This window comes from Dasypus novemcinctus, chromosome 24 (assembly GCF_030445035.2).
Source record: "Dasypus novemcinctus isolate mDasNov1 chromosome 24, mDasNov1.1.hap2, whole genome shotgun sequence".
In the NCBI taxonomy this organism is placed as follows: domain Eukaryota; kingdom Metazoa; phylum Chordata; class Mammalia; order Cingulata; family Dasypodidae; genus Dasypus; species Dasypus novemcinctus.
The window spans coordinates 25891631-26035809 of record NC_080696.1 but is presented as its reverse complement, the minus strand read 5'-3'; the positions used below and the strand labels follow the sequence as shown (position 1 = coordinate 26035809).

General features: G+C 38.7%; 2 long non-coding RNA genes across 2 annotated transcripts; both read right to left on the bottom strand.

The window, feature by feature from the left end:
* Positions 1 to 61967: 61967 nt before the first annotated feature.
* LOC131275754 (uncharacterized) lies at positions 61968 to 127867 on the bottom strand. The gene is made up of 2 exons (XR_009183170.1): positions 127579 to 127867; positions 61968 to 67028 (listed from the first exon to the last, which is right to left on the bottom strand). It is a non-coding gene; the product is annotated as an uncharacterized lncRNA (long non-coding RNA).
* A 3322-nt stretch (positions 127868 to 131189) lies between these two features.
* LOC131275864 (uncharacterized) lies at positions 131190 to 141717 on the bottom strand. Its single transcript, XR_009183336.1, has 4 exons — positions 141619 to 141717; positions 138080 to 138282; positions 137437 to 137570; positions 131190 to 131538 (listed from the first exon to the last, which is right to left on the bottom strand). It is a non-coding gene; the product is annotated as an uncharacterized lncRNA (long non-coding RNA).
* Between the last annotated feature and the right edge of the window lie 2462 nt (positions 141718 to 144179).

Below are 144179 nucleotides of genomic sequence, written 5' to 3'. Positions count from 1 at the left end.
CATTAACAACTTCTTTTAAGCCAAACTCCATGTTCACTTTTTTAAAAATTCTCGTCTTAGTTTACCATTCAGCATTATATGACCCATCTAACTGCCCTATCTGAAAATGCAACCTTTGAAGTGTTCTCAGTTTCTTTATTTCATATAGATTTGTTGAAGTAGTTTAGGTAAGCTATATAGTAACAGGAATTTGTTCATTTCCTCCAGATTATTTAAATTATTGGTGTAAAGTTGTTATAATTATTACTCACTATACTTTTATTTTCTGTTAGATAAGGTGTCTTTTTCATTTTGGATTTCAATATGTGCATTTTTCCCCATTATTTATTTTGTCAGATGAGCTAAATGGTTGTCAATTTTATTGATCTTTTCAAAGAATCAACTTTTGATTTCATTAATTCCTTCCATTGTTTTCTGCATTTCATTTATCTCACCTATATCTCCACTATTTCCTTTCTTTTAAAAACTTAGCACTTTGTAGTTCATTACTAGCTTCCCAAAAGGAAACTATCAATGATTAATTTGAGTTCTTTGTTCTTTTATAATGTAGGCATTTACAGGTACAAATTTCTCTATCAACACTACCTTTCCTTCTTCCCATAGATGATGAATGGTATGTTGTATTTTCCTTTTCATTGAAATCTAAAATGTTTCCGATTTCCCTTGTGGTATTTCTTTTACCCATTCATTATTTAATAAAATATTGTTAATTTCCACATTTTTGTGAATTATACAATTTTCTTTCTGTTATTGATTAGTAGCTTCATCATTCCTTGTTAGTGTAGAATTGTTGTAAGATTTAAATCTTTCTAAATGTTTGGGACTGTTTCTGTGGCCTAAGCCATGGTCTATTTTGGAGAATGACCCATGTGCCCTTTGGAAGAATGTGTATTCAAATGGTACTGGTGGAATGTTCTATAAATATATGTCTCATCTACTTCTTTTACAAGATTGTTCAAGACATATTTTTATAATGATCTCCTCCTCCCTTGTGGCTTGACTGCTGTCTGCTCTCTGTATCCATTTGCTGTGCATTATTTCTGTGTGTCTGTATTTATTTTTATTTCTTTAACCCCTCCTTGAGGCTTGCTTGTTGTCTGCTCTTTCTGTCCATTCTCTGCATACTCTTCTGAGTTTTTTTTTTTTTTTACTTGTCTCCCTTTTTCTTGCATCACCTTGCTGAGTTGGCTCTGCACAACACTTACCGGTAGTACTCAGAGGCATGCAGGCAAGTCTGCCTTCACAAGGAGGCCCCAGGACACGAACCCTCCCATATGGTAGATGGGAGCCCAACTGATTGAGCCATAGCTACTTCCTCATAATGATGTTTTAAATATATGCCAATATCAGCTCCAGTGTGACAGGAAACAATCTCTGAACAACTCCCCACACCAATACAGTTCAAGTAGAAGGTCTGTAGCCTGTATCCCATTTTCATAGATATGGTCATGAGACATCCTAAAACTAATGACAGTCTTGGGGATGGAAATTGCAGATTGAGTCACCTGGAGAGTTCCAGGTGCCCTAGACCTGGGATAATCATCTCTTCACTGAAACTATAAGGACCTGGAGAGAAGAATCCTTCAAATAATCCAGAGCCTGTTATAAACTAGTGCAAGATAGGACTGTCCACTTTATCTCATTTCTAAGAATCTTCTCCTCAGTCAGACCCTGTGCAGTCAGGCACCACCCTGAATCTGTTTTAAATTATTCATGAATGATAAGAACATCACTGAAACACTCAAACCCACATCACTACATTCCTTCCTTAATTAGTGAAACTCTCTTCTCATCTGGCTTCTGTGACATGGCATGACTATTGTGAAAGATTTTTTTCATCATGTTTATTGAGCTTGCACTATGATGCAAACAAATTGTAAAGTTTGATGCAATCAGGACCTAGTTTGGGGATACAGGAAATATCAGTAAAAATAATGATTCAAAGAAAATTTCTGTTGTTCAGGATTTCAAGCCAAATCTGCATAAATTCCTGAATTATGAGAAAAGAGCTGCTTAATTTTTCATATAAAATTCTTCATCTGAATTAACATGATAAGAAGAGAATAAAATGTTTAGAATTGGATGTAAAACAAATTTTAAAAATATACAAATAGTATAATATAAAACATCATTAATAAGATAACATTAAACATCAGGCATTTTGCCAAATTTAATACACAAGTGACCAATAATTTCATAAAAAGATGGTCATTGGTTAATGATAATTGCAAATCAACCCTAGAAAGAGATACTATTTCTCACCTAGTAGGATAGCTATTAATTTTTTAATACTGTCAAGAAAGGATGCTCTATCCTGTTGAAAGCCTTTTTTATGTTGATAGAGATGGTAATCTTATTTTTCATCCTTCAATCAATTAATGTGATATATTCCATTAATTGCTTCTTATGTTGACTCATCCTTGCATACCAAGGGAAAACCCACTTTATCATGGTGTATTATTTTAATGACATATTGTTTTTTACGTTTAGGAAGTATTTTCTTGGCGATTATTGCATCTAAGCTCAATAGAGAGATTGGTCTGTAGTTTTCTTCTTTATGTGGTTTTGTTTTAGAGTGATATTGGCACCATAGATGTATTAAGTAATGTTCTCTCCTCTCCCATTTTTTGCAAAAGTTTGGGCAAAATAGGTATTAGTACTTTCCAAAATGATTAGTAGAATTCATCTGTGAAGCTTTTTGCTCCTGGGCTTTTCTAATTTGGGAGGTTTTTGATGGCTCCATCAATTTCACAAGTTGTGAATGTTCTGATGAATTCTTCCATTTCTGCTTTCATCTATGAAGGTTGCTTGTGTTTTTCTAGAAATGCATCCGTTTAATCTAAATTGCTCATCTTGTTGGCATGCAATTGTTCAAAGTAACCTCTAATGATGCACTTCATTTCTGGGGTCAGTGGTTATATCCCCTCTCAAATTACTGGTTGTATTTATTTGAATCTTCTCTCTTTTACTGTAGGTAAGTGCATTAGTGTTCTTTGGGGAAACAGAATCAAGAGGAGATATCAGTAAATAGCATGAAATTTTATAAGTATCTTTCACATGACCATGGGAATGCAAAGTCCAGGTACCACAGGCAAGCTGCAAACCAGGAGCTCCAATGAAAATCCAATGAAGGTCCTTGATGAGTTTCCAGGAGACATTTCCTGTCCATAGACAGGTTGGGAAATTCTCTCTGAATGCTGAAATCACTTCCCCTTTTAAGGTATTTGACTGATTGGATAAAGCATCATTCATTGCTGAAGGCAATCTCCCTGGTTGATGATGTAATCAGCCATCTGTGTAGTAAACTCACTGATGACTAAAGCCCATAAATATCCTTGTATTACAATTAGCCCAGTGTTACTTAACCAGGCAACTGGGCACAATTACCTGGATGAGTTGAAACATTAGCCTAACCATCCACACCTTGTCAACACAGCAAAGATACACATTACCTAAAAACATACTTAATCTCTAAGTAAAAATAACAGACAGCTATATATATATATGTATGTGTGTGTGTGTGTGTGTGTTTCTGAAAATAGTACTTAACTCTCCTGTGTACAAATGGAAATATATTAATTCCCTACAGAATAGGGTGCAAGTTCTTGGGAAATATTCACTCTTAAACTTGACATCCTTAAATGTTATGACATGAAACTTATACAAATTTTCATATGACAAGGAAAAATTGGGAGAAAGAGAATGAAGAAATTCATCTTTTGTACCTACACCAATATACTCATAATGAAATAAGAAAGATTCATGAATATTATAGTCCTCATTTCTATAACTGGTCATGTGGTCAAAGATCATAATTATCAGTACCTTCTTCCACTACGCATTCCATGTTTCTGTTACCCTCAGCCAGCTCTTCACCTGGCTGTGGTTCTTTGTTTATTCATGTGACCCAAACTTTGATTCCTGAATATTATGGACCATTGATAGGCCTGCTTGTATTGGATTGTTGCAATTTTCCATTGACTTTAATCATAGGGTTTGGCAGTACTAGGAGATGCCCTAGCAGATATCCTGTATTACAAACTCTTCTTTACCCTCATTTTGTAGATGCAGTCCTATTTCCCCTTGATAGTTGTGAACAATCACTCCAGCCAGTACATTAATTCCCTCCTTTGCCTGTTGATTCAGAGGTAAGAGCACTCCCAGTTGGCCAGGTGGCAGTCTTAACTTCCTATTTGGTGGAAACCTTGCTGCATTCCCTGGTGGCAGCATTCCTCCTTTAGGGACTAAGACCTGTAGACAAGCAGAGATTAGGGTTGCAGGGACAGAAAGCAAAAATTTTCTTAGTGGGCCACTATGGTAAATAGTGGGTGGTGCCATTCCCTTTTCCATACCTTGGTTCCTGGACCATGAATCCTGGCTATGGGAGAAACAGCACCCTAAAATGGAAGCTGATTTAGAGCACACACAGCCTCCTGGAGAACATTGCCCCAGCCCAGCAAGGTGTTGCTACTTGTAGTTGGTGCCATAATTGCGTATTCAAAAAGACATTCCACTATTCTATCCATCCAGCTGCTTCAGGATGATGGGGAATATTGTAAATTCCATGGGCATGTGCACATGGTGGTAGATAAGACATTCAGTAAGTCCACAGATGGGTTTTTGGAGGAAGCATTGCCTGCAGAAAGTGCAAATTCATATCTGGAGTATGTATCTATTCCACTTAAAACAAATTGCTGCCTCTTCCAAGAGGCAGTAGTTAACCTGCCACCATGTAGCAGGCTGTTCATTTGGGGGATGGTTTCATATCAGGTTCTGAATGTGAGTCTCTTTGCTGAGAGATTATGCACTCAGCAACTAGTGTAGCCAAGTCAGCCTTAGTGAGGGGAACTCCATATTGGCTGATCCCATGCATAACCTCCATCCCTACCACCATGGCTCCTTTGTTCATGAGCCAATTGTGCAATGGCAGGAGTGGATGGGGAAAGAGGCTGAGCATTAGCCACAGAGTGGGTCATCTTATCCACTTGATTATTAAATTCTTCCTCTGCTGGAAGTTTGTAAGCTGATCCCTACATGGGCAAAATCTATGTTAAATCTTTGTGTAGTGAAAGGATAAGGCAAGGGCTTAGGATTCTATTGGGTGGGGCTTTGTAGGCTTGAGGGGGCCAAGGGTTGGGAGGAGGCATCACATGGTCCATGGAATTGGGGAGAGGTTATGGAGGATCAAGGGAAAATGGGAGATTGTCAGGTATGTGGTTGAAATTATACCATTGAGAAAACTCTTGAGAAAATATAAGGAAGGGTTACTTGTTTAAAGTGTTTGACAGGGAACTTCTGGCTCAAGGTACACCTGGGGCAGGCTTCTAAAGAGTGTGTGAGTGCTCATCCTGTCATAGTGTGCTATATCAGTGAGTGGAGACCCATACAATGAGCGGGAAAGTGTTGTATCCTAACCTGGGGAGGCCTGATATTCTCAAAGAGAGAAGACGGTGTCTCTCCAGAGCATGGGTGGTTCCCAAATGGGGAGGAGAGACTAATGTGTCAAGCCCTCAGCATTGTTGCAAGTATCTATGAATCTTGCCCTTCAAGCAGTGAAGCTGGGTTGTCACTGTGCACCCCAAAGGGAGGGAGAGAGAGGAATAGAATACATGGAAGAAGGGGAACTTGGAGGCAATGGAAGTGTTCCACAAGATCATGCAATGACGGATACAGGTCATGTTAAATTTCACCCACATTTTAAAAATGTGTATTCTAAAATATAAACCAGAATGTAAACCAGAATGTAACCAAAATTTTATAAAAGTGTACAATCTAAAATATAAACCATAATGTAAACCATAATGTAACAATGGTTAGTAGCTATGTTTCAATATCTATACATCAGCTCTAGCAAATATAACATCCACATGTAAAAAGGTCATTGCTGGAGCAGGGGGAAAAGGGTTTGATGTTGGGTATATGGGAACCCCCATATTGTATATGTGACTTTACTCTGATCTAAAACTTTTTTGAAGAAAAAATTAAAAATTAAAAGAAAAAGTGTAGAAACTGAGGAAGGAATGGAAGAGACTGCCTTGCCACTGTACATACAGGGCAACACCTATTGAGGTGATGAAATGCAAAACATCAAAAACAAAGGTTTTTGATATTTTTCATTTTTTAATACCTCAATTTATTTTTACTTTATATTAGTTTTTCTAAATTATTTCATATTATATTTCTAATCTTTAAACCTATCATTATTATTTCATTTTCCTACTATCTGAATTTGACAATATATTAGGCTTCATTTTTATTAAGAAATTTGGGGTCACAGAGAGGTTCAACTAAGAGGTTCAACTGATATGGTGTGTCATTGATGTGGACATATCATTGGGAGGAGTTCTCCAGAGCATATATATAGGGTATAAAAATATGTTCAGATATTCATTGTGTAGTGTCATAGTAGGTAGTGTTACACATGACAACTGAGGGAGTCCTGAGTTCCTAGCTGAGGAAACTCTTACATTCCCCAATGGAACAACAGCAATCCCCCAAGTGCAAAGGCAATGACCAGTGAAGAAAGATGATCAAATGATGGACCCTTGATACTGGTGACTACTCAAAATTCCAACTAAGCCTAGAGTGGCAGGATACCTAAGAATTACCTCCTGAGAGCCTCCATGTTGCTACAATGTTGCCACTCTCTAAGCCAAACTCAGTATGCTAATCCATTACTTTCCCCGGGGCATGGGACATGACTCCTGGGGATGAGCCTCCCTGATGCCAAGGGATTACTCCCAATCACCAGCTGGTTAGGCAACTGGAAAAAGGCCTTGAATAAAAGGGGGAATTTGTAAAGACAAATGAGTTTATATGGCTAAGACATCTCAAAATGAGTCAGGAGTCCATCACACAGGTAGCACTTACACAAGTCTCAGCAGGATCCCAGACACAGCCAAAGTAAATATAACCCCAATTACTGATGCTCCTAAGGACTATGGAGACACACATATTCTATGGTCATGGCTGATGGTGCTGGAGTTCAGTGCCTTGTCAGTGGGCCCTACTTTGGAATTTGTTCTGAGTGTGATGAAGTTGAACTCAAATGTGACCTCACTATACATTCCTCTTCTGTTACTTTTCCAAAACCTGTGTTTGGTGCTGGGTTTGGTGTATGCTCAGGAGACTTGAATCTATGTAATGTCCATGTGCCAGCTGGGACCAGATCTCAGCAGATTTACCACACCCACTCTCTGGTTCATTTAACTTACCCAGGTCAGCTAAGAGGGAGGTGAGGATGGTCAACCACCACACCAGGGAATAGAGGGAGTCTAAAACAGCAAGCCAGAGAATTGCATCCATCAGCAATGTGGAATCTAAGCCCCTCTCAATTTATAGGTGGAGTGGACATCACCATTCCATGATCCACAGTTTGGAGGAATAAAACATGGATTAGAGTGGACTTACTGGTATTCTACTATAGAACTCTTATGACTCTAGCAATGGAAGAAATTGTATCATGGATGTGGAGGCAATGGTCAAGGGAGTTGCTGAAGGCAAGGAGAGGGAAGAAGAGGTTTGATATGGGGGCATTCTCAGGACTTGGAGCTGTCCTGAATGGTATTACAGGGACAGAGGCAGGACATTATAAGTCCTGCCACAACCAGTGAATGGACTGAGGGATAGTGTAACCTCCAATGTAAGCTATAATCCATGAGATACAGCAATGCTCCAAAAAGTATTCATCAAATGCAATGAATGTGCCACACTGATGAAAGAGGTTGTTGATTTCAGAGGAGTGGAGTGTGGTGAGGAGTGGGGTATATGGGAACCTCATATTTTTTAATGTAACATTTATTGTGATCTATGTATCTTTTTAAAAAATTCAATAAAATAATTGCTAAAGTTTTTTAAAAAACTTGCTCTGCTGAAGTTACCCTCGTTTGAGCATGCAAATGGGACACAAATATTTTAATGTTTTTAGCCAACTTGGATATGTCTATCCACATCATTCAACCCCAGACCTCTTTGTTACCAATTTTCTAATCACATTCCTTCCAAGTCCCTGACCATAGAGTCAAACCATAGGCAATGTCCCATGTAGTGTACAGATTCTCCTCTGACCATTTCTTCTTCCAAGGAAAATGAACAACCAGATTTACTGCTTGAAATTATGCCCACTGGGAGGAGTTGCTCTCACCACTATCCTTCAGGGATGTCCCCCAAAAAGCCTGGAATGCTGCAGGTGTCCACTTTTGGGTGGTACCTGCATAAAGAGCAGAATCCTCTGTAAACCTGGCCAGAGTTTTCTCTTCCCCTGTCAACTGATTTTAAGGTACTCCACAAAAGGCCGAAAGAGTGGGCTGGGAAAGATAAGGTAGCATTGCAGGAAGGGTGACCATGGGTATTTGGGCTACTTCCTCATTTAACTTACTTGTGCCTTTAGGGCATGCTCAAGCCCTATTTCATATACACCACTTCCACATTATTATGTAGAGCTGCTGGTCACACCCACTTTATGGTTTGGTGGGTCATGTAATACCATGTTCATGATAGGCAACTCAGGTCTCATGGAAACTTGATGGCCCATAGTTAAGTGTTCAGTCTCTGCTAAGACCCAAGAACAGCCCAAAAGCTGTATCTCAAAAGGAGAGTAGTTATCTAGAGTAGATATAAGGACTTTGCTCCAAAGTCCTAAGGGTCTGTGCTGTGATAGTCCTATAGGAGCCTGCCAAAGTCTCCACACAACATCCCTATTTGCCACTGAAACTTCCAGCAACAAGGGATCTGCAGGATTATATGGCCCAAATGGTAGTGCAGCTTGTACAGCAATTGAACTGTCACAGAGCTTCCTCTTATTCCAGGCACCAATCAAAACTAGAAGCTTTTCTGGTCACTTGGTAAATGGGTTGGTGTAGCACAACCAAGTGAGGAGTGTGTTGTCTCCAAAATCTAAAGAGACCAAATAAGTATTGTGCCTCTTTTATGGTCTTAGAATGGACTAGATGCAACAGCTTATCCTGCAATTTAGAAAGAATATCTCAACTGGCCCCACAACACTGGCCAATTAGAAATTTCACTGAGGTGGAAGGCACCTTAATTTTTGTTGGATTTATCTTCCATCATCTCTCACATAAATGCCTTACCAATAAATCTAGGTTCTTTGCTATTTCTTCCTCACTATGTCCTATAAACTTGATATCATCAATATAATGGACCAGTGTGGTGTCTTGTGGGAGAGAGAGATGATGAAATTCCCTGCAGAAAGTGTTATGAATTAGGGCTAGAGAGTTGATATACCCCTGAGACAGGACAGAGATGGTATACTGCTGATCTTGACAGCTGAAAGCAAACTGATTCTGGTGGTCCTTACTAATGGCAATTGTGAAAAAAGCATTGCCACTTCAACAGCTACCTACCAGGAACCAGGGGATTTGTTGATTTGATCAAGCAGTGATACCACATCTGGGACAGCAGCTGCAATTTGAAATGCCACCTGATTATGTTTATGTTAATCCACTGTCATCCTCCAAAATCCATCTGTCTTCTGCACTAGCCCAATATGAGACTTGAATGGGGTTTGCAGGGAATCACCACCCCTGAATCTTTCAAATCCTTGCTTTTACCACTAATCTCTGCAATCACGTCATGAATCTGGTTGACTTTAATTTACTATTTTGCTAGGTAGGGGCTTTCCTAGGGGCTTCCACTTGGCCCTCTAACCATAATAGTCCTCACTCCACAAGTCAGGGATCCAATACTGGTATTCTGCCCATTACTGTATATGTCTATTTCTATTATGCATTCTGGAACTGGGAAAATAACCACAGAATGGGTCTAGAGACTCACTGAACCCACTGTGAGATGGACCTTAGCTAAGATTCCATCAATCAAATTACCTCCATAAGCCCCTACTGTGACTGGTGGACAACAGTGATGTTTCAGGTCTCCTGGAATTCATGTCATTTCTGAGCAAATGTATAATAATCTCCAAAATGATCATTTCCTTCATCCCAGTGCTCAGTTACTCTGGTAAATGCTGTAGGTTTCATTGGGTAAAGATGGTTGGTAGATTCAGAGTACAGATTTTTGACATTTAAAAGGACCCTTCCCCTAAGGTTCCTAGACTTCTCATTCAAGGGGTTCTGGGTGTGAGGACTATCTCAACTCTGGGCATTGATTAGTGTTCATGATTCTATGTCTCTGTAATTTGATTTAGGGCTTTGATCACATGACATAGAATTCCTCTGCTTATACAGATGCAGAATAAAATTAGTAGACTCCCCCTCTATTGCATTTCTAGGTACCTCACAATCTATTAGCCAATTCCATAACTCTAGCTACTCAGACTATTTTTAGTGCTACTTTGAATCTGCCTTTCATTACAGTAGTCACACCTATCTTGCATTTGATAATTAACTGCTGATTCTTCACTTTCACCAAACTGAGTTCCAATCAACCTCATAATGTGTAAGGATTCTAAATCCATCACAGCTCCTACTACAGTAATAGCTTGATTACTGAGAAGGGCAACTAGAGTGATCCTCAGTGAAGATAGAGTTACTCTTACAAGTTTATTCCTCACAGTCCTGGTTAAAGAAATGTCCTTTGTACTTTCAGAGGGTGGATGGACAGGTCTTAAATGGTAAATCCGTTCTACCATTCCAATTACTCTAAGCCTTTAAATCCCCTCTTCTACTGCAAACCAGGCAAGTTGGACCTTCCAACCTCAGACATGTGAGGTCCTCTTTATTCCATGTTTCGGTCACCTGAACAAAATGTAAGAGCAATTTCTTACCCTCCAAGCTACAGTGTTGAATAGAGAATTTATGCTTAGTGGGCCCATATCAATAAATTCAGTGTGATCCCAATTTATATTCCTTTCACCAGTATCCCATACTTTAGTATCCATTCCCACAGATATTGCCAATTTTTTTTCTATATAAGTTAGAAAACTCATGCAGTTCTTTCAGAATATAGCATACGTCCTCATGGATCACACTTGGTATTTCACCTCTGGGACTTGTTATGATTTAGTCTAGTAATAGGTCTTGAAGAAAGGTGGGTGATGGAGGTGGGTAAGGAGAAGAACTAGAAATATCTTGAAAGCTAATGACCTCGGGGCATTCCTTTGCATTTTCTTCTGGTGAGACAGGATTAACCATTTCAGGCAAGTGTTGGAAGGCAGATTGTTCAGGGCAGGCCAGAGGCTGGGCAGTGCATGCTGGAGTTTGGCTGGTACCCACCTCAGAGCTGGAAGTAGGTCCAAAATCCTGGGGTAAGCTGGAGATTGGATAAGACAAGGTTGACAAGATATGGCCTCAAAAGGGCAGCCCATTGTAGGTTTATCTGGTAAAGGATCAGCCAAATTTAGGTTTCCAATGTCCCCACCAATATTATCATCATCCCATAAATCTCCACCCCAATACTCAGGGCTCCACTCCTTTCAAATCCATGCCTTCACCTTAACTGCGGAAATCCTGCGCAGTTCAAATTTTAGTTTCCTTTGTAACTCTGCTATTCATACAATGGGAGTCTGAGATTGGTTCTCAGATATCTCAAGCCTGTGGTTGCAGGAAAAAAGATTTTCTGTCAGAGTGCACATAGAAATTTTCACATTATTCATGCTGGATTTGAGTTACAAATATGAAGTCTTTAGCTCATCTCTTCCTTTTATAACTGTATCCAGAGTATCTAGAAAGAGTTAGCCAACATCATTATAACTCTTGACTCCATAAATCTCTGCTGCGTTGCTGAAAGCACTCTCACCCAGATTCTTGCCTTTTGTAACCATGGAAGTAGGGGATTCCAGTGATGATATTTTGAGTATCATCATTGCCAACTTAGGCCATGGAATTTTAGTGACCTCTTCATTAATGGAAATGGAGTCATTAGTGCTCCTGAGCCCAATTAAAACAGCCCATTTCATGTCTCTCAGAACCACCACAGAAATTTCATATTTAAGATTTTCCTCAATGACCCTTACCAGTACCAAACTGTATTAGTCAGGGTTTTCTAGGGAAACAGAATTAAAAGGAGATATCTGTAAATAGTATGGCATTTTATAACAGTCTCTCACACGACCATGGGAATACAAAAGTCCAGGTTCCACAGGCATGTTGCAACCCACAAGCTGGCATAGTCCCTCTGAATGCTGAAATCACTTCCCCTTTGAAGGCATTCAGCTGATTGGATAAGTCACACATTGCTGAAGACAATCTCCCTGGTTGATGTAGATATAACCAGCCATCTATGCAGTAAACTCATTGATGACTAAAGCCCAAAGTTGTGTTTACAATTACCCAAGTGCTTGCTTGATTTAACAGCTGGGCACAATTACCTGGCTGAGTGGACACATTAGCTGAACCATAATGCTGAGGGATGTCAATTTTATTAATCTTTTCAAAGAACCAGATTTTGGCTTTATAATTTTTCAGTTTTTTATTCTCAAATTCATTTAATTCTACTCTAATCTTTATTTCCTCCCTTATGCTTGTTTTGGGATTAAGTTGTTGTTACATTTCCAGTTACTCCAGGTATGCAGTTAAGTCATTTTAGCACTTTTTTCATTTTTCAATTTTTAAAAGTTTTTATTGACATATATCATGCATACATGAGCACACATAAACAATACGTGTATAGTAAAGATTGTGAATTTACAAAATAAACATGCATAACATCACACAGGGGTCTCATACACCACCCCTCCACCAACTCTTTGCATGTTGTGAAACATTTGTTACAAACTATGCAAGAGCATCATCAAAATATTACTACCAACTGTAGTCCTTATCTTACATTTGGTGTAATTTCCCCCCAACCCATACTATTTTTTTAAAAATATATTTTGTTACAGATATTGTGAATTTGCAAAACAGTCATACAGATATGTAGATTTCCCATACAACTGTACATCCTTATGGAACAGTTGTTACAGATTATGAGACAATATCATTAGACTATTACCACCAATCATGGTCCATAGTATACATTTGGCACACTTTTTCCATATGCCTCCATTATCAACACAGTACAGCATAGGCATTGATGCAAGAATATTATAGTATTGCTGTTAACCACAGTCTAAAGGTCAACCAATTGTAGTTTTCCCATGCTTCCCCATATTCCCATCACCCTGCAATAGTGATGTACATCTGCTGTAGCTGACAGAAAGACTATCTTGCATTTGTACCCTTAACCAAAATTCTCAACTGCCTCTGGATTCACTGTGTTATTCACTCCTTAGATTGTTCTTTACCTTCCTTTCTATTCACATTTACTTTCCCAGACTACCTTTTTCAGCCACAATCCCCTTTGTAAACCAGATGCTACTCACTATAACGTGTTACTATCAACTCTATCCATCTCCACACTTTTACAATCAAGTTAATTAAAACTTCTACATGCATTAAGCATCCATAGTTCTTCACAGTCCTCCTCTTATCTCTTAATAACCTATACTCTAGGTTGTAATGCCATGTGTTTATTATTTGTATTTAGTTCAGATTAATGATACCATGCAATATTTGTCCTTTTGTGGCTTACTTCATTTAGTATAATGTCTTCAATAGTCATTCATGCTATCACATATGTCCCAATTTCATTTCTTCTTTCTACAGCATAGAATTCCTTTGTATGTATATAACACATTTTCTTTATCCATTCATTGATGGATGGACACTTTGGTTGTTCCCATCTTTTGGCAATAGTGAACAATACCACAATGAATATTGGTGTGCAGATGTCTGTTCGTGTCATAGTTTTTAGTTCTTCTGGATATATTCCTAGTAGAGGAATTACTGTATCATATGGTAGTTCTATATTTAGCTTCCTGAGGAACTGTCAAACTGTCTTCCACAGAGGCTGCACCATTTTACACTTCCACCACCAGTGAAGGGGTGTTCTTATTTCTCCCCATCTTCTTCAGCACTTACTGTGTCTGTTTTTTTTTAATAATGGCCATTCTATATGGTGTTAGATGATATCTCATTGTTGTTTTAATTTGCATTTCCCTAATAACTAATTATATGGAGGATTTTTTCATATGCTTTCTGGCCATTTGTATTTCCTCTTTGGAGAAATATCTATTTAAATCTTTTGCTCATTTCCTTAACTGGATTGCTTGCTCTTTTATTGTTGAGTTGTATGATCTATTTATATAGAATGGAAATCAAACCCTTATCTGATAAGTGGTTTCCAAATATTTTCTCCCATTGACTGGGCCACCTTTTCACCTTCTTTATGAAGTCCTTTGAATCACAGAAATGTTTAAGTTTGAGGAGGTTCCATTTATCCATGTTTCTTTCATTACTTGTGCCTTTGGTGCAAGGTTTAAGAATCTACCACTTATGACCAGGCCTTGAAGATATTTCCCTACATTTTCTTCCAGAAACTTTAATGTACTTCCTTTTACATTTAGGTCTTTGATCCATTTTGAGTTAATTTTTGTATAAGGTGTGAGATAGGGGTCTTCTTTCTTTCTTTTGGCTATGGACTTCCAGTTCTCCCAAAACCATTTGTTGAATACACTGTTTGGCCCGAACTGGGAGGGCTTGATGGGTTTGTCAAAAATCACTTGGCCATAGATGTGAGGGTCTGTTTCTGAACCATCATTTTGGTTTCATTGGTCTATTTATCTATTTTTATGCCACTATCACGCTGTTTTTACCACTGTAGCTAGGTAATATGATTTAAAGTCTGGAAATGAGAGTCCTCCAACTTCACTTTTCCTTTTTAAAATGTTTCTGCCTATTGGGGGCCTCTTACCCTTCCAGATAAATTTGATCATTGTGTTTTCAATTTGCTTAAAAATGCTGGTTGAATTTTTATTGGAATTGCATTGAATCTGTATATCAATTTGGGTAGCGTCGACATCTTAATGATATTTTGTCTTCTAATCCATGAGCATAGAATGTTCTTCCAATTATTTAGGTCTTTTTTAGTTTCTTTTAGCAGTGCATTATAGTTTTCTGAATACAAGTGCTTTGCATCTTTGGTTAAGTTTATTCCTAATTGTTTGATTCTTTTAGTTGCCATTGCAAATGGAATTTTTTTCCTGACTTCCCCTCAGTTTGTGCATTATTAGTGTACAAAAACACCACTCAATTTTGCATATTTATCTTGTATCCTGACACTCTACTGAAATCATTTATAAGCACTAGCAGCTTTGTTGTAGTTTTTTGGGACTTTCTATATATACAACCATATCATCTGTGAATAGTGAAAATTTTAATCTTCCTTTCCAATTTGGATGACCTTTATTTCTTTTTCTTGCCTGAGTGCTCTAGTTAGAATCTCTACCACTATATTGATCAACAGTGGTGACAGTCAGCATCCTTGTCTTCTCCCTGATCTCAGCAGAAAAGCTTTTAGTCTTAACCACTGAGTACAATGTTAGCTGTGGGTTTTTCATATATGGCCTTTATCAAGTTGAGAAAGTTTCCTTCAATTCCTATTTTTTGTAGTATTTTTATCAAGAAAGGATGCTGTACTTTGTCAAATGCCTTTTCTGCATCAATTGATAAGAAGATGTTATTTTTCTTCCTTGATTTATTAATGTGATGTATTATGCTGATTGATTTTCTTGTGTTGAACCAGCCTTGCATGCTTGGTATAAAACCTACTTGAGTCATGATGGATAATTCTTTCAATGTTTTGTTGGATTTGATTAGCAAGTATTTTTTTAAGGATTTTTGCATCTGTATTCATTAGAAAAATGGGTCTGTAATTTTCTTTTTTTTGTAATATCTTTATCTGGCTTTGGTATTAGGTTGACATTGGCTTCAAAGAATGAGTTTGGTAGCTTTCTTTCTTGTTCAAATTTTTGGAAAGGATTGAGGAAGATTGGTATTAAATCTTCTTTGAATGCTTGGTAGAACTCACCAGCGAAACTGTCTACCCTGGGCTTTTCATTTTGGGGAGCTGTTTGATGACTGTTTCAATCTCTTTAGTTATGATTTTTTTTTGAGGTCTTCTATATCTTCTAGCATCAGTGTAGGTTGTTTGTACATTCCTAGGCATTTTTCCATTTCATCTACATCATCTAGTTTTTTAGCCTAAAGTTGTTCATAGTATCCTCCTATGATCTCTCTTATTTCTGAGGGGTCAGTAGTGAGGTTCCCATTTTCATTTTTTATTTCATTTATTTGCTGTTGGAAACTGAGGCACCGTGATCTCACAAGGAGAGATTTGCTGTTTCCATAGCTATGCTTGCAACTTAAGGAATATGGTAATTGAATCAGATGTTGGAGATTTGGACCAGAAGTGTATTTGGAATGAAAGAAAGAGAAAGAGGAGAGAGAAAGAAAGAGAAAGAAAGAATGAGAGAGCTATGATCAGGGGGTCTGTGAGTAGAGACTTATCAGACAATTTTATTGTTCACAAGGGACTCTATATATACCCCAGTCCATGTGGGTAGAAGCAACAACATGCACTTAACAATAAACATTACTCATAGTCTAAGAAATTAAAAAAATCTTATCTCAAGGTACAAAGTTTAAGTGTTCTATTTACTACACAAATGTTATCTGCTCATCTTTTCTTTCAGCCTTTCACAGCTTTATCCTGTTTGCCAGGGAACTCTTAATTACTGCATTCCTCAGGTTGTGACCATAGCCATGGAAACAGCAAATCTCTCCTTGTGAGATCACTGTGCCTCAGTTTCCAACATTTCCCCCTCTTTGTTTTAGTCAAGGTGACTTTGCCTGTCTTAGGCTGCCCTCCTCTGAGAGTCTTACCCATCATTGACTACTGGCCAAGCTCTTTGACTAGGGGAAGTTATTGAAGTGCATTTGCTAGAACCAGATTATTTGCATGTCCCATGGCTGTTATGCTTTGCAATTTTCTTCAAAAGCACTGTCCAGCACAGGTGAGAATCATGAGCAACAGAAAAAATATGATTAGCCCTATTCCTAAAGCTGACAGGAAATGCTGTGATTTCCACCAATTAATTGTTTTAAATTTTGTAATATGTGAAATCATAGCTGAGAAAATATCCTTATCATTGGCTACATGAATTTGATTTTGAGACATTTCTAATATTTTCCTCTGTAATTCAGTTATTTCCAGAGAGATATTACTTTTATGGCCTAACAAATGATTCTTAATTTTTTCCATTCTATATCAGATGAATTATAGGCAAGAGGAGTAATACAAAAGTTGCTTTCATTCCAATCACATTTCACTTCCCTTAACAAATTTAAATTATACAATTGATCTCCAATATGCAAAACAGCTGATTCTAAATCATTAACCCTACTATTTAACTGTTCATCAATGTGCTCTTGGCTATGCCACAAATTACTAGCATTTTTATGCCAATCATGCACGTATTGTTGAGTCTGAACAGTCTCATGCAAAGTGACAGCAGCAGTTGCAGCAGCTGTAATGATTCCAATTAGTTCCATTATACTAATTATTAGGAGTCCAACAGATCTTTTTGTCCATTTCAGGATTTCTTGTGCCATGTGGAGCAATAGCTAACTTTCAGGTGATGACTGCCATATTCAGTTCATTTGGACAGGAATCCATATACCTTGTCATCTTCTGGCCATTGTGATAGTGTCTCCATCCTGCAACACACTCTGTGACAGACATGTATACAAGGCACCATTTTTGTAAAACAAGGCATTATCATTTATATTTATTTTTCCAGTAATGAATACAAAAGGATCCCTGACACATGCTTTCATTTGATAGGTTTGATTTAATTGTAGATATTGACCTGTTTGACTAATTACCAATCCATTCATAAGTAAGGGCAATTCCAAGAAATACTTTCCATAAGTTTTTATATATATTAAGATTATAGGTGTCATTAATCCATGGTGTTGGTAGCCATTTTCCTTTACATTTCCAAATAGTAAAATTGTTAGTATATACCACTTCTTCACCCAAGAATAGAGATTCTGACAAAAAGATATTGCATATTACTAACTCGTTGGCCCTTGTTGTTATGCCCATACCATATAAATCTGCCATTATATTCTTTGGGGTTCTCCATAGGAGCACTTTCCCATGCTATTCCATAGGAATCATTAAAAATGACAGATCTTCTTCCTATATGGCATTCCTGCCATCCCTCTTTCTTTTCAGGTTTTTGGGGTGGACCATTATAATTTTGCTTTTTAGTTATGAAAGAGTTATATGAGGGAAAAAAAGTAATTAATAATTTGGTACCATTACTTTTCATGATAACATAGTCTGATTTTTTGTTTGCATGCAAGAGGGACTTTTTCCAATACATAATGGTCTATGATCAAAAGGAAGGGTAAGATTATATATTTTCTTCCCTTCTTCATCAGGTTTTAAGGGTAGTATGTCATCTATAGGCCCAGAAAACACATGTGTTTTATTCAAAAATACAGGAAATGATGGGTCTCTCCATGTTAGAGTATGTTCTAGAGGTGGGTTATGAATATATACCCAATAAGTATGGTTTTCACCTGCATGACCCAAAGTTGCCATTAACATGATCAGGTGGAGAAATCATAGTCAAAATTCTCTTTCTTCTCTATCTGCAGTTTAATCCATTGAGCTGGCAGCCAAATTTATTCCCTGTCTTCTGTAATGACAAGAACATATCCTCACCCCCATACTTTAATCTTTCCCTTTTATGAAATATTAGTTAATACATCTTTCCAATATATTGGCTGATATTCAGCTGAGTCACACAATACCTTTTCTTTATACTTATTCAATGCATAATGCCATTCAGCAGGCATTATCGAATCATATACATTAAGGAAATTTAAAATGAATAAAGCTTTTCCAATTGGTCCTTTGGTACCATAATGCCATCATCTTCCTCTGATTGTAAAGGATCTAAGGTGGCAGCAATTTGCTGACACAAGGCCCACACAGATAAAGGAATGGATTCCACTTTTTGATATGCTGTTTGTAAAGCTTTCTTTACACATTTCCACTGTTTTGAACTTGGAAATTACATCCCTGAGGCTGAAACCAGCCACAGTGCTTTTATATTAAAACAAACAATTCTATTAACTCACAACTTTTTATAGGCACCCCACTAGCTTTCAACAAGGTTTTTAACACTTGCAAATGTTCTTCCACAATCCAGTTCAATTACCCATTACTCTGATGACTTCACAGAAAATGTTACTTACCTAAAAGAAGACTCAAGTCACACTGCTTTGGCCATCACATACAACCCTCGACAAGGTCTTTTCCATGGTTCCTGATACTGATTTGGAAGACTCACTGACTTCTTCAGGCCCCATGTTGGGTGCCAGATGTTGGAGATTTGGACCAGAAGGGTATTGGAAATGAGAGAGAAAGGGGGAGAGTGAAAGAAAGAAAGAAAGAAAGAAAGAAAGAAAGAAAGAAAGAAAGAAAGAAAGAAAGAAAGAAAGAAAGAAAGAGAGAAAGAAAGAAAGAGAGAAAGAGAGAAAGAGAGAAAGAGAAAGAAAGAAAGAGAGAGAGAAAGAAAGAGAGAGAGAAAGAGAATATAGAATGAGAGAGCTGGTATCAGGATCAGGGAGTCTGTGAGTGGAGACTCATCAGACATCTTTATTGTTCACAAGGGACTCTATATATACCCCAGTCCATGTGGATAGAAGCAGCAACAAGCAGTTAACCATCAACATTACTCATAGTCTAAGGAATTAAAAAACTTTTATCTCAAGGTACAAAGTTTAAGTGTTCTATTTACTACACAAATGTTATCTGCTCATCTTTTCTTTCAGCCTTTCACAGCTTTATCCTGTTTGCCAGGAACTCTTAATTACTGCATTCCTTAGGTTGCAAGCTTAGCTATGGAAACAGCAAATCTCTCCTTGTGAGATCACTGTGCCTCAGTTTCCAACAATTTGCATCTTCTCTCTTTTTTTCTTAGCCAGGCTATCTAAGGGTTTGTCAATTTTGTTAATTTTCATGAAGAACTAACTTTTGTTCTTGTTAATTTTCTGTATTGTATTTTTGTTCTCAATTTCATTTATTTCTGCTCTGATCTTTGTTATTACATTCCTTCTAGTTGCTTTGAGATTAGCTTGGTGTTCTTTTTCTAGTTCCTCCAGCTGTGTAGTTAGGTCATTGATTTTAGCTTTTTCTTCTTTTTTAATGAAAACATTGAGGGTTATAAATTTTGTTCTCAAAACTGCCTTCACAACATCCTATAGTCGGTGATATGTTGCATTTTCATTGTCATTTGTATTGAGATATTTATTTATTTCTCTTGAAATTTCTTCTTTAACCCACTGGTTATTTAAAAGTGTGTTGTTTAATCTCCATACTTATGTGAATTTTCCCTATGTTTTCTGCTATTGATTTCCAACTTTATTCAGTTATGATCAGAGAAAGTTCTTTGTATACTTTCAATTTTGTGGAATTTATTGAGATCTGTTTTATGACCCAACATATGATCTATCCTGAAGAAAGATCCATTATCACTTGAAAAGAATGTGTATCCTGCTGTTTTGGGGTATAATATTCTGTATATGTCTATAAGGTTTAGTCTATTTATCATATTATTCAAGCTCTCTGTTTCTTCATTGATCTTCTGTTCAGATGTTCTATTCAATGCTGAGAGTGGTCTATTGAAGTCTCCAACTATTATTGTAGAGATGCATATTTCCCCTTTAACTACTGCCAGTGTTTGCCTCATGAATCATGGGGTATCCTGGTTAGATGTATATATGTTTATGACTGTTATTTCTTCCTGTTGTATCATCCCTTTTTTTAATATGTAATGTTCTTCCTTGTCTCTAATAACAGTTTTTCTTTTAAAGTCTATATCATCTGATATTAGTATAGCTACCCCAGCTTTTTTTTTTTTGGTTACTGCATGTGTGGAAAACCTTTTTCCACCTTTCACTTTAAATTTATTGGTATCTTTGGATCTAAGGTGAGTCTCTTACAAACAACTTAAAATGGCTTATATTTTCTTATCCATTCTGCCAGTCTGTGTCTTTTCATTGGGGAGTTTAATCCATTAACATATAATGTTATTACCAAAAAGGCAGTTCTTATTTCATCCATTTTTATCTTTGTGTTTTATCTGTCATTTTATATTTGACACTTTTAGTTACTGTTACTGATACAGTAGTCATTTGTAGACTCTCTTCCAGGCATCTCTCTCCTGTCTTTTCTTTTCAGGCATTAACATTCCCTTTAGTATTTCCCATAAAGCTGGTCTTTTTGTTATACACTCTCTCAGCTTCTGTTTATCTGTGAATATTCTAATATCAACCTCATTTTTAAAAGATAATCTTCCTGGGTATAAAATTCTTGGCTGGCAGTTTTTCTTCTGCAGTATCTTAAATATATCATACCACTGCCTTTTTGCCTCCAAGGTTTCTGATAAGAAATCGCCATTAATCTTATTGGGTATCCCTTATATGTTATGCATTGCTTTTCTCTTTCTGCTCTCAGAATTCTCTGTCTCTGGCATTTGACGTTCTGATTAGTATGTGACTCAGAGTTGGTTTGTTTGAATTTTATTTGAATAGGAGAATGTTGTGCTTTTTGGACACAGATATATATGTCCTTTAATAGGGTTGGGAAATTTTCTACCATTATTTCTTCAAATATTCCTTCTGACCTTTTTCCCTTCTCTTCCCTTTCTGGGACACCCATGGCACATATGTTTGCATGTCTCTTTCTGTCACTTAATTTCTTGAGACCCTGTTCAATTTTTTCCATTCTTTTCTTCATCTGTTCTTTTGTTTGTTTGCTTTTAGAGACCATGTCTTCAAGCTTGCAGATCCTTCCTTCTGCTACCTCAAATCTGCTGTTATATGCCTCCAGTGTATTTATAATTTCTTTTATTTCACCTTTATTCTCATAAGTTCTGCTATTTTTCTATGTATGCTTTCAAATTCTTCTTTGTGTTCATCCAATGTCTTCTTAATCTCCTTAATCTCTTCAGCCATCTCATTGAATTTATAAAGGAGATTTGTTTGAACATCTAATATTAGTTGTCTCAACTCTTTTATGTCATCTGCACGCTTATCTTTTTTCTTTTAATTGGGCCCTCTCTTCCTGTTTCTTGGGATATGGATTGTAATTTTTTTTGGTGTTTCCACTTCTGGCTTGCTAGATGTATTTATTCTGGGTGCAGTTTCTCCCTTTAGTTTAGGGATTTCTTATCTTTTCTTTCTTGCTGATTTCTTCCTTTTTAATAGAAATATAGGGCTATTGAGTTTCCTCCCAGCACTGATTTAACTGCATTCCATAAATTTTCTTATGTTGTGTTCTCACTTTCATTCACTTTGAGGTAGTTACTGATATCTCTGACAATTTTCACTTTACTCCATTGATTCTTTAGCAGTGTGTTGTTTACCTTCCATGTATTTCATCTATTCCAGTTCTCTATCCTTTTTTTTTAAAGATTTATTTATTTATTTAATTCCCCCCCTCCCCCGGTTGTCTGTTCTCTGTGTCTATTTGCTGCGTCTTGTTTCTTTGTCCACTTCTGTTGTCCTGTTGTCGTCAGTGGCACTTGTCATCAGTGACACGGGAAGTGTGGGTGGCGCCATTCCTGGGCAGGCTGCACTTTTCTTTTGCACTGGGCGGCTCTCCTTACGGGGCGCACTCCTTGCATGTGAGGCTCCCCTATGCGGGAGACACCCCTGCGTGGTGCGGCACTCCTTGCGCACATCAGCACTGCACATGGGCCAGCTCCACACGGATCAAGGAGGCCCGGGGTTTGAACCGCAGACCTCCCATGTGGTAGATGGATGCCCTAACCACTGGGCCAAGTCCGTTTCCCAAGTTCTCTATCCTTTGATTTCCACCTCTATTCCACTGTGGACAGAGAAATTTCTTTTTAACATTTAAATCATCCTGAATCAATTGAAACTTGTCCTATGATATAGCCTAGGGAATGACACATGAGCACTTGAGAAAAATATATATCCAGCTGTTTTTCCTGTAATATTCTATTTAAGTTCATTAGGTCGAGTTCCTCTAACATATTATTCAAGATCTCTGTTTCTTCACTGCACCTCTGTCAACATGTTATGTTAAATGATTATAATGGTGTACCAAATCCCCCACTATGATTGTATAGATATCTATTTCCCCAATTAAATTTTTTTCAGTATTTGCAACAAGTATTTTGGGCTTCCTACTTAGCAGCATCATATTTATGCGTGTTCTTTCCCCTTTGAAGAGGGCCCCTTTTATTAAAATACAGTATCATTCTTTGTCTGTTAAAACAGCTTAGCATTTAAATATTATGCTGTCTGATAATCATACAACTACTTCTGCCAATTTTGGATTATTGTTTGCATGTAAAATCATTTTCCAGCCTTTCATTTGCAACTTGTGTCCCTGAATCTAAGATGAGTTTCTTATAAGCAGCATATAGATGTGTCATATCTTCTTATCCATTTCTGCCAATCTGAATCTCTTGATTGGAGAGTTCCAACTTTTAACATACAATATTATTGCTGTAAAGGCAGTACTTATTTAGGCTTTTTTCTTTAGGCTTATATATGTCAGATTTTTAAAATTTGCTTTTTATCCTTTTAGTTACTCTTATCTATAATCTTCTTTTGATGCTCTCCACCACACTCTCTTTTCTGTTTTTTCCTTGCAACCTGCAGAACCCATTTTAGTAATTCTTAAAGGGTATTACTACTGTTGAAACACTCTCTTGATCTCCTTTTATCTGTGAATATTTTGAACTCTCCCTCCTTTTTGAGGGACAATATTCCTTGATATAAAATTGTTAGCTGACAGTGTTTTCCTAACAGCACCTTTGCTATGTCTTCTTGCCTCCATGGTTGCAGATGAGAAATGAGCATTTACTCTAATTTAGTTTCACTTATATGTTATGGAATTCTTTTTCTTTGCTGCTTTCTGGATTCTATCTTTGTCTTGAGCTTTTGACAGTCTGAGAAGTATGCATCTCAGTGTAGTTCTTCTAGGATTTATTCTATGTACAGTGGGCTGTGCTTCCTAGATATGTATGTCCACATCCCTCAAAAGAAAAGGGAAATTTTGCCATTTTTTATCAAGTAAACTTGCTGACACATTTCCATTTTCTTCTCCCTCTATGATTCAAATAAAGCCTATGTTTGTGAATTTTATGTCTTCAATCCATCACTGAAATTTAAATTTTTTTTGGTCTATCTCTTCTTTCTGAAAGTTTTTAGGTAGCCTATCTTCCATGTAACTAATTCTTTCCTCTGTCTATTCAAATCTGCTGCTTTTTTGTTTCCACATTATTTTTAATTTCTTGCTTTTTGTCTTTCATATTGCAACACTCTATTTTTTGTTTATTGTTTCTGTGGAGAATCTTTTTCCTACCTTACAGTGTCAATTCTTTTGTATTCCTGGAATTAAGTCTCTTGTAGACAGCATTTGGATTGTTCATGTTTTTTTTGTGTGTTTTTTTAATCTATTGTGTAAGTTTATATATATATATATATATATATTTAGGATATACCAGGGATTGAACCTGGGACTTCATACATGCAAGCAGGAGCTCAAACACTGAGCTACACTCACAAGGATCAGTCTTTACCTATTTTTCTCTATTTTTAGAGGAGTTTTAGATTACATAAATGTTCCATAAAAAATACGGGGAAGTCCCACATACTCTTCTCTCTCTCTCCCCCTCTCCCACATTGTTGTCCATTGACAATATCTTTTATTAATATATAACATTTGTTACAATTAATGAACACATAGTGAAGCATTCCTTCTAAGCATGGTCTTAGTTTAGATTATAGTTTACTCTTGCATCACACAATTTTAAAGGTTTTGAAAAAATGTATCATCGACTATCTGTCATTGCATTAACATGCAGAACAACCTCAATTTCCCCAAAATGCCCCATAATACTCCTATTATTCCCTCTCGATTCCCTCATTTCCTCTTCATTGTCTTATATCAATGTTACAAGTTCTTTCATTACTAGAATAATAATAGTCTACTTTAGACCTAGATGAATTACTTCCTTGTGTTTGTTCATTCCTCAGTCTTGAGGATTTGGGGATAATGAGGCCCACTCTGTTTCCAATTAACTGGTGGCTTAGACTTCATGGGTCAGATAATGAAACTGTCTGCCTTGCACATGTATTAATAGATTCTCTCAGTTCTTGTGATGGTTGTTGCCCATCATCATTCATTTTTTAGTTTTCTTAGGTGAGTCTGATGAATGGGAGAATAGGTGTTGATTGCAACTATGCTGAGCTTCAAATCTTAACTGGAAAATGAAAATTCAAAAGATTTAATCTTTGGAACATATATTTAATAGGTAATGCTAAATATAGGTTCCAATAAAAGAGACAGAAGAACAATGTGTAGGAAAATTGTAAATGATTCTCAGTCTGATACATTGGGGACACAAGATATCATATATTGCATGGTAAGACCCACTGAAAGGATGCCAATTTCTTAGGGTTGTCTGCCCACCAAAAGTACCTGGAATCCTCTAGTGTCCCCAGGTGCACCTGTTTGATGCACTGTTTACTGTAGTAGTCAGTGAGGTCCTCCTGAGACATGCATAAGGGTAACATTGAATGAAGTCCTGACTCACTTTGGAGTCTCTTGACTTTGAAATTCATTTTTATTTAATATTTCCCCATTTGGTCAAGATCTTTTTCCAAATACATCATTATTTGATGCTTGGTAATAGTCCCTCAATGCCAGGGTGTCTCATTCTTGGGAGTCATATTACACACCCAGGGGAACATAGCAAATTTATTTGCTGAGTTTGACAGAAAGATGCCAAATTTGAGCAACAAAGAGGTCTTCAGGAGGTAACTTTTAGGCAATATATATTCCTAGGTTTAGTTTCAACTGCCAAGAGCAAACTTCATAAATACAATCATCAAAATCAAGGGCCTGGGTTGTTGTTCTTTCGTCCTTCACTTGATACTGCCCATGTACTCAAGAGATTCTTTCCACTCTATGAGAGAATGTATTAGAACTCTAAAGGATGGAAATTTAATATTCCATCAGTTATTCTGTAGGTATTCACCCACTGAGACAACACCACATGCCTTCATGAACACATTCACATTCATAGGGTACACACCTTGTGCACTTATCCCCATACATCCCCACAATACTGATGTCCCACACCAATGATCCTCCCCTGCCAGAGTTGCAACCCTTCTGCAATACATAATCTCCCCCAAAACAAAGCAAGCCAAAAACATAAATACGTACATACTTACATACATACATACATATTTTTTTTTTTGCCTGTACTTATCATCACTGTTGGTCTGTTTTCTTTTCATATATTGACAATTTCTTCTGCATGTTCTCCCAGGGTCTTATTTATTTCACTTAACTTCCGAAAATTTTTGGCTACAGAAAGTCACATAGAAATGTAGGGGATTCCTATATACCACCCTGCCACCCCACAACCTCCCATACCAATAATATCTTGCATGAATAAATTTCAAATTATTACATTTGATGAACAGATGAACAGATGAAGTATTGTTGCTAACAATGGTCATTGGCTTACATTATGGTTTTATTTTCCTTTTTTCCTTTTATAGATTCTGACAATATGTATAATGGCCTGTATCTATCTTGGCAAGATCATATAGATCAATTCCATTGCCACCAAAATGCCCTATATTCCACCCATTCTTCTCCCCATTCTCCTCAGAACCTATAGCAACTATTATTTTTTCAATTTTTGAAGAATTAGGTTCATAGTTACATGAATTCATATTGAGGGCTTGACATGCAGGTCTGTTTTCTATTATTAGGTGCCCCTTAAGTTCTCAAGAGGTTCTTGCTCCTCTATTTGAATCTATAACAGTACTACCTAGGATGGAAGTTTAATATATTCTAGTTTATTGCATGGTTCTTCACCCATTGAGATAACAATCCAAGTTGAGCACACTCATAAATCATAGAATCTTGCCCCAGGTGCACCCTTTCACACAAACACACCCTCAACTGATGCCCTGCAATAGCGGCCATTCTATGCCATATTTTTTCAAAATATAAAATATTCCTACCATTGTAGTTTCACCCACGGATCTATAAATCAACAGAGCTCATGTGTTCCTTCTTCCAACCTTCCCATCCGTTTCATGAATAATTCATCCCAATACTCCCATACCCTGCTCACCTTCATATCCCTGAAATATCAACCTCACTCACATTCCTGCACCACAATCACTCACTTCCACTGACAAAACACCCCCTTACATCTTACCATGGTTTTTACCCATATTGAGAATCATCTGAACACACTCCGCCAACTTTCTTTCTCCTGATAACCTATCTTCCAGACTCTACCTCTGTAAGTCTGTTCAGTAGGCTTAGGTCATATCAATGACATCATGCAATATATGTCCTTCAGTGACTGGCTTACTTCACTCAATACAGGCCTTCAAGATTGATCCATGTTGTCACAAGTGTCCATATTTCATTCCATCTTGCAACTGAGTAATATTCCACTGAATGTATATACCATATTTTGCTTATCCATTCATCTGTCGGACATTTATGCTGCTTCCAGATTTTGGCAATACTGAATATTTTTGCAATGAACATTGGAATGTGCATATCTGTTCATGTTTCTGCATTCAGAAATTCCATATATATACCCAGGAGTAGGATTGCTGGATCATATCATTATTCTATAGTTAACTTCTGGGAGGAATTGCCAATTCTCATCCACAATTGTGGCACCATTCTACATTCACACTAACAGTGTGTGTGTATTCCCATTCCTCTTCAACCTCTCCAACACTGTAGTTCTCAGTTTTTAATAGCTGCCAGTCTAATAGATGTAAAATGAAACTACATTGTATTTTGGATTTGCATGTCTTGAATATCTAGTAATGTTAAGCATTTTTCCTGTGGATTTTTAAATATATTTTATTTTTTAAAAGAAAGAGATTACAAAAATATTACCCATAAAATACAGGGGATTCCCATGTGCCCTGCTCCCTAGCCCTTCCACATTTTCTCATATCAGCATCTTTCATTAGTATGGTATGTTTGCCACAATTGAAGAACAGATCTTGCAGCATTGCCACTAAGTGAGGACTATAGATTATATTGTAGTTTACACTCTCCTGCACATTTTTATAAGTAGTTACAAGATACACAATGACCTGTATCTGTTATTGCAAAGTCATTCAGGACAATTCCTCAGCCTTAAAAATGTCCCAAAATTACACTTCTTTTTCCTTCACTCCCCCCTTAGAACCTACAATGGCCACAGCCACTGTATCAGTGATAAGAATTCTTCCATTGCTGGGATCACAATAAGTTTATTGAAGGATAACAGGAATTCTATTTTAGTCCATTGTTCATCCCACAATCCTGATGATTCTGGTATGATGATGCCCACTCCGACTCTAACTGAGAGGGGCCTTAGATCCCAGGGACAGATGGATGGGACTGTCTTGCTTGCAGCTGCAGACTTTCTCTGTTTCTTGAGATGGTCATTTGAATCATCATCTCTTTGTTATTTGTCCTGAGTAAATCCAATATACTGGAGAGTAGGTCTTGCAAACCTGTTGAGATTCCGGGTTCAACTTGTATGTGGATAACCCAGAGATTTAAGTCCCTTGGACAAACATCTATCAACTCTAGTATTATCTGTTCAAACAGAAGGAGCAGAAGAGGTATAGTTAAGGAAACCACCACTGAGTCCAACGTATACATGTGTATTTTCTCTTTGGTATTGTGTCTATTCAAATCTCTTGTCCATTCTTTAAATGGTTTGTTTGTCTTTTTAATTTTTAGATGTAGGATTTTAAATATATATCCTTTATATTGGGACCTTAATGGCTAAATGGATCCCATATATTTTCTCCAATTGGGAAGGCTACTTTTTCACTTCCTCGACAAACTCCTTTTAAGCACAAAAGTTTTAATTTTTTGGAGGTTCCATTTATTTATTTTTTCTTTTGTTACTCATTTGGGTGTAAAACTTATTAAATCATTTCCAACTACTAGTGGAAATGATTATAGTGGTTTCCTATATTACCTTCTAGTAGTCTTGTGATCTTGTTTTTACATTTAGGTCTTTGACCCATCTTGAGTTAGCTTTTGCTTACTACATAAGACAGTGTGTCATTTTTTGTTTTGGATATGCGTATCCAGTTTTCCCCACGCCATTTGTTGATGAGGCCATTCTGTCCCAGTTCAGTGAACTTGGTAGGCTGGTCAAGTATCAGTTCATTTTCTAAGTGAGAACTATATCAGAACTTTCAATTTGGTTTCCTTTGTCAGAGATCTAACCCTGCAGATTTGACCACTGTAGCTTTGTAGTAAGGTTTAAATTTAGGGAGTGTGATTCCTCCAATTTTGTTTGGCTTTTTATTTCAATATATATTTGGCCCTTCAGATTCCCTTGCCCATCCAAATTTCATAATTAGCTTTAAGAATTCCATGAAAAGTTCTGTTGCAATTTTCATGGGATTGCATTATATCTGTAAAAACAATTTGTGTGGAACAGATATCTTAATGGTGTTTCATCTTCCAATGCATGAACATGAAGCAGTCTTCCATTTATTTAGATCTTTGATTTCTTTTAAAATTTTTGTGAGGTTCTTTTTGTACAACTCCTTTATGTCATTAGTAAAATTAATCCCTGACAATTTGATTCTTCTGTTACTATTGTTAAATTTAATTTTTTTCTTGATTTACTCCTCAGATTGCTTATTTTGCATGTACAGAAAAGCTTCACATTTTTGTCTGTTGATCTTATATCCTGACAATTTTCTGAACCCATTTATCAACTCTAGAAGATTTATTGTTAATTTTTCAGGGCTTTCTATGTAGAGGACCATGTTATCTGCAAATGGTGAAAATTTTCCTCTTCTTTACCAATTTGGATGACTTTTATTTCTTTTTCTTGTGTAAGTGTTCAAAAAAGTAATTCTAATACAGTGTAATGTAAGAGAAATGACAGTGGGCTCTGTGTCTTATTTCACATCTTAGAGGGAAATTTTTAGCCTTTCACATTGAGCATTATGTTACCTGTGGGCTTTTCATATATAAGCTTTATCATGTTAAGGATGCTTTTTATTTTGATTGGGAAAATTAATCCATTCACATTGAATGACATTACAGTATATTCATTATTTACTTCCATGATTTTATTCTTTGATTTTATTATGTCATATCTTCTCTGAGTCCAAGTTTCTCCACTTGTGGTTATCTTTTTTCAGCCTTCTATACTCTTCTGCAATACTCTTTCCCTGTCTTTTCTTTCATTCTCTAAAACTCACTTCAATAATTCCTGCAAAGGCAGATTCTTTTTTATGAACTCTCTTAATTTCTGTTTGTTTGTGAATATTTTAAAATCACCTTCATATTTAAAGTACAATTTTTCCATAAAATGAATTCCTGATTGTCAATGTTTCTCTTTGAGTATCCTCATAATATCATTCCACTGCCTTCTCTTCTCCATGACTCCTGATGAGAAATATGCACTAAGCATTTACTGGACATCAATTATGTGTGATGTTTCTCTTCTGCCTTGTTACTCTTAGATTTTTCTCTTTATCTTCGAAGTTTAAGTACTGCATGTCTTGGAGGAGGTCTATTCTTTTGGGATACACTGTGCTTCTTGAACATTTCTTTAATGAGAGTTGGGAAATTTTCAGCCATTATTTCCTCAAATACTCCAACTGCTCTTGTCCCTTTTCTTCTCCTTCTGGAACTTCCTTGAAAATTATTTGTTTTTGCTTATGTTATGATTCTACTCCCTGAACCCTTGCTCAGTTTTTTCCATTCTATTCTCTATCTATTTTCCTTCAATTTCAGTTGATCTGTATTCTTTCTTCCATCATTTTAAGTCAACTGTTGTATGCTTTTAATGTGTGTTTTTGTTTTTTATTTTTTAATTTATTGAAATGTATCACTCATATAGATACATACATAAACAATAAATGTATAATAGTTGTGAACTTACAAAACAAACATATATAACATCAAATAAACATATATAACATCTCACCCTACCATCAACAACTTGCATTGTTTTTAAACCTTTCTAACTAATGATTAAAGGGCATTGTCAAAATATTACTACTAAACAAAGTATTTTTTTCCCTAACCAATCCGATTACTATTATCTTTATATCATTTACATATGAACATACATAAACAATTAAGTGTATAGTAAAAGTTGTGAACTTACAAAGCAAGCATGCCTAACATCATTCAGGGGTCCCATACTTCAACCCTCCACCAACACCTTGCATTGTCATGAGAAGTTTGTTACAAGCTATGAAAGAACACTGTCAAAATCTTACTACTAAGCATAGCTTTTATCTTACATTTGGTGTGTTTTTCTCCCAACCCACCCTATTATTATTTTTTAAATATATATTTTTCATGACACAAGTTGTAAACTTACAAAACAATCATGCACATGTGCAAAATTCCCAAACAACACCCCTCCATCAACACACCACAATGTGGTGTGTCATTTGCTATGGACAAAATAATATCATATGATTATTGCCATGTCCATAGTGTACATTTGGCTCACATTTTCCATACTGTCTCAGTATCAACACAGTGCATCTTTTGCATAGAGGAAAGACTATTATATTATTCTACTAACCACAGTCCATAGGTCACTCCAGCTGTATTTTTCCCATGCTTCTCCACATTCCCAACACCCTGCAGTAGTGATATACATTTGTTCTAGCTAACAAAGGACTCTCTTTCACCTGTACCATCAACCACAATTCTCACCCACCTCTTAGTTTACTGTGCTATCCAGTTCCTAGACTATTCTCAAGTAGTCTGTCAATTGGCATTTACATAACTAGACTACAATTTTCAGTCACATCCCCATTTATAAACTAGCTCTTACTCTATGTTACCATCCACTCTATACATTTCCACAATTTTACAGTAAAGCTAATTAAAACTTCTACATACATTAAATATCAGTAGTCCACTCAGTCCTTCTCTTATCTCTTTTAAGATCCACCACTTACCACCAGGTCTTGAAGATATTTTCCAATAATTTCTTCTAGATGTTTTATGCTTCTTGCTTTTATTTTTAGTTTTTTGATCCATTTTGAGTTAGTTTTTGGATATGGTGTGAGATAGAGGTCCGCTTTTCTTCTTTCAGCTATGGATGTCCAAGTCTTTCAGCACTATTTGTGAATGGATTGTTCTGCCAGAGCTGTGTGAGTTTGACAGGCTAGTGAAAAAATCACTTGACCAGACCTGTGAGGTTCTGTTTCTGAACCATAATTTTTTTTTCTATTGTGTCTGTCTTTAGACCAGTACCATGTTGTTTTTACCACCATAGGTAGGTATTATGATTTAAGGTCTGGAGATGAGGTTTCACTTTTTCTTTTTATGATGTTTCTGGCTATTCAGGACTCTTTATCCTTCCAAATAAATTTAATAATCATGTTTTTTTTATTTTTTCTTTAATGCTGGTGTTTTTTTTTTATCAGGATTGCATTAAATCTGTATATCAATTTGAATAGAATTGACATCTTAATGATATTTAGTCTTCCAATCCATGAGCATGGAATGTTCTTCCAGTTATTTAGGGCTTTTTCAATTTGTTTTAACAGTGAGTTGCAGTTTTCTGAATACAAGAGCTTTACAACATCGGTTAAGTTTACTCCTGACTATTTGAGTTTTATCTGTCATATTTAATTTTCACCACTCTTTTGACACTTTTAGTTACTTTTATTGATATAATCTTGATTTCTAGACTCTCTTCCAGGTCTCTCTCTGCTGTCCTTTCTTTTCAGGCTCTAGCACACCCTTTAGTATTTCTGAAAATCTGGTCTCTTGCTTAGAAATTCTCTCAGTTTCTGTTTATCTGTGAATATTCTAATTTTGCCCTCATTTTTGAAAGACAGTCTTGCTGGATATAAGATTCTTTGCTGGAAGTTTTTCTCTTGTAGTATCTTAAATATATCAGACCACTGTCTTCTTGCCTCCTTGGTTTCTGGTAAGAAATCAGCACTTAATCTTATTGGATATCCCTTATATGTTATGCATTGTTTTTCTCATGCTGTTCTCAGAATTCCCTCTTTGTATTGGCCTTTGACATTGATGAGTCTGTGTCTTGGAGTTGGTCTATTTGGATTTTTTTGGATGGGAGTATGTTGTGCTTCTTGGACATAGATATCTATGTCTTCAACAGTATTGGGAAATTTTCTACCATTATTTCTTCAAATATTCCTTCTGCCCCTTTTCCCTTCTCTTCTCCTTTTGGGACACTCATGTCATGTATGTACAGCTTTTACTGTCATTTAGTTCCCTGAGACCTTGTTCAAGTTTTTCCATTCTTTTCTTTTATCTGTTCTTTTGTATGTTCACTTTCAGAGGCCATTTCTTCAAGCTCACCAATCTTTTCTTCTGCCTCCTTAAATCTGCTATTATATGATTCCAATGTGTATTTTTTTAATTTCATTGATTGCATCATTCATTACCATAAGATCTGTTATTTTTCTATGTATGCTTTCAAATTCTTCTTTCTGCTTATCCAATGTCTTCTTAATATCCTTAATCTCTTTTGCCATCTCATTGAATTTATTAAGGAGATTTGTTTGAACATCTATAATTAGTTGTCTCAACTCCTTTATGTCATCTGGAGATAACTTGTTCCTTTAACTGGGCCAGAGCTTCCTCTTTTACAGCGTGGACTGCAATTTTTTGTTGGTGTCTTCACATCTGGCTTACTAGAGCATTTTTTCTGGGTGCGGTTTTTTTCCTTTAGTTTAGGGCTTCCTATCTTTTCTCCCTTGCTGATTGTGTAGTAGGAGCCAAGCATGTGGTTGGTGCCATAAGCTGTGGAGGCTCAAGCTGCCCTCATTGCACAAGGGACCAATGAAGCTTTTTCCAACTTTCTCCTTTGCAAGGGGTAGGGACAGAGTCCAGCTGTGTGGAATAATCCAAGTCATGCAGACATAGACTGTAGTTGCCTGGAGAGAGAGATGAAGCTTCACATCCCTTTCCCCCCTGCCTGGGGCCAGGATGGAGCTGCAGGTGTGGGTAGCAGTCTATGCAGTGCAGGTCCAAGATGACCGCAGTTGCCCTGGTAGATTTCTGATTTTCAGTCTATGCCAACCAAAGTTCCCTGTAGAGGCTGGTGCAGGGCTCCTCAGCCTCCTTTCTGCCAGAGGATGGGCTGAAGCCTAGGCAGGCTGCAGGCTGATCTGCATGAAAGAAACTGGTTGCTGTCAACACTGAGCGTGTCAGTCAGCCTGGCTTCCCCTCAGTCTCAGGCAGAGTCAAAATGGTGGCTACTGGCCTCTTTCTGACTTGGGCTGGTTCACACCCTCTTTCTGACTTGGGCTGGTTCACATCCCAGGGTTATCTCTTAGCCAGTCAAGTCTACCAATCAGTAGCTGAAATTGGCAGCCAACCATCTCCTCCTTCCCTGTTTTTGGGAAATGGAGCTTCCAATTCCAGCCACAGAATAGCTCCTGAGCTGGCTCATGCCACCAGAATAGGATAATCACTGGCCTCTGAAGCTTAGCTGGTAATTTCCCAGAGAGGCTGGCGCAGGTCCCTGCAGCTTCCTCCCTGTTGGAGGTGACATTGGTGCCTAGGCTAGAGCTGCAATTTGACCTGGATGGAAAGAAGCCAGTCCCCACCAACACTGGGATTCTCAGTCCAACCCACTTCCCCTTGTGCCAAGTGTGGAGTTAAGATGGCAGCTCCTGGCCTCTTTCTGACTTGGACAAGCTCAAACCATAGCTGTTCTCAGGATTATACTGTAGCCTGCTGAATTTACACATCAGAAGCTGAAATTGGTGCCCAACCATTTCTCCCTCCCCCATTTTTGGGAAGTGGAGCTTTTGATTCCAGCTGCAGAACAGCTCCTGAGGTGGCTTGTGCCTCCAGCGGAGGATGGGCACCGGCCTCGGGGGCGTGGAGTGCTCTGCTTACAAGTCTTTTCTGCAGATGGACAGTCTCCTCCTTCTATTCCTTCAAAGATGTTGCAGGCTACTCTTCTGGCCTCCTGGAGCCCCAAACAGGTGCTTCAGCTAGCTCCAGAGAGCTCTGGGTGTTTGCTAACTTCCCTGTAGCAGGAACTGACTCTAGGAGCACCTTACTCTGCTGCCACCTTGCTGCTTCTCCCAATACTGTTTTTGAGGTAGAACATTTGCCTTTTCATGCCTCCTTGTCTCATTGTGCTCATCTGCCTTTGAAATATTAACCCTGGGATGTAGGATTTTGTGTATTTTTCTCCTGCAATTATCCGCAAGTCTTTCAATCATTTCTTGGTGACTATTTTCAAGATGGTCTCAGGATTTTTTAAAGAAATTTATCTTCATTCCTCAGTACTCTGTCAGAGGAAACAAAGCATCAACAATTACCTTAAGCTTTAGATTCAGAGCTCACACTATGCCAGTGCATTCTTTTTGCTTTATATTCCATGTTGTCACTTTTCAATTATATTGCATAACCTCTGCCATTAACTTGGATGGTTTTGTGGCTATCAGACATTTTATTTCAATTCATGTGAGATGAGAATATTGTTTCTGTTTAATTTCACAGTTGTACATACATTATAGATATATTAATTTCATTTCATAATTTATGTATCTCAATGACACTTTATCTTGTTCTCTAAAGGTTATTGCTCCTATTATCATTGTACAAGGACTCTAACACACCATTGAGCAAACACTAATGCTAAAACCAATTTTTGTGAGTTTGTGCTTTCTCAAAATTTACAAAACCCCTAGTCTGTGTTATGTGTCAAAGCAAAATGATGTTAATCTAATTAATCATAAGAGATTATTTAAAATATCTTTGGAAAACAAGGCATTGAAGGATCTTCAGCTTCTTTAGAGTCTGCCATTCCTGGATCTGCTGAGAATTGTGAGAGGTATAAGTATCCCAGTGTCCTCCAGAAAGAGATTACCAAGCATAATAGAAAAAGTCAATGCATATTTCTTTATAAGGTTTAGAATAAAAATAGTTCTTTTTTAGGAAGGAGTCTCTGGATCATGCTCAGTGAAGATAACTAAAGGGGCAGGGAGATGGGCTTTAATTTTTGAGTGTTTATGAGTTGTAATAATGTTTGTGAAGTCAAGCTTCATATCTCCGTGTATTAGTCAGGATTTTCTAGGGAAACAGAATCAACATGAGATATCTGTCAACAGTAAGAACTTTTATCATAGTTTCTCATGTGACCATGGAGATACACACGTCTAGGTTCCATGGGCAAGTTGCAACCAGGAGATCCAGTGGATGTCCAGTGAAGGTCCTTGATGAGTTTCTGGGAGATGTTGGCTGTCCAAAGATGAGATGGAAAATGCTCCCTGAATCCTGGAATCACTTCCCTTTTAATGCATTCAACTGATTGGATTAAGCATCACTCATTGCTGATGGCAATCTCCCAGATTGATGTAAATATAATCAGCTGTCTATGCAGTAAAGTCACTGGTGATTAAAGTCCATAATGTTCTTGTATTTCAATTAGACCAGTGCTTGCTTGACTAAACAAGTGGGCACCATTACCTGGCCAAGTTGACATAGTAGCCTAACCATCACAGGTATTTTGTCTATAAACATACTAGGCTTCCCCCAATGGGCAGAGTACTGCATAAAAAGCCTATATGCCATTATTTACAAACAGGACTTCTGAATTTGTTTCTTAGTAAATTGATGCCTGGTTGCATATTATCCCTGAGAAAATCCAAGCTCTATGTGGATCATCCATTGCCCAATCAGCAAAAGAAATTTTTAGATATATTATTCAAGAAGGAGAAAAACTGAGTGTCAATTTACTGATCAATAGTTTAGCCAAAAAAATCTTGGAACTTTTTTTTTATTTAATTTTTTTTTTATTTTTAAAATTTATTTCTCTTCCCTTTCCTCCCCAACCCCTCCCCTCCCGCCCACCGTGGTCTGGTCTCTGTGTCCATTTGCTGCATGTTCTTCTTTGTCCACTTCTATTGTTGTCAGTGGCACAGGAATCTGTGTTTTCTTTTTTGTTCTTGTTGCATCATCTTGTGTGTCAGCTCTCTGTATGTGTGGCACCATTCCTGGGCAGGCTGAACTTTCTTTCACACTGGGCAGCTCTCCTTATGGGGTGCACTCCTTGTGCATGGGGCTTCCCTATGCGGGGACACCCCTGCATGGCACGGCACTCCTTGTGTGCATTAGCACTGTGTGTGGGCCAGCTCCACACGGGTCAAGGAGGCCCAGGGTTTGAACCACAGACTTCCCATGTGGTAGATGGATGCCCTATCCACCGGGCCAAGTCCACTTCCCTCTTTGAACTTTTTTATCTTAAATCACCTTCAGTTCAAACATTACAAAAGTCATGATAAGTGGGAAAAGTCCTACATATTTTAGTTTAGAATTTGACAGGTGTTCTAGATAATGCCACTAACACCATAAACTCTCCATCGATAAGTACATGAAATTAGATGGTCCTGGTTTGAAATATCAAAACTCCAGCTATAACTTGGTCTCTGATGGTGTGACATGTGCAATTTTAGAGGGAAAATTTATTTACATCACTGCAGAATTTCTTTGGTTTCTTCTATATTGGCTTAGAATATCTATATTTCAGTTCAGTCTGGCTACACTGAAAACTGAGTCTTCTGCATAAACGGAACTATGTGCTCCTGCAAATCTTAGTCAGGAAGTTAAGACTGCAAACAAGTAAATAACTTCATTGTTTCCTTCAGGAAATTCTCTTGACTCAGTATATCTGTACATACATTAGGTTCATCTGAGCAAACAGACATTTTTATGAAGCAAAGTGTTTGCTTATTAAGACTTTCCATTCTTTGAGTATGAATTTTAAGCGCTGATCTCAAGATATTTGACTCCTTTGTCCTCCAATATTAGCAAATTATGCTGTCAATATTACCCAATCAAAAACAAGTCTCTACTTTGAACATCTTCTGTACATATAATTTAATTCATTTATGAACAAAATGAGGCATAGCAAGAATGCTAGGTAACATCTCTTTTTAGTTATGTTCCCTATATAATTGTCTAAAGAGAATGCTAATTTTTTGCCCATTTTGTGAAAATAGCACATAGAATCTTCCAAATAGGGAAGCGGACTTGGCCCAATGGATAGGGCATCTGCCTACCACATGGGAGGTCTGCAGTTCAAACCCTGGGCCTCCTTGACCAGTGTGGAACTGGCCCATGTGCAGCACTGATGCATGCAAGGAGTGCCGTGGCATGCAGGGGTGTCCCCCGTGTTGCAGACCCCCACATGCAAGGAGTGCACCCCATAAGGAAAGCCACCCAGCATGAAAGAAAGTGTAGCCTGTCCAGGAATGGTGCTGCACACACGGAGAGCTGACACAACAAAATGACGCAACAAAAAGAAATGCAGATTTCCAGTGCCACTGATAAGGATAGAAGTGGTCACAGAAGAACACACAGCAAATAGACACAGAGAGCAGACAACTTGGGGTGGGGGGGGGAAGGGGAGAGGACTAAATAAAAAATAAATCTTAAAAAAAAAAGAATCTTCCAAATAATTTGAGCTTGATGGGGCAAGGGATCGCCCACAACCATGAGTTATGTTGCTTGGTTGTAATCATTGCTGTTGTCAGATTTACTGCTCATAGAGCCTTGAAAGCTTCTGCACGATCACTGGCATGGCAGTTCATGTGTCAGAAGCAGACTGAAAGGTCTTGAAAAAAGCATAATGGAATCCCTTGAAAATGCCACTTGAAACCAAGATGGTAGTGTACACCTGAATATCTAAAATTTACGTTTCCACTGTGAGGTCATCCTGTCAAATCCTCTTAAGGGAAAATCAAGAGAAAGTTATAAAGAAAAGAAATCCATACATTTAAACACTTTCCTAAAAGATATAAAATCTGACCATCACTTTTCATCAAAATTTCTAACCAACAGAAGGAAACAGAATTATGCAATTTGTGTGATCCCAGGATCCAAAGCCATTAAAAGACCTAACTGAAGGCTCCTTTGCTGAATGAAAACAATAGGATTTGTTTTAACCCACTGTGAATGAACCTCTGGAATCAATACATTTTATCAAGGAAGCTGGTTAATAAGAATGAACTCCATGTATAACTCAGTTTCTTGACTCAATTATCACAGAAATTTTCTCACGTTAGCCATCACTCAGTAAATTTCTCCACTGGAAAGAGTTTCCTTGCCTGAGAAGTCTCAAAATACATTTATTTATTTTTCCTTTATTGAAGCTATCTTTAATTATTCCTAAATAATAAATTTTGTGATTTTCCTCATTTTTAGATATTTATTGCATTGAGTGACAAAATTTCTTTCTTTAAACTAGCATTTCTTATGCACTTATTACTTTATATAAGTTGGTTTCTTTCTCATTTAATTTGTGATATGAAAATTTCATATTTAACTGGATCATGAGTATATATCTCTATCAAAGTTGTCATGAATTAATTAGGTAAAAATGTATTCAAGGTGAAAAACAAAATTTTAGGGTGAGCAAACTCTACAATCCAATGCAAGGAAATATTTACACAAGGCTTTAGGTTACACATACAGGTGTAACATAAATTAAAATAAAATTAAATATTGGCATGGATTGATATTTAGGCCAATAATTGAAGGACCAGATTTTCATAATGTCATACATATGACATTAATTTCTTAAAAATGTTTGAGAAATAACATATGTAAGAAGGAAATAATGAAATAGCTGTACCTAGCAGCAAGACTTCAATTTCTGAAAGTGGATCATTCAACCTGTAGTTTTAAAAATAATGACACTCAGTCAACAGAGTTATGAGAGGATTGATCTTAATGAATAGAAAATTCTTTCACTGTACAAGTAAGAAGATCTTCACAATTTTTTCCTTAGTTCCTATTTTTTGTGAAGTGTTTATTTATTTTTCTCACTTTTCAAGAATTACAATATTAGTTTTATTCCATCACTGGCTTGGATTACCATTTATTTAGATTTCATTTTTAATTTTAAGTACCCAAATTGCTTTAAATGATAAACATCCCCATTTTCCAGGGCTGTTATGACAAACTCCACCTGCTGTCTTACAACCAGAATTTATCACCTCAACTTTTGGAAGTTAGAAAACCAAAATCAAGGTCTTTAATGGCCATGTTTTCTCTCTGTTATCTATAGAGTTTAAGGTTTGAATAGCTACAAACCTTGGCTTGTATCTCTGCTATCACATAGTTACATCTCCCTCCCTGTGTATGCTCTTTAACTTTCCACTGAATTCTGTCTTCTATTGACTTTGACTGGCTTTTTTCTTCTTTTAAGGATCCAGCAATATGGATTAAATCTCACCATGACTAATTTGCATATTCTAAATGTAATCTTCAAAGATCCTATTCATAAATGAGTTCACACCTTAAATAGGGACAATACCTTCAAAAGCCCTATTTCCAAATGGGTTCACTACTCCAGGAAAACAGATGAAGACTTGAATGTGTCTTCATGTGAGACATGATTCAATCCCAACTGTCTGCCTCTGGTTTCCAGAATGACATGTTCCCAAAAGCAAAGCAAATTCACATTGCCCCAATATCCCAAGAAAGCTACAGAGAAAGCTAAGCCAGGTGCTGCAAAGAGGGCTATGAGACCACCAGGTAGAGGAGTCTGGAATTACACATAGATGTGACACATTGTGACCAGAATGACAAGAGGGAGACAACCCTTGCCACAGTGTGGGAAGATGGAGCCTGGGAGAAGCTCGGTAGGGGAAGAGTGGGAGGCGATGGAGTTTGGCCAGAGAAGAGACTAGGAATGCAGCTGCTGGGGGCAGAGCCTCAATTGAGGATTAACTGAGGGAGGAACTGCCTCCCAGTCCTATTGTGTTGATCTGCAGGATTCATATTAAATGGGAGATAGACCAACAGAGGGAGAGTTCACTCACAGGGGAGAATAGTGAACACAGAAAAGCATTTAGTGTAAGTCTTAGTAGGGGTGACCTGATATTTAGCCATTTTATTTTGTTTAGCAGCAACTCACTAGGCCAGGACTCAGTCCAAGGGGTATTATCTGAGGCTGCTTGTACCTGGAAGCAGAGATGGCAGCGACTCAGGGCACAGGCAGCCCACCACAGGGGTTGAGAGGAGGCACTTGTATCTGACTCTAAATACAATTGGAAGGCTCTGGAAGGATTCTGGCACACACACAAAAAATGGATGGATTTCATCTCATTTTAACCTCATCATGGTATAGACTGAGACAGCAATCCAGGAGTGAAAATGAGTTTCCTAAACTCACACAGCCCTCCCCAACCCTGTTGTAAATTTTATTGGATGCTACATCCATCTATTTATTCCATGTCTGTCTGTATTATCTACATGCATGGGAAATAAGACTGTGGGGTTTGCAGTGTTCTCCCAACGTAGGCTTGATTTTGCCACTGGGAGCCAGATGCTAGAATGATTCCAACTGTGTCAGTGAGGAGCCTGGGGAGGACTTGGTGACTAGTCTGGGGTCACAAAACTGAAAAGAAGGAGTAGCTGGGTCTGAACCAGGCTGGGTCTCCTCATAGCTGGGGACTGAGCTGCACACAGGACTTCCCAGGTAGCTGTGGGGAGGGACATGTTGCCAGAACTGTGTCCAGTTAACAAGGTGATCTAGGTGAGGAGGATACACAGACAGACATGCAGAGGGACTTTTGTGGCGTTCTTATACTTGAGCGACCCAGGTAAAGGGACCAAAGAAGGTGACCTCACTTCCTTGGTGAGAGGCCCCAACAGAACTTGGAACTATGGTAACCAGGCACCCAGATTCAAAAGGCAGCCCCTACCCAGCTCTCTTGGCAGGAGACACCCAAGAAGGAATCATGTTCTCCTGCTGTATTCCCAGTTCACGAGACTGCAGCCTCAACCAAACCAGGAATGAGTCCCTTTTCCATTGTTTTTGACATTGGCTCAGGTCTCAGTCACAAATCCCTTGGCTATCATCCAGGAGGTACCCAAAGGTAATGTAGGGTGACTCAGGGACAGCTAATTCAGCACATGCCACTTACTCTGCTTTTGCTTGGGAAGCTCCATGTCCCATCAACCTCTCATCTTGGGGTGGCACCCATGTGTACCAGTGTTAGCCCTGAACTCTCAGTTGTCACCTCTTTCAGATGTTGTCTGCCATTTTCTCACAGAGTTGTGAGTTGATCATCAAGGTAAAGAGGAGACTGGAGGGTCAGGGCTCAGGTGGTTAGTTTTTCACTGAAAGTTTCTTTGAAAACATCCAGTCTGGCCTTTCAGGTTGAAGATGTAGAGGGATATGCTTAGTTCATGGGCAGGTGAAGGGTCATGTAGGGCAGTAGGCTTGTAGTTCTTGGGTTTGGTGGAGATGGCTGGGATGTTCCAGGAGGAGACAATGAACTGGCAGGATGAGAAGTCTCCATCAGAATGGCAGGGTCTCATAACTGCCTTGTTACTAATGACATGTGTGCCAGAGAGCTATGAGAAATATATGGAAGACAGGAAACCATGGTTGTCCTTCCTGACCATAACTAGAAGCTTCCACATTAAAGAGGAAGCAAAATTTCAATGCCCAGTGCTCCTGGCGGCCTCCACCTTACCTGGGTAATCAGACCTGGCACCATGGAGACACATTCCTGAGTGCATGTTGGGACTTGTCTGCACACAGAATATTCTAAGTGGACCTCTGGAGAGGGGATGCCTTTGGTATGGCTTCAGGCAGAATTTGGGGTCTTCACTCCTCTTGGCTGGGGCTGGCAGGAGCTGCTTACCAGAGCACCCAGAGAAACCCCATCCTCAAGCTCCATGGTTGGGATGACACAAGGCCCCAGACCACACTCAGAGGCCAAGAAAACCAGACACCAGTTAGTGGTGGTCTGTGGTGGGGTGAGGTCAGCTCAGATATGGCCACTGTCTGAAGGGAACAGATGATGTCCTCTGATGCCCTGAGTGAATCAGTCCAAGTTGATATCCTCTTGGGGCTCTGTGTCCTTATGTAGAAAAGAGGCATAAACATCTATTGTTGCCACCCTCACATTGAGGTGGCAAGGCTCAAGGGTGAAAAGGAACTTGGTTGAGCATTCTCATGACTCTGAGGGGTAAAGCATAATGGCCAGAGCATCGTTGGTGCTAGCATGCAACACTAAGGCCTCTGGACTCCCAACAGGGGGGTTTAGGTCTCTGTCCTTTCAATGGAGATAAACAGGCTCAGGGAGGCCAGTCTGCTTGTACAAGATCATGCAGGGGACATCAGGCATATGATGGCAGCAGATTTCCACCTTCCCACTTGATCCAAGTGTCTAAGACCACAGGGACAATATTTGAGGGATGGAGGGCCCCACTGACCTAGTCCTCAACCATGGCAGGAGGAGATCTGCAAGTTTGTAACCTTGGAGTTGAAACCCACAAGAGCCCAGAAGAAGGAGCAGCAGCTGAAGAAGGTGAGTGTGCCTAAGGCCAGGAGGGTCAGGGGGGAGTGGTCTCAAATTCAGCATGGGTCCTTCCTCTAGCCCATCCCTCTTGGCCCCTACACCTGGAAAAGTCTCCCTTCAATGTCCCTGGAGACTTTAGGCCCATGAGCTGTGGGAATCCTGGGGGAATAGTTGCAGCCAGTCAGGGTAAGAATCTGGAAGAGCTGACACAGAGTGGATTGGGTGGGGGAGGAATTAAACTTGGTGACTTTAGAAAAGCCAGTGCTGGAAGGTGACTGCAAAGGAGTTTGTGGTCCTTGGAGTCTGGAAGGGGAACATAGGGGGTGAGAGTTAAGTGTCTGACACTGACCAGGGAAGGCTATGTGATCCTAGGAGTCTGAGATTGAGGAGTTTTCGGGGCATGGTCTGAGGCACACCTCAGAGTCTGTGCTCATCCCCCCAGCCTACTCAGAGTCTGTGCTCATTCCTACCCAGTGCCACAGGGTGTTATCCGGGACATTGTCCCATGCCTGAGGACATTTCTCACTCAATTTTTGGTGGTGGACCACGCAATGCAGGAGTATCTAGAAGTGAGTCTGGGGGCAGGGGCAGGGTGGGAAAGAGACCCAGAGCCTTGGGAGGAGAGGCCACTCCCTGAGCCCTGAGCTCTCACCAGTGGGCATACAGGGTCTCCTGAAACCTCACAGCCTCTTGGAAGCTGGAGTGCCATGAACATCTTGAAAATGAGTAAAGGAGGCTTGTCCAAGGGCCCATCTCTACATTGTCATCAGAGGCTGGGGCTAGAAGTTCTCTCTGCCTCCATTCTTGGTTTCCACACCTGGTGCCCATTGCCTGCCTGGTTCCATCCCTGGTCTGGGCTGCCCTGTTCATGTTGAACCCTGCATTAATGCAGTGTGACAGGGGCTCAAGGTCTATGGGCATGGCAATGGATGGGGGTCCCTTCATGATGGATGCAAACTCTCCCTTCCAGGGGACGATGGTCAATTTTGACAAAAGGAGGAAGGTAAGCAGCTGTGGCCATCACTGCTGAGGTGAGGTTGGGGTGTGGTGTGGGATGGAAAACAGAGACCTTCCTGGGAAGGACACCTACAGGCTACATGCAGCTTCCTCTTAGTTTGATGGGGAGATTTTAAGGAGAAAAGACAGGGTTGAAGCCTTCTTCTGGACGGTAGGAGATATACTTGGATGAAGGACAACTTCATGGGGGATCAGCTGTATGAACTCAGCTCTGAGGGCAGGTAGAGACTGGAAGGTAGTGGAGGTTTTGGGGACCCACAGGAGCAAAACAGCCACTGCCCCCATTCCACCTTGCAAGCCCACCCAGGCCTCAGCAGTGACTATTTCTTTCCTCTGGCTCCAGGAATACCAGAGGATCACTGAGCTCCAGCAGCTCCAGGCAGGCTGTTGCTATGACTCTCTTATGCCCAATGAGCAATTTGGGGCCTGGTTTGGAGACATAAAGCAGCTCAGCAAGAAAGATAGGTGAGGCCAACGCAGCATCAGGTCATGGTAGCTGTGGGATCACCATTGAGGTTCCTGGGTCATCATAGGACCTGTTGCCTGAGGACAGCTGGGGTACCCAAATGTCAGTTGCTGTGCAGACACTGGGAAGGAGACCTGAGGTGTGGCTCCTGAGGCTCTAGAGCTGCCATTCTGCCCTGCAGCTACCACCTGTCTTGTAAGCTGGAGCCCCCATCCCACTTGGCCAGTAAGAACTTTAAGGAAAAACACCACCTGGAAGGCATCAAGCCTTGGAATGAAGAGTTCCCCATCAAGGATGGGCAAGGGTGGGCTGGTTCAGGGCTCATGGAAGCTTAGGCTAAGTGTGGTCTTGGGGGGCCTGACAATTTAGCCCAGGTATCCCAGCTCCACTCTGAACTAAGCCTGTGAGTTGGGTGAGTTGTCCCATCCCTATGCCTGTTTCCTCTTCTCTGAAATGGGGTGATGTTGCATGATCTCTAAGGGAGTCAGAGACCCTGCCTACTATGAATGGAATGACCACTTAGCAGGATGGTAGTAGGGGAGAAGTTTTCTTTCATTCCAGGGGAGGACCCCAAGGTAAGCCAACCTATCCATCCAGCTGCCAGGCCCCTGACACTGAGTCCAGTGGTAGCAGCACCCCTTACTTCAGTGTCTAGCTCCAGTGTGGCCCTGACTTCTGCAGCACGGACGCAGCTGACTCACCTGACACATATGAGGCCAGCTTGTCAAGCTCTAAGGTGAAAATCCACCTGGACCATGTCCCAGAGTCCCCAAGATGGCCATGAAATCATGGTGAGTGCCCATCTCTTCCTATGTCAGCCCTTGCCCTCACCCTTCCTCTCCTGTGCCTGCTTGGCCTTCTCTGGGTCCACAAAGAGGTCAAGAATTGTTGACTCCTACAGAATTTCTAGACACTCCTAGAGATTCTAGAGCCACCCTAGGGTGCCCCAAGGCTCTAGACCTTCTGCTGATCTTGCTGTCACCCACAGTTGGGGCAGCCAACCTCTGCATCAACACAGAACTTCTCTATTATCACATCAACATCTAGAGGAATGTCCTCCTCCTCCTCCACCATCAAACCCTGGGCCAGATGGTTCATCCCCAGGTGTCACAACCCATAGCCACCCTATAAGTGGCATGTGATTGACCATTGCATTGTCCGTGTTAGCCTGGAGGACAATGGCCAGCAGTACAAGAGCATCATGGTGAGCTGGGTGTAAAGCCATCGCCTGGGGCCCATCACTGGTTCAGCCAGTAGACACATAAGAAATGACATGCTCCCTCTGTGCTATCCTGGAGCAGACTTCCAAGTTGTTGGGGATGGACAGACAGCCACCTCAAGAGACAGGAAGAGTGTGAGCTTGATGACAGTCAGGGCTCAGATGGTGGACATAGGGGCTGAGCCTGGCATGCTGAGGAAGGCCTGAGAAAGGATCTCTGAGGCAGCCCTAAAGAGGAGAATGGAGGGGACAGCCTGCCAGCCCCAAGGGGCACATGTGTTTGACCTGCCTGAGGAATAACCTGGAGGCCAGGGTGATGGAGCAGAGGTCAAGGGGAAGAGTTGAAGTCAGAGAGGTTTTGGGAGCTGGGTCACATCAGGCCCTGTGAGCTGATGGATAGAGCTTGACTTTTCTCATAGGGGGAGATGGAAGTCACTGGTGGGTCAGAGCAGAACAGGGACAGCAGGTGATGTTTGGCTTCAAAAAGGAGGTTGGACCTATATATGGAGACACAGGCCAGTGAGGGGCTGATGCCATGACCCAGAAGGGATTATGGGGTCTTTCCCAGGATGGTGGCCAAAAAGGTGTGAACAGGAGTCAGATCCTGGAGGGGATGTATAGATGGAGCCACCCCAGCACCCGCTGCACAGAGGCTGGCTGAGCTGCCATGTTACACACCCTCCCCAGGCTGCACTTCTCTTGTAGAAAGGGGCAGGTGTGGTTTTACTAAGCTGTCATTTGTTGGACCCTTGACCTAAGCCCTTCCTGTAGCCGGGCCCTCATGGTCAAGGCAACTGCACCTGGACCTTGCTGACCACAGCTGCATCCTGTAGCCTGGGGCAGTCCTGGTGTGCTGTGGGTTGTCATCCAGCCCCTCCTCCTCTCTGACATCTGGGCTTGGACTAGATGTTGTGTGCTCTGAATGGGAAGTGTCCTGGAGTGGTAGGTCAGGGCAGGGGCACTTCCTGAGGGAAAGCCACCTCCTGTGATTGAGAGGTAGGAGGCAACTGAGTGAGGCCCAGAGTTCAGTCCTTAGTCCCCACTCTCTGATGCATGGTCACCCTTTGTTCCCAGGGCCCTGGGAGTCCATAGCAGATGTGCAGGCTGAGGACCCAGGGGACATGTTTCAGCCTACAGGGCAGGGGTTTGGACCCACAGTGGGAAACAACTAGAAGACAGAAGTGTAGGTTCTTGTAGGAGGTGGTCTGAGGAATGTGTGGAAAGACCCATCTCATTCCATGGAGGAGTCCCCAGGGGAAGAAGAGAAGACAGTGAAATAGCTTTAGACCCAGCCCTGACCAGAGGTGGTTACATAGGGTTTCTGGCAGCTGTGCTCTGGGGGAACCAGCTCCAGAACCCATGCTCTAAGGGTCTGTCCCTTGATCCACCACAGGTGACCAACCAGGAAATGGCTCCAGCTGTGATCCAAAAGGCCATGGAATAACACAACCTGGATGGAGACAAGCCAGAGGACTACAAGCTGGTGCAAATCATTTCACAGGATCAAAGTAAGTCAGGGAGTGAGTTGGAGAGGGCAGTGGTGGAAGAGGTGGACCTGAACACCAGGTCCCCAGCCTGAAGTTTAGAGGCCATCTGGCACCAGTGTACCTGACAGCAGGTGGGGTGGGCACCCTGTCCACAAACTGGACTGCCCAGAGCAGGCCTCAGTATCCTCAGCCTCTTCTCCCTTCTCCTTCTCCCTTGTGTACCCTTCCCTGAACATGAACCAGGTTTTGGGAAACCAAGTTCAAATCTAACAACATTGAGTACCCAGAGAATAGGCTTTTTGCATTGGATCATGAGAAAGATGCCCAAGCAGAGGAGCTCAACTTGAAAGGCATCCTCTGGGCAAGAGGGCATGACTGCACCATGACTGGTGCACACAAGCACCAAACAGGCTACAGGCCATATCTTTATGATCGTAACAACTAGATCAAATCTCCTTGATCCCCTTTGGAGGCTCTAGGGAGCTGATTCATTATTTTAGAAAGTGGGAAAGGAAATAATCCAGAAGAACAGCACAGACACAGAACCAGGTGTCCTGGGCTCTGAACCCTTAGATAGGATTCTCAAGCACCTGGGCTGGCTTCTCATACCCAAAGAGGAGAGAAAATTAACCAACATATGCACACATGGTATGTCTGTGCACAATAAAGTTAACTGGATTCTTGTCAGTGAGCTGATCACCTCTCCCAGCCGTTAGCCCAGCCAAATTGAAACAACTCCCACCATTCCTAGAAGTTGGCTCTAAATCTTCTCTTGTCTTTTTGATGGGAAATGAGAGCTCTGAGGTTGAAATAGGGCAGAAGGACCCATCCTACAGAACAGGAAGACTGAGGACCAGAGAGGTTGAGAAAGGAGATGAGTAGCCACACCACTGAGGCTGGCGCAGGAGTTCAGCCCAGTGTTTATGTTTCGTTGACCCTAGACCAGGAAGACAGGAGGAAAATAGGATCAGTGTAAATCATTGCTGGGTGTCAGGTACTGTGTGGTAAGGTAGGCCTTCAGGAACCCTACTCAGTAGGCCTGGGCCAGGGCTGCCCTTTGCTGGGCCCCAATGTATTGTCCTGGGTAGTGATGGATTTGGGGGCATGCACTGGGTTCCAGAAATCCAATTTCAGCTCCAAGATCCTGAGTAGTGAAGGCATCAGGGGTGTCGTGAGGGGGGAAATAGATGACCTCTTATCAACTCCATTCTGAGGTGGGCAGGGATGAGTCAGAGTCACTTTTAAAACAAGTGTTCCTCATTTTCAGCTGTGTCTCTGCAGTCTTTCCTGCAGGCAGGTATCATTCAGAGGCTCCTATTTGGTCCTGGAGTAGGATTAGGAGACTCAGGTCCTTGGCAGAGGCCTGCTATCATGGGGACACAAAGGGGTGGGGTTCCCTGTGATCCCTCAGAGCACAGCTGACCCCTCCTCTGCCCCACTCCCCAGTGCTGCAGATCCCAGATACTATGAATGTGTACTATGTGATGCATCCCTCACCCAACTATCACTTAATGCATATGAAACAGACCACACTCATGGATGCCAAGGTCAAGAATATAGCTATCTCAGCCCTTCTGGGGAAGAAGCTGAAGGGACCCAAGTTCTGAAAGGGGAAATTCTAACTGGCACCTGGTGTCCATGAGCCTCAGGGTCCCCCCTTCCCAGGTCTGCCTGGCCAAGTAGTTTCCCTGACCCCCACCACAGTGGGCCAGGCCAGGCAGGCACTTCCCTCCCCACCAGCCAGTCTTGGCCACCCCAAACTCCACTTAAACCCCTGAACCTATCCTCCTGCCCCTTATAACTCAGCCCTTTGAAAGGTTGTCCTGGGCTCCTGTGACCAGTCACTCAGTTAGGGGACCACAGAGGTTCTCACCTGGAGCACTTGGTGCAAGGGCCATTATTTATCTATTGTAAATAGTTAATGTTAGATGTGAATATTTTATTATTAAAGTCCTGTTTCAACTACAGCCTGGGAATTGAGTTTTGGTTCTTCATTTATAGTGTTAATTGAAATGAGGTAAACCCTCTTGCATTGCTCACTCAAATAAGAAATCATGCAGAGTCATCAGTTTATTTTAGAAGGGAGAAGTGAAAAGAGCCAGCCACCCTTCCCTGGCTTACTGAAGGAAAAAAGGCAATCCCCTTTCACAGAACAAATGTGCATTTCATTATCAAAACAGCTAGAAGGAGCAGAAACCACCTACAAGAAACACTGGGATTTAGACATTGAGGGTACTTCCATTTGCTCGGACCATTTTCTGATCCTGGGCAGGGCAGTGGCTGCCTTTCTACCACTTTGGAGGAAGGACATTTCTGCTTCTTGGCTGAGGCTTTGTTTGAACACCAAATAGGAACTTGTAGTTTTCAAGGACAAAGTTTAGATTTCCATGAGCACTAGGTACAGAAAAAATTAGAACAATTCTGACAATATGGAAAGGAAAAGGACAGAGGAAGATTATTAGTACATGGCCCAGGGCAGGCAGAATTTGCACCCTCAGCTCCCCTCTAGGGCTCATGGTCAGATCTTTACCTTAGATTTCATGCTTTGGGATCCTTATCCCTGAAACCAGAATTCCTTTTCCTTATGAGGGGACTGGGGGGATTAGGATGCAGCTTTTCAGGCTCCAGCTGGGCCTCATTTCATAAACACTACTGCTCCCTATGAACTAGTGCTTCCCACTGCCCTGCCATTCATTGTGCAATTTCTTAACCCAGAAAATCCTTGGCAGGACTGGCCTTTGTGATGGGTACTTGGTGGCATCTCCTGCATGGCTGGGGCCTGAGGCATCACCCATGGGCTCTGAATGCCAAGAGAAGAATACTTATTCCTTGTAAGCTAGAGAAACCACATAGTCTTTTCTGTGGGTCAAGGTGAAGTCTTGGAACATGTGATTTGAGGTCCACCATCTCAGGGATCTCAAGTTTACCTCTCAGTTGTGTTGCTACTGATTGTCCTCAAAAGGTGTTTGGCTCTGTGCCCTTAGAGATTGCAATGCCCTGGAATGATTGTGTCCATTATCCAATATTTGTGCTTTGCTTTTGCCATTGGGGTGCAGGAAATTCCTGTGGGGAGGAGATAAAAGATTCCTGAGTGGGTAGGGAATGCCACCAGGACTGAAGATCACACTCCTGTACAGACACACCTTCCCACAAATTAAATTACTGAGTGGCTTCCTGTCTGGTTGGTGACGGGCCCTGTCTTGAGCTACCCCTGTGCCCTCTTCTGGCTTCCCCATGTTCAGGAGCTAAAGGTTTAACCCCTGGCACAACACAGAGCCCCAGGACCCTGACCCAGCCTCCTGCCTGCCCTAGCTGTGGTCTGTGGCACCACTTCAGAAGGTTTATCAGGGAAGTAAAACACTATAATCTTACATTTTAATTAGCAAATATATGTCTGAACTAATCCATTTTCTCTGTAAATAACATAGAGTTTCCAGCTCTCTTTATTGAGCAGGCCTATAAATAAGGAAAATCTGGTAGCAACATCCAACCACTGATGCCCAGATTGTGGTCCCAAAATACTATTTTCCATGAAAAGAAAAGAGGGCACCTAAGAGGTATGTGTGAATCCAGGTCTTGGCCAGGAAATGTGTGGGACAAACCTAACAATCATGGTGTACTGGAGACCATGGAAGGCACCAAAGCCCTCAGGGGTGGAGTCAAAACATGACAGGAGCCAACTAGAAGCCCTTCTGGCCAAATCTGGGACAAGTTTGGTATCATAATAGCCAGTAAGTACAAGCAACTCAAATGCCCATCAAATGATGAAGGGACAAAGAAAATATGGTCTATCCATACAAGGAGATATTACCAGCCATAAAACATAATGAAGTACAGATATGTGCTAGAAGGTGAGGGACCTGAAGAACATTATGCTAAGTGAAAGAAGTTGGAAACTAGAGGCCACTTATAGGATTCCATTCATATGAAGGATCTGCAAATTCAGACAGACAGAAGATAGATTAGTGGTTGCTAGGGATGGGTTGAGAGTGATTGGGGGAAATTGATGGCTACTGGGTCCAGGATTTCATTTCAAAGTGATGAAAATATTCTGGGATTAGATAGTGCTTATGGTTTTACAGCCTTATGAATATAATAAAAAGCACTGAGTATGGCACTTTCACAGGCTGAATTTATGGTATGTTAATTACAGTTCAATTTAAAAAAATGTTAAGTCAATACTGGAAGTCCATAATATTGTTTGCCTTTTGTGGGGCCTGGGCAGCTTGTGAAATAGACAAACACCTGCATATTCACTGATGGCCTTAAAAAAGCTCAGAGACTTTCAGAGATTAGGGGAATTGGGGCAGGGGGGAGGGGTATGTGAGTTGCTGTGTCCCAGGTTCTGGCCTTTCCCCTTGACCAAATCTATCCATATCCCCCACCCCACCCTGGCTGGCCCCCTGGGAATGGCATCTCCCCTCATGTATTTTTGGGAGCTTAGAGTCTTCTCATTACCCTGAGCTTCTATGCAAGCTATTTGATGCCATGAATCTGTCACAGGTAAGAAAAAGCCTTTGTGTGAACCTGGAAATCAGCAGGTGCTGACACTGCTCAAGCACTGCTGTGCTGGTTGGTAAACTGTCATGGCCTTGAGTCCCCTGAGTGCTACCCTAGTGTCCCTGCCCTTTCTTTGGGGTCCTAGAACCTCCCCATGATCTGGCACCTAAAGGGTTCATGTTTCATGGCAGGTGGCCTCAGGTCCCTGACCAAGACTGGTTATCTTTATCTTGACCAAACTGCCTGCCTAGCTCCTCAGGTGCCCCTTCTCCTCCCTCCCCCATCCTGACTACCTCAAAATTAATCTTGTAGCTGTGGTACTGCAGAGAAAAGCCACCCAGAATGCAAGAAAACAAAGGAAAGAAGACACTTTCAGACCCTAACATTTCTAAATCTCACATTCACCCCCAATCTTCCCCATCCAGGTCCCCTCACTCAAGCATTTAGGTTGCTCTGGGGATGGAAGGCCCCTCACCAGGCACTTCCTTCTCTGCCTCTTCCTCTCCTCCAGCCTTCCAGAACTCCAGGAGGCCTTATCACAGCTCCTTGGCTGCCTGGGAAAAAGCATGACCACATGGCCCTAAGCTCCCTCTTCAGCCAAAGCTGATCAGCCATTTCCTGGTCACTGTCTAGAAGCCACCAAGGCCTCCTGAGGTTGATGGGTTTTGTTGAACGGCTCCAGGAGAAGGGCCCCATGTGGCCAAGAAAGGGAGGCAAGGTAGATTAGGAAAGAAGCTTTCCATGAGCAGGTGGAAGAAAAAGCAAGTGTATGTGTGTTGGAGATGGATTCAGGGGTCTATGGGATGGATCAATGACAGTTGCCCTGAGATTTTCAAGGGGTGTGGAAAGAAAAAATGACCACTTCCACTGTAAAAATGTTTAAATGTAGCATGTTTAATTATGTAAAGTAAGGACATGTCAAATGAAGACAGCTTGCTAGCTGAAGTGATGAGGGAGCAGGCCTAGGAGTAAGCTAAGAAAGTCAGACAACACAGACAGAGCTGAGCTGAGGCCCAGAGAGAAAAGGCAGAGAGAGAGAGATAGGGAGAAGGTTGGGACTGGACATGGGGAAAGAGGAGGTGAGCTGGGATCCAGGGGAGACAGAGAAAGAGAGAGCAGCCAGACATCAGTCCCCTTGTCCTACTGTCATCTGCTCAATACCTACCCCATGGCTAAGGGAATTATTATGCAGGGGCCACTACTTCTTGCATTCCAATTACTGAACAACACAAACTTAGCCAAGAGCAGGTGCCCAGGGACTGTTAGAACCCAAACTTATAGATGCATGGGCTTTCCAGGTGATCTTCTATGTGAGTGTCCAGAAAGCCATTGCTGACAATAAGACCACTGTGGCTTCTGATGTTCAGGAGTAGTGATCCAAGGAATGCCTGCATCCTGGAGGAACCCAGTTTCTCTACAACAGTCCTAGTGTTATGTCTGAACCTGGATGCAAGAGGCTTGAGCTTGGGTCACAGAAGAATAGGTACTCCTGGTTCTCCACTTTCTGAGATTTAGACAGTTCTTTGAAATGCCATATGCTTGTCCTCATCCACTACATGTCTACCCTTGTCTGGATCCCTGGAAAACAGTGAAGCTGTTGGCACTGAGATGAGTTTACTCCTAGGTAAGAGTGACCTAATATGATCCTCAAATAACCAGAATCACTGAATGCTAGTGTTGGAAGGATTGCCTTGTCCTCTGTCCTAATATGATCCTCAAACTGTCAGCACAGGAATATTGCCCTGTCCTTCCTCCATTGGAGGTAAGAAATGTCCCCCAGAACATCCTACTGAGCACAGCTCACATACCACCTCTTCTAGAAAGTCTACCCTGGTGTTCCCCAGGCAAAATAAATAGTTTCCTCCTCCACATTCCCATAGAACTTCTCAGGCCCATTTACTATACTCATGAACTTGAGTCACAGATAGTTGTTTTCCTATTGTTCTCCTTTCTTTTGATTTCCAAGGGGGTACTCATATTTTATCCACTCAAACCCCTTCTAGCACTTCTGTGCACCAGGCACCAGCTGGGCTCTGGGATTCAGAGGTAAATGGGATTGGATCCTGTCTTGCAGAGCTTAGAAGACATTTTGGGAGAGATGCTGATGGACGATTGCAGAATGAGCTCTGAATGAGGACTCTGACACAAGCAGGGGCAACCCCATGCCTTGACAGCCATTCCGAATTGGTGCAGAGCAGCCTGCCTGGAGCAGGAGCTCCGCCATCCCTCACTGAGTGTAATTGAGGAGGTTTGGTGGCAGTGGTAGCCCTAGCTCTTGTTTAGGGAAACTGAGATTTAAGTTAGTGGCAGGGATCAGATGAGAACCCAGTGGTCCTGACCCCCTGTCTGTTGGTTGGTTGACAATGATTGATATTGTTTAGTGAAGTTATGCCTAAACAACTCATTCATCATTCCTTCATTTCTTCATTCCTTTCAGGGGCCTACCATGTTACAGCCTGGAGATGGGGAGCAAAATCTGAGAGAGTACTTTCTCCACGGTGCTGACAGTTTAGAGAGTGGGGAGACTTTGATTGCATTATGGGAAACTTTGATTAGTTCACTTAATTAGATCACTTTGGTGCCTTTGCTTCAACTACCTCAGTGAGTTGTGACCCAAGTTGGGTCTCTACCCTCTTGCTGGGGTCTTACACAAATAGAGAAATGGAAACAGAAACACAGAAAAATATGGATGCCATTTTTGCACTGTCATGTGAAAGAGGACTCTAGGACTAGCAAAGCTGAAAGAGAGGCCAAGAGGAATCCCCGGAGCCTGAGAGAAATGCCAGAGGCTGGAATCAGTGGAGCAGGGCTAAAGTGAAGAGAAGCTACCATCTTGCCTTGCCATGTGGTGGGAGCTCAGGATCTGATGAGCAGATGCCCATTGATGAGAACGCATCTCTGATGATGCCTTGATTTGGACATTTTAGCAGATTTGGGACTGTAAGCTTTTACCTTAGTGTATCTCATTATAAATGCAAACAGACTTTTGGTGTTTTTGTATTGGCAGACTTGGCATACAAAAATAAAAGGATTCCTAACAAACAGTAAAAGAGAAATTAAAAGCTCATGAGATTTCTAAGTTTTCTGTTTCTGTGTTCTTATTTCTGGCTCATGGCTGGAAAATTTTAAACTTAAGCTCTAAACCCTCTATTTGCATCTGTATGTATGTTTGAGATATGAGATTTTCATTCCTCTGGATGGCAATACCAAATTAACTTATAAAACCCCCTTAAAAGCTTTATTCTAATTTGCTAGAAGACAAATAAATGCTAACATATAAATTAATCATATAGTCTTAGAAATTAAGGAAACCAAATTTCTAATATTTCCAAAGAAAAAAAAGAATATGTGCAAAACTATACCAAAACTTAAAAACAAATCAAATCAACATAATTCAGAAAAACTTACACAAATAGGATTAATTAGCACAGTAAATAAAATTAGCTGTATCTTCTGTAATGGTATGTACTATACAAGCATAAATTTTCTTTCTACTTGGGCATGTTCTTAAATTTATGTAAGCTTACTGATCAAAGAAGCTAACATTATATTGATGAGCTCTTTAAGATGATAAAAAAATATAAATCTGTTTACACAAATTGAGTCTGACAAACTTCTTTTTGAGCAATTGTGTTTTGTAAGCTGTTGGTCTGAAGACAGTTTTCAAGGTATTTTTGGTAATTTAAATATGTAAGATATGCAGGATATGTTTTGTTAAGGGCAAAGAGAAGTTTTATCCTAAAGTAAAATGACTGGTTGTTGCAGAGTGAGAAAGAGCAATGTGTAGGACAAAATCTGTATAGATATAGAAACTTGTAGAAGGTTTATGGAAAAGGAATTTTATTTGTCATGGTCAAGGTTGACTAAGATTTGATAGGTTTATGAGACTTTTAAGTGTTCTTACCAGACAGTACCCTAATACAAAATTAGAATTTGTTTCATCTTTGTTAACATAACAGTTTTCTTGGTTTGTTAGCCTGCTAAGATGTTTAAAATGGTTATCTTAACCTTCTGAGTAATCTGTCTAGAAGGCAAACATTGTCAATCTAAACAGATAATGTTCTGTGCTTTATATTGACCATATAATAGTTCATTGTTTTACAAAACATACCTTCTCACTTTTAAAAGAACTTGGTCTTTGAACCTTTGTTTACTGTGGCAGTTAGTGAGATTTGCCTGAGACCTGCATAAGAATAACCTCTGCAATGACCTTTGAAATGTACTTTGAAATTTCTTATTTATAAAGCTCTTTTGTATTTAATGTTTTCCATTTCAGTCAAGGTCTTTTTCCAAATACCTCCCTGATGGCACCTGGTAATCCCTTGGCACCAGGAAGGCTCATCACAAGTCTCTCATTGTGGGAGTGGTAGTGAGTCCAGGCACTATAAGCAAGGCATACAGCCTCATGAAATCAACAACCCTTGACAGGCCCTATTTTTGGATATATGGTCATCTATTTCCACAATATAACAAACCTAGAATCATTTATAATTTCCTTACTCATGATTCCTCTACCCCTTTTATCTGAACCTATATTTATCACTATCCCCATTAAAGATCTGTCTCAGGGACTTAAATCTTCAGTATGTTCATGTGTTGTTTAAGCAGAGTTGTGGCCAAAACCTACTCTCCAGTTCCCTGGACTTGCCCAGAGTAACTAAGAAAATGATGATGGACAAGTCCATTCCAAAAACAAAGAATACCTACAACTGCAAGCAAAACAATTCCTTCCATCTGCCCCATAATAAATAAACCCCTTTCAATCAGAAGCTATCAGAACCCCAAATTCTTCAAGATTAAGGAATGAAAAAACATAAGGGGGGAGTGTAACCACAGAACAAAGATTTATTATTATTGCTTTACTATTATGTAATAATGAAAGAAATTTTAACTTGATATAAACAGTGATTATCAGATGTTCTGAGGGGAGAGGAATGGATGAATAGTTGGAACACAGGACATTTGGAAGACATTGGAACTTTTCTGTATGATGTTTCAATGACAAATACATGACACAATATATTTCTCAAAGCCTAAAAAACTGTACAGTATAAAATGTAAACCATAATGTAATCTATAGACCTTGGTTAGTAGCAATGCTTCAATATTGGTTCATCAATTGTACCAACTATCTCACACTAATATAAGCTGCTAATAATGAAGTAGCCTAGTAAGATGGGGAATTAATAGATGGATCTGGAACCTGGCAAAGGGTTCACATGGACATCAGCAACCCCCAAGATGGCTGCTGGAAGACCTCCATCCCTAAGATTCTGCTATCCAGAACAAAGACTTCTTCCTGGGAGAAAGGAAAAGCCCCAGATGCTCCCTAGGAACTTCATCATTGAGTCCTCACTAAGGGTTTGATGGGTGGGGTAAGCAATCAAAATAGCAAACAGATGGAACCCCCTCTCCTGCCATTAGCAAAGGGGTGGAATAATTAACAGTTTAAAAGCTAGGCACAGGAGAGAGCATGGGCTCTCGCCCTGCTCTCCTTCCTCTGAACCCATCCTGTCCTCTGTGTGCCACTTTCACCATTTTTCCTCTGCCATGTGGCCATGCAAGTAAACCTGGGGATTTATAATCTATAATGAGGAATTGTAACTTGTAAATCAGCTCTTTTTATCTCTTTTCACCCCCTTCCTCTCTACCTGGGACCCCTGCTCTGTTATTTTCCTCCCATTTCTCTTCCCTCCCTCCCTGAATAAATTACTGACCTAACCCACCCAGTGTGCTCTTGAAATTGATTTCTGCAGCACAGCCAAGAACCTAGATAAAATCTGGTAAAAATAATAGGATAAAATATGTATATGGGTGATGTGTTTTATATGAGAGTCTTATAATTTAATGTATTTTTTGTAATCTAGTACTTCTCTAAAAATAAATTTACTATAATTTTTTTAAAGTTTATGAAAAATATTTTAAGAATGGAATAGTTTTCTTAAAATAATGTCACCTTCACTATTTAATTCTGAAATCTTAGTCACTTTGTTTAGAGAACTGTATTATTCAACCAAAGGGGTGCTGATGCAAAGTACCAGAAATCAGTTGGCATTTATAAAAGGTATTTATTTTGGGTAAAAGCTTACAGTCCCAAGGCCCTAAAGAGTCGAACTGAAGGTTATTTCCTTACCAAACTCTGTTGCCACAATTTGAAGGATGATGGCAGGCTTGCCATTTTGTGAGGGGTTAGCCTTTCTCTTCCCTCTTAAGGTTCCCTGGGTCCAGTTTCTTCTGATCTCAGCTGTAGGCTGGCAAAGGGCTCATTTCTCTTCCCAGGGCTCAAGTCTCTTCACAGGGTCAGCTGTAAACTATCAGGTGAATAGTTTGTCTGTCTTCCCGGGGTCTCTGCAGTGTCTACGGAGGTTTCGCTCTTCCGCTGTGTGTCTTCTCCTGTGTATCTACTTCTGTGTGAGAGTCTATTCTATGGGCCCACCAAGGGGCCAGGATTCAAACCTGCACACCCTAATGATGTGTTTGAATCAAAGCCCTAATCTTCATTTAATCAAGCAAATGTAAAGCCTTTGAATTTAAATCAATCAAAGGGTATCATTCCCAGAGAAACAGACCAGCTTAAAAATATGATCAGTATCTCTTTTTAAATTCATAAATATCAAACCCCTACAGTTACCAAATATCATTTCAGAGTGACCAATGATGCTCTTTAACAAATCGTTCAAACCTGACCATTTTGAAATTTTGCCTTTCCAATATTATACCCTGGATGATAATTTCTTGATCTCAAAATGTTTTTGGGAATTTCAAGAGGGCCCCTGGAAAAGCACAATGGATTTGTTCTTTCAACTTATAACAATAATACCCACAATTTTCTTTTCCTGATTTTAATAATAAAATACTCAGTGTCCTACAATAACAATCATCCTTACTCTTAGTATCATTTTAGAACTCTTTATGAAATTATTGAACCTACTTCCACTTCCTCAAGACAATATATATGTCACATGTAAATGCTCAACAAAAGACATTAGCTTCAGGGATCACTCTCAGTAATCCTTCAGAATCTGATTCACTATTTTGTGTATGGTTATATCCCAGTGCTTGCTCAGAGGTATTCTGAAGGAAAAATAGATCGTGATGGCAGAGATAGAATTTGCCCTCTTCCCTATTTTGAATGCATCTACCAGCACTACCATCTGTGGTCTCTCACATTCCTTTTTCATAAGCATTACATCCTAAAGAACACTGTTTCTGAAATATGAACTCATTTTTTTCTAGGGAACTTCTTATATATCTTTCCACATAATGTATAATTTTAAAACCATACAACATTAACAATAAGCAATAATATCAATAACATTTTACAATTATCCATATTGTTACTAACTGAGTATTACCAATAAATTTGTATAAGCAGGGACTAATTTAAGGATTTTATAATTTATTATCTCCTTTAATTTTCTCACAACTCTTTTCTCAGATCACCAAATGTGGAGTAAATGGGACATTTGAACACAGATGTGCTGATTGAGAGTTGTCTTTTAATGACTGCAAAATGCTACCTACTTAATTTGAAATATTTTTATGTCATATAGATAAATTGTGGTGCTCATGTATTCCAAATTAGTTATGCATTTAAGATATGTGAATAATTATGATATATTCCTGAAACTTGATTTGTTTAATAAAATCTTGCTTTTCAAAACATGTTGGTAAGTGTAACTACAGAAGGTCAAACAGAGGAAAAATCAAATTAGACTAAATTATTAATCATATCAACAATGATTATAATGATTTTAATAGATTTTTATTGAGTTTAAATGTTAAATATTGCTATAAAATTTTGAATTAAAAATATTTTATAACAAGAGAAATGCGATTTTTTAATTTCATATTGTTATCATTCCTGTATCTTATTCCTGGATTTTATACTTTGCCCTTTTAAAATATTTCCTGTGATGCCAAAGCACAGCTTAAAGTGAGGAAAATCTAGCTGTCATTAATTTAATTATATATTTTAATATGCTTATTAATATTGGTTATAGTGTTTTATCAAATCCACTGTGGGTATATCTGGACAATATTATTTTGGTTATCATGAAACTATAAACCCAATCCTCAAAATTAAAATTTCCCAGTCTTTTCTATTTTCCTATGCATATAAATATTCATTAATAATCAAATTTATAAGTGTGGAATTCATTGATTTATGTATCTATGAGATTTGTCTGATGGCGTTTAAATATATTTATCACACATTCATATCAAGTTAAGTGTACGTGGCATTATTTTTCTGTAAAGCTGTACCTTTGTAGTTTTTTTAAAAAAGTATTCTGCAGCTATTGTCATATAGATTTGTTAATTTATTATTTTTTATTTTTTTCAGGACCATTGGCGCTAATCGGCTTCTTATCTCCTGTTCTGAAGGCTCTTTGTCCTGCCCCAGTCTGCCACCCCAGAGGTACGGCCAGCTCACAGACCTGGCTACAGGAGTGAGGCCACCCTGGTTAAGTCCCTGTAGCCCCGACCCCAAGCCCGGCCGAGGGCGACGCTGCAAGAGCGTGCACTGGGCAGCTGCAGGCCCCCAGCGGGGCTAAGGGACAGTGTGCGCAGGGCCAGGGGCGCAGGCCGCTCCTGCCGATAGCATCCCGACCGGTTGCAGTACGACATGGGTGCCCCCGGCACCACATCCTGCCAGAGGGGGCACCCAAGCCCATCTTGGGGCAGGAAACGGGGCGCGTGCGGGTAAGAGGAAGAGAGACACCTGCCTCCGCGCCCTCCCCGCAAAATAAAACCCCAGAAAATAATAAAAACGGGGAGTCAATGGGACTAGATCCAACAGAGCCCAGCAGAGTTGAGCAGCCCTTTGTGGGGGCGATAGATAGCAGGCCCCGCCCTGGGGGCTGAAGAGGCGCGGCCGGGCCGGAGGTGTAGCGGAGGGAGCCCCGAAACTAGAGCCGGGATCCGGCCTCAGCTGCAGCCGTGGTGGGATCTGGACAAATGGCGGGTTCCAGCCTAGCCCCTCACTTCTGGGGCTCCCTCACGCTGAGGGGGTTGCCCAACCCCTGCTCCCTCGCCTGCGCCGCAGCTGCCGCTCTCCCCGCCTCCCACCCCCAGCCCGGGGCGCGAGCGGCCCGGGGCGGGAGCGGCCCCGCGCGACGTGCAGGAGCTCCGCGGGGGTAAGGCTCACGCTCGCCGCTCGCCACAGCTGCGCGTCTTCCCCACCTGCGCCTTTCCGGATTCTGCCCTCCCGCGAGGCGCCGCGGCGGGGGAAGATGTTCGGGCGCCCTCCCTGTGCCGCCAGCCCCACTGTGTAGCCCTCCCACTCCAACCGCCGGGGCTGTGCGGCTGGGAATTAAGCCGAGGCGGCACTGCAGCCCCTTGGCGGCTTGCAGAAAGGACTGCGTGCCGGCGCAGGTGCAGGCTCACCCCTCCGCCGTGCTTGGAGCAAATGCGGATCTAGATTTGTTGATTTTTAAAAATCCATTTATAATTTATTCCATCTTACCAAATTCTCAACTTCGAAAAGTTTATATTTTCAAAATTGTAAACAGTATTTTCTTAATTTTAATTACCTGTCCTCCACTATAGTTTATACATAAAAATAAAATTTATAGGGAAGCGGACTTGGCCCAGTGGTTGGGGCATCCCCCTATCACATGGGAGGTCCAGGGTTAAAACCCGGGGCCTCCTTGACCATGTGGAGCTGGCCCATGCGGAGTGCTGGTGCGCACAAGGAGTGCTGGTGCGCACAAGGAGTGTGCTGGGTAAGGAGAGCTGCCCTGCGCCAAAGGAAGTGCAGCCTGCCTAAGAATGGCGTGCCCACACGGAAAAATGACACAACAAGATGACACAGATTCCAGTGCTGCTTACAACAACAGAAGCGGACAAAGAAGACAGCAAATAGACACAGAGAACAGACAACCAGGGTGGGGGGGAAGGGGAGAGAAATAAATAAAATAAATAAATCTTTAAAAAATAAAATAAAATTTATAAATGTTTTAAATCTACCTTACGGAGTTTGGAAATGTTCATGGAATAAAGTATATACAAAGCATAAGGTAAATCAAAACTAAAAGGAGACATAAGAAATACACAATACTAACAAGAATCCTTAAACCTATTTTTATTCATAGCTTTGGAACACACAAAAAAATATAAGTATATGGAAGATATGAAAGTTATCTATAATATACTTTATCTAATTGGCATAAATATAACACTGCACCTAATAATGTTATAATTGTCACTTTTTCAAAATCACGTGGAAGATTTATAAAAAGTATACATTTGCCAGAGGTTAAAGAAATCACCTACAAATTTCAAAATATTGAAAAATCCAAAGTATATATAAACTACAATGGAATGAAGCTAGATATTTATAACATGTTTCTAGTCATAGAGCTCTAGCTTCCTGAGTATTCACTATCAATGTTGGACAGAATTCTCTATAGAATAGTAAAATAGGAAGCTAACTCCCTGAATGGAAACTAAGAGAACATTCTTTGTAATGGACATGGAAACAAAACCCACAACAAAATATAAATGCAGCCTAGAGAAATATTAAATGGATAATACTTCATAAAAAGGATAATCAATCATGTGTATGATGTTGTTTAACTTTTGCAAAAGCATTCAATATAATTCACTACATTAACAGAAATAAGAGAAAAACCTGTTATCTCACTAGATGTGGAAAAGCACTTGACAAAATCCAGCCCAATCAATAAAAAACCATTTTAAAAACCTAGAAATAGACCATTCTTAATCTCGCAAAGAATACCTATAATAAAATTTGTTTCCAACGTTATAAGCAATGTTGGAATTTTGAAAACTTTCCACCTGATATTCTATATAGGAATTACTACCATCATTACTATTTAATTTGTACCGTTGTCACTCAAGTATACAAGAAATTAAAACAAGCAATAAATTACAAATAAAAAGGACATAAAATATTGTCATTATTTCCAAATAACATAACTGTATATCTAGAAATTTCAAAATAATCTATAATCTATTAGATTTAATAACTCATTACAAATTGGCTGAAAGGTCAGTAACATCATTTTTATCTCCATATTCTGGAAACAAAAGATACAGTTTGAAGAAGGTACCATTTACAACATCAATGAAGCTATCAAACAGTCATAAAATGTTTTTAAAACCCTTATTGGCAACTATAAAGTATTATTTAAAGAAGTTAAAGAGACCTTAATAAATGGTGACATATATCATAAAGAAGGCAATTGTTAAAATTACATTAACTCCAAAGTTTTCCATATATTAAATTAAATATAATTCCTCTTAAGATTGTACCATTTATTAATGTGAGTAATTCACAAACAAATGCTAAGTTTGTAAGCAATGGGCCAAGAAGGGTGAAAATCAGCTAAAATTAGAAAAACCAAGTGGTAGGACTTAAGTCACACCAAGTATGAAGAACTCTTGTGGGATCTATTTATTAGAGAGTATGTTAGTGGCACAAGAGTAAATGAATTGATTAACATAACAGGTTAAGGAGTTTGAAAGCATACCCACAATGATGGACCCATCTGATTTATTTAAAATGCAGACAGTCTGGTGCAGTGGGTCAAATGACAGCCTTTTTAATGGTAATTTGTGAAGTGGTTGCCTGTAATGAAAACATCAGGTTCCAATCTCACACAATTAACCAAAATCAATTCCAAATAGATTGAAGGCATAAAATTTGTAGGTAAAAAATAAATAGATGAATTAATTAAGAATGTATATTTTAGAAAAAAGTTATAAAACTTTTTGTTGTGGTTAGGAATGGCAAGACTTTTGTACACAAACCAGATTAAACTTTATTACTGAAAATTAATAAATGGAACTATATCAAAATTAAGAATTCCTTTTCTTCGTAAGACATCAGTAAGGTGGAAAGTGGTAATCCAGAATGTGGAAGAATGTATAAAATCTCCTACCAAAAAAATGAGAACATGATAGGTGACCAAAATAAAAATTATCCAAAAGCTTGAAGACATAATTCACAAAAGAGGATGTACATGAGGCTAATAAATATACAAAAGTGTGCTCTACATATCCAAGCATCTGAGAAATGCCAACAAGTCCATTATGAGACACTATCACCACTTACAAAACTGGCTTGTGTTTACATGACCTATAACATCAATTGTTGGCTAAGATGTAAAGCCACAACAAATAAATACTTTGCGGAGCAAAGTGTTTGGATACATTTTGCAAGCACCTTGGAAATGTGGGGACAGTTCCAAAAAAGACTGAACATATTCTCAGTTTATAACCCAGCAATCCCCCCACACCAACAGTTTATATTCCTCAAATTTAGGTATGCATTACCAAAAGATACATAAAGTTCACAGGATGAAATAAAGTATAGGAATTAGCATAAATTAAATAAAATTATGGTCAACAAAATAGATAAATAGCACAAACATAACATTCTGCGACAGAAGGAGAGACAAAAAGAAGCAACACAGATAATTTCATTTATATGAATTACAAAAGTGTGAAAATACTATGTTCTGATGGAAGTCAGGAAAATGGTTACCTTTTAATATGGTATATACTAGAATGGGACATGAGGGCACCTCTGAGGTTCTAGCACATTTCTTAATCTGGATGCCAGGTACACAGTGTTCTTGAACTGCGAAAATTCATGCAGCTATCCTTTTCAATGAGAACATATTTTAGAAGTTTATTAAACTCAATACAAATTATAAAGTCATCAATCATAAAAGGAAAAAAATGAAGGTGATTAAAATTCAAGAGTAAAATGACAGTGAAATAAGGCTTTCATTGGGAGGACTTAGAGATACAGATTTTAAAATAGCAATAGGTAGATAATTACATTCATCCATCCTGCAACAACACTCATTGATGACATTATAACTGAAATATGCCAAAAGATTTAATAAATCTCTTCTCTCTCCTCTCTCCTTTCCCTTTCTTTTCCATCTTCTCCCCTCTCCTCTCCTCTGCCCTCCTCTCATCTCCTCTCCTCTAATCTAGACAAAGAAATAATTTTGCTGATGTGAGACAACCAAAGTAGATAAAATCCCAGGTAGTGGTGCTCCTGAGGGCTACAGAGACACTGAGGCCGCATGGTCACGAAAGAAGGCTCTGGAGTACAGTGCCGTGCCAGTGGGCCCTACTTCAGAATCTGTACTCCTTAGTGTGATGGAGTGGGACTCAGATGTGACCTCTCTACACATGCCTCTTCTGTCACTTTTACTGAACATGTGTTTGGCACTGGGGTTGGTGTATGCTTGGGAGACTTGAATCTCTGGACTATGTGCCAGCTGGGCCCTGAGCCTCAGTGGAGTTGCAGCACCTACTCTGGTTTGTTAGACATGCACATGTCAGCTAACAGGGAGGTGGTGATGGTCAACCACCATACCAGGGAACTGAGAGACTACTACTGCGAGCAAGGGAATTCCATCCATCAGCCCTGTGGAATCTAAGCTCCCTCTTGATTTACAGGTAGAATGAATATCACCATCTGAGGGTGCACAGGGTGAAGGAATAAAATATGGGTTAGAGTGGACTTACCGGTATTCTATTATAGAACTATTGTGAATATTCTTTTTGTTGTTGTACAATTATATATATTTTAATAATTACACATTTATTAACTGAAATTTGAGGGAAAAAGATGAATTAAGCTATGGTTTTCAAAGTTGTGTCATTGCACTTCACACCATTAGAAAATATCATTTTTATTGTGATAATATATAGGCAAGTGGTGTCAAATGTGTATATATTGGACAGACATTCTACTATATCTCTAATATGAAATATTTAGTATAAGCAAATTCAGCACAGGATTTTCAGAATCTAAAGTGCTGTATTTTAGGTTTAGGGACTATGGGTAAAGTAATTATAACAATCAGCAAAGTACTCATGAGTCTTACACTCTCAGCCACAAATAAATTTCATAAATGCATTATCATCATTATAATACCATAATATGGTAAGTCCTACAAAATAAAATAAGGCAGAATAAAATAAAGAATAACCAAAAATACCAATATTGATAAAATAGTCAAGGAAAGTTTCTCTGAGATAAAAATAGTTGAGTGGAAACTTAGAGAAAATGGGAATGCTGGTATTTAAGGGAGAATTTTTTCAAGCAGAAAGGAAGCACACGTATTAAGCCTAAGTAATAAATGAATTTGTTATTTCACAAATAAATGAAAGCAAGGTGGAAAGAAGGAAAGAAGAAAGGGGCCAGGTTGTGGTTGCTGAAAAGCAGATGAAACACACATGCTCATAAAGTCTCTATTAACTCCGATTTCATTTCATTTCATGAGAAATAATTTGAAGGACTTTGAGAATGAATTACATTTCCAAAAAATTCCTTCCAATTAAAGGGATAGTGTGAGGCTCCATGCTGCACTGCGCTTGCGGGAAGGCGGTGCTCTAGCCCGGGGGAAGGCTCGTCTTCCCTGTAGGTCCTTGGCACTGCAGCGAGGGTGCAGGTGCAGAGTAGGTGCAAGTCCCTTTTGCCTCGGACCAGGACAGGCTAGGAAGGGCACCTAGTGGTGAGGCTGGTTTTAAGAAACCCCTCTCTTTTGTTGATACTTTGTTGGCCCTTGCACACCCTTGACCACCTGTCCGCCATGGACGTCGCTGAGACCTACTCAGCCTCCAGTCGGACCTAGACTCCTGCCCAGATTGCGGCAGGTCCTGCCTCTGCCTGGGGCTCGGGATTCAGTCATCTGTACTCGCTGCGCCTTCTCTGTCAATGTGCGGAACTTTGAAAGGAATATGGTGAAGACCTCCTTCGTGTTCCACAAACTAAGAACAGCCGTGCCTGTGGTGGTGGAGCAAGAACCCTAGTTACAGGGGCCTGTGATTCACAGGCGCTGCCTGCGATGTGGTCCTGAAGGAATGGCATAGCACAGGAGACAGATGGCTCAGCGGATGAAGGGCAGACTGTCCTCTATACCTGTACCGAATGCAGGTTCCAGAAGAAAGACTCTTAATCTTTCTTCTGAGGTACTTGGCAATGCCTTCCTCTCCTCTCCCTTGGAAGGTGAAGGCTACTGGGTCTTCAAATCCTCCGTCCATCCCCTCTGGTCATGATGTCTTGCTTCTAGAAGGAGTATCAGAACTTCAAGTGGAGACTGCCATTGTTCTCAGATCTCTCCTAAAATTATATTTCTCTGAAAAAAAAAAAAGTATATTGTGAGAAATGTTGGGAAATCAAGACAGGAATCTGAGGTGATACAGTCTATGGGTGGAGCTGTTTATCTCTTTGTAGATAACCTGAGCTGTATGTCAGATGGTGAGAGCTGCAGACCTGCCCTTGGTAACCATGGCAACAACTCCAGTCCTGGAAAAACAATGAAAAAATGTAAATTCTATAAACTTTAAATATTCAGGGAAAATGCAAACCAAATGTGTTAAAAAGCTTATATGAAATGTATGAAGTTCATGCCAAAAGCTTACCTAGAATGTGTAATTCAAGGTAATTGAGCACTGAAATAAAGTACCATTTAACTCTTCCTCTGTATAAAAAGAACTCAAAAATCTTATTTGGGGCTCAGGTTTTGAACAGAAAGCTCCTGAGCCTGGCCAGTCATAAATAAATTCTTTTTTCCTTCCCAAAATTATTACTGAGTCCTGGCCTTCCCATACACAATTATTGAACCTCTCTTTTTTTTTTTTTTTAAAGATTTATTTATTTATTTAATTCCCCCCCCCCCCCTCCCCTGGTTGTCTGTTCTTGGTGTCTATTTGCTGCGTCTTGTTTCTTTGTCCCCTTCTGTTGTCGTCAGCGGCACGGGAAGTGTGGGCAGCGCCATTCCTGGGCAGGCTGCACTTTCTTTTCACGCTGGGCGGCTTTCCTCACGGGCACACTCCTTGCGCGTGGGGCTGCCCCACGCGGGGGACACCCTTGCGTGGCACGGCACTCCTTGCGCGCATCAGCACTGCGCATGGCCAGCTCCACACGGGTCAAGGAGGCCCGGGGTTTGAACCGCGGACCTCCCATATGGTAGACGGACGCCCTAACCACTGGGCCAAAGTCCATTTCCCTTGAACCTCTCTTGATGTCTACAACATTTGGGGGCTTGTCTGGGATTTGCAAGTGAAGGCTAGAGAAGGTAGCATGTCACTACCCCTTCCAGATCCCCAAGAAAGCCAGGAGGATTCAGGTGAACCCCAAATCTGGGCACCCCTGGACTATGTTTAGTCCAGAAAAAGATGTGGGTTCTGCCAGAATCCTCCCAATGAAAACTGGGGGCAATGGAAGCTCTGGAAAAATTCTGGGAATGAAACATCTCCAAACACAGAAAAAGGTAAGACTCCCCTGGGCAGCATACTGTCAGGAAAACCTAACTTTAAATGTTAGAAAGGGAAGTCTGATCAATTTCCAAGAGAACCCCAGTACCTCCAGAAATTTGGGGAGAATCCACTCTCTCAAGGTCTGAAAGGAAAGAAAAGAGAAGGGAAAAAGCCTCTTGTTTGGATTTGGCTAACTGCATGTTAGCATCTGGTCTGCTCTTGCCTCCACTGAGATAGTAAAGGCTTGATTGTGGTGGGAAGGGATGTTGATAGGTTGGGTCCTGGCACACTAGAGATTGGTCTGAATTTTGAGAAACTTGGTTATGGGAAAATGGATTAGCTTTTGTAGTAAAGCTTGATCTGGGTGTAAGTTTAGACAGTGAAAATGTTTTAGCCAGAGTCTGTTTTGATGCTGAATTGCAAATGAGCTTAATTTATAAATAGCCAATGTAAATAGAAGATCCTGGTCAAATTTTAGTATTGAAAGTTCTCTCTTTCTAAGGTTTGTAATGATTGCAGGGGCAGCCATGTCCAGAGCTATATAATTAATCTGTGAGCCAGATTAATAGACTTTGTGCATCTGTCTGTGTCTGTTCAGTGCTAGTGTTAAATTGTGTAATTATGTAAAGTGGTGAACTTGGTTAAGCTGGAACCCTTCCTTGCCATTATCAAAGGAGTGAAATGATTATAATTTATAAGGCAAAACCACGGAGTCTGAATGTTTGTGCATGCTCTACTGTCTCGTCTCTGGGTCTGTCCCACTTGCTGGGGCTTGGGGATTGTTGGTGTCTGTGCTGCACACCTGTTATTGAAACTGGCCCCAGTCAGGGTAGCTGGTGAAAGCAGTAACTTAAATCATGGCCCCACCAGGGTGGGGGGGTCCCCTGGGAAGACAGCAAGCCTGAAAAATTCTTTTCAGGCCATTTTAGCAGCCTGGAACTTGTGACCATCACCTTCTCTCCCCTCCTCCCTTTAGGAGGATGCATAGCAGAAGCAGAGTAGTGGGAAAGGGGAAAGTGGCTTACCCTTTTCCAGGGAGTCCATGCCCTCTATTTGTAAGCCAAATTCCTACCTAATCACTTGAAAGCCCTTTTAATGGTTTGACTGAGAATTATCAGCAGTAAAGGTCATAAAACTATGGAAAACCAAAACCAAAACCAAAACCAAACCCCAATTGGGCTTCACAACATCATGCTAAATTTAATCAGCCTATCTCCCAATGCTCTGGAAATGTTAAAGATATGGAATTGTTCTGTTTTCATCTGTGCTTAACTTTGTGTTCAATTTTAAAATCTGTATTTGGCTTTTGCCAGTTTACTTGTGCCTAAAAAAGCACAGTAAAGGTAACCTAAAAACGAATCTTTAAATGCCAATGCTGTCTTGCTGGTGAATTGAACGCATAGCTCGCAAATAAATTTGTTCAGTTACTAAAAATACACAGAAGCCTCACAGGATTGATACTAATAAGGTTATTGTAACTTAATTAATAAGGGTATCCAATTCATCTGAAAGTAAAAACATGCTAAGAACTGTAACTAAGAAGGAAAATCATTATATAAGTACCTATATATATATATTAAATATAAATTTATAACTAAAACTATTACAACAGAGTAAATGTGGCCTGGATTTTGGTTACTGTAATGATGATAAATTAATTTGCCTCTATTTATGGCTACTTTGGGTTTATTTAATGCTTACTGTGATGGTGGTAGTTATTACTTAAACTTATCTTATAGTTATTTTATAACTAATTTCACCCCTGGTCTTCAATTATTGTGATGGGAATTATAAACTGCATTTGCACTTGCCTTAGCTTATGATTCCACCCCTTAACAATTTAACTTAATAATTAAACTTTAAAAACCTATAGTTAAATTAAAAAGAAAGGGATTTATACATATCACTTTTGTGCCATTCTAAATATTTTTGGTCTTCTTATTTCCTCTTTACCCTTTTAAAGGAAAAGCTGTCTTTTCCATGATCTTTAAAATAATATAAATTAATTCTAATTAGCCATTTCCACCAGGAATAAAAAATAGCTGTTGTCAGGTTTTCCAAGAGTAAGCAATACTCTTCCCAGTATACCAGGCCTTACTAAGCAACCCCCATTGTTTAGGCTGTCTCAAAGAAAAATATGAGTAAAAGCTACCCAGTTTCTTTCCAGTCTAAACAGAAGCCCAAATGCTTTCCAGGTTCCCTCCAAACAGCAGTATAACCAGGAAAACCAGTAAGGGAACTATACTTTAAATTAATCAGCAAAGAAAGAAGTTTTAAATAACTAAATTGTGTTTCTGTATCAAACTATTCATGTCTGCCTATTTGCTCAAATTTTTAAAGTTAAAAATGCAGTTATATAAGTAATATATATTTCTAAAACCCAAATTAAACTAAATGGTATAAAAAGTCATGTAAAATCTAAATATAAAAACTGTTGAAAAGCTATGGAACCCTCATTAAATTATAATTAAAACAGGTTAAATAATTGCCTTATATTCCAGAGCCTAAAAGTTAGTATGCTTTAAAAATTATTCAGTTTTAAAATGACCAAAAACAAAGGTTTTAAACCCCTGTAAAAAAGGAAAATGGCACTCTTTGTTTAATCAATAGCAATTTCAACTTGTTTAGCTTAAGTATTATCTCTTGGGTTTATAAAATACCAGGTTAATAAGTTCACATTATATGTGGTAAATCTTTAAAATAATAAAAACTGTAAGCTCGTGTTTAATGAAATTAAATTAAATATAGAACTGTTCTTTCTTAAATTCACAAAGTAAATTCCATTGGTCACTAATGGTAATCTAAGGTAAATTTGCCTATTTGTGGTTGTGGTCAATTATATAAAGAGTTTATGAAAGTATCTTCCAACTAGAAACCTAGATTGATATTAATGGCAAAAAGTAACTTCATAGCAATGAAACCTGTCTGAAAGTCACCTCAATGTACATATTCAAGTGGTGGTAATGAAAAGTTATCTTGATTCCATTGGGAATCTTCAGTTTTCATTTTAAAAATGAAAAAAAATAGTTTTGCCTCTACTGCTAAAGTAAAATATCTGCTAATGTCCTCATGGTAGAATTGTAGAAGTAAGCAAAGTCATTTGATATGTAACACATTGCACTGGAAATATTTAAAATTTATGTAAAAATCAAGAGATAAACCTCGGCATTGTCAAATTCTCTTGTGCATTCAAACCAGGCCTTAAATACATTACAGGTTGCCTCTCTATATTTGTTATTGGCTAGGCTCATCACTGACCCCTCAAACAATAAAAATATCTACTACATCATGCCTCTGGTTGTGCTCCTGAAGTTGATGAAAACTATGTTGCAGTTTCAAACTCCTGCAGCAGCCAATGATGGCTTGGTACAGCCAGATGTACAATGGATGTTGCCTCCGGACTGGCACTGCTCCATAGTGCCAAAAAGCACTATGCACCAGACCAGTGATATATTGGAAACTATCTTTTTAACTTCTCTCTAGGATCAATGATGCTGCAGCTTGTTCATTGTATAAAGAACATACCAAGTGGAGTCATAATCACCAGAGTACTGTAAGTAAAACTTAAATACAAATTGGCATTATGACCTACTCCCTTAGAGAGATAACATGTAAATTATTACAAACCTGAAACTTAAAACTATTAATTGCAACTCAGAATCCTTATGCATTAATACATTTATTAATATTAAGTGCTGTACCTTTATTCTGTTCTAAATATATGCCTAATAATTATAATATTATCTTTTCTAGTCTAAATCATGTGCAAAAGTACATTAAACATGTTAAATTCCTGGTAAACTTCATTTTCTAAATAGTTAATAAACATGTCTATAAAAAAAATAGCTTTCTTAGCTAAAAACAATGGGGCCACTGGTGGCTTACAGATAACTGGTTAATTAATACCAGGCTCAGCCACCCTACTACTCTACTACTCTACAATACTCTACTGTGTAGGAAAACAAGGTTTGCCTGCTAGCAGTGGGTCACCTATTAAACAGTCAAAATTACCAGAAATTATTCAGGTAAAACCAATATGTAAAAACTTTATTCTGCTGTTCTGATCACTCCCACAGCTAAAAAAATTTCCAACTTGGTGCACTAACCCTGAATGAAACCAACTGCCCAAGAAGGTGCCAGTTCACCAGGAACACCCGAAAAAGCACATAAGTGCCAATCATTAAACGGCCTGAAATGCATCTTCAAAACAAAGCTAAGTACCTAATACTGTTATCTATTACAATATCTCTCTGAACATAAAATAACTTTATATAGATATATAGATATATGGATATATAGATATAGTGTTCTCCACCAACTTTTAAAAAAGTGCCATCTTTGCAGGCATCTATCTTTGTAATCCAGTGTCCTCTTTTAACAAACAGGTATTCCAAAATTCTAATTAAATTTGTTTCTTTCAGAATGGACATCTTATTAGCCATATGAAAACTTCCTCCAACTTCATATAGAATGCCAGATCCATCTTCTTCCAGTCAAAATAAATAACAAAGGTCTTACACCTTGTTAGGTAAGGACCACAATGAAGTAGGTACAGAAAAAAGATCATTTCTCTTCAGCACTCCTTTAAGATTAAAAGTATAAACTCTCTAAGGGTAAATAAAATTAACAGATGGATCTGGAACCTGGCAAGAAATCCATGTAAGCACCAGTAACCTCCAGGATAACTGCTAGGGTAGCCCCACCTCAGGATTCTACTGTCCAGGATGAGAACTTCTTCTAGAAACAGGATAAACCCAATATGTTACCCAGGAACTGTGTCTTTAGGCCCTCCCTGAGAAATTAGTAAGTGGGATAATCAATCAAAACAACAAACAGCCACCCATCTCATAATTCCAATGATAATTATGCAGAAGTTTAGCAAGTTGGCATAAATGAGGGAATGATATAGGCTATGGATCAGGGTGTTTGTCTCTTCGTAGATAACCTGAGCTGTGTGTGTCAGACAATAAGAGCTGCAGCCTGGCCCTTAGTCACCATGGCAACAACTCCAGTCCTGGAAAAACAATTAAGCCATGTAAACTTTATAAACTTTAAATATTCAGGAAAAATGCAAACCAAATGTTTTAAAAGCTTACATGGAATGTGTGAAGTTCATGCTAAAAAGTTTACCTAGAATGTATGAAGTCCATGCTAAAAGATTACCTAGAATGTGGGGGATATGTGTTAATTCAAGCTTATTGAGCACTGAAACAAAGGACCATATCTTCCTCTGTATAAAAAGAACTCGAAAATCTTATTTGGGGCTCAGGTTTTGAACAGAAAGCTCCCGAGCCTGGCCAGTCATAAATAAATTCTTTTTTCCTTCCCAAAATTATTACATATGCAATTATTGAACCTCTCTTGACATCTACAACAGAGGTACCAGCTGGAATCATATTAGATATAATGTTAAAATCAGTGTGATAAAGCAGAACACATTGGCTGAGAATATTGATACAGACAATTAGATGCCAGAAGGCACTGAAATATAGAGCAGGGAATAGGAAGGATAAGAATGGCTAGTCAAGAAACTTAGGAAAGTTGCAGCCAATGTACTAGAAAAAAAAATGATGCTGGGTAAATGTCCTTCCAACAATGGTTATTTAGATGGTGGAAACAAGTGTTCCATTTCTAACAGAGAAATTGAACAAAATACAAAATAAAAACACTCTTGAGGACCTCAGAACAAATAATTCCATTGGAAACAAAAGGGATAAAGATTTGGTGTTACAAGTACACTGAGGAAAGTATATCAGGAAATGGAAGATTTTTGCCAAGCATCAGACTATTCAGAAAATGGGATTGGAGGTGTAGAGAATCTAGGTAAGCATTTGAAAAGATACAGAGAGCTTGTGGAAAAAACACTGACTTTTAAGGTTTAGATCTTAAGTTTGAGCCCAAAATGACTTTACCCTAAGAATAAGCCAAAACCAAAGGTACACCTGTGCTTCTAGGGCCTGCGTCATATGTTTCAAAGTTCTCAATCCAGTTAGGCTACATGAAATAATGTCCCAAGCTGATTTAAAGGAGTAAAAGTGCATCATCCAAACAATAAGAAAACAGTATTCTAGTTATCACTTTGTCTCTTAAATATTTCCTGCTCAGTATCCAGTACATGTGCACACAAAACTAACTGTACAGGAAAATGATACCATGCAACAAAAATCAAGAAAAAAAGAGACCTATTGGGGATGGAAGATAGTGAGGTTTTTGGAGACAGGTTTAATATAACCATATTTAAATGTTCAAGGAAATTAAAATAATGATTGAGAATGTTGGCACAGAGCAGAAAATTCACAAAAATTAGCAAATGAACTTTCTACAATGGGAAAATAAAATAACTGAATTTAAAGCACTCATTTGTTGCTTATAATACCATGTAATAGCAGCAGAGAAGAGAGATAAATCAGAAGAATATATGCAGAATTAAAACAAACTAAACGATGGAAAATACATAAAAGTCCATAAGTGCAAAAGGGAAACAGTAAAATACCATAGAGAGGAAAGAGAGAATGTGACAGAACCAATAATTAGGAGATAATGGCTAATAATTGTTTAGTAGATTCAATTTCTTCTACAATTTTCATATATAATGTCCAAAAATAATAATAATATGCAGTACATGAAAATACAGGATGAGGCAAAAAACTGTCAGATACAGAATATGGAGTTGTTCAAAATGAAATTCACTTAAGGAAAGGTCTTTCATTTCCCATTGCTCTGTATTTTCACAATTATCACGAATTAGGTGTCATATATGCTTTGGTGTCCATCTGTACTATCAAGTTCTTATACTGTTCACAAAAAGACACTGGCTTAATTACATAGAGAATTGCTGTGGAAGGAATGGCTTCTTTCCTACTATTTCTTCACAAATTCCCTTGATATTCTTTTCCTTTGGAATTTCCATACTTATTTTAGAATCAATGTCATTGATTGAATATTGAGTGTTCCAATTCAGGAACCACATATAATTGGGTATAGATCTGGCTTGAGTAGGTTTTTGACAAACCAGACTCAAGTGGACATATCTGTTCATGTGTACCTGTTGCACTTCAAGATGTAATTCAATACTTCAGAGGTGTGTATAAATGCACACATTTTACCTTATCTTCCTGTGAAGCAGAACGTCACCTGAATCTTTACACACCATGGGAAAGTCATTCCTGTTAACTGTCAAAGGAAACCTCCTCCTTTTCAGGTAGTTTGGATAAACCCACTATGTTAGGCATTAATCTTCACAATGAAATGAAGCAACATTGAATTATTATTTGATGACCTTTCACTATTACATGCTATCTTGTAGGGAGAGCTCTACAGTATCATTTGTTGGCTTGTCAGGTGGATAAAATGTATAAATTTTGTCTCCAAAAGTCTATCACTTTTTCTTCTCAACATGCAATATGCATGTGTCCTTATCCCTATGCTTATCTCTGTCCCTATCCCTAACCCTAACCTCATTTTCTGTAGGTTGAAATTTTTCTTCTTTCAATTTCCATAAAGAATAAAATGAAATACTAAAAATATCTTTATGAATTTTTGGATATGTGTCCTAAGTTGCTGTCATTTAGTAGTATATTTCAAGCCTACCCAGATGCAATGCAAACCTAAAATTCAACCCTGTAACTATGAGGTGATAGCGTTTTAGACAGATGTACTCCTGGAGCCTGAAGAGTACCTTAGCCAACATCAATATATTTCATGTGATAGGAAAAGAGTAAAAACCTAAGTATATCTTTTACAGTCCAAATTCTAAGTAAGCTTATGACCTCTTAGTAAACAATTCTCTTCTGCCTTCCTTATTTTCCTTTCACACTGGGAGCACTTCAGTTCCTACCATATTATGGTACAACAAATTTTAATTGTTATAGGTTCCAAATCATTTTGTTTTTGTTGTTTGTTCATTCTTCATATCAGAGTTCTTCATTAATTTAAAAAAATGAACTAAGTGGTTATACAGTAAATCTCCTGATTCAAGAATTAATCTACATTGCCATCATTGTATGGCACCAACTCAATTTCCCCTTGGCAATCAGCATCAATCCCCCTGGCCAGTAAACTTTCCTGTTTCTAGAAGTGAATGAATAAGAATAATTTTGACTATGGTCATCCCACACAAATCTTTTGCCCTCTTGAACACTGGTTCTTCTCAAAAGCACTCAGGTACTTGTCATGACATGAAAATACTGGCTACATATGAGAGGTCATAGGAAAAGTACATTGTTAAAAGAATAATCAAATTGTCCCCTGGGATATCTCAAACTTGGACTGATACCATCTCTACTCATTGATATATGTGAATATAAAGTTTAGGGACTGACTTAGTGTTATCAACATGTGAGCAAGTCTGGTCTAGTGGGTATCTAAAGAACTTATGCAAAGAGAAAAGGGAGGTACAAGAGGACAAAAAATGCCAGGTACTAGTTGTTTCACTCTTGTATTCTTATCTAGTAATAAGGCTGGGACCTTTTTATAAGAAAGTCAACTTACCTTGATATTTAAAATCTTATTTTTAGGGAATGATGAAAGCAAAAAAAAAAAAATTTAATTGTACCAAACAATAAAATTTCATAAAGGCAATGGTGTAAGGATTGATGAGGGATAATTTATTTGATTTTTCTTACATCTCTAAAGTGGTGAAATTAATAGTACAAACAAATGTCAAGTTCATTGGAGAAGAAACTTTCTTTGCAAATGGAATAAAATGAAGACTTCATGAAAAAGATGCATAAACTGACATAAAAGAGAAAATGAAATGTTAAAGGCAAAATCCATGGAAAAAATATGAGAAATAAATATAGTTAAAATGAATAATGAAAAAGTCAATAACCTCAATAATAATCAATGCTAAGTTACAATTGAAGTTTATGTACCACAGAATTTATTCTTTTATCTATGTTCTCTCATATGTGTGCGTATGTGCATGCCCTTCTTACCAGACCCAGAGCTGAATTGTTTCTTCTTTCCAATATCCATATATATAAATGCAAATAAGTGCTAAACTCATAAACTACTCCACTGTTCTTTGATCATTCTTAACCTACTGGTTAACACCAACACATATATTAACTACTACATCTACTACCACAAGTATTTTATTACCACCAGGACATTATAATTTTTTAATATTTATTTAGCTCTTAAAATATTATATATACGGCAATCCATTCAAAATATTATTTCTGATCGGAAATGATGTAAATACATAATTGGAAATAGTAATCTCCAATTTACAGTATCAAGTTGTGGACTATAAGCCTTAGTAGGACTGAGATTTCCCATGGCTGGAATGATTCTCGAGTGTTCCATTACTTGGACTTCATCCTCTTAAGGAATTCCTGCACTTGGACAAGGTGTCCTTCAGTGCATCTTTCATGGATTCATTCCATAGACAGAAGATGAAGGGATTTGGGAGAGGTGTGATGACACTGGGAGGGGATAAAGAGGATCTTGCTGAGGTGCAGACTGCTCTTCTGTGAGGGACAGACATAAACAAAGATGGAGATCCCATAACCCATGGAGACCACGGTGAAGTGAGAAGCACAAGTGGCAGAGGCTTTGCGTTAATCTTGTCCTGAGGGTATCTTCAGAATGGTGGAGATGATATAAACATAGGAGACCACTGTAAGTAAGAGGGAACTGATGAGCAGGACAAGGGAACTGAGGAAATCCATTAGCTCAATGGCACATACATCAGCACAGGTCAAATGAAAGAGTAGAGCACTGACACAGAAAAAGTGATCAATCACATTGGGGCCATAATATGACAGTGTTGTTTTAAGGATAGTGGATGGGAAGATGAGGAAAAATCACAAACCCAGGAGAGTATGACAAGATGGATGCAGAGTGAGCTGGTCATAATTGTAGGATACTGAAGGGGACTGCAGATGGCCACATAGTGGTCATGGACATGATGGAAAAAAGGATAAACAGTGCATCCAGAAAGGAAGTAGAAACAGGACTGGGTGAAGCAGTCACAAAATGAGATTCTGTTCCTTTATGACTGGAATCCTGCCAGCATCTTGGCCACCCCACAGATTGTGGTTAATATTTCACTGAAAGAGAGGTTGCTGAGGAAGAAATACATGGGTGAGTGAGGACGTAATTCATAAAGATCAGTGTAATGATAAGGGTGCTTCCAAGGACAGTCACCAAATAAGCCAATAAAAAATCAAGAATAAGATGACCCTTAGAGGTAGATATCCCAATAAGAACAACTTCTGTCACCATGGTCAATTCCCTCTCTCCATGCTGGTAGGAATCTTTTCTCTTAACTGAGCCAAGAAAGAGAAAGAGGCATGATACATCATTGATTAAAACAGAAATTTCTAAGATAAAGGGAGTTGGGCAATTTTATTCCTTCTATTTTGAACAACAAATTACATGATTAAAAAATATGGTTATGTTTAATTTTCTTATAACTTCCAGATAAGAATATATGAAAATCAATGTTTTCAATAATGATATGTAAACATCAATTTACCTAAGAGTTATTTTAAACCTCCAGATCCTTATTTTTATCCCAAATGTAAAAAGTCAGTAAGTACAATATACTTATTTTCATACACACATATGCAGATATACAGATAAACACACATACATATGCAAGATGTTTGGTTAAGTTGGAATGAAAGCAATAAATATATTTTTATTAATTATTATTTAATTTTGTAGTTGATAATACTTTCAAATGAACTGACTTGCATTAAATATTTTAGATATTCTTAAAACAAGGCATCAATTAAATCCACAAGGCACAGATTATGTGCTACAGTTGTACCTCCATGCTTAACTATTTAAAGTGAACAGTACACTGCAAAAATTAATACACTTTTCATCATTTAGATATGATAAGTGGACTCCTATATAGAATTGAAATTTCACTAACATTTTCTTTAATTTTTACTTAGTCAATGGAGGTTAATCTATTATGGTAGAACTTGTAAATAAGAAATTGCTAAATAGCTAAAGGGAACAGATATGAAGTGTATTAAACTAAAATTAGAGACTTTCTGGAACAAATTCTAGAACAACCTACTAGCATTTTATTGATGTTTTGGAAGGTATCCATAAATGTGTGTAGGTGCATCAGGCATTAACTGTAGCCTTAGCCAGAAAAGTCTGTGATGATACTTCTCTACATACAAGTTAATGCAACCATTGTTCTCACTTAACATAATTAAAATAATCTGGTAGAGTATACAGAGAAAATTTCAAATTTGAAGGCAACAATAATAGATTTGTAATTTTAAATGAAAGTTTTCACAATAGAATGTGATTTTAATAGGCAGGAAAACATCAAAAGAGACCTCAGACCAAAGACAATAGAGGAAAATCAATAAGAAAGCTTCTGAAAAATAAGGAAACAAAAGTAAGAGTAAATAATTTCCAGAATAATTAATCACACAATTATAAGCCAATATATCAATACTATCTGAAAAAGCAATAAAAAAGCAAGATACTTGGGGAGCATAAAAAACAACCGGAAAGCCTACAAAGAAAAGTAAGAGACCTTATGTGAATAAAAGACATGATGGATGAGATTAAAAATACTTTAGAGCTACATAAGAGCTGACTTGAATTGATTCAAGACAGAACTAATGATTTCAATGAGAGACATCTGACCTAGATATGACAGGAGAAAAGGAAGAGAAGAGTCTCAGGGAATTGAATTGAATTGAATTGAATTGATTTTAATTCAATGACACTGTGAAACACCCAAACATTTGTGCTATTGATATCCCAGAATGAGAATAGCGTGGAAAAGGGGCAGAAAGAATATTTGAGTAAACAATGAATGAAAATTTCTGAACTCTTATGAAAGACATAAATATCAATATCCAAGAAGGTCAATGCACACCAAAGAAAATATTTCTCAGTAGACATACCTGAGACATATATTATTCAGAATGAAAAATATCAGAGATAAAAGAGGATTCTGAAACCAGCAAGAGGAAAGCAAAGCATCACATAAAAGGGAAAATCATAGGATTAAGTGCTGTCTTCTCATCAGAAAGTATAGAGAAGAGAAGAAACTGGTATGATCTTTTTAATTTACTGTGCCTGGCAAAACTGTCCTTCAAAATGAGGTTGAGTTCTAAGTCCTCACAATCTGAACATGTAAAAAGAACATGTAAAAAGACGAGAATTACAAGAGATGCTACAGGGAGTGCTGCAGCCTGAAAGGAAAAAAAACAAAGGTGAGAAATTTGGAGAAGAGTTCAGAAATGAAGAGTAGTAGGAAAAGTAAACTAAAGGATAAAACAGACAATAGAATAATATAACAACAGAAAGCCATAGAACAAAATGGATGAAGTAACACCTTTATAGTAATAATATAGAATGTTACTGGATTGAACTCCCAATTAAAAAATATAGACTGATTGAATGGATAAAAAATCATGAGCCATCTATATGTTGTCTACAAGACACTCACCTCAGACATCACGAAACAACCAGGTTTTAAGTGTAAGGTTGAGAGAAGATATTCCATACAAATATTACCCCAAGATACATAAAGCACACAGTGGCAAAACTGAAGGGAGAAACAGATACCTTGACAATAATAATTGGAATCTTCAATACAGCACTCTCGGGATTACATAGAACATCTAAACAGAGGATAAAGAAACAGAGAAATTGAATAATATGATAAATAGACTAAATGTAGTAAACATACACAGAATATTGTACCTCCAAACAGCAGAATATACATTCATTTTAAGTGCCAATGGAGCCTTCCCCAAGACGGACTATGTTGGGTCACAAGACAAGTCTCAATAAATTTTAAAACATTGAAATTATAACACTTTCTCTGATCATAATGGAATGAAACTCATAAACAATAATGGATTGAAAAAGGGAAAATTCATAAATATTTAGAGGTTAAACAACACACTATAAACAATCAGTAGGTCCAAAGAAGAAATTTCAAGAGAATTCAGCAAATATCTTGACATGATTGAAAATGAGAACACAATATATCAACACCTATGGGACATGGTAAAGGCAGTGCTGGGAGGGAAAATTATAGCCCTCAATGCTTACATGAAACAAGAAGAAAGAACTAAAATTGATCTAATTGCACATCTGGAGGAACTAGAAAAAAGAATAGCCAACTAATTCCAAACCAAGCTGAAGGAAATAAAGATGTGCAGAAATAATTTAAATTGTGTGCACGCACACACACACAAAAAAACAACTGAGAGTATCAACAACACCAAAACCTGATTATTCAAGAAGATCACCAAAATTGATGAACCCTTAGCTAGACTGACAAAGAAAAAAAGAGGATGTAAATAAAAATTGAAATGAGAGGGCAGACATTACCATTGGCCCTGCACAAATGAGACAGATCATCAAAGGATATGATGAACACCTGTATACCAAAAAAAACAGACAATGTGGAGGATATGGAAAATTCTTAGAAAAACACAAATCACCGATTCTGACCCTAGGAGAACTAGAAGATCTTAAGAAACCAATCATAAGTGATGAGGTGGAAACAGTTATCAAAAACCTCTAAAAGATGAAAGGCCTAGGACCAAATGGCTTCACAGGTGAATTCTACCAATCCTTCAAAGATGATGTAATACCAATCTTGCTCAAGCTCTTCCAAAAAAATGACCAGGAAAGAACATTACCAAACTGATTCTATGAAGCCAGTATCATCCTAAAACCAAAAGCAGGTAAAGAAACTACCAAATAATAATAATAATAATGAGCAATATCTCTAATGAATATATACGTAAAAATGCTCAATAAAATTTCTGTAAACAGAAACGAAAAGCACATTAAAAGAATTTTATACGCCACGATCAAGTGGGTTTTATCCTAGGTATATAAGAATATGAATTTGTGTAATAAATGACATTGATAAATTGAAGAAGATAAATCACATGACCCTCTCAATTGATGAAAAATAGGCATTTAACAAAATACAAAAATACAGCACCCTTTCTTGATAAATACTAAAAATCTAGGGCAAGAAGGAAGCTTTCTCAAAAAGGTAAAGTGCATATATGGGAAACTTACAGCTAGCATTGTACTCAATGATGAAAGTCTGAAACTTTCCCACTGAGGTCAGGAACAAGACAAGGAGGTCTGCTGTCACCATTGTTATTCGATATTGGGCTAGAGGGTCTAGCTAGAGTAATTAGGCTAGATAAAGAAATAAAGGCACCCAAATAGGAAAGGAAGAAGTAAAACTTTCAGTATTCCCTGATGATAAGAACCAATGTCTAGAATCTCCTGAAAATTCCACAGCAAAGCTACTAGAATAGACAAGTTCAGCAAAACTGGTGGGATACAAGATTAATACACAAAAATCAATAATGTTTCTATACATTACTGATGTGCAATCTGAGAAAATTAGAAAAAATATCCATTTATAATACCAACAAAATAATCAAATATTTAGGAATAAACTTAACAAGGGCATAAAGAACCTGTATTGAGAAAACTACAAAGCATTGCTAAAAGAAACTGAAGAAGACTTAAATACATGGAAGGACATTCATGCATTGGAAGTCTAAATATCGTTAAGATGCCAATTCTACCCAAAGTGATTTACAGATTCAATGCAATCCCAATAAAAATCCCAACGGCCTTTTTTGCAGAAGTGGAAAAACCAATTATCAAATTTATTTGGGGTTTCCTGTGGTTCCAGTAAAATGGCATCAATATAGGTAGGCACTGCTTAGCTCTTTTGCAAAAAACAGCAGAGATGGGGTAAAATCCTACCTGAGTGAGGTCCTTAGGGCATCCACAGAGCTGGAGCCAGCAGGGCATGGCTCAGGAGGGAGCTGGATAAAGAGTCAAAGAGCCCAAGGGAAAACCATGAGTTGCTCACCCTGTGTGGCTAGAAACTGAGGAGAGGTAAACTCCACCCTCTGTAGATCACTTGGCTCTCACCAGCCGGCTTAATGAGAGGGAGCATTTCCTGGGAGGAAGAGGAGTCTGGTGAGGGGTGGAGAGTGTTTTCGTTTCCATGGGTTTGCCCACCTAATCACCCTTTGAAACTGCAGATGATAAAAGCCAGCACTGAGGTTGCCCTGGGGAGAGGAGAGGAGGGACTCTGCTTAGGCAGGCTGTCACACCCAGCCTTCCTCGAAGAAAGGAACTCCGTCAGGGAGACAGGCCCCTAACAACTATAAAAACTGCTAGAAGTCCAACTCGCCTAGGGGAAACAAGGGTGGGAAAGCCAGATAAACATTCAAAAGTCTAGTCTATAAAACTGCTGTGGCCTGGGGGGAAAAGGGGGGAATTCCTGATTTGTGTGCAGAATGTCCCTGGTTTGAGTCCCTGTACCTCCTAAGAGAAGTGATCTAGGGAGACATAAGGCATATAGCTGTCCCTTTATGATAGGGAACCTCTAGGCTGAGTTTCTACTATGGTGCTTTACTGGCTGGTTTTTGTTTATTGTGCTTTTCTGGATTTTTTTACCCCTTTTTCCTTTATTGTATTGACTAAAACTGGATACATCTGAGGAGGGCAGGCTGCAGGGTGATTAACTGATAAGCACCAGCAGCCCGAGTTAGGTCCCTAGGGGTCTAAGAGGGAAGGCTCTTTTTCCTGAATTGTTTCTTTATTTTTGTTTTGTTTCTTGTTTGTTCTTTTTCCTTTCTTTATTTCTTTTTTATTTACTTATTTTTTGAACCTACTTTGTCTTCTTTCCTTCATTTTTTCTGTCTTCTGACTTCTGATGTTTTCCTTCCATTCCATCCATTCTTTTTTGATCTTCATATTTTCATTTTTTTTCATTTTCTCTCTCACTTTTTTTCTTCTTTGATTCTTTTCTCATCTCTGGCCTTTAATTCATTCTATTTTTTTCTCTTTTGTTTTTTGCTGTATTGCTTTTCTACTCCTGTTTCTGAACAGAAATGAATGAAGCTAGAAATCAGTATGGGGGAGAAAAGCAGATTAGGTACAAAGATATGGCTGTTAAACAACACAGGCTTAGACAATCAGTGGGTCAATGAGAAAATTGCAGAAGAAATCAGTAACTATCTTGAAAAAATGAAAATGACAACACAATGTAACAAAACTTATGGGAACTGGCAAAAGCAGTGTTGAGAGGGAAATTCACAGCCATAAATGCCTACATTAAAAAAGAAGAAAGAGCTAAAATCAAAGACATTATAACACACCTGGAGGAATTAGAAGAGCAAGAAACTTATGCAAAGGAAGCAGAAAGTAGGAAATAAGAGAGATGCTTTTCTGCATTATCAGAAACTACTTTCTCAATATGTTTTCCCTTCAACCTTGAGGAATGAATTTAAGGTTTGGCAGAAAGAAGTTAAAGTCCTGGCAGAAAAACTTCTATAACCATGTCTGCTTTGACAAGTCTTTTTAAATTTTTAAAATAAATGTGCTTATTATCTCAGAATGTTGATAATTCCTGGAACTACATGTGTGCATCCTGTGGTCACTAAAGTGTATACTTTATCTCTGAATCCAAATAATTTCAGAGCATACATACCTTGTTTTCTTCTAAGCTGTACAGCTCTCTGCACTTTAAAAAAGATGGCTTCATAATGGAGAAGACATCTAATATGAAGATTCACATCCAAGTACCTGTACTTTAGAGTTTCACTCTCTTATTCCTTCTCTTCAGACAAAATACTTATAAGTATTTGCTCAAAACTGAACCTTACACTCTACAGTGTATACTCTATAATTTTCAGTGTATCATTTTTCTCCTAAAAATCTGCATTCAAAAAGATTGACAACCTTTTTCATAATAAAAATGAAATTATAAAACTCTTGGAACATTTGTGTTCTAAGTACTGCCCACATGTAGAGAAAAATAGGACTTTTAATGTACAATTTGTTTCTCCTGTTTTTCCTCATCTTTGTCCAACAATTAAAAAAAAATATTGTCCTGAGAACCCAGAAATACTTTTGAGTATCAAGAATTTGAGTATCAAAAAATTGCTCCAACTAAAGATCATTTAGGTTGGCCAGTAGTTACTTAAGGAATTCTATAAGGCAGTGAGAAAAATATAGGCACTGAATATTTACTCTTAGATATTTCTTTTATCTTTTTTAATATACTTTTTAAATATTTTAAAAGATATTTAGATTACATGTGATGTTACCTTAGAAAAATATAAGGGATTCCCATATACCCTACTCCCCTCACCTCCCACCCTTCCCCACATTAACAACTTCTTTCATTAGGATGAGACATTCATTGCAATTGATGAACACATTTTGGAACACTGCCACTAAGCATGGATTATAGCTTACATTGTAGTTTACACTCTTTCCCGCTTCATTCTGCAGGTTATAATTGTATATATAATGACCCATATCTGTCATTGCAATGTCACTCAGGACAATTCCAAGTACTGAAAATGGCCCCATATTATACCTCTTTGTCTCCCTTCCTGCCTTCAACATCTCAAGTGGCCACTGTCTTCACATCAATGATATAATTTCTTCCATTGCTAGAATCACAAGTCTATAGTAGAATACCATGAGTCCACTCTAGTCCATATTAAGGGGAAATGATACATGTTGAATATTCTAGTTGTCACAAAGTGCCTGACAGAATTTGAATAAGCTGTAAGTGCAGCTTTCGGCCCAGGGGAGGCCCTCTCTCTTTGACCTCACCAACTCCTGTTCCTCTTTCCCCTCCCAGGATTTCTGGATGGGGAGGGATTTTTATTGTTAGTGTGTCCCCATGAACCAACCTAGGTCTAGTGTATCCAGGAAACAAAGAAGCCCCCAAGCTAGTCAGGTCCTCATTTGACAGGTACAGCTTTAAGATCACAGTACTGAGAAGAAGGAGGGATTTTAAAAGAAGTTTAAATGGTGCCAAGTTAATTAGGCTATAGTTTTGAAAGGTGATTAGTTGCCAAAACTTTACCTACTTAAATCAGCCTTCTCTGTGCTTTTTAACCCTGTGCTCCTGCCTTCCTCCTATCTCGTCATCTTTTCTCTGCTTAGCACTTCTCCCTTCTCTTCTCTCATTTCTTCTTCATCCAAGTAATTGTTTAATACATTCAATTTGAATCAGTTACATAGGATAAAGAAAGAAGCATCTCAGACTTAAGTGATCTGCAAAGTATTTCAAGTTATTAAATTTAGGGATGTATTAGTTTTCTATTGCTGCATTTAAAAATCAAAAACTTAATGGCTTTATATAGCACACAATATTACCTCATAGTTTTTGTGAATCAGTAGTTCAGGAACCAGTTAGTTGAGTCCTTTGCTTATGAGCTCACAATCAAGGTGTCGATCAAAGTTCCCTCTCACTTGAGGGCTCTGCTGGTGAAGAATCTGCTTCCAGGCTCAATTAGTCTTGGGCAGAATTCATTCCCTTGCAGTTGTAGGATTGGGGGACCCAGCTCCTTGCTATCACTGGGCAATGCAATGCAATGCAATGTAATGCAGTGCAATGTAATGTAATGCAATGCAAGTGGTTGCTTGCCTCTGTTCCTAGAGTCTGCCCACAGTTCCTGGCTGTGTGATCTTTTCAAACATGGCCACTATGTAAGCCAGGAAAAAGGGTCTCTAGAGCAAGATATCTATCAGGACAGTCATGTAATGTAATCACAAGAATGTAATCCCATCACCATTGACATGTTCTATTGGCTACAAGCAAGTCACAGATCCCACCTACACTCAAGGATAAGGTATTACATGGTCCTGAACACTAGGAGTGGGGATCATGGAAATCCACTAAGGAAATCTACTCTGAAGAAACAACTACCATTTTCTTTTATTACCTAAAAATATTGGATTTAAAATTTTTTCTTTCCTCAGAGTATCTGTACTAGCACAAAAGAATTAACCTCCACATTAGTGATTTCAAGGACTTGTACAATATGTTTCAAAATTAGTAGTTGATGAATGATATATACAAACACAAACTGATCATAACTCCCTCATGATGAATAAATCTGAGATGAATAACTACAAAAATTGAAACTTTCATTTAGAACATGATGCAAGGATTTAATCAAGAAATATTATAGGGCAGGGCAAGATGGTGTCTGAGTGAGTGCACCTTATAGTCTCTCCTGCAAAGAAGTGGCTGGGCAGCATTGGATATTCTTCAGGACCAGGCTGTTTCAGGGTTTTGCAGGGCAGGAGGTGTCTGGACATTGATTTGGTGGGACAGTGACAGAGAAGATTGGTGTAAAATGTAGAATTGAGGCTCTCTTTCACGGAGATAGGGGCTGCGTGCAGGATGCTCCCCCCTGGGGCGCGCAGCACAGCAGCGGCGATTCCTGGAGGCTCTGCTGTGCTGTGGAATTCATAAGCCCTGAGCGGGCTATTTGGGGGCTTGCAGGGCAGGAGGTCTTTGGAAACCAATTTGGTGAGACAGAGACGGAGCTTTTTGCAAGGCGTGGAATTTTGGGTTTCTGACGTGGAGATCAGTGCTTCTGGCTAGAGACCCACCCCCTAGGGCTGGCTGCCAATCTGCAGTGGTCCTTAAATTGGTTGCAGTGAAAGGCATCATCAGCAGGCTGTTTTGGGGGCGGGAGGTGCTGGAAGCTGATTTGGTGAAACAGAGATGGAGTTTCTTGCGAGGCATGGAATTTTAGGATTCTGACATGGAGATCAGCGCTTCTGGCTAGAGCTCCATCCCCTAAAGCTGGCTGCCAATCTGCAGAGGTCCTTAAATTGGTTGCAATATAGAGGCACCCCAGTAGGCTGTTTGGGGAGCTTGCAGGGCGGGAGGTGTCCTGAAGTCGACTTGGTGAGACAGCGACAGAAGAGACTCTTGTGAGAGGGGGAATTTGGGGTTTCTGACACAGAGGTCAGAGTTTGAGAATGTGAAACCCCCCCCCCCATAGGGCTGGCACCCAGCTACAGGGATCCCTGAAGGCTCTGTTACACTGCGGTGCTCCCAGGCTCCCTGTAAACCGGATTTGTGTCAGGTCTGTGTCCCCTAAATCCTGGTGGCCCACACCCCAGAAACTCACACCTCTTGAGTCTGCAATATCACAGACTTCCCATCCCTGAATCCACCACACCTTGAGGTCCATCTGAGGTCCCTGATTGTCCTACCCTGGACGTTTGCGGGTTTTTTTTCCTATTTTTATTCTCTTTCCTTTTTCTCTTTTTTCTTTTTTTTTTTTTTTATTGTCTTGATTACTAATATTGCATTATCTCCTAGTCTTTTCTCCCATTGTATCCCCCAAGGTCTTTTTTCATTTATTTAGGGGTCATTGTTTTTTTTTTCTCTCTCTTCCTTCTTTTCTTTTTCTTCTTGTTTCCCTCACTTTTCTTTACCCACCCCCCTCTTTTTTCCTTCTTTTTTTTCCTTTTCCCTCTTTTTCTTCTTATTTTATTTAATCTTAATTATACAATAGGTGCTGCAGGGAACACCTCACATTTGCTGGGTTTCCTCATGCTCCATTTCCTTGTTTCTGTGTGAATAGATTTGGGCCACCTAAGCTATCCCCTTTCTGCCACATCTTGATATCCTCCATCATCTACTATCTCTCCTATATTCCACCTCCCTTTCTTTGGTCCCCAATTGTCTAACTTTTAATTTATAAAACCTTTGTTTTGTTTTCCATCTTTTATCCACTCTTGATACTATTGTCTTTCTTTTCTCTTTCCTTCTCTCATGAAAACACTGGTTTTTTAATTCATACTATACTCCTCCCATATTCAGTCAACTACCTCATTATAGGTACTCTACTTACTGCTATAACTCTACACAACTTACATGAATCTAACATCCATCCTCCCAGATCTCATATTGTTGCTCTGTTAACATTTATTACCAATAATGCTTTACACATTTTCCTTTTTTACACAATTGCCTTTCCTTGGCCCTAATATTTTCCTTCAAAGTGAACTCAGCCAGCAACAAGAAAATAGAATAAGAAGAACAAACTGACAAAGAGAACATATAACACTTACACAAGAACAACAGCTAATTAATCCCCAAGACAAGATGAAGAAGCTAAGGAAATGGTTAAACCCGTCAAGATAAAATGATGACCAGACAGCAACAAAAAACTACAAACCAAACCAGTAATCAGGAAAATATGGCTGAATCCAATGAACAAACTAAAAACCAGGAAAGGGAGCAGAACTTCGGACAAGTAATTAAAGATCTAAGAACATATATGAGAGACAAAATAATGAAGTAAAGGAAGAGGTTAACAATATGAAGAAAACACTTGGAGAGGAAATTGCAGACATATGCAAAAAGATAACACATATGATGGGAATGAACAACACAGTTCAAGAAATCAAAAATACACTCGCAGCAAATATCAGCAGATTAGAAGAGGCAGAGTAGGGAATTAGTGATGTGGAAGACAGTACATCGGAAATCAAACAGATAGTAGAATTCATCGATAAAAAGATAGAAAAAATCCAGCTAGGACTTAGGGACCTGAATGACAATGCAAAATGCACAAACATACATATTATAGGCATCCCAGAAGGGGAAGAGAAGGGAAAGGGGTCAGAAGGGATGTTTCAGGAAATAATGGCTGAAAACTTCCCAAATCTACTGAGAGAGACAGATGTACATATCCAAGAAGCACAATGCACCTCAAACATCATAAACCCCAACAGGCCCACCCCCAAGACATATACTTGTCAAATTATCCAATAATCAAGACAAAGAAAAAATTCTAAAATCATCAAGAGAAAAGAAAGCCATCACATACAAGGGAGGCTCCATAAGATTACGTGCTGATTTCTCATCTGAAACCATGGAGGTAAGAAGGCAGTGGAATGATATAGTCAAGGTACTAAAAGAAAAAAATTTCCAACCAAGAATACTCTACACAGCTAAACTAGCATTCAAAAATGATGGAGAGTTCAAAATATTCACAGATAAACAGAAATTGAAAGAGTATGCCAACAAGAAACCTCCCCTTCAAGAAACACTAAAGGGAGTTCTGCAGGAAGAAAGGGAAAAACAAGACAGGCAGAGTTGGAGGAGACTGTAAGAGCAACAAAAAAGACAAAATGCGAAGGAAAAAAACAAATTATGACAAACACAAGTCCAATCAAACTATGGCTAACATAAATAATTCCTTGAAAGTAATAACACTGAATGTCAACGGATTAACCTCACCTATCAAAAGATTCAGACTGGGACACTGGATAAGGAAATATGACCCATCTATATGCTGTCTACAAGAAACACATCTTAGAACCAGATATTCATGGAGGCTAAAAGTGAATGGATGGAAAACAATCTTACAAGCAAACAATAACCAAAAAAAGGCAGGAGTAGCTATATTAATATCAGAAAAAATAGACTTTAAATGCGAAACAATTGTGAGAGACAAAGAAGGATACTACATATTAGTGAAAGGGACACTCTCTCAAGAAGAATGAGCAATCATAAATATTTATGCTCCTAACAAGGGTGCCTCTAAATATATGAGACAAACACTAGAAAAACTAAGTGAAAGAATAGATGCATCTACAAGTATAGTGGGAGATTTTATACACAACTATCAACTCTGGACAGAACATCTCAAAAGAGAATCACTAAAGAAAGAAAACATTTGAACAGTATATTAGAGGAGCAGGATCTAATAGACACATACAGATCATTACACCCGAATACGGCAGGATATACATTTTTCTCAAGTGCACATGGATCATTCTCCAAGATAGACAATATGCTAGGCCACAAAGAAAGACTTAATGAATTCAGAAAGATCAAAATCATACAAAATAATATCTCTGACCATAGTCGAGTGAAGCTGGAACTTGGCAAGGGCCAGAGGTACAGATTTCACACCAAGATATGGAAATTAAACAGCACACTCTTAGAAAAACAGTGGGTCAAAGAGGAAATCTCAAAAGAAATCAATAACTACGTTGAAACAAATGATAATGATACCACAACATACCAAAACTTATGGGATGCAGCAAAAGCAGTACTGAGAGGGAAATTTATAGCCATAAATTCATACATCAAAAAAGAAGAAAGAGCAAAAATTGAAGAACTAACTGCACATTTGGAGGAATTGTAAAAAAACAACAAAGTAATTCCACAGAAAGAAGAAAGGAAGAAAGAACAAAGATAACAGCAGAACTAAATGAAATAGAAAATAAGAAAGCACTTGAAAAGATAAACAAGACCAAGAGCTGGTTTTTTTGAGAAGATCAACAAAATTGACAAACCCTTAGCAAGACTAACTAAGAAAAAAAGAGAGAAGATGCAAATACACAAAATAAGAAAGGAGAAAGGAGATATCACCACTGACCCCACAGAAATAAAGACTATCATAAGAGAGTAATTTGAAAAACTATATTCCAACAAAAATGACAATTCAGAGGAAATGGACAAATTCTTAGAAACACATAAGCAGCATATATTGATGAAAGAAGAAATTGATGATCTCAACAAACCAATCACAAGTAAAGAGATAGAATCAGTCATTAAAAACCTCCCAACTAAGAAGAGCCAAGGGTCAGATGGCTTCACAGGTGAATTCTACAAAACATTCCAGAAAGAACAAACACCACCCTGCTGAAATTCTTCCAAAAAACCGAAACAGAAGGAACATTGCCTAACTCATTCAATGATGCCAACATTACCCTAGTACCAAAGCCAAACAAAGACACCACAAGAAAGGAAAATTACAGACCAATTTCTCTAATGAATCTGGATGCAAAAATACTTAACAAAATACTTGCTAATCATATTCAACAATACATTAATTAGCCACCACCACCAAGTGGGATTCATTCCAGGTATGCAAGGATGGTTCAACATAAGAAAATCATCAATGTAATACACCATATAAACAGATTGAAGGAAAAAAAATCACATGATTATATCTATAGATGCAGAAAAAGCATTTGAAAAAATACAGCACCTGTTCTTGATAAAAACTCTCCAAAACATTGGAATACAAGGAAATATTTTTAACATGATAAAGAGTATATATGAAAAACCCACAGCCAACATCATTTACAATGGAGAAATCCTAAAATCCTTCCCTCTAATATCAGGAACAAAACAAGGATGCCCACTCTCTCCCCTCCTAGTTAACTTTGTCTTAGAAGTACTTGCTCAAGCACTGAGGCAGAACCAAATATAAAAGGCATTCAAATTGGAAAGGAAGAAGTCAAAATTTCATTATTTGTGGATGACATGATCCTATACATAGAAAACCCTGAGAGGTCTACAACAAAGCTTCTAGAACTCATAAATGAGTTTAGTAAAGTTGCAGGTTACAAGATCAGTGCGCAAAAATCACTGGCATTTCTGTACACCAATAATGAGCAAGATCAGGAGGAAATCAAGAAACAAATACCATTTACAATAGTCAATAAAAAAATCAAATATTTAGGAATAAATTTAACTAAAGATGTAAAAAACATACACTGAGAACTACACAAGATTGTACAAGGAAATCAAAGAAGACCTAAATAAATGGAAGAATATTCCTTGTTCATGGATAGGAAGACTAAATATTATTAAGATGTCTATCCTACCAAAACTGATCTACACATTCAATTCAATCCCAATAAAAATCAACACAGCCTTCTTTAAGGAACTAGAAAAACTAACTATGAAATTTATTTGGAAAGGAAAGAGGCCCCGAATAGCCAAAGACATAATGAAAAAGAAAAATGAATTTGGAGGAATCACACTACCTGACTTGAGGTACAGTAGTGAAAACAGCATGGTATTGGCATAAGGAGAGACACACAGACCAATGGAATCAAATTGAAAGTTCTGATAAAGAACCTCATATATATAGCCATATGATAGTCAATAAAGCCACCAAACCCTCTCAACTGGGAAAGAATGGCCTACTCAACAAATGGTACCTGGAGAACTGGATATCCATATGTAGAAGAATGAAAGAGGATTACCATCTCAAACCTTATACAAAGATCAACTCAAGATAGATCAAAGACCTAAATATAAGAGCCAAGACCATAAAGACCTTGGAAAGCAGTGTAGGGATACATCTACAAGACTTTGTAAAAGGAAATGCCTTCATGAATATCACACCAAAAGCATGAGCAGCAAAAGAACAAATAGATAAATGGGACTTCCTCAAAATTAAAGCCTTCTGCACCTCAAAGGAGTTTGTCAAGAAAGGAAAAAGGTAGCCTACACAACGGGAGAAAATATTTGGCAACTATATATTGGATAGGAGACTTATAACTTGCATATATAAAGAACTCCTATATCTTGAAAATAAAAAGATAAACAACCCATTTTAAAAATGGGAAAAATATTTAAACAGACACTTCTCCAAAGAAGAAATACAAATGGCTAAAAAGCACATGAAAAAATGCTCCAAATCTCTAGCTATCAGGGAAATGCACATCAAAACTACAATGAGATACCATCTTACTCCCATAAGATTGGTAGCTATGAAAAAATACAGAAGAATACAAATGCTGGGGATGATGTGAAGAAATGGGAACACTCATCCACTGCTGGTGGGAATGCAGAAGGATACAACCATTCTGGAGGACAGTTTGGTGGTTTCTCAAAAAACTAGCCATAGATTTGCCATATGACCCAGCAATTCTACTGCTGGGTATATACCCAGCAGAAATGAAAACAGGGACACTGATTGATATATGGACACCAATGTTCATAGTAGCATTGTTCACTATTGCCAAAAGTTGGAATCAACCCAAATGCCCATCAACAGATGAGTGGATCAATAAAATGCGGTATATACATACAATGGAATACTACTCAGCTTTAAGAACAAATACACTACAAACACACGTGATAACATGGATGAATCTTGAGAACCTTATGTTGAGTGAAGCAACCCAGGCATTGAAGGACAAATACTACATGACCTCAATGATATGAAATAAGTAAACCAAACTACCTCAGAGAGCTAGAGACTGGATAGGCTTACAGGAAATCAGGGGGTAGAGGAAGGATGTAAGCTGACATCTACATGGGTGAAATCTATGATAAGCTGGAGGTAAGTATGTGTACAAGGAAGGGATAAAATGGAGGCATAGGGTTACCTTTGGGTCGGGCTTTGCAGGCTTGAGGGGGATTAGGGATGGGTGGATGGGTATTACTGCCCAAGAAATTGGGTGGAGGGTGGGGCAACATACGAACATAGGAGATTGTAGATGTTGGTTGAGAGTATAATGTTGAGAAAACCTTTTCAAAATATAATTAGTAAAGTTACCTGTTTAAGATACTTAAAGGGGATAATCTGACACAGGACAGACTCCTAGGGAATATGTGAATGCTCATTTTGCCAGAGTGGGTTATATCATTGGGTAGAGACCCATATAATGAGAGTGAAGGTATACCCACATCCTGGGGAGGACTAATGCCATCAAATAGAGGGAACTGTATCTCTCAAGAGATATGGTGGCTCTCAGGGCATTAGGGCAGTTGAACATGTCAAACCCTCAAAACTGTTGCAAGTATCTCTGAATATGGCTCCTCAAGAAATGAAGATTGACTGTCCCTGTGGGCCCCAAGGGGAGGAGGAAATAGATATTGAATAGATGGACCAACGTAACTGTGAGGGCAATAGAAGTGTTTCACAAGAGTACGCAAGGATGGATATAAAACATGTAATATTACAAAAAAAACATATAGGGGATGACAGACTATTAATGTAAATCATAACGTAAAACATAAGATAACTAAAAATTTATAAAATTGTATAGCCTAAAGTATAAACCAAAATGTAAACACAAATGTTACCTTGTTTGAAAGCTATTGTCTCAATATCTGTACATCAGTTTCAGTAAATATGGTATGAATATGTTAAAAGATTATTGCTGTGGAAGGGAAAAGGTTTTATATTGGATATGTGGGAGTACTGTATATTGTATATATGAATTACTGTGAACTAGGGCTCTTGTGAAGAGAAACTTAATAATTAGGAAAAAAGAAAAGAAAAAGATAGGATTTAGAATTTTTCCAAATCAATATGTATTCTATATCTAACCTTTAAACTCATCGCTATATTCCATTTTACTATTAAGGGAACTTGGCATTATATTGGGCTTCACTTTACAGGAAGTTTTGGATCATACAGTGGTTCAAAAATGGCAGCGGAGGAATACTGGTATGGGATGTTATTGACAGGGGACATATGGTTGACAGGGAGTTATATAGGGCATGTGTCCAGGGTGCATGGAAATGTTTGGATATATTCATAGTGGAAACAATTAAAAACAACAGCTAGGGGGGTGCTGGGTTTCTGGCCGGGGGGGGGGCTCTGCTGTGGTCCCTAGGGGAGCAGCAGCAGTTCCCCGGGTGCAACGGCAAGGACCAGGAAGGAATGAGGGTCCAACAGTGAGCCCCTGATACTAATGACTATGCTTGTGAGCCTATACACCTGAAATAAGAACAAGGCCTAGAGCAGCACTGTGCCTAAGAGTTCCCTCCTGACAGCCTCTGTGTTACTTAAATGTGATGAGTCTCGAAGCCAAACTCAGCATGTAAATGCACTGCCTTTCCCCCAGTGTGGGACATGACACCCAGGGATGAGCCTGCTTGGCGCGGAGGGACCACTACCAAGTACCAGCTGATGATGTAACTAGAAAATGACCTTGAATAAAAAGTTCAATGCAGACCAGCAGAATATCCCTGTCTACATATAATAACAGGAGTTAAAAATGCTTTTTGACCTAAATTAAGGGGGAAATGGAAAGGACAAATGAGTTTATATGGCTATGAGTCTCTAAAAAAGAGTCTGGAGGTTATCAGAAGGATTGCCCTTATGCACACCTGAGCAGAGTCTCAGAGACAGATAAAGTAGATACAAACCCAGGTGTTGGTTCTTCTGAGGGCTAAAGAGACCCACAGGTTTTATGGTCATGGCAGATGGAGTTCATTGCCTTGTCAGTTGGCCCTTCTTTGGAGTTGGTGTTTCTGCGTGATGGAGCTGTACTCAGATGTGATCTCTTCATAAGTCTTTCCTGTTACTTTACTGGAATTTTAGTTGGTGCTGGGGTTTAAGATATATCTAGGGGATCTGAATCTCTGGACTGACCATATGATAGCCAGGCCCTGAGCCTCAATAGACTTCAGCTCCTACACTCTGGTTTATTGGACTTATTCCACTCAGCTAACATGGAGTTAAAGAATGTCAACCACCACACCATGGAGCCAAGAGTGCCTACAACTGAACACAGGAGGATTGCATCCAGTATCCATGTGGAATCTAAGACCCCTCTTGACATCGATGTGTAATGGACACAACCAATCCAAGGTCCACAGGATGGAGGAATACAGTAAGGATTAGAGTAGACTTACTGATATTCTATTCATGAACTATTGTGGTTAGTAATTAAGAAAATGTGGCATGGGTGTGGAAAAAGTTTCCATGGTGGCTGCTGAGTGTGGGGAATGGGAGATAGAGATGAGATGTGGAGGCATTTTTGGGACTTGGAGTTGTCCTGGGTTATGCTGCAGGGACAATTACCGGACATTGTAGATCCTCCCATGGCCCACTGGATGGAATGTGGGAGAGTATAGGCTATGATGTGGACCATTGACCATGAGGTGCCCAGAGATGTACTCACCAAATGCAATGGATGTGTCATGATGATGGGGGAGAGTGTTGCTGTGGGGGGAGTGGTGGGGTGGGGGCTGTGGGGGTGAATGGGGACCTCATATTTTTTTAATGTAATATTTTTAAAAAATGAATTAAAAAATAAAATTAAAAAAATTATAGTTCTTTTTGCCTTATTCTTTCTGTGCATATCTTAGAGAGGTGATGTGCAATTTTATCCTCTAAATGCTGCTCGATTTGTCTCCTTTTCTCCATCTTGTTTACCTCTCTTTATCCAGTTTCTCCCTGCCGTAGCATATGCTTTGCACAGGCAGGAAAGTGATTTTCCAGTTGGAAATCCTCCAGTTTTTCCTTCAAGGAAAATCCCAAATTACTTAGCATGGCTTACAGAAGCTTCCACATCTGGCAGCAATCAACCTTTCCAGTCTTAGCACGTGTTTCTCTCTATCCAAACATACTTAAATAAACTCACTTGTCTCTAACTACACCATGTTTTGCAGTTCTTTCTTGTTATATAAATGATCTTTATATAATTTGTTCACAAGGCCACTTATTATTCTCTTTATGTTGCTTGCTTATGCATCTATCAAGATCCAGCTGAAATAGCAACTGCTTTGTGAAGTTGTTCTCGAGTCTCCTAGGAATTAAAAATAATGAATGCTTATTCATATTGTACTTTCAGAAGACATACATCATTCATCTATATTGTAGTTATTTGTTAGTTCTCTAACTAGAATGTGAACTACTCATGAACAGAAACTTTATCTTATATTTCTTTATTGCATGCACTTTCTGTGCTATCTGCTCTATGATGTATAGGTTCACTACTTGCTTATTAATAATTTGTCTTCTACATATCTCAAATTAGTTGGGTTTATGAAACATGTATCTTTATTTGGTCAACAGTGTTATTTTATCCTAAGAAGAAAATTTAAAGATACTTCAATAAATACGCTTTTAAATTATTCAGGTATAAATTCAGATATAAATTCATCTAACATTTAGTAGACATGTACTGTAATGAAAATGCTGCTTAAACACTGGAGATGAACTCAGAATCTAAATGGAAAGATAGAAATATCCTTTCCAGAGAGTTGTATTCCAGGTAGGGTCATGACTGAGTCATCATTAGGTTAATTTCATCAAGTCACCTGATTGTCATGTGTGTTAGCCTTTTGTTCACCATATTTTGCTGTAAAACGAGTTCTTCAGTAAGAATATTGTGTGAGATCCCATAATGGCAAAGAAGTCATTCAGTAACTCCATAGATAGTGATAATGATTTTTTTAAAAATTACAGTTAAGGAATGAAAATTCACATCCACAGTAAGGATCTATTTGAGAACAAATCAATAGTGCCTCTATGTAATCAGCCCACCACAAATGATTGTTTGGTTCTATGAGCAATGGGCTGGAAGGTTCAAAAATGATCTCTGCTCTCAGCTGGCCACTTGTTATCCAGGTGAATCTTCATGAGGAACTTCTGGTCAAAAGTTCACTTATGAACTGATCACCATAATTTTTAAGCCTTGATTCTAATTAAGTGATTTTTGTTGGACCATTAATTAGTAAAATAGTTCAAAGTCTTGGTATGTTACTTTCCCAATTTAAAGGCACACTGGTAATGACCACTAATCTGGTAGAAGCTATGAGAAAGATTTACAGCACCTACCTGTACCAGTGTCCACAAAGGGATGAAGCCATCACTTTATTCAGAATTCCTAGTTTGTAAACATGCTGAGTTTGACAATTGTGGGGAGGTGTCACTCTCTGATATAGAATATCAAGGCAGCTGTTTCTTATAATACCAATATTTTTTCAGTATACAGATTAACCAAACTTTAATAGGCTGTCAGTTTATTTCAGTCCCAAGGAAAATTTTGATTAAGCATTTGATACAAAATATCATGATGATGAAGCAATTATTATGATCATCCTTGCCTTGCTGTACATTATAATTATTTTTCTAAAGTGACCCTGCTGCTACATACTACTGGTATACAAGAAATGAAGAAGTACAAGAATGAAATGAAACCACTGTCTATGATTTGAGCTTCCTGCCTCTCTGAAGTAGATCCATATAGTTTTCTTGTTTAATTCTGTTGGTTAAAATAATATATTGTGCATGATTTCAATCACTTGTAATTTTTGAAATTTGTCTCATGACTCGGAGTATACTCTATTTTGTGGAATGCATGCACATGCAAAGACATTTTATTCGGCAGTTCTTTGGCTATGTGTTCTATAAGTATATTTTGGTTATGCTAGTGATTATATAGGTTAAGTCTTCTCTATATTTTTAATGAATTTCTACTTGCTTTCTATTTTTTTTCAGGGAGGGTTTTGAAATATCCAAATAAAATTATTGATTTTTCTGTTTTTCCATTCAGTAGTAGCAACATTATTTCATGTAGTTTGAATTAAACAATATTTAGTCTTGGTGAATTGAACTCTTTATTATATTGAAATGTTGCTCCTTATCCCTCATAATTTTCTTTGTTCCAAAATGTAGTTTTTCTAATGTTAACACAGCCATTCCAAATTTCTGTATATTGATCTTTACATGATAAACTATGTTTATAAATTTAAAGTGGGTTTCTTGTGGAAATAATATAATTGGTTCTGCTCCTTAAAATAAAATCAACCTCTTCCTTTTACTTGAATTGTTTAGACAATTTATCTTTAATACAATTATTTATATGGTTGGGTTTAAATCTTTTATTATGGTGTCTGTTCTATTTTTCCTACCTTTTGTTTGTTTTTCTTTTTCCTGTCATTTTATTTGTATAATGACCATTTTTTTCTTTATTAGAGAAGTTATGGGTACACAGAATAAGCATGCATAAAATTCAGGATTCTCATATACCACCCCACTATCACCTTGAAATGGAACATCAGTTACAGTTCATCATAGCACACTTTTTCAATTGTATTAATTAAAGACCATGATTTTACTTAAGGTTCTCTGTGTAGTGTAGTTCCTTAGATTTTTAAAATAATTTTTTCTTCTGTTACCATACACCATCAATCAACACTCCTTTGGATTCTCCCACTATCATGTCTCCATTTTCTGATGTCTTCAGTACACCCAATTCCATGTTCCCAAGATCTATATTATCTTCAAGAACAGCAGCTGAATCACAAATCTTAGGCAAATGCTCACCTGGAGGTTTGATCTGAGCCACTTTATTACTAAGAACTGGCTCCGTAGGCAGTTTAGAGTTTTCTGATATTTTTCTCTCTTTAGTAAATGTGCCCAACTTTCCCTTCCATTTCTGAGATTCCTGTGAAGAGAGTTTTATGCTTCTTTCAAGCCTGGAATTTTCCTCCAAAGCCCCTGTCACTGATGTGGGAAACTGCTCTACACCCACCTGAGAGATTTTGAAGGATGATTTGGTTGGAACTAGTTGATGTTGATTTGCCTTGTTGAGTCTTCTAAGGTCAGAGTTTTGCTTGTAGTGTCAGCCATCAGGTGAACTTCTTCTAAACATTTAGATATGTCTCCTTTACATGATTTTCTAGACTCATCTACTTTAAGTCCAAGTAAAGAGTTGTGACTTTCCAGTTCTTCATTCATGGGCTTCACATGTACAATTTCTGATACTTCATTCTTGAGTTTGGCTTCTGTTATAGTTGATTTAAAGTCTCTAAATTCTTTTTCTATGTGGTGAAATTTATCAACAATTTGTTGCGTTCCCTCTAGAGGAGCAGAAATGTCAGTGGCCAGTTTTTTGTCTCTCCTTCCATCATAATAAGATTTAACAATAAAAAAACCCCACTATAACTATTCAAGCCACCATTTCCCACAGCATTCCTTGGAGATCTGGGCTTTGTATAAAGTCCTCTGGCAGAGTTGCCAACACCTGGCACAAGGCCACCAAGATCAGGATTGCACAGGCCACCATGACTATCAGCAAACCATACAAAGCTCCAAAGGCCTCTGCTGAGTCACCTCAGGTTGCCAGGAACCTGTTGCCACAACACAAGATAGAACCCCATGGTGAGCATCCTGCCAGGAACCTCCCACTGCCTGGCAACCAAGGCAGACCTCAGTGGATGTGATCACATCTCATGACCCAGGAGATATGGACTTAGCTCTGAAGACCAGCAGGGATAGCCACCCTAGATTTTTCCTGACTGCCTTAGGAAAGAAAGAGATAAATGTCTTCCTGTACTGTAACCATCTGGATTACTTGTTTGGAGGTTTCACAGTAGAGGACTTGCAGACCCCCAAAGTTGGCCACATAAACTTTTCATTCTGTGGCCTGGGACACCTAAGCCAGGTCATGGTGATCAGATAAGACTCCAACTGTCAGTGCCCTCCTTGAATTGTGTCTGCCTGGTCTTGAAAGTGTGTTAGAGTGTAACAGGGGTTATGACAGGCCCCGCATAGAGATTCAACTCACTTTACTAATTTCATTTTTAAAACTAAGGGAGAAATATTAGTATTTTCAAGTCTTTAGATTTCAAGCATGTACATTCTGTCTGTGTGATCTTTGGATTCACTCTCATCTTTCTCTTTTAGCTGTTCATACAAGGGCTGCATTGGCCACAAGGATTGCTAGCTTGTATCTGACTCTTTAGCAACATTTTTTTTTTAACATTTTATATTGAAATAATTTCAAATCTACAGGACAGTTGCAGAAATAATACAAACCCCACACAGAGAACTCCAACATAATCCCACACCCAAGGTACCCAGATCTGCAGACCTACAAATTTTAACATTTTTCCATTTTGGCTATATCATTATATTATCTATCTATCTATCTATCTATCTATCTATCTATCTATCTATCTATCTGTCTGTCTGTCTATCTATCTGTCTTCTGAACATCTGAAAGCAGGTTGTACATGTAATCCTCAAACACAACGCTTCCTTGTATGTTTCTGAGGAAGGATAGTCACTTATTTAATCACCTTAGGTGTAGTTATCAGGCTCAAGAAATTTAACAGTGAAATTAACCTCACACTCTAAATCTAAATGCTTACATTGAAAAAGAAAAAAACACCTCAAATCAGTGACCTAACCTCAAAATTAGAAGAACTAGGGGAAAAAGAATAAACTGAATCAAAAGTAAGCAGAAGAAGGGAACTAAACATGAGAGTAGAGATAAATGAAACAGAAAACAACAAAAGAATCAACAAAATCAAAATTTGGTTCTTCAACAGGAAGTACCTACAGAAGAATGACCAATGCCCCTCAATATCCCCTGAAAAATAAGGGCATGAACTGTTTGAGGGGGGAGTTGAGGCAGGTTATTATAGTGAAAGGAGGAAAGCAGCAGGCCTGGCAGACAACTTGGTTGACAGACAACATGGCCAGCAGACAACATGGCAGTCAGAAGCTGCCAAGACCTTGACTTTGACTTTAAGGTCCCAGAATTGAGGGGGGTCCTGGATATTCCAAACAGGTGACACTATTGGCCCCCACCATTGGTGGGATATTCAATAACATATGGGCCCCCTCCCCTTAGCATTAGCAAGAGGAGGAATAATTAATAGCTTAAATAATAACCACACAAGCTAAAACCCATTTTCTCTGCTTAGAAGATTCACATCAAATTTTGATGTGTATTTTCCTTCTCTTGCATTTCTCAGCAAGCTCTGTTCTTTTCACCCATTTCTCAATAAACTCTTCTTAGTAACAGAAAAAATCTGGTTCTTTGAAAGTATCAACAAAATCAATAAACATTTAGGTATCTGGCAAAGGAAAAAGGGAGAGGATACAAATGATGAAAATCAGAATTAAAAATGGGAACAGTACTACCAACCCCATTGGAATAAAAAAAGGACTATAAGTGAATACTATAAATATCTGTATGCCAATAAATTAGATAAAATAGATGAAATGGAAAATTCTTAGAAACATGCAAACTACCTGCATTGACTTAAGAAGAAATAGAAGATCTCAACAAATCCGTTATTACTAAAGTGATTGAAACAGTAAACCTCCCAACAAAGAGAAGCCCAGAACCAGATGGATTCACAGGGAATTCTACCAAATATTCTAAGAAGACTTAATTCCAATTCTGCACAAATTCTTTCAAAAAATTGAAGAGAGAACACTCCTTAACTCATTCTATGAGGCAAATCTCACTTTTATATTGAAGCCAGGTAAAGATACCATAAGAAAAGAAAACTAAAGAAGAATATGTCTTATGAATATAGATGCAAAACTCCTCAAGAATATACTAGCAAACTGAATCCAAGAGCATATTAAAAAGAATTATACACCATGATCAAGTAGGATTTATGCCTGATATGCAAGGTTGGTTCAACATAAGAAAATCAAATAATGTAATACATCACATTAGCAGAATGAAGAGAAAAACACATGATTATCTCATTCAATGCAGAAAAGGCATTTGACCAAAATCCACCATGCTTTGTTGATAAAAACATTTAGAATGACAAGGATAGAAGGAAATTTTCCCAGCCTGATACAGGGCATATATGAAAAGCCTACAACCAACATCCTGCTTAATGGTGAAAGACTGATAGCCTTCCCTCTAAGATGAGGAACAAAACAAGGATGACCACTGTTACTGTTGTTATTTAACATTGTATTGGAAGTTCTTGCCAGAGCAAATAGGTAAGAAAAAGCAACAAAAGTCATCCAAACTGGAAAGGAAGGAGTAAATCTTTCCCTGTATGCAGATGCTGTGCTCCTATGTACAGAAGTTCCTGGAAAAAAAAAATTCAGGAAATCTCCTTATGTTAATAAATGCATTCAATAAAGTGGTGGGGTACAAGATCAACACTCAAAATCAGTAATGTTTCTATACACTAGCAATGAAAAATCAGAAGAAATCAAGAAAAAATCCATTCCTAATAGCAACTAATATAATTAAATATCTAGGAATTAATCTTAACAAGGATATAAAGGACTTATACACAGAAAACCATAAAGGCTGAAAGAAATAAAGAAAACCTAAATAAATGGAAGTATATTTACTGTTCATGGATTTGAAGACTGAATAAGTTATGTTGCCAAGGCTACCCTTAGCAATTTATGAAGTCCATGAAATCTCAATAAACTTCCTATAACTTTATTTGCAGAAAGGGACAAGCCAATCATCAAATTTATAAGGAAGAATAAGTGTCATAAATAAGTAACACCTTCTTGAAAAAGAATGAAGTTGGAGGACTCCCATTTCCTGATCTTAAAATGTATTGCAAAGCCACAGTAATCAAAACACCCTGGTACTGGCACGAGGAGAGGCATATAAACCAATGTACTAGAATTGAGAGCTCAGGAATCATCCCTCATATTTATGGCCAACTTTAGTATAAATTTCACCACTTTAGAGTTATAAGAAAAAACCAAATCAATTAGCCCTTATCAACCCTTATATCATTGCAATTATGAAATATTATTGTACTTTAAAATTATTTTTTTGCTTTATTATTCCCTCAAAATAAGATTTATATATCAAGGTAAGTGTTGCCTTCTTATAAAAGGCCCCAGTTTTATTACTAGATAAGAATACAAAAGTGAAATAACAGGTACCTGGCATTTTTTGTCATCTTGTATCTCTCTTTTCTCTTTGCATAAGTTTTTCGGATACTCACTAGACCTGACTTGATCACATGTTGATAATACAAAGTCAGTTCCTAAATTTTACATTCACATCTATCAATGAAGAGAGATTGTGTCAGTCCAAGTTTTAAATACCCCAGGGACACAATTTGATTATTCTTTTAACAATGTACATTTCCTATGACCGATCTTATGGAACCAGTATTTTCATGTCATGAAAAGCACCTGGGTGTTATTGAGAAGAACCAGTATCCAAAAGGAGAAGAGGGGGCGGGGCAAGATGGTGGCTGAGTGAGCTTACCTGATAATCTCTTCTGCAAAGAAGCGGCTGGGCAGCATTGGAGGTTCTTTGGGACCAGGCTGTTTTGGGATTTTTGCAGGGCAGGAGGTGTCTGGACATCGATTTGGTGGGAAGGTAACAAAGAAAATTCATCTATAAGATATAATTGAGACTCTATTACATGGAAGTGGGAGATGCAGGCAGGACGCTCCCTCCTGGGGTGGGTGGAGCCGTGGCACCTGCACTGCAGTGGCAATTTCTGGAGGCTCTGTGGTACTGGGGAATTCATAAGCCCTGAGTGGACTATTGGGGGGTTAACAGGACAGGAGGCCTTTGCAGACCGATTTGGGGAGACAAACGGGAGTTTTATTGTGAAGCGGGGAATTTTTGATTGCGGACACAAATAATAGTACTTCCACCTAGAGCCTAGCCCCCCAAAGCCTGGCTGCCGATATGCAGCGGACTTAAATTTCTAGCAATAAAGAGACAGCACCAGGAGGCTGTTACAGGGTCTGGCGGGGTGGGAGACATATGGAAGCCAATTAGGGGAATATTTTGTGAAGTGTGGGAATTTCGGTTTTGGACTCTGTTATGGGAATTTCCAGCTGTAGCCCCACCCACGGGCCTGACTACTGATCTGTGTCATTAAATTGGCTGCAGTGTAGAGGCGCCCCCAGATGGCTGTTCCAGGGGCTTACAGGGTGGGAGGTGTCCTGAAGCCGAATTGGTGATACATCAACAGAATAGACCCCAGTGAGTGAGTGAATTGTGGGGTTCAGACACATTAGAGTTTGCGGATGTGACCTCATCCATAGGGCTGGTACCCAGCTGCAGGGATCCCTGAAGGCTGTGTTGCACTGCGGTGCTCCCAGGCTCCCTGTTAACCAGATTTGAGGTTGCCAGGTCTGAGTCCCCTAAACCCTGGTGACCCACACCCAGAAGACTCACACCTCTTGAGTCTTCAATATCTCAGACTTTCCATCCCTGAATCCATCATGCCCTGAGGTCCATCTGAGGTCCTTGAATGTCCTGGCCCTCAACGTTAGCATTTTTTCTTTTTTGTTTTGTTTTGTTTTTATTTTTATTTTGTTTTTTAAATTTTCTTAATGTCCTGATTGCTAACATTGCATTATCTCCTAGTCTTTTCTCCCAGCGTATCCCCCAAAGTCAATTTTTTTCTTTCAGTTATTAAGGGGTTTTGTTGTTGTTGTTGTTGTTGCTGTTGTGGTTATTCTATATCTTTTTTTCTTTTCCCTACTTGTTCCCCTCCCTTTACCCACCCCCTTTTTCTTTCTTTCTTTCTTCCCTCTTTTTTTTTCTTCTCTTTCTTGTCCCTCATTTTCTTCTTATTTCATTTTACCTTAATTATACAATAGGTGCTGCAGGGAACACTTCACATTTGCTGGGTTTCCTCATCCTCTGCTGCCTCATTTCTGTGTGAATTGATCTTGGGTACCTACACTATACCCTTTCCCCTACATCTTGATATCCCCCATAATCTACTGTCTCTCCTATATCCCACCTCCCTTTCTTTGATCCCCAAAGTGTCTAACTCTTAATTTCTAATATCTTTGTTTTGTTTTCTGTCTTTTATGCACTCTTGAAACTATTGCCTTCTTTTGTCTTTCCCTCTCTCACAAAAACAATAGCTTTTTAATTCATACCATATTCCTCCCATATTCAGTTGACTACCTCATTATAGGTAATCTACCTAGTGCTATAACTCTACACAACTTACATGAATCTAATATCCATCCTCCCAGATCTCATATTGTTGCTCTGTTAACATTTATCACCAATACTACTTTACATGTTTTCCTTGCTTACACAATTGCCTTTCCCTGGCCCTAATACTTTCCTTTAAAGTGAACTCAACCAGCAAGGAGAAATAAGAATAAGAAGAACAAAGTGACAAAGAGAAGATATAACACTTACGCAAAAACAACAGCTAATTAATCCCCAAGACTAGACAAAGAAGCTAAGGAACTGATTAAACCTGTGAAGATAAAATGATGAACAGACAGCAACAAAAATCTACAAACCAAACGAGTAATCAGGAAAACATGACTGAATCCAATGAACAAACTAAAAACCAGGAAGGGGAGCAGAACTTCCCACAAGTAATTAAAGATTTCAGAACATTTATCACCGACAAATTTAATGAAGTAAAGGAAGAGGTTAAAAACATGAAGACAACACTTGGAGGGGAAATTGCAGACATATGCAAAAAGATAACAGATATGATGGGAATGAACACCACAGTTCAAGAAATCAAAAATACACTAACAGCAAATATCAGCAGACTAGAAGAGGTAGAATAGAGAATTAGTGATGTGGAAGACAGCACATCGAAAATCAAACAGATAGTAGAATTGGTTGATAAAAAGATAGAAAAAATCCAGCTAGGACTTAGGGACATGAATGACAATGCAAAACGCTCAAACATACGCATTATAGGCATCCCAGAAGGAGAAGAGAAGGGAAAGGGGTCAGAAGGAGTGTTGCAGGAAATAATGGCTGAAAACTTCCCAAATTACTGAATGAGACAGATGTACATATCCAAGAAGCACATCACACCCCAATCGTCATAAACCCCAACAGGCCCACCCCAAGACATATACTTGTCAAATTATCCAACACTCAAGACAAAGAGAAAATTCTAAAAGCAGCAAGAGGAAAGAAAACCATCACATACAAGGGAAGCTCCATAAGATTAAGTGCTGATTTCTCATCTGAAACCATGGAGGTAAAAAGGGAGTGGTATGATATAGTCAAGGTACTAAAGGAAAAAAAATTCCAACCAAGAATACTCTATCCAGCTAAACTAGCATTCAAAAATGATGGAGAGTTCAAAATATTCACAGATAAACAAAAATTAAAAGAGTATGCCAACAAGAAAACTCACCTTCAAGAAATTCTAAAGGGAGTTCTGCAGGAAGAAAGGAAAAAACTGGACAGGCAGAATTGGAGGAGAGTGTAAGAGCAACAAAAAAAAGACAAAAAAGAAGGGAAAAAAAACACAAACAAACTAAATATGACAAACACAAGCCCAATCAAAATATGGCTAAAACAAATAATTCCTTGAAAGTAATATCACTGAATGTCAATGGGTTAAACTCACCTATCAAAAGATTCAGACTGGGGCATTGGATAAGGAAATATGACCCAGCTATATGCTGTCTACAAGAGACATATTTTAGACCCAGAGACCCATGCAGGCTGAAAATGAATGGTTGGAAAACCATCATACAAGCAAACAATAACCAAAAAAAAAGACAGAAGTAGCTATATTAATATCAGACAAAATAGACTTTAAATGCAAAAAAATTGTGAGAGACAAAGAAGGATACTACATATTAGTGAAAGGGACAATCTGTCAAGAAGATTGAACAACCTTAAATATTTATGCTCCTAACAAGGGTGCCTCTAAATACATGAGACGAATGCTGGTAAAACTAAGTGAAAGAATAGATGCATCTACAATTATAGTGGGGGATTTTAATACATCACTATCAACTCTGGACAGAACATCTCAAAAGAGAATCACTAAAGAAACAAAATATTTGAATAGTATATTAGAGGAGCTGGATCTAATAGATATATTTGATAATTACACTGAAAAACAGCAGGATATACATTTTTCCCAAGTGCACATGGATCACTCTCCAAGATAGAACATATGATAGGCCAGAAAGAAAGGCTTAATGAATTCAGATAGATCGAAATCATACAAAATAATATCTCTGACCACAATGGAGTGAAGCTGGAAATTTGCAAGGGCCAAAGGCCCAGATTTCACACCACGATTTGGAAATTAAACAGCACACTCTTAGAAAAACAGTGGGTCAAAGAAAAAATCTCAAAAGAAATCAATGACTACCTTGAAACAAATGATAATGATAATAAAACATAGCAAAATTTATGGAATGCAGCAAAAGCAGTACTGAGAGGGAAATTTATAAACATAAATTCATATATCAAAAAAGAAGAAAGAGCAAAAATTGAAGAACTAACTGCACATTTGGAGGAATTAGGAAAAAAAACAACAAAGTAATCCAACAGGGAGAAGAAGGAAGGAAATAACAAAGATAAGAGCAGAACTAAATGAAATAGAAAATAAGAAAGCACTTGAAAAGATAAACAAGACCAAGAGCTGGTTTTTTGAGAAGAACAACAAAATTAACAAACCTTTAGTGAGACTAACAAAGAAAAAAAGAGAGAAGATGCAAATACACAAAAAAGAAATGAGAAAAGAGATATCACCACTGACCCCACAGAAATAAAGACTATCATAAGGAGATACTTGGAAAAACTATATTCCAACAAAAATGACAATTCAGAGGAAATGTACAAATTCTTAGAAACACATAAGCAGCCTATATTGACGAAAGAAGAAATTGATGATCTCAACAAACCAATCACAAGTAAAGAGATAGAATCAGTCATTAAAAACCTCCCAACTAAGAAGAGCCCAGGGTCAGATGGCTTCACGGGTGAATTTGAAAAAACATTCTGGAAAGAACTAACACCAATCCTGCTGAAACTCTTCCAAAAAATCAAAACAGAAGGAACATTGCCTAACTCCTTCTATGATGCCAACATTACCCTAGTACCAAAGCCAAACAAAGACACCACAAGAAAGGAAAATGACAGACCAATTTCTCTAATGAACCTAGATGCAAAAATACTTAACAAAATACTTGCTAATCGTATTCAACAACACATTAAACAAATTATACATCACGACCAAGTGGGATTCATTCCAGGTATGCAAGGATGGTTCAATATAAGAAAATCAATGTAATACACCATATAAACAGATTGAAGGAAAAAAATCACATGATTATATCTATAGATGCAGAAAAAGCATTTGACAAAACACAGCACCCTTTCTTGATAAAAACACTCCAAAAGATCGGAATACAAGGAAATTTTTTAAACATAATAAAAAGTATATATGAAAAACCCACAGCCAACATTGTTTAAAATGGAGAATCCTAAAATCCTTCCCTCTAAAATCAGGAACAAGACAAGGATGCCCACTCTCTCCCCTTCTATTTAACATTGTCTTAGAAGTTCTTGCTTGAGCACTGAGGCAGAACCAGATATAAAAAGCATTCAAATTGGAAAGGAAGAAGTCAAAATTTCATTATTTGCAGATGACATGATCCTATACATATAAAACTCTGAGAGATCTATGACAAAGCTTCTAGAACTCATAAATGAGTTCAGTAAAGTCACAGGTTATAAGATCAATGCGCAAAAATCAGTAGCATTTCTGTACACCAATAGTGAGCAATGTCAGGAGGAAATCAAGAAACAAATAACATTTACAATAGTCAATTAAAAAATCAAATATTTAGGAATAAATTTAACTAAAGATGTAAAAAACTTATACACTGAGAACTACACAAGACTGTTAAAGGAAATCAAAGAAGACCTAAATAAATGGAAGAATATTCCCTGTTCATGGACAGGAAGACTAAATATTATTAAGATGTCTATCCTACCAAAACTGATCTACACATTGAACACAATCCCAATAAAAATCAACACAGCCTTCTTTAAGGAACTAGAAAAACTAACTATAAAATTTATTTGGAAAGGAAAGAGGCCCCGAATAGCCAAAGACATATTGACAAAGAAAAACAAAATTGGAGGAATCACACTACCTGACTTCAAAACATACTACAAAGCTACAGTAGTGAATACAGCATGGTATTGGCATAAGGAGAGATGCGGTCACCCCTCGGGCTGAAGTGTGGTTTGCTGGCCTGTCGGGGGAGCAGCCGCGGCAGGCCAAGCCGCTGCCCCCATAATAGGGTGGCTGGTCGGACTCACTGCCACCCCTGAAGGGAGCTCGGCATGGGTGCAGAGTGCCCTTGGGTCTCCCCTTCTTGGCAGCCATGCTTCCACGGCCGCCCCTCCTCCCGGATGGCGCCACACAATGCCTGTGGGGCGGCACCCTTCTTCTTCTTTCTCCCTGCGCAGGCACAGGGCGGAAAAATCCAGTCTGCCCTTTTCCCCTCCCCCGACAGCAGCATCAGCCAGGCGTGGGCGGAAAAATCCAGTCTGCCCTCCACCCCAGCAACAGCAGCCACCAATCCCTAAACCCTGCCCCTTCCCCCAGCAACAGCGACAGCCAATCCCTAACCACCACCCCTCCCCCATCCAGTACCGCCCACTGACCTTTCACCAGCAACCAATCAGAACAGGGCATGGCTTCGACCAATCAGCCTTCCCCAGCCCCTATAAAACTGTTGCCTCTCCCTCAATAAAGTGGACTTGCGTGTTTACCTTGTCTCCGCGGTAGTTCTTCTGCCGTGCGCCCTCCAGTTCTGAGAGCCCCCGACAAGGGCCTGGCCTCCCTTGTCCCCAGTTCATCGCCTGCTTCTCCGGGCGACCCCTTCGTCGCCGGCTTCGCCGAGCAACCCCGTCAGCCGAACCGCGCAACCCCTGTGAGATCGACCCCTCGTCTGCTGCCGGACCGACCCCTCGTCCCAAGTGGGACCGACCCCTCGTCCAGAGCTGGACCGACCCCTCGTCCAGAGCTGGACTGACCCCTTGTCCGCAGCCAGACCCCACCTCTACCGACCGAGCAAGCTGTCGCAGAGAGACACACAGACCAATGGAATCAATTGAAAGTTCTGATATAGAACCTCATATATATAGCCATATAATATTCGATAAAGCCACCAAACCCTCTCAACTGGGAGAGAATGGCCTATTCAACAAATGGTGCCTGGAGAACTGGATATCCATATGTAGAAGAATGAAAGAGGATTACCATTTCACACCTTATACAAAGATCAACTCAAGATGGATCAAAGACCTAAATATAAGAGCCAAGACCATAAAGACCTTGGAAAGCAGTGTAGGGAAGCATCTACAGGACCTTGTAATAGGAAATGGATTCATGAATATCACACCAAAAACATGAGGAACAAAAGAACAAATAGATAAATGGGACTTCCTCAAAATTAAAACCTTCTGCACCTCAAAGGAGTTTGTCAAGAAAGGAAAAAGGGAACCCACACAATGGGAGAAAATATTTGGCAACCATATATCTGATAAGAGACTTATAACTTGCATATATAAAGAACTCCTATATCTTGAAAATAAAAAGATAAGCAATCCATTTAAAAAATGGGAAAAAAATTTAAACAGACACTTCTCCAAAGAAGAAATACAAATGGCTAAAAAGCACATGAAAAAATGCTCCAAATCTCTAGCTATCAGGGAAATGCACATCAAAATTACAATGAGATACCATCTTACTCCCATAAGATTGGCAGCTATGAAAAAAACAGAAGAATACAAATGCTGGAGAGGATGTGAAGAAATGGGAACACTCATCCACTGCTGGTGGGAATGCAGAAGGATCCAACCATTCTGGAGGACAATTTGGCGGTTTCTCAAAAAACTAACCCTAGATTTGCCATATGACCCAGCAATACCTCTGCTGGGTATATACCTAGCAGAACTGAAAACAAGGACACTAACCGATATATGTACACCAATGTTCATAGCAGCATTGTTCACTATTGCCAAAAGTTGGAATCAACCCAAATGCCCATCAACAGATGATCAATAAAATGTGGTATATACATACAATGGAATACTACTCGGCTTTAAGAACAAATACACTACAAACACATGTGATAATATGGATGAATCTTGAGAACCTTATGTTGAGTGAAGCAACCCAGGTATTGAAGGACTAATACTACATGACCTCAATGATGTGAAATAAGCAAGCTGCCTCAGAGAGCTAGAGATTGGAAGATATGCTTACAGGAAATCGGGGGGTGGAGGAAGGATGTGAGCTGACGTCTGTAGGGGTGGAGTCTATGATGAGTGGGCGGTAAGTATGAGCACAAAGAAGAGATAAAATGGGGGTAAGGGTTTGCCTTTGGGTGGGGCTTTGCGGGTTTGAAGGGGGCTGGGGATGGGCGGAGGGGTAATATTTCCCAAAAAATTGGGGGGAGGGAGGGGCAACATACAAACATAGGAGAGTGCCAGGTGTTGGTTGAGAGTAAAATGCTGAGAAAACTGTATCAAAATATAATTAGGAGTGTTACCTGTTTAGGATGCTCAGAGGGGATGGTCTGACGTGGGACAGACTTCTGGGGAATGTCTGAATGCTCATTTTGCCAGGGTGGGTTTTACCATCGGGTAGAGACACAAGTAGTGAGAGTGGGGGTGGACCCACATCCTGGGGAGGATTAATGCCATCAAATAGAAGGAACTGTATCTCTCGAGAGAAAGGGTGGCTCCCAGGGCATTAGGGCAGTTGAGTAAGTCAGGCCCTGAACACTGTGGCAAGTATCTCTGGACATGGCTCCTCGGGAAATGGAGATGGGCCCCAAAGGAGAGGGGAAATGGATGTTGAATGGATGGAACCAAGGTAAATGTGGAGGCAAGAGAGGAGTTTCACGAGAGTACACAAGGATGAATATAAAACATGTAATATTACACCAAAAACATATAGGGGATGACAGACTAATAATGTAAACCATAATGTAAAACATAGGATAACTAAAACATTTAGAAAACTGTATATCCTAAAGTATGGACTACAATGTAAGCACAGATGTCACCTTGTTTGAAAGCTATTGTCTCGGAGTCTATACATCAGTTTCAGTAAATATGATATGAATAAGTTAAAAGATTATCACTGTGGAAGGGAAAAGGTTTTATGGTGGATGTCTGGGAGTACTGTATATTGTATATATGAATTACTGTGATCTAGGGCTCCTGTGAAGAGAAGCTCAATAATTAGGAAAAAAGAAAAGAAAAAGATAGGATGTAGAATTTTTCCAAATCAATATGTATTCTATATCTAACCTTTAAACTCATCGCTATATTCCATTTTACTAGTAAGAGAACCTGACATTATATTGGGCTTCACTTGTCAGGAAGTTTTGGATCACAGAGTGGTTCAACAATGGCAGCAGAGGAATACTGGTATGGGATGTTATGGACAGGCAATATATGGTTGACAGGGAGTTATACAGGGCATATGTCCAGGGGGCATGGAAATGTTTGGATATACTCATAGTGGAAACAATTAAAAACAACAGCTGGGAGGGGGTACTGGGTTCCTGGCTGGGGGTGGGGGGTTCTGTCATGGTCCCTAGGGGAGCAGTGGCAGTCCCTCAGGTGCAACAGTAAGGATCAGGAAGGAATGAGGGTCCAACAGTGAGCCCCTGATACTAATGACTATGCTTATGAGCCTATACGCCTGAAGTAAGAACAAGCCCTAGAGCAACACTGTGCCTAGGAGTTCCCTCCTGACAGCCTCCGTGTTACACAAATGCGGCCAGTCTTGAAGCCAAACTCAGCATGTAAATGCAATGCCTTCTCCCCAGCGTGGGACATGACATCTGGGGAATGAGCCTCCCTGGCACCGAGTGATCATTACCAAGTACCAGCTGATGATGCAACTAGAAAATGACCTTGAATTAAAGGTTCAACGTGGACCAGCAGAATATTCCTGTCTACATATAAAAACAGGAGTTAAAAATGCTGTTTGACCTAAATTAAGGGGGAAATGGAAAGGACAAAAGAGTTTATATGGCTATGAGTCTCTCAAAATGAGTCTGGAGTTTGTCAGAAGGATTGCCCTTATGCACACCTGAGCAGAGTTTCAGAGACAGATAAAGTAGATACAACCCCAGGTATTGGTTCTTTTGAAGGCTAAAGAGATCCACAGGTTCTATGGTCATGGCAGATGGAGTTCACTGCCATGTCAGTTGGCCCTTCTTTGGAGCTGGTGTTTCTGCGTGATGGAGCTGGACTCAGATGGGATCTCTTTTCACAAGCCTTTCATGCTACTTTACTGGAATTGTAGTTGGGCTGGGGCTTAAGATATATCTAGGGGATTTGAATCTCTGGACTGACAATATGATAGCCAGCCCCTGACCTCAACAGACTTCAGCTCCTACACTCTGGTTTATTGGACTTACTCCACTCAGCTAACATGGAGTTGAAGAATGTCAACCACCACACCATGGAGCCTAGAGTTCCTACAATTGAAAGCAGGAGGATTGCATCCAATATCCATGTGGAATCTAAACCTCCTCTTGACATAGATGTGGAATGGACAAAACCAAGCCAAGGTCCACAGGAAGGAAGAATACAGTAAGGATCAGAGTGGATTTAATAATATTCTATTCATGAACTATTGTGGTTAATAATTGAGAAAATGTGGCATTGATGTGGAAAAAGTGGCCATGGTGGCTGCTGGGTGCAGGGAAGGGGAGGAAGAGAAGAGATGTGGAGGCATTCTCAGGACTTGGAGTTGTCCTGGGTGGTGCCCCAGGGACAACTGCCAGATGTTGTATGTCCTCCCATGGCCCACTGGATGGAACGTGGGAAAGTGTGGGCTATGGTGTGGAACATGGGACATGGGGTGCAGCGATGCCCGGAGATGTACTCACCAGATGCAATAGATGTGACATGATGATGGGGGAGAGTGTTATTTGGGGGGGAGTTGTGGGGTGGGGGCAGTGGGGGCAAATGGGGACCTCATATTTTTTTAATGTAATATCTTTTTAAAAAATGAATAAATTGAGAATTTAAAAAAAAAGAACTAAAAACAAAACAAAAAAAAAAAAACAAAAGGAGAAGAGATTTGTGTCAGGCAGCCATAGCCAATATTTTTCTTACTCATTCACTTATAAAAACATGAAAGTTTATTGGCCAGGGGGATTGATGCTGATTGCCAAAGGGAAATTGGGTTGGTACCATACAATGAAGGCAATGGTGATTAATTGTTAAACCAGGAGATTTACTGTATAACACCAACCACTTAGTGTATTTTTTTTAATTAATGAAGAACTCTGATATGAAGAATAAAAAAACAACAAAAACAAAACAATGATTTGGAACCTATAACAATGAAAATTGGTTATACCATAATATGGTAGAAACTGAAGTGATCCCTGAGGGAAAGGAAAATAAGGAGGGCAGAAGAGAATTATCTACTAAGAGGTCATAATCTTATTTAGAATTCAGACTGTGAAAGATATATTTAGGTTTTTACTCTTTTTTCATCATATGAAATACATTGATGGTGGCTAAGGTATTCTTAAGGCTCCAGGAGTACATCTGTCTGGTATGCTATCACCTCACAGTTACAGGTTTAAATTTTAGGCTTTCATTGCATCTGGGTAGCCTTGACAACATACTATTAAACTACGGCAACCTAGGACAAATATCCAAAAATTTGAAAAGACATTTTTACTATTTCATTTTATTCTTTATGGAAATTGAAAGAAGAAAAATTCAACTTACATAAAATGAGGTTAGGGTTTGGGGTAAGGATAGGGATAGGGCTAAGAATGTATGCACATTGCATGCTGAGAAGAAAAAGTGATCGAATTTTGAAGGCAAAATCCATACATTTTATCCACATGACAAGCTGACAAATGATACTCTAGAGCTCTCTCTACAAGGTAGCATGTAACAGTGAGAATTCATCAAACAATAATTCAATGTTGCTTCATTTCATTGTGAAGATTGATGTCCAACATAGTGGGTTTTCCCAAACTGCACGTGGAAGAGGAGGTTTCCTTTGCCAGTAAACAGGAACTACTCTTCAATGGTGTATAAACATTCAGGTGCAGTTCTGATTCACAGGAAGATAAGGTACAATATGTGCATTTATACACACCTCTGAAGTACTGAATTATATCTTGAAATACAACAGGTACACATGAACGGATATGTCCATTTGAGCCTGATTGGTCAAAAACCTACTCAAGTCAGATCAGTACCCAATTATATGTGGTTCCTGAATTGGAATAATCAATATTCAATCAATGACACTGAGTCTAAAATACATATGGAAATTCAAAGGAGAAAGAATTATCAAGGGAATTCATGAAGAAATAGAGGGAAAGAAGCCATTCCTTCCACAGCAATTCTCTATGTAATTAATTCAGTTTCTTCTAGCAAACATATAAGAAATTGAGAGTGCACATGGAGACTAAAACATATATGGATACCTATTTCATGATAAATGTGAAAATACAGAGCAATAGGAAATGAAAGACCTTTCGTTAAGTGAATAAGCCCATTTTCTATATCTCACAACTTTTTGTCCCACTGTGTCTTTTCATGTACTGCATATTATTATTTTTTGGAAATTAGATATGAAAATTGTAAAAGAAATAGCAAATACTGAAAAATCATCAGCTGTTATTTCCTTAACTCATTCTCACTGTCCTCTCTCTCTGCAGTATTTTACTATTTCCCTTTTATACTTATGACATTTTCTATTTTTTCCATTGTTTACTGTGTTAATTCTGCTGTTATTCTTCTGATTTATCTCTCTCCTAAGCTGTCTATTAAATGTTGTTATAAGCAAGAAATGAATCTTTAATTTGTTATTTTATTTTCCCATTATAGAATGTTCATTTGTTGATTTTTCTGGAATTTTCTGTTCTGTGTCCACATTCTCAATCATTACTTTTATTTCCTTGAACATTTGAAATATGTTGTATTAAATCTGTCTCTGAAAACTTTACTATCTTTGGCCCCCAATAGATCTCATTTCTCTTTGACTTTTATAAAATAATATCATTTTCCTGTATGTTTGGTTTTGTTTGTATACGTGTTGAATGCTAAGCCAGAAATATTTAAGAGACAAATTGATAACTAAAATACTGTTTTCTTCTTTGGGTGATGCACTTTTACTCCTTTAAGTCACTTAGGAACATTATCTATTTCATGTAGCCTAATTGGATCAAGAACTTTCAAACATATGACTATTCCCTGGAAGCACAGGTATATGTTTGGTTTTGGCTTATTCTAGGGTAAGGTCATTTTGGGCTCAATCTTAAGGTAATGTCTCCCCCACAAGCTCTTTGTGTCTCCTCAAATGCTTAACTAGATTCTCTGCACCTCCATTCCCACTTTCAGAATAGACAGATGCTTGAGGAAAAGCTTCCATTTCCTGATATAGATATAATTTCCTCAGTATTCTTTTGACCCCAAATCTTTATCCCATTTGTTTCCAATGGCATTTCTTCACTCTGGGGCCATCAAGAGCATTTTTATTTTGTATTTTGTCCAATTTCTTTCTTTGTTTGAGATGGAACATTTGTCTCCATCATCTAAATAACCATTATTGTAGAAACATTTCCCCAGCATTATTTTTATTCTAGTACATTGGCTGCAAATTTCGGAAGTCTCTTAACTAGCCCTTCTTATCCTTCCTATTTCCTGCTCTATTTTTCAGTGCCTTCTGACATCTCATTATCTTCAACAATGCACTAAGCCAATGTGTTATGCTTTAGCACATTGATTTTAAGATTATATCTAATATGATTCCAACTGGTACCTTGAATTCCTATCTTGATTTCCCAACATTTCTCACAATATTTTTTTTTTACAAATGTAACTTTAGAAGAGACCTGAGGATAATGGCAGTCTCCACTCAAGGTTCTGATACTCCTTCTGGGAGCAAGACATTGTGACGAGAGGGGATGGACAGGGGATTTGAAGACTCAGTATCCTTCACCTTCCAAGGGAGAGGAGAGGAAGGTAGTGCAGAGTAGCTCAGCAGTAAGATCAAGAGTCTTCCTTCTCCTGGAATCTGCAGTCAGTACAGGTGTAGAAGACAGTCTGCCCTTCAGCCTCAGAGCCATCTGTCTGACGTGGTTTACCATTCCTCCACAACCACATTGAGGGCAGCATCTGTCAACCATGGGCCCCTGGAATTTGGGTCCTTGTTCCACCGCCACGGACATGGCTCTTCCCAGTTTGTGGAACACAAAAGAGGTCTTCACCACCTTCCCTTAGAAGTCCTGCACGTTGATGGAGAAGTCACAGCCTACCACAGGCTCAGCACAAGTGTAGTGCGACCTGGAGCCTCTCACAATATCCATTTAATTAGAAGGTAGAATCGTTTTGAAATGTAATTCATTCTCTTCTTAAAGTCCTTCAAATTATTTCTCATGAAACGAAACAACATCTGAAATCAACGGAGCATATGTGTTTCATCTGCCCTGCAGCCTCCGCAACCTGGTCTCTTTCTTCTTTCTTTCTTTCCACTTTGCTTTCATTTATTTGTGAATAACAAATTCATTTATTACTTAGGCTTATTATATGTACTGCCTTTCTGCTTGAAAAAGATTCTCTCCGAATTACCTGCATTCTCATTTTCTCTAAGTCTCCACTCAAATATTTCTATCTCAGAGAAACTTTCCTTGACTATTTTATCAATATTGGTATTTTTGGTTATTCTTTATTTTATTCTGCTTTATTTTATTTTGTAGAACTTATCATTTCATGGTATTATAATGATGATAATGCATTTATGAGATTTATTTTGACTGAAATTGTAAGATTCATGAGTACTTTGCAAACTGTTATAATTACTTTATCCATAGTCCATATACCTAAAATATAGCACTTTAGTTTCTCGAAATCCTGTGCTGAAAAGTAATGGATTAAAACACACTCTCATGTATTTATTTACTTTAACTTTTAAATGACTAAATCAGTTCTTCTAAGAGGCCACTCAAATTAATTAAAACAATTGTTAATAAAGGCTCAGACTAAAACTTATTGCTTAAAAAATTCTCCAAGTTCCCTAAAAGCCATTATTGTAGTCTCTCAGATATATTACTTCCTGTCATGTGTACACATTTTCAGAAATAAACAATGTTTTCTATCCAATAACCTTAAGTTTGGAGGGCCCTGCTTTACAAAGAACTAACATTTCAAGTATTACATATATCTGATGCCAAAGGAATAACCTATATTTAGTAGTGCATAATGACATAAATCGTAGAAAGCTCACCCACTACTTCCACTGTAGTAATTCCAAAACAACTAAGAGCATGGTCTATACTTTTGACTGAAAAATCCATAAATATCATATTTCAGAATGCAGACCTATACTCTAGTAACTTCCAACATGTAAATATGTGAACACAACAAACTGATATTCTTCACTTAATGAATTTCCTTTCAAAAAACAGTAATTCAAGAGAGCAAGACACCTGCTACCATCTCCTGGAGTGGAGTCCTACCACATGGAAGATAGCAATGAGATGTCAATACAAGCATCTGGGGTGCCAAGAAAGACACAGTTTACACAGACACTGGATGGACCAACACTCTCAAAGGAAATGCTTGAGCAAGAATAGCTTCAATAGTGAACAGAGGTCACCCATGATCAGCAGGTCTTGATTTGCAGCCAACAAAGAGAGATTTCTACAGGCACCCCACATTTATCAATGTATACCAGGAACAAGAGTAACAAATCTAGTACTGAGTTGAGGCTTTATTTGGGGTCATAGGGAAAGCCAGCAGGTCATGCTCATTCCATCCCCTATCACAGTCATAATTCATACACATACAGAGACACATCCACACATTTTTATTAGTCACTTACACTGATTGTCTATATGTCTATTATTTTTAAAGAAAATAGAGAAGTAGATTTATAGAGAAATTATGCATAAAATACAGACTTCCCATATATCATCCTATTATTAACACATTGCTTTACTGTGGTACATCTTTTCCAACTGATTTAAGAACTTACTTTTTTTATAGTTGTAGTATTAACTGTAGTCCATAGTTTATATTAAGGTTCACCATTGGTGTTGTACAGGGCTATTTTTTAAAAATTGTTTAGCAATATATATAAACCCAAATTTCTCCTTTCAACTACATTCAAATATGTAATTCAGTGTTATTAATTACATTCACAATATTGTGTTTCCATTTCCACCACTCATTACCAAAACTTTTCCATCAATCCAAACATAAATTCTACAGTGTAATGATTAACTCATTTCCTACCCTTATCCAAACCCTAGTAATTTATATTGTACTTTATGACTCTATTTCTTTATTCTAAATATTTCATATCAGACATATAATACAATATTTGTCCAATACACACACATTTGAAACTACTTGCCTTTATATTATCAGAATAAAAATGATATTTTGTAATGGTGTGAAGTGTGATGAACTTTGAAAGCCATAGCTTAATTCAGCTTTTTTTTTTTTTACCAAATTTCAGTTAATAAATTGTAATTATTAAAATACATACAATGGTACAATAACAGAAAGAATGTTGACTTCCCAACCTGGGGAGTTGTGCTACATTCTGTAATAAAGAACAAGAATTCTAGAGCACATAGGCAATGCCTAGGGAAAGAGGAGAGAACAATGCACCAGACCCTTGATATTGATATTTGTTCTTATAAACCTTGTTCTTGACACTTAGCCTAGTGTTATATTTTGCCTAAGTGTTACCTCCTGAAAGCTTCCTTGTTGCTCAAATGGGACCACTCTAAGCCATACTCAGCATATAAATGTACTACAGGGAAGCAGATTTGGCCAAGTTGTTAGGGCATCTGTCTACCACATGGGAGGTCCCCGGTTCAAACCCCGGGCCTCCTTGAACCGTGTTCAGCTGGCCCATGCGCAGTGCTGATGAGCGCAAGGAGTGCCGTGGCACGCAGGGGTGTCCCCGCATAGGGGAGCTCCACACACAAGGAGTGCACCCAGTAAGGAGAGCCGCCCAGTGCGAAAGAAAGTGCAGCCTGCCCAGGCATGGTGCTGCATACATGGAGAGTTGACACAACAAGATGATGCAACAAAAAGAAACACAGATTCCTGTGCTGCTGACAACAACAGAAGTGGACAAAGAAGAACACACAGCAAATAGACACAGAGAACAGACAACTGGGAGGGGGGAAGGGGAGAGAAATTTTTTAAAAAATGTACTACAGTCTTCCCAGCGTATAGGGTGGTATATGGAAAAATAGAATGGTATATGAAAAAAGTCAACTTATGTAAATTACAGATAATAGTTAATAGTACAATTTTAATAACTTTTCATAATTGGCAACAAATGTAATTAATGTTTAAAAAATTACAATTCTAAAAAAGTCATCCATTATAAAAATGTTCTATACCAATGCAAACTGTTGGTTGTGGGGTGGTGTAGAGTAAACCAGTATTTTATGCATGATGGATCTATAACCTCAGAAATTCTCTAACAACAAAAAAGAGAGAAAAATGACATTAAAAAAGCAATGTGTGAGCATAAGGAAGAAAATGAAAATATAAAAAGATACAAATTATGGGGATGAATGTCACAGTCATAGAGATTTCCATGAACATGGAACATTGTTTTGCAATGGACTGCAGTTTTCTGTTTGCAAGTCCTTTACATTCTTAGGTTTATTCCTAAATAATTGATTCATTAATTTGCTACTGTAAATGGGATTTTTTTCTTAATTTCCTTTTCAGATTGCTCAGTATTGCCTCAGGTATTTTGGGGCACTCTGATTAGGTGTATAAGTATTTATGATTGTTATTCTTCTTGTTATGATTGTTATATTACCCCTTTTATTTATATCTTTGTCTTTTCCAACAGTTTTGCATTTAAAGTTTATTTTGTCTGATATTTATATAGTTAAGCCTGCCTGTTTTGGTTACTGTTTGCATGTAAAATAGTTTCCCAACCATATACCTGCAAACTGTTTGTGTCCCTGGGTCTAAGTTTAGTTTCTTCTCAACAGAATATATATGGATCATATTTTCTTATCCATTTTGGAAACCTGTGTCTTTTGATTGGAGAGTTTAATCCATTAACATTCAATGTTATTACTGTAAGGGCAGTACTTACTTTAGCCATTTTTTCTTTAGCCTTATATGTGTCATATTTTATTTTTATTTCTTTTTTATCCTTTTAGTTACTCTAATCAATAATTTTCCTTTCTACAGATGAATCCAACTTGTTATGCAGTTGACTCACTTTCTCACACTCCATTCCACTTCTTATATAAGTTATGCCAATAGAAGATATATGACAAGCTCGAATTAGATTTCTAACTTCTAAGAAAATATATTTTTCTCTATTAATTTGTTGAATCAATATTGTGAAAGTTACACTATTGAATCTTGAACCCCAATTTGACTCAAATATCTAGTCAGTGATGAAAATTCAGTAACTCAAAATAATAAGAGAAATTAAATAAAATGTATAATTTACATTATAGGTGTTATTTTTCATATAAATCTTAATTAAAATTTTGCAAGAGGAGGGCTGAGAAGGGATACTGATGCTTAATATAAGTAGAAGTTTTAATTAACTTGACTGTAAAAATGTGGAAATGGGTAAAGTTGATGGTAACACATTATAGTGAGTAGAACTAATGCAGCTGATTCATAAATGGGACTGTGGCTAAAAAGAGTTGTCTATGAATGTAAATGTGAAGTTAAAGAAAGCTCTAGAATAATCTAGGTGGGAAGCAGATTTGGCTCAATGGGTAGGGAGTCTGTCTACCACATGGGAGGTCCAAGGTTCAAACCCAGGGCCTCTTGACCCATGTGATGAGCTGGCCCATGCCCAGTGCTGATGCACGCAAGGAGTGCCATGCCATACAGGGGTGTCCCCCATGTAGGGGAGTCCCATGCACAAGGAGTGTGCCCTGTAAGGAGAGCCGCCCTGCATGAAAAAAGTGCAGCCTAGCCAGGAATGGCGCCACACACACAGAGAGCTGATGCAGCAAGATTATGCAACAAAAAGAGATACAGATTCCAGGTGCCGCTGACAAGCATACAAGTGGACACAGAAGAACACACAGTGAATGGACACAGAGAGCAGACAATGGGGGGGGGCAGGAAGAGAAATAAATAAAAAATAAATCTAAAAAAAATAGAATAATCTAGGGAATAAATAACATAGTGAACCCAGAGCTTGATGAGAATTGTGGTTAATAGTACAAATGCAAGAATGTCCTTCTACGAAGTAGAACAATATACATCACTTTTGAAAGGTGGTAAGAACATGGAGAAGCATGGGAATGTAACCTATGGAGTATAGTAAACAGCAATACTGTAATATTCTCACATCAATGCAAAGAAGTACTGTGATAATAATAGGGGTGTATTTAAAAAATACCAAATGCATGTTATAGACCATTGTTAGTGGCAATAGTCTGATGATATTATCTCGTAATCTGCAACAAATGTCCTGCAGCAATGTAGTGCCTTGGTGGAGGGGTGTTATATGGGAATTCCACACATATGTATGATTTTTTTGTAACTTCACAACTTCTCTAATAAACATATGTTTTGTTTTGTTTTTTATTTTGTGCAGACTACTCCAGTCCCCACAACTGTAGAGAAGGCATGGATATTGAATTAGATAAGTATATTTTCTGATGAATAAGAAAACAATCCAAACTATTAACATAGACTTCTAATATAATGCCAGGCTATACTGCCAAAACTTAGACAATACCAATTCAGAGCCTGCATCCACACACTCACTTCAGGAGATCTCTGCTGATGATGAACTGGCAAATGATTACATTATGAAATGGTTATATTAAGAAACAATTCATTTGTTATCAAAACTCCACAATTAAGAATCATTTTCATGTCCTGGCTCTCCCATATTTCAGCTGGGAAACTTTGTTTATTCTTTTCTATGATGCTGAAAAAGCTGTATCTGGTATCCAACCAGGAAGGGTCTGCATTTTAATGCACATTCTGCAAGGAAAAGATGACATTCAGCACATTTGGTTGACTCAGGTGATGAGACTAGCTTCCACTGAAATGATAATGTGAGAGACTTCCTGAAAAATTTTACACTGAAACTATTTGGGGACTGACTTAAGTTCCATTATTATGACACCTTCTCCTCATAAGCTGTTTCTTTTCATAAGTGCCCCCAAACTGACCAAGTATAAATTAATGTCTTTGATTCCAAGGTAAGTTTTTTAAAAGCCATTTCCTAGCATCCTGTCCTGTGAGAGAGTGGAGAGGAGTAAAGGAAAAGCTGGGATTGAGGAAAGAGGGTGAAGATCTTGTTTGGGCTGTTTTGCTCACCTCCACCCACCCATCCCATTTCTGTGTTTTGGGAGGCCTTCCCAGATGCTGTTAACAATTTTCCTGCTAAATTGGCAGGGAAAAGATCAAATAGTTCATGGTTAATCCTCTCACCATTTTAACTGGGCTTCTCTGTTGGAAATTACTGACATAGTAGTAAAGTTCTTCATGCCACTTGTATTGAGCTTATTAAAATTCTAAAATATGTTCTCATTAAGATAGGCTTCATGAATTTTGCAAATCAAGAACACTTGTGTACTGGCACCCAGATCAAGAACTGTACTAGAACTCCAGAGGTCCCCTCATGCCCCACTCTAGTCAATACTATATCAAATGATAACCATTTTTCTGACATCCATCAGAACATATTATTTTCACATTTTTGTAATTCATATAAAGAAATTACCTGTGTTACTTCTTTTTGTCTCTCCTATCACAGAACATCATATTGATGTTATTTATCTCTTTTATCATAACTGTATTGAGTTTATGCTGCTTCTTGTATGAAATAACATTGTGTGAACATTCCAAAATGCATTTGTCAATGACAGGTTTCATGATGCTTGGGTAGTTTTTTTGTTTTAAATTGTACAAATATAAATGAGTATGTATCTTTTGGTAATGCATATCTAAATTTGTGGAATATAAACTGTTGGTTTGGAGGAATTGCTGGGTTATAAACTGAGAATATGTTCAGTCTTTGTTGGAACTACCCCCACATTTCCAAGATGCTTGCAAAATGTATCCAAACACTTTGCTCCGCAAGGTATTTATTTGTTGTGGCTTTACATCTTAGCCAACAATTGATGTTATAGGTCATGTAAACATTAGCCAGTTTTGTAAGTGGTGACAGTGTTTCATAATGGACTTGTTTGCATTTCTCTGGTGCTTGGATATGTAGAGCATACTTTTGTATGTTTATTAGCCTCATGTACATCCTCTTTTGTGAATTATATGTTCAAGCTTTTGGATAATTTTAATTTTGGTCACCTATCATGTTCTCGTTTTTTGGTAGGAGATTTTATACACTCTTCCATATTCTGGATTACCACTTTCTACCTTACTGATGTCTTATGAAGAAAAGGAATATTTAATTTTGATATAGTCATATTTACTAATTTTTTAACTGCAAATTGTGTTTATTTTTTAAAAGAATATTCAAAAGAAAAAGATGGGGTCGCTGGGTGTAAAGTGAGTCAATTATGACACACTCTCCCCACCCCCCAGTGTTTCAGTGCTGAAGACCAAACAGAGCAATACAAAGCAAATCTTCAAGAACTCAGAGGGCTGGGCTCTAAGGACTGAAAGGAAGGACAAGGAGTCTTCCTTAGCTCACACCTACGTGTCCTTGTGATTTGGGAATTTATTTTGCCATCAAAATAAGCCCTGAGACCTACATATCATGCTCATATAATGACCAGGCCTAGTAGATGAACTGAGTTGGAATAATGAAGGGGATAATTTTTAAAAGAAGGCCTCCAAATCCTGCCTGCTGATCCTTAAACTTGCCCTATCAAGACAAATCTTGCAAGGCAAATTTGGTTGTCAGACTTCTGGGCTGGCTTCAAGGGCTAACTGATCTCTTAAATTGAGATGCACAACTTTACCTGATGGGAAGTTGCTCCGTACCTCAAAAGCTCAAGTCCTGAGTTTGGAATGTAGGTGCCAGGCACGCTTGTTTTGACCAACTTGAGTTTTATGTTGTGAGCATGCTAAAAAAGCACCGCACAGCAAATGGAGCACACTGAAATACACTGGCCAGGGTGGGTAGGCAAATACTAAGAAATAAAACAACTTGCTTAAAAATAATTTCTGACAATTGCCTTAAGAATAATACTGCAGGAAAAATACATAGTTCTGAGAATTCCAAATCCTTTCATATTTCTCCCTTTTCCATTTACTTTGTTACTCAGAGCAACATCTTTAATGGAAAGTTTAAAAATAAGCAGCACAAGAATACATGCTGTAAATGACCTGGTGAGATTAACCATTACATTAATTTGCAGTGCATAATAATATAAGGAAAGTAAAATAGTACTTACTGCAGTTTTGATTATTACCATATTTAAGCCTTTTTAACAACCAATTAATACTGATGCTATAGGAACATTTGAAGACAAATATACTTAATTTAAGGAATGAAGCACCTGAATAGTTTGTGCAGTTTTGTGAACTACACAACAAAGTCCAAAAACAGTCCAAAACAAAGTAGTTATTTAATTTTTAGGGAAAGCTTGATTATTGAAATTTTGTGTGCTTACTTTAGGTTACATCAACAAAACCCCTCAGTCTATTTTTGTGTAAGTGCTTTCTTTCCTTGATATTATTGGTTTTGGATTTTAGATGGATTTCCTCCAAACGGAAAGTTCTTGTGATAAAAAACACTTTCAATTCTTATTAATGACCTAGGAATAGTGCAGAGAAATCTCCCTAAAGCAGGTTATTTTTTTCATTAAACTATTTTAGAATTTATGAATTCTGTTATTTCAATCCACAATTGTAGACATTTTCCCCATTTAGTTAGCTTTTTAGTAAACTATAATGCTCACACAAAAGAGAGTGAAAATTACACTACCCCATGACAATTTGATTTCAAAATCCTTTCAGAAACTGAAGTGATTAAATTGGAATAAAGAGTGGCATATTTCCCAGGTTTAGAATCGCGATTTTTTTCTTAGCTGTTTGGAAAATAGCTATCTCCCCTGCATTCATTTAAAATGTATCTCCTGAAGTGCAAGATCGGAGTTGACCAGTGATCAATTTAAAGGATTTATAATCCAAAGTCACTGTGCATGCTTGGCATGGAGGCCTGGCTCCCAGGTAATTGCTTGGGCCTGAGGTCACAAACTGCCAGTTAAAATGGGAATGTAAGTTTTTTTCCAGTGGGCACCAATGGCAAGGGGGCTAACCTTTCAGTTAGGAAACGTTGTACCAGCCCTTTACTTTGAGACTGCTAATCCTCCGCCTGAAGATTTGTCCCTGCCGCGTTGACACCGAGATTTAAGGGAAGACGCCTAGTTTTAAATGCCATCAGTAGTTTTACTTCCCGCTCGACTTCAGCACACCAAAGATTGTTAGAGTCTGTGTGGACCAAGGGAAAAGGCTTTGCAAGGTCTGTTTACCAACGGCGTTACCTCGGGGACACCGCAGCCCTGCGAGCCCCAAATGACCTACGGCAAAGAGTCTCCAAGTGGAGCAAATTTCCAGCCCCACATAATCCCACATCCCTGCAGGGGGGACGGCCTCGCCTACCGCCTGCCGAGAGGGGTCGTCTCGCGTCCCGCGCCTTCCCGGGAAGGTTTCCAGCCAGCCGAGGCGCGGGCTGCACCGCCAGTGCACGAAAGCCCGGCCGAGGGGAGCGCGGGGCTCCGGGGACGGCGAGTGCCGAGAGCGCGCGGGGACCCGGGGGACCCGAAACCCAGCGCTGACGGCGGTGTCTTTCTGCTCCTCTCCAGCGTTCCAACTCGGTTTCCCCCTCCCTGCCTCCCTCCCCCTTTCTCTCTCTCCCCCCTCAGCTTCTACTCAGGGTAGGGTGTGTCGTGACGTCACAGAGATTCCGCCCAACTCCGCTGCACGTGGCGGGCGTGGGCAGCCGAGCAGAGCGGAGCTGCGCGGGGGCGAGCGGGGAGTGCCCAGGACTACCACGAAGGGGCAGGGGAGGCCGGGGCAGGGGAGGCCGGGGCAGGGGAGGCCGGGGCAGGGGAGGCCGGGGCAGGGGAGGCCGGGGCAGGGGAGGCCGGGGCCGGGGGCGCAGAGTCGGAACCGAGAAAAAGCCCGGAGGAGAGTGAAAGGAGAAGAGGGAGCTGGGCAGGGCGCTGGGACAGGAGCTGTTCGCGCAGCAGGCGCAGGCCCGTCCACTGTGGAAGGAGGGCGAGAGGCGAGGAGGGGATGGAGAAGAAGAAAGCCCATTTACTACTTTTTAAAAATCAGTTTAATTTGGCTTGTTTACAAAATTCTTACCATTCTAAATCACAAATTACATTTTATATCTTTTTTCTAAAATCTGTATTTTTAAATAATTCCTCTATTTTTACCTATAACTTTAATACCTTCAATCTATTTGGAATTGATGTTGGTTTATTGTGTGAGATGGAATCCTGAATTTTTTTTCATTATGGGCAACCACTTCACAAATTACCATTTATTTAAAAGGCCATCATTTGACCCACTGTACCACACTGTCTGCTTTTTTTTGTAAGTCATGGTTGCCTAAATGTGGGTATGCTTTCAAACTCCTTAATCTGTTATGCTAATTATTTCATTTACCCTTGTGCCACTAACATACTCTCTAATAAATAGATCCCATGAAAGTTCTTCATACTTGCTGACTTAAGTCCTCCCGCTTGGTTCTTCTAATTTAAGTTGACTTTCAGTCTTCTTGGCCCATTGCTTATGAACTTAGAATTTGTGAATTACTCACATTAATAAATGGTACAATCTTAAGAGGAATTATATATAATTTAATATATGGAAAACTTTGGAGTTAATGGAATTTTAACAGTTATGGCTATATGATATGTCCCACCATTTATTAAGGTTTCTTTAACTTCTTTCAATAATGCTTCGTAGTTGCCAATGTAAGGGTTTTCCACACATTTTATGACTGTTATTTCATAGTTTCATTGGTGTTATCTTTCATTTGTTTCCAGAATATGGAGATACAAATGCTTTGTTAATGACCTTCCAGACAATTTGTAATGAGTTATTAAATCCAAAGATTATAGATTACTTTGAAACTTCTAGATATACAGTTATGTTATTTGGAAATAATGACAATTTTATGTCTTCGTTTTTATATGCCGTTTATTACTTGTGTTAATTTCTTGTACAAATTGAGTCACAACAGTACAAATTAAATAGCAATGATGGTAGCCATCTTTCCAAATGGAATATCAGATGGAAAGTTTTCAAAATCCCAACATTGCTTATAATGTTGGAAACAAGTTAGGTATTCTTGTTTTTGTGAGATTAGGATGGTCTATTTCTAGATTTTAAAATGGTTTTCATTAACTGGGCTGAATTTTGTAAAGTGCTTTTCCACATCTATTGAGATAACAGGTTTTTCTGTTTTATTTCTGTTAATGTAGTGAACTACATTGAATGCTTTTACAAAAGTTAAATGACATCGTATACATGGATTGCTTCTCCTTTTCATGAAGTATTATCCATTTAATATTTCTCTAGGTTCCATTCATATTTTGTTGTGGATTTTGTTCCATGTCCATGATAAAGAATGTTCTCTTAGTTTCCATTCAGGGAGTTAGCTTCCTATTTTACTATTCTATAGAGAATTCTGTCCAACATTGATAGTGAATACTCAGGAAACTAGGGCTCTATGACTAGAAACATGTTATAGATATCTAGCTTCATTCCATTGTAGTTTATATACACTTTGGGTTTTTCAATATTTTGAAATTTATAAGTGATTAGTTTAACCTACAGCAAATGTATGCTTTTCATAAATCTTCTGTGTGATTTTGAAAAAGTGAGTTATAATATTAGGTGTAGTGTTATATTTATGCCAATTAGATAAAATATATTATGTATCCCTTTCACATATTCCATATACTCATTTAGTTTTTATTTGTGTGTTCCACAAGCTATGAGTAAAAGTAGGTTTAAGGGTTCTTGTTATTATTGTGTATTTCTTATGTCTCCTTTTGGTTTTGACTTAATTTATGCTTTGTATATTTTGAAGCTATGATGCTGGTTATGATTGGATATGCCTATATAAAATAAATCCTGAAAGGGCCTAAAAGGATTAGCATTCTAAATGCAATGATACTCTTAAAGCCTAAATCTTGGCTTCTAAGTAATTTTACCCAGAAAAATGATATGGGATTCTTTGGAGAATCAGCTGATTCAGGCCTGGAGTAGGGAAAATAAAAGATAAATGTAGAAATAAACTAGCATTGATACTTTATTCCATGAACTTTACCTTTTCAAACTCAGTAATGTATCTTTTAAAAAAATCTATAAATTCTATTTCCAAAAAGATGTAATTTCATTTTTATATACAATAGAGAAACTACAGTGGTGGACAGGTAATTAAAATTAAGAAAAATTTGTTTACAATTTTGACAATATAAACTTTTTAAGTTGAAGTTTTGATAAGATGGAATAAACTGCAAATGTTTTTTTTAAAAATCAAATCTAGATCCTCATTTGCTCCCAGGGGCGGCAGAGGGGTGAGCCCTCACCCACATGCCACCCCTCCTGCAAGCCACCCCAGGCTGCAGCGCTGCCTCCGGCTTTATTCCCAGGCCTGGAAGCAAGAGCAGCAGGAGGGGAGGGCCGCGCGGTGGGGTTCTGTGGCATGGGGAGGGCTCCCGCACACCTTCAACTGTACTATGGGCAGTGGGAAAGGTGCACGATGACAAGTCTTGCCCCCCGGGGAGCTCCATGCACCTCGCAGGCACGGAGGCTGCTTGTGCCTGGCCAGGGCTGTGGGTGGTGCTGAGACCAGCTCAGCAATAGGTTTACATGAAGGGAAGGTGAGGCAGACCTGAAGAAATAAAAAGACAGAAAGAAAGACACAAGAGAGGAAATAAAGATGGGACCAGGAGACTCACAGCTTCTGAAACTGAGAACCTCAACCCTAGTTTCCACATTGTATCTATTTAGGAACTAACAAGCAGCTGTTTGTTATTTACTATAATAAGGGACAGGTCATACAAAGTTCAAATGCCTCCTGACACAAACATTTTTTCTTGCTGACCAAATGGTGTTGCATCTAGTCAAGGTCTGATGCTCCCAAGCCCACCCTTTTTGTCTGTGTTATGGAAGCATTACAAATTCAAACCATGTTCCTTACCATTTTCCCACAACAATTCCTGCTTTTTGTTTTTGCAAAGCAGTGATGACACATTTGGCAATTTTTTGCTGCTTCATACCCCAGAGGGTTTATTGTGTGCATCTAAGGAGGTTGCTCTTACTATGGCGAGCATAGCTACCAGCAAATTAGGAGCAGTAACTGGCAATTTCTCCTTTTCCAACTGTTGTTTGGCTTCTTGACTCAGATGTTTAATTTGCCTCCAAGTGGGGGTGAAGCTGCTCTGGTCTTTGGAATGGGACCCATGTAGTTTCCAGCATCAATCTCTCCATCTGCATGACTGGAGGTTCTGGGTTCCCCAGGAACTTTCATCGTCTTTTGGCGTTCATGATTTGGTTTTATTCAGTGAGCTGGTACCCACACAGGACATTCTCTGTCTCCTGGGGAAACACAAGCATACCCTCATCTCCAGGTTAACAGCTTCCCTGTTGACCATTCATTAGTCAGTGGATCATTCCACCAAATTAAAGGTTTTTCAGAGTTTGGGTTTGAGTTTTTGAATTATTTTGGAAATGCCTTTCAGCTGCTATCCCTTCCAGGGTGGTTCCACAGTTAAGAAAAGTAAGAGTGAATTGTGCTTTATGTAACTGCACTTGAAGTATTTCCTCGTTTCCCCCTTTTTGTTTTTGTAACATGAGTTTAAGGGTTTGATTTGCTCATTCCAAAATAGCTTGCCCTTGGGGGTTGTATGGAAATCCTGTAATATGTGAAATACTCCAAGTATCTAGAAATCTTTTAAGGGATACTCTGGTAAAGCAGGAGCATTATCTTTTTAGAGAATGGGGAAGTCCAATTACAGCAAAGCAAGCTAACGAATGCTGTCTCACATGTTGAGCAGTTTCTCTCATCTGAGCTGTAGCCTAAATGAATCCTGAACAAGTATCTACAGAAACATGAACATAACAATTTTCCAAAGGAGGAGATATTGTTAGTCTTCAAAGCAAGGCCTTTATGGATAACCAGAGATGGCATGAAGAAAACTTTAACATGAGAGTTAGGCAAACTAACTTTTATTACATCTGCAGAAGTAAGGAGCCAAGGCCAGTCCAAAGTGACTTCCCGTGCTGCAGTTTCACTCTTGCTTAAATACCCAAGCTTCTACTTACCATTTGCTTTGATTATGCATTAGTTTTTATGCATGTGGATGAACACACATAGCTGGTTATATAATTGTATGATTAGTATGTTCAGGAAATCACACTTGCACATACATTGCATGATCAAGAAAGGGGTGAATAACTCCACACCTGTGTGGGAATTTTACTAGGTTAATTAAGCAAGCTGAAGTGAGGACAGCAAGGGGCTGCTTCTGTGCAGGTCCAGCCAAATGGTCGAAGCTGGTTTTCATATTTCATTGCTTCAACAGGATATTCTGACCACCAAAAGCACAATTTGACCCAAAGAGAGGGTTGCATCTCATTACCTTCTGATTTACATATAACTCTTTTCTTTGTATCCTAGCAACAGGGAGAGAAACAAGTTACTTTCAGGTGTTTGGTCATCCTACATCCATCAATATGAGTTACATCCATTTGCCACAGTGAGTTAGCAGTTAAACCACAGGGATTTACTCCAGGTTCTAGTTGTTCTGGGTTTTTAAGAATTTGACAGGATAGACAAGTCTGAACAATGTTCCTAACTTGTATCCATGTTAAAGGAAAATGAGCTTTGAGACCAGCTGCATTTATATGAGTTAGATTATGAAAATTAACATGAATATGAAAATGAATAGCTTCTTATAAAACAGGAGTGACTAATTTATCAGTGGCATTATTGCCTTGTACTAATGGTCCAGGTAAATTTGAATGGGATTGAATGTGAGTGATAAAAAATGGACTTTTTCTATTTCTAATTATCTATTGAAGTTTGTAAAAAAGCTTATAAAGAAACTGATTTACATTAGGTTTGATAAGGCTGTTTCAATCAATTGAGTAACCTGGACAACATACACCAAGTCTGAAAGGATGTTTATGGACTCTGGTATGTCTTGCAAAGCAGTAAGTACTGCTATTAATTCGGCATGATGAGGTGAAAATCCAGGAGTAGGAATTTTCTTAATTTTATACCCAGTATACCCAACTGTGCCATTTCCAAATCCATCAGTAAAGATTATAGGCGCATTTGGTTGAAACTTAGTTATGCTAGGTAAAATCCATTGAGTGTTTTAATGAATTGTAATATATGATTTTTAGGGTAATGGTTATCTATCTGTCCAATATAATCATTAAAGGTATTTGCCATTATAAGTGATTTTATGGGCAAGCCTCAACTTCCTTGCACAAAAGTGGAAGAATGATATGAGAAGGGTCCTGTCCATGAAGGGCATGAGTGCATTCATGACCTTTAAGTATAATCTGGGTCATAAAATCCACATAAGGAGATAAATTTTTAGCAATACTGTTAGGTAAAAATATCCATTCTACAATATGATCTTGTTGCTAAGGATTCCCGTGGGGGAGTGTAAGGAAGGCAAGATAATCAATTGCAGTGGCTGTTCTAGATTAATGTGCTCAACTTGGGCACTTTGAATTTTTTTCTGTTAGTTTTTTTTTTTTTAAGATTTATTTATTTATTTATTTTTCTACCCTACCCCCTACCCCGGTTGTCTGTTCTCTGTGTCTGTTTGCTGCATCTTCTTTGTCTGTTTCTGTTGTCGGTGGCATGGGAATCTGTGTTTCTTTTTGTTGCATCATCTTGTGTCAGCTCTCTGTGTGGGCGGCACCATTCCTGGATAGGGTGCACTTTCTTTTGCTCTGGGTGGCTCTCTTTATGAGACACAGTCCTTGCATGTGGGGCTCCCCTGTGTGGGGACACCCCTGTGTGGCACGGCACTCCTTGCATACATCAGCACTGTGAATGGGCCACATGGATCAAGGAGGCCCGGGTTTGAACCGTGGGCCTCCCATGTGGTAGACAGATGCCCTAACCACTGGGCCAAGTCCGCCACCTCCTCTATTAGTTTTAATTCCTGTTCTGCTTCTCTCATTAGAACCCAGGGGCTGTTTAATTGAAGATTTCCTCATAGTAGGGAAAAAAGATTAGACAGTCCATATGTGGAAATGCCCACTTTGGGCCTCAGCCAATTTATGTCTCCTAATAATTTCTACAGATCACTGGAAGTTTTAATAGAATCCCTACAAATCTGAACCTTCTGAGGCTTAATTGTAATTTTATTAACAATAGTCCCAAGATTAGAAATGGGAGTAACATTTTGAATTTTCTCAGGGGCAAGTTTTAACCCTGCTGCAGTTAAGCTCTTTTCTAGGGCCTGATATGCTAAAACTAGAGTCTGGGGAGAGAGAGCAGCACACCATATATCATCCATGTAATGCATAATATAACAAGAAGGAAAAGCCAGTCTGACTGGATTTAAGGCTTTAGCAAAATTTTGACATCTGGCCAGTCTATTAAGCATTCCTTGAGGAATATATTTCCACTGAAACTGTTTCATAGGTTCTTTGTTATTGAAAGAAGGCACTGAGAATGCAAATTTCTCAGTCTTGGGGAGCCAAAGGTATTGTAAAGAAACAATCCTTTAAATCAATAACAAGTGGCCAGCTATGAGGGATCATAACTCCTGTGGGCAAACCTGGCTGCAGTGCACCCATAGGTTGAATGTCTGCATTTACTGCTCAGAGGTCTGTTAAAAGCATCCATTTGCCTGATTTTTTCTTAATAGGAAACACCAGAGAGTTCCAAGGACTAAAAGATTCTTCAATATGCCCCTTATCTAACTGTTCATTAACTAATTTATGGAGTGCCTCCAATTTTTCTTGGGTTAATGGCCACTGTTCAACCTAAACCAGAGAGGTTGTAGTCCATTTAAGAGGAATGGGTTTGGGTGGTTCAAGGAGGCTAGACTGAGCAGTGGCCATTATGGAAAAGGTGGATATCCTAATTCTTTATGATTACCATGAGCTGTGGGAGCTATTGGTTTAACAATTCCCTGGTGGTGCTTACCCAATCCTAACCCTAGAACATGCCCTTGTTTCCTCATTAATTGTTGACTTTGTTTACTATATTGGCTAACCTGGGGAATAGAAATTTCAGCCAGCCATTGTTCTAATAGATCATGTCCCAGAGTTTAATAGGCAAGTCTGCAACATACAGTTCAAGGGTGTCATGCTACCCATCAGGTCCCAGACAATGAAAATTTGCCCACTCTGTTTTAAACCTCTGGGAGTACCAAGTCCCACAAGAGAAATAGATGCATCTTGTAATGGCCAAGCAGAGGGCCAATGGTTAGAACTAATAGAAATATCATTTCCAGTATCAAAAAGTTCTTTAAATCATTTGTTCTGAATGGTTACTTCACAAAAGTTATAAGATTCTAAAATTTTTTCAGTTAAGAATACTGCCTTGCCTGCATTTCCAAAACCATTTTTCCCTCAGACGTTCTTATTAGCTCCTACAGGAACATAAGGGAGCAACAACAATTGTGCTATGTGATCTCCAATATGAGCTTTCCATGGAACTGAGGTAGACGTGATAACTTGAATCTCTCCTTGATAGTCACAATCAATTACTCCTCTATGCACTCTAACTCCCTGGGAGTTGAGACTGCTTCTCCTGAGGAAAAGTCCGACCATGCCAATTGGTAAAAGTCCCCTTATTCCCATTTTTACACAGATGGGGGAATCCCCTGGAAGCAAGATAACAGGTTCTGCCATAGGGATATCTATGGCTGTGCTTCCTGCTGTGTCAGAGGATAAGTCAAGGGTACTGCAGAGTATTGGGGAGTGCCAGGATTGCTCTGCTGAACTGTGAAAGCTCCCTTTTAGAACAGGGCTTGGAGTGGGCTCTGCTGGAAGTTTCCTGACAAGGGAGTGCCATTCTTAAGATAATTAGACCAACATAGGCTAACCCAGTGATTTCCTTTACCACGGGGGGGGGGGGGGGGGGCACAGTTCAAATGGTTTCTGAGCAGAAATATTCTGTCCAGGTGACATTGTTTTTCCCTCAGACTTTTTCCAACAGTCTTTTCTCATGTGACCAATTTTTCTACAATGAAACATTTTCCAGAGAACCTCTTATTGATTTTCATTCCTGCCGTAGCCTGAGCCATCATAGTAGCACAGTGGCCCTCCATCCATACATCCTGGCACAATTTAATATATACAGTCAAATTCAATGGTATCAGCAGCTTCTAAATTATTGACCTGTTTTTTGATAGCCTCTTGTAACTGAGCAATAAAGTCAGAGTAAGGTAATTTAGGTCCTTGTAATTTTTTTTAAATGACACCAAAAGCTGGCCTTTAACCTCAATTTTTTCCCAGGCCCTTAAGCAACAGTAACAGATCTGTGTGATGGCTTGATCACTCATTGTTAACTGCTGACCTGCTCGCACCCAATTCCCCACCCTCAATAACTGATCTGAGGAAATGGGGATATTATGCACCCTTTTATGAGCAGCCTGAGTCTCTGCCTGATCTGTCCACCAGATTTTGAATTATGAAACCTCTCCAGACCCTAGGCTGATGCATGCTAATGCAGACCAGTCAGCGGGGATCAGCCTAGAGCCTTCAGCAAGTCCCTGCATGGTACCATAGGTAAAAGGAGAATTTGGACCATATTGTTGCACTGCTACTTTTAACTCTTTGAAAATTTTATATGAGAAGGGTTCACGAGTGAACTCATAAACTCCATTCAGAGTTTGAGGATGCACTCCTGGAGCTACTCTCTCTCATATGGTGACCAGAAAAGCCATTTGAAGTTCCTCCAAGTCATCCTCCCTTCTAACCTGTAAAATGCCTTGTTGTAAAGCTGACAACTTTGGCTGAATGTCTCTGGGCATAGGAGGGGGAGGAGGTGTCACTTGGGGAGGAAGGTGACTTTTTAAAGTCAGTTAATGAAGGAGCTGATGGCAAAATAACTTTAGATTTAGTATCATCAAAAAAACTCAGTTGGAAGAACTTCCTCACTTTCTCTATTTTCATTTTTCTCTTCTTCATCTTCTGTTTGCAAAGGTTCAAAACAAATTTAATAATTGTCCAATTGGACCAAATAGTAACAGGGAGTGGAACAGCTTATACATGTAATTTTTCTAACTCTTTTCCTACTCTTTCCCAGTCTTCTAGTTATAAACTTCCTACTGCTGGGAACCATGAGCAATATTTTTCTATAATCTGTAAATGTTCTAAAATACAAAACTTGCTGGCCTCAGCTCCTCCTGCCTTGAGGAGTTGTTTGAGAAGACAGATATATGGGAGAGATTTTCTTGAACTGTCCCCATTTCCCATCATAACCCTGCTAGAATACCCAAAAGTGTCCTTACTCACCAAGGACTTGGAAGGCCTTCTAAACCACTCAGGGCTCTACACTGTGGCAACACCTTTAATTTCACTTGAAGTGATTTTTCTTCCCTTTGTGCCCCACATTGGGTTCCAGGGTGGGAGGTGCAGAGAGAAGTAGGCTATGGCACAAGTGAGAGAGTAAGGGTTAGGCTCCCCCCACAGACTGGGGAAGTTCCTGAAGTGAGGAGTAGGGCTGGAACCCTGCCATTTGTCCTGATCCCACTGTGGCTGCAGCTGAGGCTGGATCATGGCTCTAGGTTTGGAGCTTCACCCCTACTCCACCTTTGGCCTGGCCCATGTGTCTTCAGCACCCATGGCTGAGCCTCCCCTCCAATCCCACGAAGGGGATTCTCAGCTTTTCTGGGCTCTGCTGGAACTAATCCCATTGACTCCCCATTTTTCTTATTTTCTGGGATTTTATTTTGCAGGGATGGCACAGATAGAGGTGGCTTAATTCCTCTTACCCATGTGCTTCAAAATCCTGACCAAAAGGGGCTTGGGTGCCTCCCCCATGGCAGGTAGTGGGGCCTAGTGCACCCATGTGACATAACCTGCAGTTGGGGAGAACAGGTTTTTGGCACTCAAAGAAGTGGCCTGCACCCCTGCCCCCATGCACCCTGGACCTTACCCTGCTGGGGGCCTGCAACTGCCCAGTTCATGCACTTGTGACATAACCCTCAGGGCAGGCCTGGAGTGGAGGCTACAGGAACTTAATCAGGGTGGCCTCACTCCTGTAGCCAGGTCTGTGGGCTGGCTGTGCCCCTGGGATGGCAGCCCTGGGGCAGGACAAAGAGGCTTCAGGATATAAGGAGCTGATTAGCACCAAAAGTCCTGAAAAAATAAATAAATAAAAAATCAATAAGTCTATATGACAGTAGCTGCAGAATACTTTTTTTAAAAAACTGCAAAGGTACATCTTTACAGAAATATAATGACACATATACTTAATTTGACATGAATATGTGTCATAAATATATTTAAATGCCATCAGACAAATATCATAGATAAATAAACTAATGAGCTCCATACTTATAAATTTGAGTATATAGGAATCTTTATATGCACAGGAAAATAGAAAAGACTGGGGAATTTTAATTTTGAGGATTGAGTTTATGTTTTCATGATGACCACAATGATATTGTCCAGATATACCTAGTGTTGATTTAATAAAACACTATAACTAATATTAATAAGCATATTAAAATATATAATTAAATTAATGAAAGCTAGGTTTTCCTTACATTTAGACTGCGTTTTGGCATCAAGAGAAATGTTTAAAAAGGGCAAAATATAAAATCCAGGAATAAGATACATGAAAGATAATTAACAATATAAAATAACATAATCACATTTCTCTTGCTATCAAATATTTTAATTCAGAATTTTATAGCACTATTTAACATTTAAATTTGATAAAAATCTATTAAAATGATTATAATCACTGTTGATATGATCAATAATTTAGTCCTAATTTGATTTTTCCTTTGACCTTCTGTAGTTATACATACCAACACATTTTGAAAAGCAAGATTTTATCAAATAATTCTAATTTCAGGAATATATCATAAGGATTGGTTCACATATCTTCAACACATAACTAATTTGGAATACATAAGCACCAGAATTTATCTAAATGACATAAAAATATGTCAAATTAATAAGAAGGCATTATTTTGCAGTCATTAAAAGACAACTCTGATATCAGCATATCTGTGTTCAAGTGTCACATTTACTCCACACTTGGTGGTCTTAGACAAGAATTGTGAGAAAATTAAAGGAGATAATAAATATAAACTCTTTAATTCAATTCCAGCTTATACAAATTTATTAGTAATACTCAGTTAATAGCAATATGTAATAATTGTAAAATGTTATTGATATTACTGCTTATTGTTAATGTTGTATTGTTAATAAAATAATACATTACGAAGAAAGATATTAAAGAAATCCCCCAGAAAAAAATGACTTGATATTTCAGAAACAATGTTGTTTAGGATATAATGCTTATGAAAAAGGAATGTGTGAGACCACAGATGGTAGTGCTGGTAGATGCAATCAAAATAGGGAAGAGGGCAAATTCTATCTCTGCCATCATGACATTTTTCTTCATGATACCTCTGAGCAAGCACTGGGATATGACCATCATACACAGAATAGTGAATCAGATTCTGAAGGATTACTGAGAGTGATCCCTGAAGCTAATGTCTTTTTTTGAGGATTTACTTGTGACATACATATTGCCTTGAGAAGATGAAAGTAGGTTTAATAATTTCATAAAGAGTTCCAAAATGATACTAAGAGTAAGGATGATTGTTATTGTAGGACATTGGATATTTTATTGTTAAAATGAAGAAAAGAAAATGGTGGTATTATTGTTAAAAGAAAAAAGATCATGCAATTTAGAATATCAATGAAATTTGATCAAAACATTCTGATCACTACCAATGATTTGTCAGGTGGTTGAGTAAGTTTAGTCAGTTGTTTTGTTCCATTTTTTTCTTTTCATGTTTCCCATTTGTTTCCTTCTCAGCTGCAGTGAGATTCATTGTCTGGCAGTTACATTACACTTAATACCCTATGAGTGGTTACACAGCTGAGTAGTTTATGGGTATGATCCTCCCTCCAAGTCAGAGTGTCCATTATTTTTATTTTTTATTTTTAGTCTTGGTCTACTAGAGAGAGTCCCACTTCCATCTTGTTTTCATTTTTATTAGCTATCTTCAGATAAGTCATCTGTCTTGAGTATGGCAAGGAAATTGAACAAAATTATTAAACAGTTTATACAAGAAGAAATAAACAGATATAGAATAATAATCACAACTAAAAGCATAAGTTCAAATCAAACTAGTTGTCTTCATATTCCATTAAAAACAAGAACCTTGTTTAGGAAGGTCTGGCCATTGAAATGTTTGAGCCTGACTTATATTATAAAATACCTTAACTTGGTTCTTCCAAATATTTAGGATATTTGCATGTGTTGTCAGAAATAATGACATAAATGCAACATTGTTCATGCAGAGCCAAGGTATCTGGAGTCTGTCTGCATAGCAAGGCCACTGGTACTAGGCTGTAGACTTAAGTCTGAGGAGCCCAAAGTACATTGACAATGTTGTTAAAGCTGTTTCATAACTTTAGGCATATTTATAGCTGTTCACTCCTGGTCATATATTCTTAGGGATGATATGATGGTGCACATGAAAGAGTGGGAATCTGTAGTAAGGTAGGTCAAAGGATTGGGACTATTATGCCTCTTTTGTCCATTGGAGACTTGATATACAGAAGATCATGTTAGCTTTTTAACAGGAATCTCGGGTAGAACAAGATATGTAAGATCACAGGACCCAGTCCAATTTACAGGTAGGTAACAAAAGCATGCAGTTATCTGCAGTTTACAAATGGGATATAAAATAGCTCATACAATAAACAGGAGCAGAATCTAATAATACACGAGTGTGCTATAAATTTCTATCAAAATCCAAAGTTTTTGTCCTTTTGATAAAAGATGACCATAAAAAGATATTTTTGTTCACAAAATAAGGCTGTTTTCATTAGATTTGGCCTAAGTGTATACATTTGTACAACAAGAATGGTGTTTTACCAGACAGGCATTTTTAAGTCTGGTCTACTAGAAGTTTTCATAAGGAATATCTTTTATTGGACTTTGAAAAGCCTCCTGAGGCTAGGAAGGCAAGACAAAAATTCAACACCAGAGTTCACCTACAGTTTGCCAATACATTTGGGTGAATTCCTCTTTCTTATAGTCAGAGAAAATAAAAAAATATTTGCCAGAAATTACTTTCTTTACTGACCTATAAGGTTGAGTACCCAAGAGGAAGGTACCAGACCAGATTTTCCACAAGAGTGTTGAAAACATTGGCTCCAAAATGTCAAATTTAATGTTTTAAAATTCTCTGGTCATATGTGAGTAATTGAGCATCATTTTCAAACATGACATTCCAGTCAAAGCCTTGGTAATATAACCAATGTCTTCAATTATGTCCTGTTAATTAGGAGTACAGATATTGATTAAACCTATGCAAATAATTACAGTGCTGTAAAAATAAAAATATTTAATAAGAGTTTCAAAAACTAGAAAAGTCAGGCAGAAAGAAAAGAAATGTTTTATGGGGAAGCAGATGTCGCTCAAGTGATAGAGCTTCCACCTACCATATGGGAGGGCCTGAGTTTGATCCCTGGGGGCTCCTGTGGAAAAATAAGAAGAGAAAGCATGCCTGCATGGCTCACCACATGGTGACCCAGTGCCTACATGAGTGCCCACATGAGTGGCCATGTGAATACCTGGGTGGTGAGCTAGTGCCCTGCACAAGTGAGTCACAAAGCAAGATGATGATGCAATAAAAGAGAGACAAGGGGAGAGTCAAGGTGAAGCACAGCAGAAACCAGGAACTGAGGTGGTGTAATTGGCAGGGCTACTGGCCACATCCAATTTACAGGGTAAGTCAGGGTCCAACCCTCTTACTGTCTGAGCCTGTGACATTGCCATCTTTACTTCTGCTGGGGGTCTTACCATTCCCATGCATGACCCTTCCTGATTAACACATACAATGGTTTTAATATCTGAACTAAATGAGGGATGAAGGGTCTCCAGTAGCTGAACAACCCCAGAATAACCATTAATTGTTTTGGAGTTTGTGGTGTGGGAAAATATTACACTTTAATAGTACTTGAGAAATTGACAGAACAGCAGGGACCTTGCAGCTTGTCCCAATTTTTTGCCCATCCCAGACTCTTATGATGTCTCTGATGCTTCCTTTAACTCTAAAAGAGAATTACTGCTTAAAATAATACCATTAGTATAATGATATAGGGTAAAAGCCACAGGTTTTCTCCAACCAGCCAGATCCTTCACCATGAGGCCAGGACAGATGGTTGAGCTATGCATATAACCCATTGTTGGAATTCCCATCTAAAGGTGAATGCAGGAAGGCTAGTCTTTCTTAAGGAGGGACTAAGGAAAGCCTTAGTTAGATCAAAAGCAACATTATTTGGGAATGTTTCATACAGCAGTAGTGTTAATTTAATTTATGATAATCTACTGTTATGTACCACTCTTAGTAGCATCCAAGGGCCACTCTATTTAACCACAGAACTACAGCTTCAGCAGAGGTGGAATAAATCAAATAATAGGAGCCAAAGCATCCACTTCTTAATTACGAAGCAGACAGGTTGTTTCTGAGACATATAACATCTTCAAAATACTTAAAGTCATGATTATCAATACACCTTTCTCTAATGTTATGCAGAAAACATTAAGTTTCTAGGAATTTTTAAAAACTCTTTAAGTATGTGAATATTTTCCTCATAAAATTTGATTAAAAGAAGGTTGAAAAATCCCTTTCAATTTCATAACTGGTTTCTGGGAAAATAACATTGGCTTAGGTACACAGCTTTTTTGCAAAACAAAACAAAACAAAACAGAATGGTCAAAATTCTACCCCAGTGAGCTGTTTTGGAATCTACAGAGCAGGAGACTGCAGGGTATTTTCCAGGAAAAGCATGGCAAAGAGACAAAGAACCAAAGGGAAAACCATGACTTGCTCACCCCTGTGGCTGAAAACAGCAGGCAGTTAAGACCCTCAAGACAAATAGCTTGTGTGGAAACACTGGTTTGCACCAGCCAGCTGAGTAGGAGGGATCATTCTCCAGGACGAAAAAGGGTCTGGCAAAGGGTGAAGAGTGGTTTCCATGCACCTAACTTGCCCAGGCCTTGAAAAATATTAGAAGTCCAATTCATCTTACAAAAAGGGAGCAAGAAGAGCCAGGTAAGCTTTCAAAAGACTATTTAGTCCATAGAGCTGCTCCAGCACAGTGGGGAAATTCCTGCATTGCATGTAGAAGGTCACTGTTTCACATCCCAGTATCTCCTAAGAAAAGGAATCCAGAAAGAGATAAGGCACACAGCCAGTACCTTATGGCAGGGTACTTATTGACTGACACTCTGTTTTCTTTTACAGATTTTTGGATATTTTTTCTTTTCTTTTTTTCTTTTTCATTTATTTCCTTAACTAGAACTGGACGCATCACCCGCAGAGGGCAGGCTGCAGGGTGATTAACTGATGAGCACAAGCCACCTGAGATGGTCCCTGGGGTCCTAAATAGGAAGTATGGTTTTCCTGAGTTGTTCCATTATTTCTGATTTGTTTCTTGTTTGTTCTTTTCCCTTTCTTTGTTTCTTGATTTCTTTTAATTATTCTTTCAACCTACATTATTTCTCCTTTCCTTCATTTTCAAATCTTCTGACTTCTGTTGCTTTTCTTTTGTTCCATCACTTCTCATTTGTATTCACTTTTTCTTTTTTTTAATTTTTTTAATTTTTTAAATTTTTATTGATTTTGTAAAAATATTACATTAAAAAAATATGAAGTCCCATTCAACCCAACCACCCCCACTGCACCCCTCCCCCCCAGCAACACTCACTCCCATCATCATGACACATCCATTGCATTTGGTAAGTACATCTCTAGGCATCTCTGCACCTCATCGACATTGGTCCACATCATGGCCCACACTCTCCCCCATTCCATCCAGTGGGCCCTGGGAGGATTTACAATGTCCGGTGATTGCCCCTGAAACACCATCCAGGACAACTCCAAGTCCCAAAGGCGCCTCCACCTCTCATCTCTTCCTGCCATTCCCCATACCCATCAGCCACCATGTCCACTTTTCCTACTCCAATGCCACCTTTTCTCTGTGGACCTTGGATTGGT